Source organism: Tubulanus polymorphus, chromosome 4 (assembly GCF_964204645.1).
Source record: "Tubulanus polymorphus chromosome 4, tnTubPoly1.2, whole genome shotgun sequence".
Classification (NCBI taxonomy): domain Eukaryota; kingdom Metazoa; phylum Nemertea; class Palaeonemertea; order Tubulaniformes; family Tubulanidae; genus Tubulanus; species Tubulanus polymorphus.
The window spans coordinates 4158047-4276602 of NC_134028.1; the positions used below are offsets into that span (position 1 = coordinate 4158047).

Consider the following 118556-nt stretch of genomic DNA (forward strand, 5'->3'; position numbering starts at 1 on the left):
GCATTAAGAAAATGTCTAACTTTTTGCTTATAGCGCAGGGAGCTTCTCCCACCTCCCTGGGTAGAGTGAGAGCAGTGTTGCCGCTTCGATGGACTATATATTTCTACGCTCACGCTTCCCTTTACCCGATTATCTGTTACCGTTGGCGTTTGCACCGACCCTGGCAGTAGAGGTTGCCATACCGCGCGCGGCAGGCCGTCTGACATTATTAATAGTGGAGTTTCCAGGAAACTAGTACATTCAACAACAGATTGCTGTATTAATAGTCGTAACTCCCATAATGATATATTACTGCCATATGCAAAAAGTATATATTTGGACTACATATTCGTACGTTAATCAATGAAGTTTCTTTTTGTAAAATGATATCTATGATGCGTAATTTGTAAATGTGTCTTTGTATATTTTTGTTTCGAATGACTTTTACTCCGTCAGATCTCGTAATTCTTTGCGAAGTGTGCCCGAGATAATCATTTGCGGTTTCTTTCAATGTAGCGTATATTTGCTTTTTGACCCGTGTTGTCAGTTTCTGTATGGAACGCCAAGTTATTCGCGTTTCAACAAAACGGAATTGACCGCAGAGTACGCCATTCATTACACTGCGCGAACGGATTAACAGACGATCTCGTTTTCCTGGAAATACTTCTTCTGCTCTGGCGTTGATCCAAGTAGAAAGCGCTGTCAACGCGCTATTCCATAAAATACATCTATTTTTTACTCGTCGATTCCATTATAAGATATCTCATTTTCTATTGTTATCAATCTTGCGACCGGAGATTGACCCTGCTTCCCACGAACCGAGGAACAGGGATGCGACATCGAAATTATCTCAATTCATTTTGAATTATTTCTCATGGACGAATAAGATCTGAATTTTAAAAACATTAAGAAGATACATCATTAGAAAATTGCTACATGAAGAAAATGCATATAAATACCACCTAACGCGGTAGCGTCGGGACTGAAAATATCTATGTCAGCGTGATAACCGGAGAATTTGAAAGTTTTTCCTAATTAATTTTCGTACAATGAATTACCGAAACTCGAGCGATTTACCGAGTTGGCCAGTTCCGAGTAAGGAGTCTAAAACTGTTGAAAGGGTTATAAATAAAAGCATGGGAAATGATGCGTGGGGTTTAAGTCTACTTTAACAAATTAACATTCCCTGCCGTTTCAACATGCGCTAAGAAAAATACGAAAACTCGCGCCGAAGAATTGGCGAAAACACGAACAAATCTCTACGTAAAACTATTACATGTTGCGGTTTCGTGACAAAAATTTAGCCGTCCACTTGGAAAATGCTCTCCTACGCACACTTTCCTTATTTTCGTGTAATGATGTATTGTTTGCTCAGGCGACGACGGCGGAATCGACAAGTGCCGGAGTACTACATTATGGCGTGAAATATCGTAGTACGAAATTAATGATTTTTCCATCTATCAAAACATATCCTTACGATATTACGCGTTATTTAGTAGCGCAGTTCCGTGGTTAAAATAAGATTCGGAGCGAAAACAATAATCTAAGAGTTTACAGCTGTTCAGCGTAAATAGCAAATTATTTCAGATGGGGTTTTTTCATACAATGTAGAGTTGGGATTACAATGTACCTGTCCTGTTTTCGTTATGAGCAATAGTGTGGAAATGTTTAAATTCTGCAAAAATTTGTTTAAAGGTAAAACAATGTACATTGTTGTCCGGTACACTTTGATAAAAAAAGATTCTCATATACGAGGAACCGATTTCAATAATCCGAAATCAAATTAACATTGTTCATTCATTTCTTTAGTTAAAAAATATCAATTTTATTCGTCATTTTAAAAATCTATTTTTTTCAGAGCTCAGTACGCTACATCGCTCGAAACTTGAATGAATATAATAGTTTTTTGATCTGTCAATATTTAATAATAATGATAATAATAAAATTTTCTTTTTTACATACCATTACAATATATATAGCTCGGTACATATATGTACATGATGTACACCAACTATATATTGATTCAGTTTTCCATTTAAGTTCCACTTATGTACATCAGGTCTATAGCATAAAAATGTATTGCACAAAATATATTATCATTTAGTAATATTATAAACACATAATTTTAATTATATATTAAGACCCTTTGTCGTCGGTTTTATATTGAGATATACTGCATTTGCAGAACAACAAATCCCTGTAATATCATATACATGTAGTCCAATTCATAACATATAAAATAATCCATAATTTCTTCCAACCCGTACGCGTTATATATCAGAAAGTTAGTTCTCATTTCTATACCCGGTCTTGTATTCGATTAGTAATAAATTAAATCCATATTATCACAGATATCGTGTGTGTTAAATCCAAACATACTTTCGCCGGCGATTGTTTCCTTTTTACAAAGGGTATGGATACTGACTTAGATAGCTTTTCAATAAATTAGGTAATGGCAGTCGATGTACGTCCGCGGATGGATTTCTCAAAGTTCGACAAATTGCTTTACGTGAGCAGTGTTTCATCATTGGGACGCATTTCAACACAGGCTTCGTGATTTTGACAGGTAAATCGCGCCGTCCTGTGCTGTCCAATAGTACCCGTCGACCCGACTTTCCTTGTACTCTCTTCACGTAGTACATTATCAAGCTAATCACACAGTCAAACGTAGGCATTCTAGTTTTGAGACAGTCCTCGCTATCCAAACGAAATTTACCCTTATGATACTCGATTCGAACGCTTGTCGTACCGCGGGGAGTTTTCAGACTCAGCGAGAACAAGTGATTCGGGTCGGAACTGTCGCGAAGCAAGAACGACCCGTTTTGCTTGCCCTCCAAAAGCTCAGTGGCTTCTTTACTCGAAAGCCCTTCATAGTAAAATCCACTGATGTACAAACGATGCATTACAGACTTTAAGCTCGAATAATCCTGTTCTGAGGTAAAAGGTATATACACAGGTGGACAGGCCACCGAATTGTCGGTTTCTAAACCACGAGAAGTACTGACCGTCGATGATTCGTCACCACAAGTTTCCGAGGTTGAAGTTGGCACATCTGGAACGTTAAAAACCACAGATTCGAAAGAACACAACAAATTAGGGCTACACTGCTGTTGATCGTCGTCGCAAGTTTGTCCGGCAAAACTATCGCTACTCGTGCTGGCGACCGGCTGTAACAGATCTGACGACGAGTCCTGTGTAGTTTGTACTCGAAAAAAGTCGCTGCCGCTATTTTTTGCAACTGTATCAAACAGACAAAGTTGAGGAATGTCATGATTATGATGAGATAGTAATCCTTTTGCTGCCGAATTAGTAGACGTTGAGGTGAGCTGGGCACCTCTTGAGTTTTGGCCGCAGTTGTCCACGCACTGCGGATTTGTAATCCGTTTGTAGCCATCGTTAGTAACACTGGGCTGCTGTACATCGAGTTGCTGTGGTTGCTTGGACATCACCAGGCATCTGGACCTTGTTTTATAAAACAGGTCATTCGATGACAATAATTTCACACCTTTAATGAGTTTAAAACATTTTGACGCTGTCGCTTTTAGATTAGTTGATCGGTTGCTGTTCGGGACACTCACTGAAAAACTGTTCGTCATTGACTTGATGTATAAATTTTCGCACGAAAGTTTCTTCTTTTCAGATTTCAAACACGAACTCCTGAGAGGTGTGTAGAGTAGTACTGTCTCTGGCAGCTGTTCGAATATTACTGAACTAGTTAGTGATTGCGTATAGCACGCGCGAGTTCACTATATACCGTTCCACTGTGTTCGTAGTACTGGTTCTTGCCTAACGTGTCGATGATAAGGTTTTACGCTGAAATCTAGCAAGAAAATGAGCTGTATCTGCGGTTCTTCTTCTAACTGAATGACACGTCTGACGGCGAGAGCAGCAATTCTTCGAATTAACCCCTCGATGCTCGACCTGACCCAGTTTGATAGATTCCAGGAAACGTATATAACCTAACTAAGCATTGCGCTACGTCACCGAATTTCCAGGAATCCGCGTAGTTGTATCGCCCAATTCTGCAATCCGATAAAAAGCTCATACATAATACACTACAAAAACTGCTGGAATCCTTCTACCAACATACTAAAAATAATTAGCAATATTTTGATATGAATATTTACGCGTTAAAGACGTTGATTCGATACTATAGCCGCAAAGCATTCAGATGTCGTCGCAACATTAGAAAAACAAAATGGCGGACAAAAATATCAAAATTTCGTTTTGAAGATTGATATTCATGATAAATACAGGCGCTAATAATCAAATTTCGTGGTAAGATTAAAATTCATGTTTGCTCTCACTACTGCTTCGCGGTTACGATTCAAATCTATGACGCTCAGGTGGGCCATTGTTGTGATTTATGACTTTCGAAAAAATAATCTTCTAAACGCTGCAGACAAAGCAAACTAGATAGTGCCAATTGAGTACACTAGATGGCGCCACAAGACGTTCATCGCAATCTTAACTTTCGCGCGCGGGTTGGTTCGAATCCACGAAATGCGTATCTTTTTTTAAACATTTTGTATCATCTAAAAATGGGATCAAAAGTTTTTTTCTGAAAAAGGCGACTGATAAGTTCAAAAATTTCCTTAACGTTATTAGTCATTTTACTTGTCACGAGGGCAGTGCTTTCGGTGCAGATCTTGGACTGGTGAAGCCTGAAATACTCAACCAATCCCAGGGTAGTGTCTGAATAAAGTTTCTTTTTTTACATTAGAGTTTGAAACTGAACCTTTCGTGGTTGAACAGGGACGTAGTAGTTTTAGAAATTGCTTTGAATTCTATGAAAACTGAAAAAAAGAAACTTATTGAGCCGCCTTTGTACCCACGTTCATAGATACCAATAATTGGATAATCTGTGAAATGAAAGCTACATAAAAAGTCTTGTCTGGAATTCTGGAATTTTCGTAGAATCTTTAATGCAATTTTGTCTCCGTTCTATACATGTATTGGTTATTCAAGCGCAATGCAAATAAGTGAAAACTTTTAATATATGTTTGTACAGACAAAAATACGGTACGTAGAAAAACGGAGAAAAAACTATTTTCTGAGAATTTTCGTTTGATTGGATATTTATCTAGGCTTCCTAGAGTCGGTTTTTTAGTCAGATCAATAAACTGCGTGTAGATCGTTAGCAGAGGTGTTAAACTGCCATGGAAATAACAAAACTTCGATGCGTTCCCTGTTAGTAGAAATGGGAATTCGATATCATCATTGTGGGCGAGAAGTTTTCACGGTATCAAAACTTTTGTCGCGAAACCCAGTAGAAATAGGTACAAAGTTGATAACTTGAAAATGGTTTCTCTTTAAAAGTGACGAAAATATGTATGATTTCTGTGAAACGATCGATTATTCGTGCTATAAAAATAGACGATACGTCGACGAGAAATGTCGAAATTTTTTTCAGAATGTTGCGAATGAATGAATAATAATCAAGTCATGCGATGAATTTGATATGTAATAATCTTTCTCGTGTAGAGCTTTTTAATGAATACATATTTTTTTCGACGCCTCTCACAGCATGTCGCACTGCCTACCAGTGATTGTAACGGGTTTTATTTAGACTCGTGTGATGGCGATTCCAAGAATTTATCAGTTTGATAAAAACCAGTCTAAAAATGGCGCGTCTTTTTCGATATCCAGGGTTGTATACGGCATTATTATATAAGGTATAAGGATAATATAAGGTCTGAAATTTCTATGACTAAACTGATATTTGGGATTACAAGAATTGATAAGATAATCTTGATGAAACGCTCTGTCCGATGAAATCTCAAATTGTATAAGAAAAAAAAAACGATTCAAAGGGTTGCCTAGAGGAAGTTTATTTCAACGCTTCCACTCTATATCTTCAAGAATACTAATGTGATGATTAAAGCAATTTTAGTGTATAACTTAAATATATCTGCGAGATGACTGCGCAATTCCAAGAAAATCGGCGAGAAAAAAATGCGTCAATTTTCTAGAGGCTTCAAAAATCCCCCCTGGAAATTTGAAACATCGATCATGTGTTGCCTCTTAACTGTAAAGTCTATCGCCTCCTAATTGAAACACTGATATTCTAACGATAGTTCGGTGGTGACGCCCGGGTAGTTTTCAAGTTTGAAATTACCAGAAAATTCTGGGAACCTGGTACCGATTTTACAAAAACCATCACCTCTTCATAGATTCAACTCTGGTGTAACCTAATCGCACGGTTACGTTACATTTCTGATACGTATTACATACATACATATACATTCGTGTTCGTTTTCTCAGAAATCATGGGCGATGCCACCGCGCACCGTTATAAAAATGTCGTCTACATTTTGTCATTCCGTGATTAAAAAGACATTTTACTGTCAGCGTTATGTCGTATATAGTTTCAAAAGAAATTGCGCTGAAAATTACCTACATCGTTGACGATAGATTAACTGTTCTTTTGATTACATTCATGTAATTTGTAAAACTTTTTTTTTCATCCTTATCATATTTGATCTTCTTTTGTGCGGCGTTGCTCTTTTTCGACTGTCAGCTGGATTGGGATTCATGAGGTAGGCCTAACCAATTTTAGGTGCGTACATATCAATTCCCGTTCGACCAGTACCCGCGTTCTATATTGAAATATTGCAATGTTGTTTTTGACGCCGTAGAAACCGTTACAATTAATGTTAACACGACATTACAGTGTTAGTCGATGTGTACTACGTCATCAATATTGGCGTTTCATAATAACAATTACAATAATGAATTTGTCGTTTATTTTGTAATTGAATATGATATTTTAAAACTTATTCTATTTTTTACAAATAAATTTGAGAGGATGCACCACGTCATCAATAATTATCGGCACCGGTCAATTCAATTCAATTATCGATATTCAAATCCAAAATAATTTTATTGGTCCTTAATATTATATGATTTATATCATATTATTTATTGTCGACACTATTAAGCAATATGTGTTATTTTTCTAGGCGTCAATAAACTTTCAAGTTAATTTTCTTGTTTTATGTTCGACGTTTCGGATCAGGAGAATATTCTACTGTTCTTTTTCTTTTAGGACTATTTTGAATTGATATTTATGTATATTGGCGACTCGTGTGTAAATATGGGGTTTTGGTTATTTACGTGGCGTGTTTCTCAATCAATCTAATTCCATCCTTATTTTCAAACCAACTTATCATAATTCAACGAGATTTTCCTCCCGGTGTTGCGAAGATTTATCGCAAATTATATTTGTTCCGATTTGCATCTCTTCAATTCTCCACGTATAGCCTATTGGAAAATAGACATCGCAGCCGTCATTAACTGAGACCTGAATTGATTTTTTCCTGCTGATTAAAAGTTTGATGCTAACAGCAATTTCAATAGTCTATTCGTGGAATTTAGTTAATTCAATATAAGTCGATGGGCATTTTGCTTATGTTAATCAAACCAGACACCGACGGTAGAGTGATTGTTCATATTTCCGCGCCCCAAGGCTGTTGGGGAACGTAAACTTGCTTTCTCTTGCTGTGTGATTATTTTCTTCAACTGGTTCTTGGAAATTCTTCCGCATTGAGACACACGATAAGACGCTGTTGATTCGTGTAGGCGGATTGTCGGTACGTAAATAAGAAATCACAAGATGAGCTCGGTGGTCGACGAATCCTTCTTAACGTGTTTTCGTTTCGTCTACAAATATAACGAGTGGCGACAGGTTAAAGGCTACCCGCTAGAAAAGTCTCTATCCGAACTTTCCATCCCCTCGAAGCTGATAGTCGCTATAATCACGTCGCCACCGCTGAAATATTTTCATCAGGATTTTCTGCACGGCATTCCACACTCGTAAGCCGTATTTCCAGGAAAATTCAATTTGTTCGCTCCTTTTTATGTCAGGCGCTGTCGCTGATGTTGAGGCGAGACATAAGCGCCGCGCATCACTGAGTTATTGGCGTTCACCGAAAATCACATTATGCGCGATCTGTCTATAAAAGTATTTCAACATAGATTTTCTATCCGCCCGAAACTTATCGCAAAATCGATTTCTTTTAAATCATCTTTCAGTCTAGACACACGTGTTAAGTTTACTAAGGGTTTTTTGGTATGTTGCGGAGAAAAACCGCAACGACCTTTCGATTTCAGAAATATATCTGAAAAAGGTTCATCGAATAGCCACTTCATAGTAATTACTTATCTCAGGTATTATTAGTATTGGAGATAATTGCGCAGGTAATAACACATTATTAACATCACGATAAACTCTTCCACAATTTTATCCATTATAATTTCCGCGAATCAGGTACCAACCTTGGAGGGATTGTTATCTGTGTCGATGGGTTCAACTTCAGGTGGTAAAAATGTCATATATATTCTCCAATTTTCTGATCGTGTCACAAGCATCTGTCGGGGTGTCGATGGCATTTTGCCTGAATATTTCATGCAGAAAATGTACCTCTTACAGAGGTGAACTTGAAAGCGATCATCAGCGGTCAATGATCTCGTCTTCTTGCTACTCGTTAACTCAGTGGTCATTGAAAGGTTGACTTTTAATGGTTTGCTGTAACGAGCTTCGTTGCTGCGTCTATAATAATGAAGGATGTAGGTTTACAAAACCACTAAAATCAGAATTAATGTTTCCTTGCGATGAAACTATGAAAAATTGGTGCTGAATATTTGACTTTCAGCCAAAATCCGTCCGCTTTTTACGTCGTTGCTTAGAAATTATCCAATAAAACCGGATCACTGATCGGGGCAGCCTTGTGTATAGCGTTCCAGGAATTACCATTACAATACTCAACCTGGCTGAGTTCTGGGAAATCGACTAGGCAAGCTCTATTTTCCGCATACCCTGGTTTGTGACACCTTTATACGGCTTCTGATTTGGATTGATAGGAGAATATTAATTAGATATCGATTTGGTTTGTAGGCCGCCGCAACACGGAGGAGAACATCGAGATGAAGGAGATTCCATGTTAATAGAATTAATTCAACTATTTTTGCACATCATCCAGCCCCAATCAGCTTCACTGGGGTATGGAGTGTATGGGGATAGGGGCTGGTAATGTGTCGTTTTGCCGTATTAACATTATTAGCTATTTCTGGAAAGAGGGAATAAACTTATCGCGAAATATAACCCTCAGCTGATTACAAAGCGCAATTTTTCGTTTTTCTACGAAGCTAGTTTCTACGAAAAAGTCGTATACAACAGGCCGGAACTTGTCTATGATATTTCATATCGTTTGCTGCTACCGTTACCGCCATCTGTATCAATGAATATATTTTGTAATTCATCGTCAGTTTTGGGTTTATATTTGTAAGCAATATTTGATAGCTTATTTATTGGTTTGGAACTGGGTCCCGAATAAAGGAAACTACAATCGATTTCGAGCCCAAACCGGCACACATTGCGATACGTGAATCAAAAAAATTGCAATTCTCGGAAATTCATTCAATCAACGCGTGAATGTTGTGTTGTATATTGATTCAATATTCGTTTATTGGAGTGGCTTTGAAGAGATCGTGCTGATATCTTCTCATGTTTATATTTCCAGAATATTCATTCATAATTCGTTTTATGTCGATACCAGACACGAATTGCCGCGAGATATTAGGGGGAAAAAACTTTGTATTATACAATTCAGTTTATTGCTTTTTTGAATGGGGACTTTAGGGCGGGGTGATAACTTTTAAGGATGAGGCTGATTGCACTGTCAGTCTGAGTAACTTTTCCGCAAACTAATAAAACATTGATAATATCGTTTGTTTTAGAATAGATATCCACACCTTTGTTATTTATATATTGTAGCGATGTCTGTCAAGTACAGTCGGGTAGCTCTGTCAGATGATGCCGTGTTCGACTGCTCGTCTACGTTCGATTACTCAACGATACACAGATATAAACCACAGAATTACGGCATTGGTATCGATTTCCCGGGTACTCAACCCCACGCAGATGATGCCTACATTCAAGGTAGCTATCGAATTGCACATTCTGAAGTCTTTGAAGTAGACTTGATAATAAAACTGCAGTTAGGCTATATCTGCTGGAATAAAGGATGTTTTTTGGTCAATTTGTGCCAACAATATCCGTATCTCTCTCGGGTCTCGTCAATCCAGTGATCAAGGGTTCGAATCCTGGCAACGGAGTTTCTTGGTCGAAGGTTCTCGCGGTCTCTCGGCCTTGATTGGAAAAGAAATGAATATAAAACCTACCAATATATCCTTTTGTGGTGTTCCGTGGGTTGAGGGTAAAGGAAAGAAAAAATAAGCCGTTTTTCAAATTTCACACATTATAAGTAGTGTTTTTATTTTTTCCATTTCCGAGAAATTCTCTTAAGAAATATTGAACATCAGATTATTGTATTGATATATAATTTTTAGATGGCCTGTTTTTTTAGATCCAGGGACGCCATTGAAACACAAATGCTTCATTATAAATAACTTTTTCGAAGATTTTCAATTATTACGACGAAGATAGCGGTACAAAGATTGTTTAACGTGTCAATGAGGTGACATTTACTGTGATTTTGAATTGAATAGTTGAAAATATTCATTGAATGAACTGCTGCTTTTGGAATTCAAAACCAGCTCGCGGCGTTTATTCGTCGAAAGTGCCAGTTCTAAAAATATCCGTGTAAAATTTCTGTGAAGTTGTTACCTGACATGGTCGTTCACCCACAAACAAAATGACTTATTTTTGAAATGATCTGTTGATGTTATCACTCCGAAGGTGCCAAATTCGAGATCGTGGTTAAACGAAGCTAAAATTGCTTATCTATACTGAATATATACATATATATATACGCGGTTTGTAGTACAAGGCCTTGACATTGAGTTCTTTATTTCTTGGAATTCTAAATTGACAAACGAACGATTCAAATTGTTCGGCATTATGTATATATTCAACGTTTTATATATTTCATACATGCATAAATTACACATGAGACGGAATTGTTTGACAGATGTTATTGAATTATTGCCAATCTGAAAGCATAAAATCGGCAAATTTCTTTCAAGTGTGGTGCATCTTCCCTTTGGGAATTTTTGAATAAAATTGGCTCGCAGTCACTTTCCTTAACGGTATTGAATTGAAAACGGTTGAGAAAATTCTTGTGGAACGAATTGTGGAACCTATTAATGAACGATACATTTCAATTAATAGCAGCTAAACTTGGCTGCCATCCTTAATACAAAATGCCATTTAAATTGACACTCAGTTTCTTCAACAGCAGCAACATTGTGATTTCCAGTTCTGATTGACGTTTATATGTATATCGTATTTTCAGGTAGACAGTCACTTTTGATGCGTTGTTTGACAGCTGTTATTGTTGCTATTTGTTACTTTATCACTCTGATTACATTCCCGATTTCATTATGTTTTGCCTTGAAAGTAAGTAGATTAAGAAGTTTTTACGTTCCCCTGTGATATAGCATAGTTCATAGTACATACCGCCTAGAAACATAAAACAATGAATATAAACAAACGAATTGACTATCATTACAACGTCAGTTGAATCTAATGAAATTATCAATTTATCTTTAAAGAATGTTAATCAGTATGAGCGAATTGTCGTATTCAGATTGGGGCGTCTACTTCCAGCTAAAGGACCAGGTAAACCAGTGTAGTTTTGGCCGTGAACATGTATACTTTCGTTTGAATTAACAATGAATTATTATTTTGCGCAGGTACTGTGATGGTTTTACCATGTTTAGATCGGTGGAGGAAAATTGATATGAGAATGAGAGCGTTCAATGTACCCCCACAGAAGGTATATATATATATATATATATATATATCTACATATCTCTACGAAACACAAAGGATTAACAAAATTCGCTTTGGAGTCCAATTTCTACCCTATTTTTGGCTGACTTTTTTCTATTCATCCTCGTTTTTTCTATCGTCTAACATTTGGCTAATGTTGCCTACTTCTTTGTTTTGTACGGTTTAACTATCATTTGTCGGTGAATCTTATATGAAATAATCGGGGGAGGGGTGTTATCTTATTAACGTGAAAAAATAGACTCTTTTCAACAATCAAGGCAATTCTGAGAATGTTTAACACGGCCGATGAATGCCAGGGTTGCGTTGTAGGAGTTAGATCTCGTTTTCTGATAGTCATGGCACTTCCGTGTTGTCATTGGGCCGTTGAATAATGGACCGGTCATGTTTTATAAGGTCCCTTTCCTTAAACTATCTGTCACTTAAAATAAAATTACATTTATTGCAAGAGAACCCAGCTATGTTTCAGTGCGGTTCAGCCTAAGTTACCGGATCATTTCAATGACGTATTTTTGTTATTTTTCAGGTTCTGACGCAGGATAACGGAGTCGTTGAAGCCGGAGCCGATATTTACTTTCGCGTCAATGACGTTTCGTCTTCGGTTACTCACATCCGAGACCTGAATCAGTCGCTGCGGATACTCGGACAGACGTCACTGATTAATCGACTTGGGAAATTAGACAGCGATGAAATAGAAACTTCGCGAAATGTGATCAATACAACTATCCAGGTTTGCCGCCTTCATTTGCATATTTTCAGTCAACTCCGAACTTAAAGATTTATTTTCGCGCAGAAACGCTCCTCGAAAATTGATGTTCTGACATTTTTTTTCGAACAGGAAGATCTCAATCAAATGGCACGCAGCTGGGGTGCCGAAATTGGGAGGGTAAACCTGTAAGTTCCGTGTTACACCGTAAGATTCGTGTTTCATCATACAGATCATTTGGATATTCATTTTAGAATATGTTCTTCAAAATATTTCAGGTCAGAAGTAAAAATTATCCATAAACCTCCAGATAAAGTCAGTCAACTTGGATCTCTATTATTTCCACAAGCGCTTAGCGCATCATCTTCAGAACAAACAAAGCTTTTGAATCTACTAGCAGGTAAACTCGATTTCAGTAAGAAGAATTGCTGTTGAATATTTCATTTCAAGCAAGGAGAATCATTTATCCTTTATGCGATCGACCTTATAAAGCGAGGATGTTTTTTTTGTTCTATTTAGGGACAAAAGCTTCAGATATAGCTTCATCGACTGATACTCCGTCTAACAACACCGAATCAAGCAAGTCTGTGACAATCGAAATGAATCCAAATCAAAATACGCCGTCAATGTTAATAGAAAGTGCAAGACAAGCTCTTAATTCGAGCATAGTCAATATGATCGGTGCCATTTATAAGTTTGACTTGCGAGGTGACGATGGTGGCGTTTATTATCTGGATGCTAAACACGGTATTTATACTTGCTTTGATATTGATGACAGTAGACTCTGCTTGAGTCGGATCCGATCAACTCGGATAACCGTTCAACTCTGAGGAGATGTTCAATCATTGTTAGATATTTTTGTGGCTCTAAAAAATATACATGAAGTACATTATATGTCCAACTCGGATATCATTAGTCAAGTCGAACACATTGTTACGGTCCCAAAAGGTCAGATTTCAGCGGAGTCTACGTTAATTGAAATCTTTTTTACTTTTTCTTAACTAAGGACATCGTTTCAGGTGAAGGATCAGCAGGTAAAGGTGAACCGCCTACTGAGCCCGACGTTACTTTGACTTTCAACACGTCAGATTTGCAGCCATTGCTGTCTGGACAGTTAGAACCGTTTCAAGCTTATATGGACGGTAAATTGCATTTAGCCGGTGATATGGGAGCGGCGATGAAATTACAAAAACTTTCCGATTGGATCCGCGGTTCGGGACATCTACTGAAAGCCTCTGATCATCACCAACCCGGATCTGTATTTCAAGTTTAGATCAGAATTTGATGGAACTAGATAGCATACTTTATTAATCTCTTAATCTTGATAAGAACAAGAAAGAGTGCTCTCCATCTGGAATATTTTTCTTTATCAATAAAGTAAAGCCTCGTGCGCCGTCTAGCTTATTTATGACATAGTCACATATCAATCGTTTTGATTACGTTGTTAGAATTTGTACAGTCTGTAGCCTACGGTTTTTTGTTTTCTCGGTAAAATATAAACGTTGTAATAAAAAAATCGTTACCTGTTGCTAATTTTTTTTTTCGAAACGCAACCTGGTCGGGGATCAAAGACTAATTTATCAGAGATTTCACTGAAGGACCCGCGGCCGGAGTGAACGACGTGCACCAAAACATGATTGGGACTGAATATCTATTTAGTCTTATGGGAACTTCATGAATGTATATTCTCTCTTAATTCGGGGATTAAAACCAAGGCGTTATGACGAACTATAGTAAGCCCTTAGTCGAACTTACGGCGTCAATTATTTGCTACTGAGCGGATTCGAAACCACCACACGTTTAGCTGATTTAAGAGTACCCCGTTTAGCTATTACCCTGGACGTGCAGTCATGTGATCAGTCAAAATGGCGGACGGACTGAAAGCAACTGTTACGAAACAAATTCTGGTAAGCCGGCCACTTTTTTGATCGTGTCGCTTTTAGTAACCACTTCTAAAGGGTGTATTTTATTTATAAATTACAGTTGCAATGTGTTTATGCAATCATAACTTATATAGCGCCTCCTCAATTGGCTTAAACGACGCGGCCTATATTACCTGTCAATCAGTTATGTCATTCATGATTCTCTGCCTGGCTGCTGTTCTGCTGTCAAAAGTCAGATGATGGTCAGTGAGTGACCTTAAGTCAACCTTTCTGTGGTTTAGTTTCACGATCGGATATTTTCACAAACCACAGTCAGGAATGAAATTGTTTGGTATAATGCCACATGAACTAAAATTAATGTTGAAAATACTATGACTTTGAAGAAATTTGTTGAAATTCCCAAGGCCATGAATTCAATATGAGTTAATCGTCTGAAAATCTTTGAAAACATTTTCACCGTTTGCATGTATTTCATATTAACCCCTTTTCACGTCCAATTATCTGCAACTCAGAATCAACTTCTTCAGCTTGAAAATGTTGTCGTTGTTTGGTAAAGACAGTTTCCATTCTATGAACAAAAATCAAAATTTTGGAAATAAATGAAATCTTTGATAATATTGTAGTTTCTATGCACCTGTGACCACCATGCAGGCATCGGACGCTTAACTCGTACCCGAGTTCCCATTGTCTAATCAGAAATTTCATGTGATTAACAATGACGGATGTTATTTAATATTTCATGTAGGAGCCGATTGCTCCTTATATCGAATTGGCTCGACTTCATATAAATGAGCGTTGTAACGGGTTAGAAGCATGGCAGATTATATTCTACACATTCGGTATTACAATGATACTAGTCTGGTTACATGGGCAACTCTTCAAACAAGTCAGTAAGTATCAGCTGCTCATGTTTTCACTTCAAATCATTTCAATAACATCGTAACGCACTTGAACGAGGGAATTTTGTTGAGATTGCTAGATTGCATGTAAAATCAAACAGTTTCTGTCTATGTCTTACATATTTTGACTGTGTTTATTGGTTGGATTCTTCAGATCAAGTCAGGGAAAATGAAATGCAGGGAATAGTCGGGGAAAAAGTAAGTCAAAAAGTGGCAACCCTGTTTAAAACATTCCATTTTTTCTCTAGGTTTGAAGGTTCGGGTGAAGAAGAAGTTCTTTAGATTCGTTCGCAGTTTGCCGATCGTAAAAGAGAAAATTGCCGCCGAAATTAACAAGATTTCAAAAGATTGCGAAGATCAAATGCACAAAGATGTACCGGGTTACGTCAAACAGATACCAAAAGTCGGACTTGCAGAGGTAAGGGTAGTGAAGATCAGACTTTTCGTCTGAAGATTTTATGCCTATTGTATCAGATATGTAGCTTCTACTGAGATAGCTGTTAATTGATGCATTATTTTCATTTTTCAGAAAGAACTTTTTGATGAGATAGACACTTATAGAAGTTTAGGTCAGCTTCAATAATATCGCTACCAATATTTAATTTCAATTGTGAAAATCAGGATTGATGATTAATGATATTGTGTTATTGCAGCTACCGTTGACTGGCAAAATGGTAGAGTATCAGGAGCTATATATTCCGGTGATGCTTCACTTGCCAGAATCATGACTAAAGTAAGAGTATTTTCATAAAACCTCCTCTGTCTCTTCATAGATTTGATAGTAAGATCAGTCGTTTTCGATATATTACAGGTTCTTGGAATTTTTGCATTTTCGAATCCACTGCATCCGGATATATTTCCTGATGTGAGGAAAATGGAAGCTGAATTGATTAGAATGTGTTGTACTATGTTTCATGGTAATGAAGCTTCTTGCGGAACTGTAAGTAGAAATCAATCATCCAAATAAGTATAAGTGGACTTCCTAATCCTCTAAAATTGGTAATGGTCCCATTTTTACCATTTTCCCTTCAAAAAAATGAAGCAGCTACCTGTATATTACGTGCGGTATGTGATTCATGTACTGATTTATTTTTCTGTAGACTACCTCAGGTGGCACGGAAAGCATTATGTTAGCGTGTAAAGCATATAGAGATATGGCTCGTGATCGCGGTATTGAATATCCCGAAATGGTTGTTCCAAAATCTGCTCATGCCGCGTTCGATAAGGTAATGATCTGTTCGCTCGTAAGGAAGTTGGCCAAACTGTGGACATATTTTCTCTAATTTCGATGCGCCGCTTACACATTTCAGGCTGCGGAATATTTTGGTATTAAATTAGTACACGTGGATCTTTGTCCGAAAACAATGCAGGTCAACATGAAGGCGATGAAAAGAGCTATAACTAGTAATACTTGTATGGTACGTCACTATGAGTTTCATCTGAGTTTTAACATTTAGCTTGTGCTAGATTCAGAATGTGTTTCATATCGTTCGTTTGATTTCAGTTAGTCGGTTCTGCTCCACAATTTCCACATGGAATAATAGATCCAATTCAAGATATTGCCAAGGTACTGTCTTTTTTGTACGCAACAGAAGTTTTTACTTACCTACCATTTTGCGTGTGGCTAATCTTTGTGTTTTTCTTATACAGTTAGGAAAGAGCTACAACATTCCAGTACACGTAGATGCATGTTTAGGCGGTTTCCTAATCGCTTTTATGAAGAAAGCTGGTTTCGAACTGCAGCCATTTGACTTTGCTGTGGATGGAGTTTGCAGTATTTCGTGTGACACTCATAAGGTACGCGCAATAATAAAAGATACCATTCTGGATAACGCACCGTCGGATGAAAACGTGATGTTTTTGTATTATTTCGTAGTATGGATTTTCCCCAAAAGGAACATCAGTGATTCTCTACAGCGAAAAGAAGTACAGAGATTGGCAGTTTTTCGTGGCACCTGATTGGTTGGGTGGTATCTACGCTACTGCTACATTCGCTGGTACGTGATATTCCAGTTCATGTGAATGCATCTTCTCTCTTATCCTTATGTAAAATATTAGTTTGATTTCTTACTTTGTTTGCATGTACTCATTTTAAAGTTCACTTCACTTACTTGTACTTACATATATTTTTTCAACTTTTCCCTCTGAATCTAATTTGCTTAACTTATTTGTTAATACTGGTCTTCAGCCTCAATCTATGACTATTTACTCAATAAACATTGAATTGTGATACATTAATCTGGACTGTAAGTCGTAAGATATTCTATTTGCTGTTTTGTAGGAAGCCGTTCTGGGCAGGTAATCGCAGCCACCTGGGCCACTCTAATGTATATCGGTGAAGAAGGCTACGTGACACAAACAAAGAAAATCATAACAACCACAAGATATATGATAGAAAAGTTAGTATTACCGGGTACTATAATCCTTCTGTTGATACGAAGGGATCGTTCTGAAGAAGAGAAGAAAGTACTGAAACTGCATAGATTGAAATGAATAAGTCAATGTATATTTTTAGATTGCGATTGATCAATGGAATTTATGTTATTGGTGAACCTGAGGTTAGTGTTATCGGTGTCGCATCACTAGATTTCAACATATACCGGCTGTATGACGCTTTAACTGCTAAAGGTTGGCATCTTAATGCCCTACAATTCCCTTCAAGGTAAGTAATTGAAATTCGATATATGCACATTCAGTGAATACAGCCTATTCAAATGTTAGGCTTCTCAGTGATCAGTGTTGGATAGATTTATCTCTTTTGAATTTTCAAGTTTCCATCTATGTGTTACTAAATTACATACACATTCTGGGGTGGCCGATTCATTTGTGGCTGATGTTGAAGAATGCACTGCCGAAATCATGAAAACACCAAATGCCAAGTGTGGTGGAATGGTGAGTAGTATTGAATCATTTAAATTATTCATTCTGATAGATCAGAAATATTTAGACGTTGTCTTTGCTTCAAAATGTATAAATAGTGAGTTGAGATGATTTATGCAGACATTTTTTCTGTTTACTAAAGGGTGCGATCTATGGTATGGCGCAAAGTATCCCTGACAGGTCAATGGTTTCGGAGATCGCTCAAGGTTACTTGAATGCCGTTTACAGTACCGGTGATTCGAGCATTCCTAACGGCAAAAAGATGCACTAGTTCAGAACCCTGTTGTCCACCGAGTCCACCAGATGGGAAAGATCTTATTGAAATTCAACCAAGTGATTAATCCTCTAAATACCATGAAGATTTATTTGTCAGTGAACTGTTATGTATCTTCTATCTAGAATCGGTTTAATTCATAACTAGATTCTGTTCAGTGTTTTCTGTTCAGATGGTTGTATTCTGTTCAGTGTGTTTTCTGTTCAGATGGTTGTATTCTATTCTCTGTTCAGATAATATTCTGTCAGACTTGATCATGAATATACATGTTATGATTGATGTTTGTGGTCCAAGCCAGTGCTGAATCCATGCCATCCATTAAAGCCACAATATAACTGATCTATGTAGTGTGTAAACTTGTAAGTGTTTGTAAATTCCGCATTATTTAAGATAAATTTATTTAGATTCATACGTATATTATACAATTATTATCATTATTACAATTCTAACATGAATATTTTTACTAATGCAAGATTTAATCGATTGATACAGAGTGCTCACGTGCGCTACCTCTGATGTTATTTCATCTCTAGCACCATACTACAATGTGATAGTATGAAACTTCACAAAACTAATTTTTATACTGTCCTTAGAATGTAATCTAAGCAGATTTTTTAGTGTATCATCTCTAAATATGTAATGATTACATTTTGTTCTAGTTTCTCTTAAATATGAACTTCCATAGAAAACTTTCCGTTCTTGGTTTACTGTTTCATGAAGAAGTACGTTTGAAAGCCATAAGTCAACAATGGTGGGGCATAAGTTTCAGTGGGGGATGGTTGCTGAAAAAAAATTACCGCAGCTAACCGATTAGGAAGCAGTCCATGCGGAGTGACCAACAACGGTGCATCATTGTTCTCCGGTGCAGGATCGATCAATTCAAACATTCACTTTTTGCCACGTCAACAGTCGATTGGTGTTCCCTGTGACAACATAGTCAGCCAACCGAGTCTAGAGGGATTCTAGCCGCTCTCTGCAGTACATAGACTAGTGCCAAACACTATTTATCTCCCCATAGCGTAATGCCACGCTTTTGCAGCAACTCGTATGTACCACACTGATACAGAAGATGCCCAAACAACTTGGTACAAAACAAATATTTAAATATAATTCAAAATTAAGGACTAATTTATATCATCATTGTTGCAAAACACGCTATAATAACAAGAATATCTCTCAGTTTAAAACCATTCAACAAACAACGGAACTAACAAATATTCATTAACTATGTATTATTATAAAATATTTAATTCCAATTCAATAAAAATCCTATGTACTACAATAAACCTTCGGAACATACATAAATTCTTTTATGTACACAACAGTATAATATACGATACATGTGCATATACGGAGTAGAAGCTTACTTGATTAACCTCTCTGAGGTGAATAAAACAATATTTGATTTTCATCTCAAATTACTAAGGAATAGATGCTAAATATATTGAAAATTAGCAAATAAAAAATTGAATGATTTATTGAAATTGCATAGTCACAATTCTACCATGAATCCGTAAAAATACATCTAAATAGAAGTTATCCTTTATTTTTGATAAAAAGCTGAATTCAGTACATTACATGTACTTGTATTTGTCATGTTAGCGGGAGGGATACCAGACTTATACTAGTGATAATTTTGATTTGATCATTTTGTAATAATGAAATAGTTGAACAGAAAGCATAACTTCACAGGCTGAATCATGTATAAAGGCTAAGCTCAGTAGTGTGTGTACTTGCTGAACACTGTGTATTGTCAGTCAGTGTTATACAAAAGCAGCTGTGGTTACCGGGTATATACTGGTCATTTCATTAACCCATGAAATGTGAACTTGGCCTCAATAATAGACGCACCTAGTGAACTTTATGCACCCCCTGGTGTCAATAGATGAAACTACAAAACACGAGGCGCTTTTGGAATAGCGGTGAATGTAGCAGCAGATACTGTTGGCCTCATCGTCGTCGTTGTCGGAGGAGGGAGAGAAGATATGGAATGGAAGGCATAGATATCAACAGTAATACACTGGAATAGGATGACACCGGCGACAAGAAATAGAAACCAAGTTTTATCAGCCATCTGAAAATATACATAATTACATTCTAAACATTGAAACTTAACCGCAAGCGACCGAGCTTTGAAAAACCTGTCATAGAATATCGTTACCGGAATGAAATAGATCTCACCATGTTTTACTTACCAAGTCGCCCTTTCTATACCACCAGCTCTGCAAAACAAATCACTCAAATGCTTAACACTTTTATCTAACTAAAAACTTTTAACATATTGCAGCAAATAATATAAAACCAATGGCGTAGGAGCCCATATTTAACTTACCATCATGAATCCGATAATTGCGCTTACTGAAAATACATGACAATGAAATGACATAGCAGGATATTAAAATCATTATTCATAATTATCATGTTTATCATTATTCATAAAACGTATCAGGCTAAGAAAATATAGTTTGTTTCTCATTTCTGCTGGTGCTTATAAGTTGACCTGGCCAGCTGCCTATCTATCCTGTACACTTCTTTTTTTTAAATCAGACCTGGCAGCTATAGAATTGAACTGATTACAAATTTTATTGCAGTTCACAAAATGACCCAGCCGGTTATGAGAAACACGGTATCATATTTCAGCCTTTGTGTGTCCAAGAAGGATTAAGGTACTTACTGACTAGATTGGTAGTTAGAAGATAATTTGCACTGTTATGGGGACCACGTGCCAAGGTGATGATTAATGCGATCTAAACAAAAATATTAATATGTAAACAAGTAGCACTGGGCACCAGGAAATTATACAGTGTTACAGGCATATACTTACAATAAGCATAAGGGCAGTTATTCCACCAACAATCTTTGCGAATAATACCTATAACATAAAAGGAAACATATTTTAAATTTTACAAACTGAAGATAATCTATATTCAAAACAATAGATGGCGCCTGATACAACGTGATGTCTCTATTTCTATCACTTACCCCCCCCCCCCCCCCTGTGCAGTATCCTAAGAGTGTAAAGGTATGGCCTAAAACATATGGTACCTAGGATATTTGGGCTGGGATGCTGCTGCTGGTTTTAGGTTTCTCAAATAGATATGTACCTAAGTTAACCATAACACTATTCTTCAACAACACAGGCCATCCAGTGGAAAGGTGACCTAAAGTGCAGTTACACCAAGTACTGCCAATGGTGACATTAAAAAATGAACCGCCAACCGCATCCGAAATAACTTAGCACAACTTCACAAGGTTTGTAGCTGTACACAGACCACCTAACATCAACTTATCTCTCTCCCATTGCATATATGAAACATTTGAAGCAACGTACCACACAGATACAGATACACACACTTCACTTGACTGACATTTTATTGACAATACGTGTGTGACACTTTTTGACACAACTTTTGACATTCTTTACAAACAAGTGATTTAAAGTAATTCCAGAAAGAATTCTTAAACAGAATTCCAACATTTTTGAAAGAGAAAGTGTATTACTCACTAGACGAGGTGATGCATCGTGATAAATAGCGTTCGGGTCCTGCCAATGAGCCGGGTCTCCGCCGGTACCAGCCTCGGGATTAGGAGTCGCCATCTTGAACTAATTGTCATCATGTGACACTGTCGCGGAGTCGAGAATGTGGAGACATTTACCGTAACCGAATTCAAAATGGCAGCCTCCATGAAAATCTGTGAAACCGCCGGTTGTGGAAACGAAGCCAAATTGCAATGCCCAACGTGCATTAAATTACATATTCCAGGTTCATTCTTCTGTAACCAGGTATTGCAACTAATTCAATCAAATAATTAGAGTTGTAAATTCGTAACAACATGTTAAATTTTTACTAAAGAAAAGACCCATCTCATTCATTCTCCTCACTCAAACGTCGAGGCCCTGCATCCTCGCTTGCCAGGGTTTGATTGCCTCCCACTGAAGCTCGAGTCAACAGAAACCCTGGCTGCAGACCCTTCATAGGTCTGTAAATCACCCACGATTTCTTGAGCAGATTGCTGCTAAGCGGGCACCCACCAGTCTCTCAGCCAATCAGTGAATCAGATGCATTGTTTTTCCCCTGTCTGTTTTTCGCTCTATAAGTCTAAATCAATCAATACAGCACAACCGCTTGGCTAGATTATGACCGCTGAATGACAACCTGGCCACCTAAATCTTGGGCGGTGTAGTAGACCAATGAAGGGTCTGCAGGTAGGGTTTGCATTGGCATGCGCTTCAGCCGGAAGCAATTAAACCCTGGCAAGCAAGGATGAGGCCCTGGTGGGCTTGCGAACAACCGGTCTGTTTAGTAGTCATTTAGCTGAAATATGAGTGAATGAAGAATACTATATATCTTACAGGAATGTTTCAAAAACAGCTGGAAAGAACATAAAGCTGTACACGCTAAAGCGAGTAAGTTTAAATACACCCTGATGATTCTCTTTTAACCGTGAACGTTTGTCTATTATTTGAATTTGTTGCATTACCGTATAAGCTTTCCTTTTTGACAGAAAATGAAGCGAAGGCAGCCAGCGAAGCATTATCCAACTATAATCCGTGGCCGGGATATCGTTTTACCGGTAAACTAAGGCCTTACCCGCAGGTAAAATAAACAGCTAACTAAGTACCGATATTCTATCTATAGTCGAATAGGTCACATTTGGTTTCTATAGACTGTCTGATATAAATTAAGTGAAACACCCACAATAAGAGGAGAGAATCTGACATTTCGACTCAAATCTATGAGCAATTTTCAAAATCTTTTTTTTTCTAAGATCACATTTTATTCAATGAGAATGTTAATTATTTTTTAGACCCCAAAACGATTGGTGCCTGATACAATTCCTCGACCGGATTATGCCGATGATAAAGATGGTAAGAGTAGATTTCACTACTTCACTCATTTCTAGAATTTGTTACTGTCTTTTGTGTTTTAATCTGATGTACGATAAAATCCTTTATCATGAAAATGAGTCAAGTTTTCTTAATCAAGGAACACTGAATTCCCAGTATAATACAGTATTTCTAAAAATGACTATTAGAATATACAGTCAAAGTCCATTATAATGCAACTGTTGGCACCAATGGAATACATGGGGTTAAAACAAAATTGGCGTTTTGAAAAATCAATGGTATTTCATCGAGTTTGAGTTAGTTTGGGCAAATTTGTCATCTGAAAATTGTTAAGCGAGCAATGGCATTAAAAAGGATGGCGTAATGGACTTGGACTCAAGTCGAAACATCGAAATAAACTCCCTAGCTCAAAAAAAAAGTTTTCGCACTCGTTTTGGGATTTAATCGTAGTTCATCACGATTATCTATGTGTTTGTAGGAATCCCGTATAGTGAACGTGCTCTACGCGGAAACAATAGCATTCAACAATTAGACGACGACGACATCGAATCGATGAGAGTTGTTGGGAAGGTCAGTCAGTGCTGCAAGCTTCTAATTCATATCCGCAGATTTGAAATGTTGGGCTAAAATTGGCTCCGCAGACTTTTACAAAGCGTATTGGAGATTCTGATTGATTTTGATGGATGTATATTTTGTAGCTGGCTCGTGAAATTTTAGATATCGGTGCCGAAGCTGTCGCTGTAGGGGTTACAACTGATGAAATCGATCGACTTGTTCATGAGGTAAAATACAACAGTGAAATCCGCTTAATTCCAAAAAGCAGCCCTCAGACAAAAGATTAGCCTACAATGCTGAACAGTCAGCAAATTCTGCGCGGAAAAAAGTTTCCTGAAAAATATCTGAAAAAGTTGATGACCTCTAAGCTTATCCGATGATGGTGATGTTTTAGACATATCTCTTCAACTCGATGAATTATGTCAGTCCCAAATGATCCGGGTTCTAATGTAATCGATTTACTCATTGTTCACTTCATTTCTTCCTTGTTGCTTTCATCAGCTGCGTGTAAATCAGAATACTTCTACTTTCAGGCTTCTATCGACCGAGAATGTTATCCTTCCCCGTTGAATTACTTCACGTTTCCGAAATCCTGCTGCACGTAAGCCACAAATCATCTACTGAAAATCAACGCATAATTCGTAGATATTTTCTAGTGAACGCGCATATCTTTTCAGGTCTATAAACGAAGTGATTTGTCATGGAATTCCCGATCAAAGAAAGCTAGAAGATGGAGATATTCTCAATAGTGAGTTAACCCCGTACAAGTGATAAGTGGTGTATATGTTTATGTATATTCTCCAATGCTTATTATGGAAATTTTTCGAATATTGTGTTTCAGTTGATGTAACTGCTTATCACAGAGGTTTTCATGGTGACCTGAATGAAACTTTGTTCGTCGGAAACGTTGATGAAAAGAGTAGAACTTTAGTCCGCGTAACTTATGAATGTTTAGATCAAGCTATTCAAAATGGTATGTCATTATTTCATACTCGTTATTGTCTATATTTTGCTGATTCGATTAAGATTTTACTGCGATGCTTTATTTAAGTGAAACCGGGCGTAAAATATCGAGAAATCGGAAATATTATCCAGAAGCATGCTCAATCTCATGGATTTTCAGTAGTTCGTAGTTATTGTGGACATGGAATTCATAGGTAACTTTTTTTTCATAAAATCCAAAACTTCCTCTTACCGATGATTCGTTCTTGTGCTATAATATTGCATTGGAAAATGTTTTTAAGTATCATGTTTTCATTGGTTATTATGAATTGCAGTTTGTTCCATACAGCACCGAATGTACCTCATTATGCAAGTAAGTAAAATATGAATATCTGAGATTAAGTAAAGTGACTTCACATCCTCCCTGATTTGAACCTGATGTCATCGCGAGACTCTGCCATGGGAGGAAACCCTCGATAATTAGCCCCAGTGTACACATACGCAGGCTTAGTCCCACGAAAACGTGCAGCGCCAATCAAATTTCCTGAAACAAATTTGCAGATAGTTATGAACTGATTAACTGGGGCTGAAATGAAACGTGATTTATGATGGGTTTATAATGACATCATCACGTAGCTGTGCACTGCGGACAATCATGCATAGTTTTGTGACGCGGCGAAGTCTCGCGATGACATCAGATTCGAAATCCTGCCGAAGAAGGACTTCATCATCCGACATTTTATACATGTGAGAAATGTTCAAGTAACATGTTACACACGTCGTTTCTATTATTCTTCACAGAGAACAAGGCCATCGGAATAATGAAACCCGGCCACACATTTACGATAGAACCGATGATATCGGAAGGAAGTTGGCGCGATGATACGTGGCCCGATAGTTGGACGGCGGTCACGCAAGACGGAAAACGATCGGCTCAGTTCGAACACACGTTACTAGTCACAGATACCGGTTGTGATATACTAACTGCTCGTCGACACAAAGGTGGACAACCTTTTTTCATGGATTAAAACATTCAGTGGAATCTAAAATAGATTTCGTTTCTATCATAGTGCATGGAATGAGTTGCATGATGTTGGCTGAATAGTTTGAGTTGTTGAGGATGAATCTTTGCTAGTTCTCAATACGTCGAGTCAATTTATAAGCGTTTGTTGAAGCGTGTAGTTCATTTTACACGTATTTAAAATGCTAACATTTTTTGACCGCATCGAACAATAGAATGAATCTAGCAGATTCGCCTTGTATTTTTTCTGCTTTCTGAACCCGGCTGGATTTTATGGCCAGCATATTTCTGGTCAGTGTCAAATCATTTGCTTCATTTCTCGTGCATGAAAAAGTTCAGTGCTATGTATTTCAGGACTTTACATGGTATGTAAAAGTAATAATTCAATCTGATATTTATAGTTTTGAAATATGTTATTGTATCATGCGTATGAATCTAATAAAAATATTTTATATCGACTGAAATTTTAATCTTCTCTTTTGTGTTTTTCTCTGGTTTGAAGTCACATCTTGATAGGAACAACTCTTCATCATCATTTTTAATCATCTTTCAGTGACTAAAATGATCTATGTACTGTAAATAATATTGAAATCTATTAAATTAATTGATAAATCTATTACACCTGGATTCGAAGGATGCTGGCCAGATGAATGAAAATCAGCCCAAAATGTGAGAGATTCTAAACAAGATCATGAGATTCATCTACCGTACATGTTAGTGCATGAATTTGCATGAGCATAGTGGCAGTACTGTCTACGTTCTTTGCTGCTTTCACATCAGTCAAATCGTCCTACCTTCCCACTGAAAAGTGCACCACCAGTAAACATCCACTCATAAAAGATCGGTTTATTTTTAAAAAATTTTATCGTTTTATTGAAAATTATTTTCACAAATTTTTTTCTTGTGTGTGAATTACAGTTTTGTCATCTTCAGAAATAATAATAATAATAATATCGTTGCATACAATGTGAAACAATGGCAAGTGAAATACATCATTCACATGATTCTAGTATTTATCATTAACTAACTGTACAATATATCGTAATACATCATTTTCTGGTTGTCTTACTTTGTAGAAACCCTAACTAAAATCGGTAATGAGATTACTAAGGTAGAATTCCGTACGTACATATTAAGAACATTTTCTGCATAAGCAATTGAGATCCGAGACCTCGTAATGCACATGTGCATTATGTATTAGAGATTACAAATTGGTGGATTTATGCGCCCTGCCCATAAATGTTATGTTCAAGTGATGATTTTGTCTAATTTACCAGGTACTATCAAAATGAAGAGCATAAGTAAAGTTATTACTGTAAATAATGTTGAAATGATTAATCAATTACTATGATATTATGATTCGAAAAGTATTCTATCTAACTTTCGCCATATGAATGAAAATCAGGCCAGGATATGAGTGAGATTCTTTACAAGAATTTGAGATTCAGTAAAATGTATAGTGATTGGAAATTCGTAAATATGTTGAATTTTGGGTTCTTCCATTGCTAAAGAACAATTTCGAATGTCCTAACAATTTGGTCGCATAGAATGAAAACAATGATAATGACAACTTAAAAAGTGCAAGCAATGAGCACAATGCATAGTAATAACAGAAAACACCAAGACATACTTCAAGAAGCACCAATCGCAAACGATAAGTAAGTTAAAATCAGGTAAAATGAAAGTCGATCATAAAATCATAGCAGGCAATGAATTGGAAGATATTAATAGTAAAATCAAAACTGTTTGCAAGGACCCCCAGAAGCAAGTTTACTCTGAAAGCCCTCAAACAACTCAGGCACCAATAACAAAGTTTCTTCAAAATGAATTAACAGGCGTCAGCTACTCTGTTGTGTGGTTACAAGATATAACACAAAACAAGTGTAAAAATGAGTAAAAAATTGATGACATAACATAGCAATATACAATATATAATTATGAAGGTTTGTTCGCTAATCTCATGGTTAACAAAATTCTACCGAGGAAGACTTCTCCAAATGATTAATATCTATAATGATGTTCATAACATAATCGAACAATGCAGTGAATTACAAACTAATCTCAAATGGAAATAAAAAACCATTAACTGGTCTCCTGAAAATAATCTCAATTCAAACGGAAGACAATTCGATCCCTAACGAAAACACTTTGGAATCGTAACTCGAGAAAGTATGGCTTCGTAAGGCCTGGATCCAGAATCGTGACTTAGGGAATGGTTTTAATTTAAGATTGGTTTCACAGTAGAACCTCGCTACAATGAACTTCACCGGACCAGAAAACCTGCTTGTTATTACCAATAGTTCATTATATCCAGCATGAAAATATTCAAACTGTCTTACTAGGGAAACAATTTTATATTCTTAATATCCGATGAATGGTTTTATCTGAGTTCGATATAACGAGGTTCCACTGTATGACTAAAATGAGCTAAGCCCTACGTGATCTCAAATATGAACTATTAACCGGAACCAGGCCCCGGGACTTATTAAGCACCAGCTGAAAGCATACAATTTTTCTACATAAATTAGAAAAATAACACTCAGATGCTGAAATTGAGTTGCATAAGACTGATTCAAGGCAATTTGAATTCACCATGCCACATAAGTGGATCTAAATTGACATATGAGAAACAAATCACTTTGAATTTTACATTGTGACAAAAAAACTCGTAACAAAACATCATAAAGGTATTTTTTGATTAGACAAAACATATTATCATTTAACAATACAAGTGTAAATCATTGATAACGAATCAGAAATTACTGGTAAATTACATAATTTTGAAAAAAATGTTTAACTTCTGGTTAATTAAGTAGATTTGCCAAATATGACAAAAGTAATCTACAGTAACTGATAAGTACAAGGAATATGAAACAGACTCATCCAGTTGTGATGACACTAAATCAATGGATGCATGAGGCTCAAAAATAAAATTAGATTTCCCTACTGGATATACGGGAAAAGCTTTTTGAAAATTATTTCATGCATGAAATAATCGACAAATACATGATTTTAACATTTAAAAAATTGCACCTTGGTAAAATTTCCTTGAAAAAAACATGCGGCGACTAAAAAATCATCTAGATTTTAAAAGGTTTGAAATCCTTAGTTAGAACGATAAAAGATTAAATTTTTGACATGATTTTAAAAAACAACGAATAATAATTAAGTTACACGCACCGATATCAATTAACTATATCATGATGCATAATTTCTAAAAAATGATTTCAAAGTTTACATCAATTTGTGTGATGTTGTGAGGAACAGGGTAGTCGGAGAGGTTCTTCGAAGACCGTTCTATTGGTTCGTCTATACATGGATTGGCAAAACTTCAGAAACATCTACGAAGCCGTAAAATTTCATTTCAATTTTTGACACGAACCAGAAACAGCATTCTACTTGATTTATAAATATTTTCGACACAATGAGGTAGCAAAATAATCGTTTTAAGTTACAACTCAAATAAAACTAATTGAAATCAATTACTCGTGATTTTCAAAACTAATTGATGAGCGAAATAAATTAGTTTCAATGGTGAAAAGTGAGAAAAGATATGAACATAGCAACGTGTTATATGTATGTGGCGCCATGATATGATGGCAGGTAGTCCTGAGACACTAAAAATACATTCTATTTACAATATATTATCGACAAAATGAATACTAAAAAAAATCTATGTACAGAAGTGCATGATTCACACAGAATTCTAGTATTGTGTTATTGTGTGCTAAGACTCCAAAAAAGCCACCAATAACTGAAACCAAGCGGTGAAATGAAAGTGGATGATTCTTGGTGATATTCAAGCCTTATGCAGTTTCTCCGGTGGTTTTTCAAGTGCTGCTAAATCTTTTCAAATTGGAAGCTTAAGTAGAGTCACTTCTCACTTCCTCGTTTTCAAATTTTTTCATCCATTATCGCATTCGGTGAACACCTTTCAATAGGTTCAAAACTCGGTTTCAAATTCATTCCCAAGCCAGCCGCAGCTGTTTGTCGATATCCGAAACCTCGCACAAAAACTAATTCCATTCAATTTTCAAAGTCTGATATAAGATCTTAAACATATGGGGCATAAACAACTGAAATTCTATACTGCTTTTAAAATAAACTATTATAGATTTTCTGACTGTGGTACTATTACATGTATGGATTTTTAAGTCCCTAGTTCCGCAGTTGTGAGTTCACTAACTTCTAGTCAAGTTTAAGTAATATTCTATCATTTTTGACTTACTCATCAAGGTGGAACTAGACCCTAAACATGCACTGCAAAATAATCATATTATCATGTAGCATGATGACAATTCTGTATATCTATGTACAGCTGGTCTATTAAAATGTTTATTTACATAATATGATTAATTATAAAATGATATCTTTATTTACAGTCAGTGTAAAAAAGTTACTGTTATTCAAAGTTAACTTCACGATGATAGAAAACATAGTATCTAATATGCATGTATTGTGTGTTTGAAATCTGCCTTTTTGCCCGAATATCAAAATAACATAGCGGGGGTTAAAGAGCTACGTAATCTGTTCGCTCTACCGGTAACTCTGAGACTGACCCAGTTGGTCGGGAAAAGCCAGACCAGCAAACTCGACATTAATTATTCGTTTGTTTCGTTCGTTTTCTTAACACGCCGACAGATCCATGGATTTTAAGCGATGAGAGGTTTTTTTGTGACGGTTTTCAAAGAAAAACAAACTGTGATATGTTACATACGCGATTAAAAAAACGCCTCCAATTTCAGCTCAAACTGCTCATAATCGGTGGCAGAGTTTCCGGTCAGTATTTGCGCTTCGCTGACTTGACGATAATTCCTGAACTGGCACGGCCATTAGAAATGAAATTCAAAGCACATCCGCGCTGATCAGGCCGAGTGGCTGAATGAGCTGCATTTTATGAACGATCTCGTGATGTTTTAATAGCACCATAACGCAACAGTGGTTCCACAGCGGTCACTCTCAAGCGGTGACCGACGCACGTGTCCTACGATTGAACGCTGTTGTACGAAGAGATTATCGTTGGGTCTTTCACTTTAACGCTGAGATCCTGATTCTCCATTAATTTCCCTAAAGATTTTTTGACTCGAAGAGCGGTGAGTCGTGCGGCCGGACTACCATTCCAACATTCCTGCATGATCTTTGCCAGCGATCGAAGATACTGAATTGAAAAACAACGAATATAACCATGAAATCACTTCATTACTAAAACACTCTTTGAACACGATCCCTACAGATCAGTCATTCCTGGATATAAGGAAATTTCAAAGATTATTCTAAAGAAGAGGAAAATTCAAAAATTTGGAGAAAGCGTCTGCATCACTCTCATATCCTTATTTCTAAAGTCTCCTCCTAAATCACTACTGTTTATTGTGATAAACCATTAATTTGGTGGTTTCGTAAGCAAAGTTTTATCCTGTTTATTTCCTAAACTCAGATACTAATTTAGTATCCCCTTAATGGATCAAAACAAATCCTGGTCCAAACTGTATCGATTTAGGCATAGTTAACTGTTCATTTCTCAAACTTGAAGGAATTTTAAAAGAATTTTAAGCATTTTGCTCAAATTAAACGAGATTCAAGCATTTTTCATTTAGGAGTTTTAAATGAATCAATGAAGGAGTCATAGGGAACCTGTTTAAAACAATGAAATAAACTCGAGCAGTTTTACACTCACTTCATCGCTACTCCATCGGTTTGGTATGGCCGGTCTTTTACGATGAGGATCACAAACTACTTTTCTTACGTCGTCAAAACTTGGATCGTTTTGTAACATGTCGTAATACGGAATTTGATATTCTTCGACGATTCCTGCAAAAAAGCAACATTCAGAACGATTAGATTTACAGTTTATTTCAGTTTGGTTCATCGGAAATTCAGTCTCTCTAAAGCGACAAGTAGTTGCTGCCATCTACCGGCTACATTTAATGCTTTTTAACTACATAAACACATGTAAAAATTTTATACAACTATTATATGTCTGTCACATGCGGTTATTGAAAAATATGACTCTGAAGTAGGTATATCATTATTACACTTATACAAGGTGTGATATATGATATTGTGATTTGAGCTTTCACGCAAAATAGCTCTTTAGTAACACATGTTACCACTACTAGCGACTGAAGGACCGAAGATTTGACTCAGAATTAACTCATTGAACATGATTCAATTCTAACTCTGTGGAACAACTGTGGAACTGGAGCGACGAGATTAAAAGCATCAGACAAAAGATATTCCTCACAATCAAGAATATAAATGTTATTCCTCATATAATAACATTCGAACAAATGACATAATGTCATAAAAAGATATTTCATGAATTATGGGATTTTCATTTCATCAAAATTTGATGTTTGGGTGCGCGACGAACTAAAACTAACCTCCTGATAGGCATCGTCGTGCGATTTCCCATAAAACCAGGCCGAACGAGTAAATATCTGCCTGTTTAAAAGCATCGAAATGATGTTTGTTTAACGTTTCTTCTAAAACCTCGGGCGACATATAGCGCTTCGTTCCTTGTCGCATGTTCGGAGCGATATCAACTTCATTCGTTTCGCTGAAATCAATAATGAAAATGATTTTTGGTTATAGTCAGATCTGAGTTGCGAATGGTAAAACCTTAGAAGTAACTAGAATTTTCATCTGCGTTTGGAATTTTTACATCTATTGATTCATTTACTCTTCATTCATCTGCTGAAGTGACTTATGCAATATGAATACATATAGTGTGTATGAATTACAATAACCTGCGCCCAGCCCAATAACATGGACTTTCAAGAGACTTGAAAATATATTTTTTTTAAATTTCCCTCAACCCACTGAGCGCCATACAGGGCATTATTAGTGGATTTGATGTTTCTTTTTCCCAATGGGGGAGAGACCAGAGAAGAACCTTCGACCAAGAAACTCTGTCACCACCAGAGTTTGAACCCATAAACCCTGGATCGTCGAGACCAGTGACTGGCGGCTTGACCCACTCGGCCACTGCACCTTCCTTACAAGTCACTCTACACACAAAAAGGAGAAATTCTATATTGATGAACTTGATATGAGTAGTGTTGCTTCTACTAGGCTACGCTGTAGAAAGGGGGATTCCGAGGGGGAACTAAATCTTACCTGATATACCGAACAGCTAGACCTAAATCTGCTATGCAACAAGTACCATTTTTCTTAACGAGAATATTTTTTGATTTGATGTCTCGATGGGCAATCGCTGGTTTACCTGCAACGGTACGTTATCAAAACTAAAGGTTACTTCATCGTTTTTAAGCAAAAAAAGGCGATAAAAACTGAAAATGCTTTATCATCTTAAGAACATCAGTCGCGCGACCATAATATGTCAAAACTACGTATCTAAACTATAATTGAGTAATTTTGTTGGCACTCGGTGTGTCGGTAATTATCGAGCTGTTACATCTAGTGTCATGTTTATATAGATATTGACAATGATATGATAATTATTTCATGCGATTATAATATACACGATGATTCTATAGATGAGCTGACAGTGATGTTCACTTTATCGGGTTGATTTTTATCGCCAGGTTAGGCGCTGATCGTTATTACAAAATGAATGTCAAACCAGGCACCGTTCGCGGATGGAGTAAACGATACTTTAGTTGTCACTTTTTTTAACGGAAATACGGTTAACCCATTAATTCCGGAATCACCGTACACGAACGTCTAATCTATAGTCAGCGAAGACAGAACAGTCGGGAAAATAAAATGATAAGTTTTCGATAAAGCGCTTTCTCGTATCCCGACTACATCGCATTAAGAAAACAATTCATATGTAAATACAAAAAGCTCGGAATTCCGTTCTCCTAAAGATAAAGAGACATCTACACGAACCTCTAGTGCCGTATATTTCCGTGTGTAAATGTGAAAGTCCGCAGACGGCTGAATGAGCCAAACGTAACATATCCGACGTGCTGAGCACGTTCGCTTTTAGATAATCGTGCAACGATCCGTGCTCGTGGTAATCTGTGATCAGAAATAACTGCGTCCACGATCCAGTTCCTTTAATATCTGCTGCTATAAAACCTGAAAATAAGATTCGAAAACATACTAATTTTTTGATGATACATGTTTATACTATATCAGACGGAGCTACCGGTGCACGGGAAAGAAACTGCGGCAAGTGAGCGTATAGGATTCTGTACACGAGCGAAATCAATCGCGATCGATCAAAGTTCAAATAAATCAAGTTCCGTTCAGGTTTTGATCTGTCAATTAGTTCGAACAAACACGTTTCACAGACCTCCCAGAACATTTATACACCGGGAGAGATCATACGTAGCGCATGAAATGAGACTGCGCTGAATGATGAGGGGGTAGCTCCACAACAAACGAGAGACGAACAGAGCGAAATCGACCTCACATCGATTAGAGAACCACCTGTATCTCGGGAAGCAGACGGCTCTTGAATGAATCTTATAATATCCTCCTCGTAACTTATGCTTCACATCGGGTGAAAATACGTTTTTTTTACTACACTACTACATCAGATGAAGAAAACATTCTTATAATGAAATGTGCCGACCACATACCGGTATGTAACTGCAATACACTGTATACAGATTGCACGTCACATGTATCAGAAATCTGTTGTTTTTTTTAAATATTTTTAATAGATAGTTCTAATATTTCTACGAATTCTTATTCGTATAGATAGAATGTTGTCTGCATTTGCTAAATAAGAGAAAGAAAGAGGAATTAAATTGTTTATAAACCAGGAAACTAACTATCAGTAACGTAAAACTAATGAAAACGGTTGTTTTCTCTACTTCTGTTCTCGGTTCTCAATTACTACTGGTAAATAACCTATAATTCTGGTTCACAACAACAACATCCTTATGGTAATCATTTTTGACATCTTCGTAATAGATTTCTACCTCTAGGGAGTAAGGAAATATCTCCTGAAATCTACTATTAGTACCCGACCCCAACCCTCATTCAACTTAATTACTTTTTTCAATCGGTAATATTTACAAACAGTTTCCGGGAATCGTTCCTGCACAAATCAATTCTCCAAATGAGACTGAAAATCTATCCCGAAGTAATTATCCCTTCGCAACAATCTTCTGACAAAAACACCTGGAAACCGCCGGTACAAAGTTTATTTACTAAAATGGCAGGGTGGCTATTTGAACGGGTAAAAACCTGTTTCGTTTCAACCCGGGACACCGTACTGCGCTAACAATTACTAAACGGTTCAAGAACTATTTACAAATGGTACTGAACGCAGGAATACCTGAGAGTTAACAGCACGTATCAGAGATTGTACAAATTTCCTGTATTTACCTACGTCTGCCGGTGTTCATTTCTAACCGATATTTACCTCACATTCTCCTAATTTGAACGCAATTTTCGCTGGTAGAAAACACCAGGGGGACACCTAACCCGTAACGACTAGTTTACGGAGGAGATGTGTCAATCAACGCGCGGGATTTCACAAATTTATGGCAAATAAAGTAAATGAATTTATCGAGGCATCAGATTACAGGTTGAGAAGAATGCTTTTGTTGGATGTTGAATTTTCGTAACAAAATCTCGATTCTTATAGTACTCGTATAATACAGTACACTAGGCAATGATACATATCGGATTGACAGCGGCGTAATCCAATGGTTTCACAACTGATGCACTTCGTCGTGACGATATTGATACCGGAGTTCTACGCAATTAAGTCTCGCGCGATCGAGAAACGCGCGAGCCGTCCGGGCAAATATTGCGTAAAAACTGTACGGATTACTAAACGATGGCGACGAAATGACAACCGGATTAACATTCTTAAAGCGTCGAAGACTACGGGGGAAATTCCAGCGGTTTAGAGTAATTTAGTCGATCATCTTGTAATTACGTCGTCAATTAATCTCGCGCCGCAATCATTTTCATTAATAGAACATAGAACCTTCGTATATATATGACCTGGGTTGGGGGGGACAAGTCATTTGATTGGAATATACAACGAAGCAAGTTCAGGATGGTTTTATTGAGGAAGGAATCACTGTCTGAATGAGAAGACAATACGAGGAGCCAGCTGACAGCGGGAAGTTTTAGACAGATTGCCTTTACCACCTTCCTACATGTAGTCTGTTTATTTTTCTATAATGTACTGTACCGTGTCAGACAGCTGCACTGTTCAATCAGTTACGCTTCACTGAATTAATTACTCAGGAACAACACATAGTTTTTCATAGCCACGAAATTTACAGAATATCTCGCGCCGCTGTGGCATACATAAGATGGATATATCCGAGAGCGCCGAGCGTAGAAAGCATTTCTCACTGTTCCCTGATATAAGCAAACCACTTGTAACACAAATTAATATATGTAATATGTTTCCGGGAGTGCTTCATATTGAAGAATTTTTTTGCAAAACATTCTTCGTTTCAGCCGCTGTTGAGTGGATCGAGGGCCCACTATCGGTGCACGAAGTTCCTAAACGCGGATTCAAACGAACGATCGACTGACGAATTCTTACCTAAAATATTATCGTGTCTTAGTAAAACTGTTTGGTAAAGTTCCGTCTCTCTGAACCAGCTCGCCTCTTCTGTTGTGAAGAATATCTTGACCGCTACACTTTCGCCGCGCCATTTTCCTTTCCAAACTTCTCCGTATCTGCCTTTTCCAACGCTCCGTACTAGATGGATTTGTTTGGCGATAGTGCGCTGGACCTGGTGCGGCGAGGTGAAAATAAACGATATTAAAACCCTCTTAAAACGAATTTTGGGCGCTAATTTTTTATATTGTGACTTACAAGTAAAGGTAGCCCCGATCCGCTGCCTGAAGTTTGCGAAGCGTCTATCAATTCTTTCAAACTTTCTCCGGGATTGATGTACGTGTCGCAATTTTCGGCTTCGTCCAAATAATGCTGCCGTCGTACTTCACGTTTACGATACCTGAAAACGCCATACGAGAAATTTTCAATACGGCCGCTATACGACTACCAAATCAACCGTACCGCTCAATATGGCCGCTATTCGACTACTAAATCAAACGTTGTGAGAGGTACTGAATCATTTATTACGGTTGGAATTAACCGCCGAGTGCTTTAAAACGATGAATAACCGAATGCTAACAATCGTTTCTCAATTGCTAATTCAGACACCGTCGTAACAATAGATTCTCATTTCGAGTATAACTATGAAATTCGATATTACTCGCGAAACTGTTCAATAATTCAAATCTGAACGAGGTTATTGTAAACCTGGTTATTGTTCGCTCACCTTAGATAAATGCAGATAACAGTCAATATAAGGATAATAAGGCAAAGAGTAACCGATATCAGTAGCGCCATCTGGGTGATATTATTGTTATACTCGGGATACGGTTGAGGAACATAACCTGAAACGAAGTTTTAATGTTAAAAATCGATGTTTCAACGATTCCAATATTCAAACTTATAATTAGGAATTATATAGAGAATTCCACACATATAAACGAGAAAGATGAAGTTCCTTAAAGCTTATGGTTTATTGATTTGACGTTTCAACTATAACCTAATAGTCACCTTCAGTTTTCCTGAGGAAGATGACTATTAGGTTATAGTCAAAATATGAAATCAGTAAATCATTAGCTTAAAGGAAACTTTTCAGATTTCATCTCTTCGTTATATAAGTGCGGGATTCTCTAGTCTATATATCGTCACAACACGGACTTAGTGTTTCAACAATGGTAATAATTATGAAATGAACGTACGAGGCGGTGTGGTCGGTGGATATTTGGGCATCGGATGTAAATCGCGATTACAGAGGTCTTTATCATCGCAGCACTGAACGGAACGCGGAGTCGTGTGAGGAATCAAATCACCTTTACACTGAAAATAGAACATTCATTCACGTGATCAATCAACATTAGAAATGATTCACAATCGGTTTATAACATCGATCTGTAGAATACGAGACAACAAATCATTACTATAGTTATATTACCGGTATACACATCGACGAACGAAAATAATACCGCACATTAAATCTATTCAGATCTGTCGAAAGATTCGGATATATCGATCCGGGATTTTACTGCTAATGAATAGAACGAAGATCGGTCGATTTTAGCGAAATGTTATCAATGTCGGACCACACGCAAGGGCAGATTTAGGGGTGGACTGGGTGAAATGGTCCATCCCTTAAAGATTTGAATGTGCTCCCCAGAAAGTCTGGAAAATCTTTAAAAGTCAATTCAAATGGCCCCTGATAAGGGCCAGCAATGACCCCCTTTCGTCTTAAATTTTCTGTTGGAGGGCCACCATTGTTTCACGCCTGAAGTCCTCGCATCGCCAAATCTGCCCCTTTCAAATTAAGTGCCCATTCCAATTTTCAGGTCTGCCCCGTCATTTGAGAAACAAAATACCTCCAACAGTAGAGAAATAGCGTGACAACATTCAATAGCCTCGATCATCGCGACCATTAATCGATAACAATATCATCGTGCTTTCATAAATGTGTTTCTTTTTTACGTAACGAAATAAATGAAAATGGATACAAAAACGAGGAGGAATTCGTGGCACATTGATGATGTTTTATGAGACGGTAAAATTTACTTTTCATTAATTAATTTTATTCGGTGAAATTTGTGCCGGAAATTGCATCAGCCTCGAAACGAAACGACGATACTTAAAACGCTAAGGTACGACTCAATCGAGATATTTCATGATTAGTTTTATTTCTGCCGCAGGAACTCGTCACGACAAATGAAGTACGCAGAATTTCGAAATCGAAATTTTAGTGCCGAAACTAATTGAAGAACGGCCATAAAATATTCTATCTTTCGTTATTTCGTCGTAGTTTATTTCATGATAAGAGGAGAATTGAGAGAAATAAAAATTCCCGAATAAAAACTTCTTTACCATCATTGAGACCATTTTAACGTGAAACTTTTCTTTCATCTTTTATAGTTTCGATCGAACACCACTCCCCCTCCCCCCACTCCCCCCACTTCTATACGTGGTTTGAACTATAATCAGTTTTCCTAAAAAGAAATATGATCATTGAAAAAACTTCAGCATACATAAGACTGTATTTGAGACTATGGGCTATTCGGCTAGCGGATATGTCATGAGAGAATTCTAGAATCATTTTCCTGGTGAAGGGCTCTCTACACCTGGCATAAACTGACGTGTTCACTGCCTAAAAGAACAATCACAGGCTTCGATTCAAGCACTTTCACTTGATCTGAATACTGATTTCTGAGAACGCAGTAAAGTCGCGGACTCGCATATGCAAATGATGTTCATTTTTTCGGGTTAAGTTTGTCGAGAAATATGCGTTTGAACGTTTTCAAGTTGTATCGAAAATACCATCGCAGAATACGAACGTATATACGCAGATTTTCTGATTCACTCTCGAAAATGAATGCAAAGTTGTCGCATGCACTGAATATCAGCACAAACTGAAGTGAATGAATAGATTTCCATTAGAATTAACTCAGTCAATCACTTGCATCTTGGTTTACCGCGACGCACTTTTGGACTCGAAATCTGCTCTAATATTCAGAAGTGGAAACTATGGTTCAAGACCTCGCTGTAGATTTTCCTCATAATAAGATCAATGGCCAAACTTAAAAGACACTAACTTGTTGCATCTCAGTCCCAGAGAGAGGGAGAGGGAGAGGGAGAGGGAGGAGAGGGAGAGGGAGTGGGAGAGAGGGGGAAGGGAGAGAAGAGAAGAGTGGGGAGAAGAGAGGGAGAGGGATAGGGAGAGGGATAGGGAGGGGGAGAGGGAGAGGGAGGGGGAGAGGGAGAGGGAGGGGAGAGGGAGGGGAGTGGGAGAGGGAGAGGGAGAAGAGTGGGGAGGAGAGAGAGGGAGAGAGGCATCTCAGTCTCAGACATTAGAGAGGGAGGGAGAAAGAGTGAGAGGGGAGAGAGAGGGGGAAAGAGAAGAGTGGACAGAGAGGGAGAGGCATCTCAGTCTCAGACATGAGAGAGGGAAGGAGAGAGAGGGAGAGAGAAGAGTGGAGAGGAGAGAGTATAAACTGAGGGATGGCACTCATTGATCTGCTGCTCGTCCCCTCATTCTATATAATGCCACATCAATCAAACAGCGTTATCATTCAAATATCGTGGATGATAAAAATGACTCTCGATTGCCTTTCTACTCTCGATGGATTTGTCGGATGAAACGGCGCGCATTTCTTTCCCTCAACTCTTATTGATTGAGTGGCGGTTGCGGAACTTTTCAGTTCGAGTGCGTACGTAAGGAAATCAGTTGTGCTGTGAAGGTGCCGGTGATAAAGAATTGAGCCTCGTCTAAAAATATTGGTTTGGAATGAAAGATGAAGATTGGATTATTGTCAAATACAAGCAACGTTCACCAGAACGGTATAGGTTAAGCCCGTTCCAATTTAAAACATAGCCCAAAGTTTGGAGTTGTCAAGTGGTCCGTTCCATTCTGGGACAGATCCGTTCTAAATTTTATTAGGGACCATTTCTCTGTATGTGAATAGAAACTTTGCTTTAATTGCCTGTCAATCAGCGATTTGAAAATGAGAACGCAAAACATTGATTTGGTCCGTTCTTAATTGGTCCATAACCGGCTCAGGCCGAATTATAATGGACTAACTAGCGATTGTGCGAACGAATGAAGGTAATGGAGTGGTTCTCTACAGGTCCACATCACTGAAACAATAAAAATACTCACAGAAACAACTGATTATGACTTGTCACGATTTCTGATCATTAAACGACAGATGCTCGTAACGCGACCATTAATAACCAATTATAGCCGCGGCAAGTAATGACGCAAACACAACTAGCACCAAATTCTCACCAATTACGATGGATATGTTATGATATAAAATATATCTGGTAACTTCTGTGTCAATTATACCAGCGATTACAACCGTAAATCTGACACAAACCGAGCATTAGCGCTAGGAGAGCACGTTCGATAAAACTGAAGCTAAAAAGCTAATTCTGTCGCGAAACGAGAAAAGGAATCTCGTTGACTCGCTACGAAATATTAATGTATGTTTGGAAATAGGGAGTCCATTCTCTGGATGTAAAATGGTCTATAATTGACAAAAAGTACATACACTAAAACAAGTAAAACTAAAATCGAAAAGAATTTGTTATTCTTCTTCTATTACAGGTTGAATTCTTTGAGATTTTCACTGCTGTTGTTGGTGACGTTCTTTTCGTTCGACATTAAAACGTCAAGAATTTTCAGTAAAAGCGCAAGATCTGTAAATGATGAGTTTTCTAAGTCGCGAAGGATATTTGCATACATTTCGCTTGTAATAAAGTTAATGTCGTGATGTTCATGCGATGTCACGTCTACACGACGCGCGTTATCTTCTGCCATTCGGTAATTAGATTCTGAAAATGCTGATAACTAATAAACGTCGTTACTGTATTCTATATCGTGGTATCCACGTGTGCGTGATTAGCGATTTCCTCGTCGAGTCTTTACCGCGCAGCAGCGCGAACTCCCATCGTCCGATTTGAAAGTTTTGTTCATCTTAATCACGCCATCGTTTCCTAATTGAATATGCATGGACATCAGTGCTGCGCGGGTCCGTATTCGATTTGAATAATAAACGACTAACGATAAATACCCCGACGCATCTATCTTTGGAAAGCCGCATTTAGACGGTCCAAAAGTTGGAAGGCTTTTCGTTAATACAGAAACGTTTGATTAAGGAGGCCATTCGTATCAAAACCTGTCAACCCAAACTCAATTCACTGTTATTTACTAGTGATGCTTCAGTATTATCACACCTACTGATCCGTGTCAATCTCTTAGGATTCATAAGTTAGACAAAAGTAATGTTTTTTTTTTGTTATTGATAAGCACGCTTGACTGACACGCCTGTTTGTACTGTTAGTTATACTTGATGAGGGTGAACGACATCAGTGAAATCGATTGCGCTATTTTTTTTCAAATATGCAGGCTATCATTCAATTATGAAGAATTTTTCATAGCTGCAGGATCTACTGCGGTTGTTTTTACAAATCATTTGAATAGTTGATTAGTTGCTTCATTCAAACAGCGGCTGCGCAGTACAAATTACCGGTAGTCGGCTCGAGGATACGACCAGGTACAATGCTGTAAAAACGTTATTACTGACAATGTTCCGTACTGCCATTAATTATTCAGCGTTCGCGTCTGCTCCAAAAACCAGTCAAACGTGGTCTGAGTTTGAATACAATCCCGACTGATTGACCATTACGCAGCAGTCCGTAGTGCATACCTTCACATCGGAGTTCAGTGAATTCTCAAAATCTGATGCTAGGCCTCGAGAAAAAGTCGTCACATCAACCCTTTTCTTTCGTCGATACTTCGTTATCGTAACTATGGTAGGCCCTATAGTTTACGCATTAACTTCGATACCTGTCTAAAGCATCAAGATTTCGATAAGACGATTGCATTAAAGGACACGTCCCTCATCTGACAGGTAGACAGTACTCGCTAACACGACACGCGACGACGACGTCAAAAACAGGCTGTCGACATTTTAAGGAAATTGAAGTAATCCGTCATTCAACGGGTTTTTACTTGAACAGCAAGATAAAGTAGAATCAATTCCGGTACTTTCGCGTTTACTAAAGGCAATCCTTGAAATAACATTCAAATACTGAAATGTCGCGGTACATCGGGACAGAGCAGACCTGAAAAACCACGAACTTAAGAAGCATCATTAACAATGACACCAGGCTCGTTATTTCGACGCATTGTGACAATTGTTATTCAAACTTCATTATTGTTTTCTTATTCATTCATTTATTAAAGCCATCTATCATATTTCAGACAAATATTCACTGACTCGTTATCCAATGCATCAATTATTTAACAAAATGCTTTAATAACCGGGTCTACCGTTTCATTATTGAGTCTATCGACGACGAGCGGCTCATGAGACTCGAGAGATGGCATCGTTTCTTGAAATACAGCTTATAATAGACGAAAACAATCGCTGACCTCGGAAATCGATGAATAAAACTACGATGAAAGGGAAGAAACGAAGAACCGACGATTTAAAGATATTTTTAGTTGATAACGTCGGCGGAGGATCTGACAACAAAGCTCGGCGTTCATTACTGGCAAATGAGATAAATAACTGAGAAGCTTAAGAGTCGGTAACGCAGTCAGCTGCGATCATGATGAATTACTATATGCTCGAAGACAATGGCCATTTCAGCAAAGTGCTATTGCATGTTCCGCGTAGAAACAGGAACAGTAAAAAACGCGGCTGTTTTACGCGTCCGTTGAGTTTGACTGGTAATCATTACGTTTTGACAACGAATCAATGTCAGTTATTGAGTGTCACGCGTAGTAGTTATTTCTCAACGAGATGACGGCAGGTTTTTTACGCAGGAGATCTTGCATAACTGCGCAGGAACTTCGATATTTAATCACTCGACGCTTTGATTACCTCGACTCGGTCGAGGACGAGCGCAACGTTGATAATAAACGAGTCGTTTCTCGAGGCGGCAAAAACCATAAAACAGATAGAAATCTATATCGAAATGAAAGCGACTTCGATAATGAATGTCGATTTAGTGGTAAGAGATTAGAAACAGGGGCTGTATGAAGAGTCTGATTCAGGGGTGCAACCCAAAATAGGGCACAAAAATCAAAAGGGCATCCCGAAAGAAAGCACTTTGGAAAAATAAAAAACATTAACTCATTTTTGGGAATATAGAGAAGCTTATGAATCTAAATTCTTAAGGTATCAGTTTACTGTTTCTCATTTTTCCGTGAAATTATAGGGCAACTTAAGACATTTTTCGGCATGCACACCCCTGCACCCTCGTATCCACCCCTGGAAACCTCGACAAAACTATCTTCTAAGTAATGAATGTATGAGGTTATGCCTACTCTTTAGGAGGGATTTGGCCCAGTGCCATTGAGACTCTAGTAAAACCTCGCCCTAAGACATCCAGTTTTAGATCGTCGTGGCACAGGAAGGTGATGGGGAATGAATGTTCCAGCAGAGAATGGGTCGTATCTTACGTATGTTCCTCGATGAAAAAAGCGAACATTTCTCATGCGTTTTGGCGGATGAATCGGCGGAGTTGATCGTAGCTGCTAAATCCAATCTTATATGAATTAACACCACTAACTGCAGCGCTATTCATCACTAGTAATTAACGACGACGACGAGATTGATTAAGTGAAGAGAAGATTCTTCTGACCAAAAATAAAGTCATTTTCTATTACTAACATATCAAGGCTACAACTACGCTGTGTAGTTCCTTTTCGGATTACGTTACGACCCACGATTTACTCGTTAGGTTGTCGGAGATGTCGTCGAAACTTCAGAAGTAACGAAAACAATAAAGAAGAACGCAGAGTGGATATTTCAACAACAAGATCACGACGGCGGCCGTAACTGCAGCTCTTTACGATGAAAATGACTCAGCTCCTATGCAGAGTGAGATGCCATCAACAGATGAAAATTCCCGCCTGACCCCCAGGGATAGTAATCAAGAAGAATTCATGACCATTATCTTTCCTCACAGCGAACGGTTCATATGCATCCTCTTCGTATTAAATACTACTCATCATGCTACTAGAAAGATAACTCAATATACCATGCACAATGCGGAGTGTGAAGATACGGCTAATAAATAGACAAATGTCGACCTTACGAGCAAAAACAAGCCTCTTAACTCGCAGCAATGTTCCTCGCGTTGGTGACTGAGAGAGTGTAGTTTACAAGGCTGTTACAGAAAGTTACGGACAGAGAGTTGTTGAGGAGACATATGTAAACTTCTTCAAATCAGTAAAACAAATAGTACTTCGAAGGTTAACTTGATTTAATTAAAAGTACAAGCTTTCGCTACTGTGTTATAGCAGGTTCATCACCCCAAGTCTGATACAATCTGTGTCACCTAACCCTACCACTATCTTAAGCTATACGCATGAATTCACGCACTACTTTCCACCTATATTTGACTTGGGCAGCATCATCAGCTAGATGATTCCTGAAGAACGTATTTTCTATAAAATCAAGTTAACCTTCAAAGTACTATTTGCCAAGGCTTGTTACACAGATATTACTAGAAGTAATATCTGAGCCCTTTCGTCAATTTAGAAATTCTGCTTGGTATGAAAAAAACGGCGATTTTGATCGAAGTTTAGCGTTGTTAGTGATAACGAAATGTGCGCGCATTTACTGCTGCCTTCGATGTTCAGTTCTATAAAGGTATAAACATACATGAATACTTCATCCACGTGATCAATCAATACAAGATGATATCGGGTTGCGTGGAGAAAGGTACTAAATATTTTACACCTTCCCCAGTCAGACATCATGATAGATTACTACACGAGCTATACCACTATCAGCGGTACCGACACCATCAGAACAATGACAGCATTTTACCCTCCGCGCAAATACGATTAAGAATTCGATGAAAAAATACAGCGATAACGAAACTCGTAAAAGTAAATAAAGCAATCGCGATCAACGAAATATGATTTTCTACAGATATCAGTTCATCGGAATTCGTCGATTGGATCGAATGGACAAAGTTGTCGAGTCGGAAAATCATGGCTCGGATATCGTCCTCATCGAGCGGTGGTAAGTTTGACACAATTTGCGTGAACCGATAGACAGCCGGTAATTGTCACACTTTAAACCCGGGTATTATCATCCAGTCAGGCATTAATAATAATTACAATAATTTGTTACTAATTGAGCTCAAATTAGATCAACAATCATAAAGTGGTAGGGTTATATATCAACCGTTCACGCCACTGGCGCGCTCGCTTGTTACTATACTGACTGCAGATCGTATATTTCACTCCTACTGATTCTACTATCAGTCGTAATAAATACACGTTAAAAAACAACAGTGCACTCCATCAACAACAGTGGACTCCATCAAACAACAGTGGACTCCATCAATCAACAGTGGACTCCATCAACAACAGAGGACTCCATCAACAACAGTGGACTCCATCAAACAACAGTGGACTCCATCAACAACAGTGGACTCCATTAAACAACAGTGGACTCCATCAATCAACAGTGGACTCCATCAACAACAGAGGACTCCATCAACAACAGTGGACTCCATCAAACAACAGAGGACTCCATCAACAACAGTGGACTCCATCAAACAACAGTGGACTCCATCAACAACAGTGGACTCCATCAACACTTACAGTGGACTCCATCAACACTTACAGTGGACTCCATCAATAACAGTGGACTCCATCAAACAACAGTGGACTCCATCAAACAACAGTGGACTCCATCAACAACAGTGGACTCCATCAACAACAGTGGACTCCATCAACAACAGTGGACTCCATTAAACAACAGTGGACTCCATCAACACTTACAGTGGACTCCATCAAACAACAGTGAACTCCATCAAACAACAGTGGACTCCATCAAACAACAGTGGACTCCATCAACAACAGTGGACTCCATCAACACTTACAGTGGACTCCATCAACACTTACAGTGGACTCCATCAAACAACAGTGGACTCCATCAATCAACAGTGGACTCCATCAAACAACAATGGACTCCATCAACACTACAGTGGACTCCATCAAACAACAGTGGACTCCATCAACAACAGTGGACTCCACTCTGGTTAGAACAGCTTTAACAAACTCTGCCTTATTTGTTTGAGTCGAAATTCACAATCGCATGGACACAATCCGATAAAATTTGGCCATTTGCTACCAGTGTAAATGGTTATTGGCCTGGGTCGAATTTGGTCCAGGTCAAAAAGATCAGACTCCAGCACAGTCTTTGAGTCCACGGTCTACTCATTTGACTCGAGATTCCACGTCGTAGTAAAACGAGTGAAAAGTTACTTACCGATAAAATAGTGCTCTCTTCGGGAGGTAAACAACCGAAACTTTCTACTTCCACTTTCTGGCCGCTTTCTTTATCAGTGACGAGTTCAACAGCGGCAAAACATTTACTTTCTTTCTTGGCGATGCACGTCTCGTCGACGTCCATCTCGTGACACGGACTGCAGAAACATTTCAACGAGGCGACTGAAATAGACAAAAAATGAATAAATATATTTCATATTTAAACATATTTTCTTGGGAGATGTTTTTTTAAAATTGCTAAGCGTTCTGTTTATGTCGAGGTAGGTCACTATCTGAGCTTTTCTTTTGAAGATTCCGCCAGGACTATACCATCTCTGCCACTTGACCCAATATTTCGATAGCAAATTTTTCGAAAAAAACTTAAAAATAATAAAATTGATTCCGCGAGTTAACACATCTATCGAGAGATGATGTTGAACGCGGTGTTTTTCTTATCGGTTGTAACGCCTAGCCGTGCAGTTAGTCGGACTTTTTTCCGGCCGCCAAACGACGATAGCAAATATGCTACGAGCCTCTATAAAGTATATATTAATAATAAAGTTAGACAAATATCGCTTGTATTTTCACTGATATAAAAATGTGTTATCTTCTATCGTCGAGATAAAACACTAGGAATGCGCGAGCGCGCACGCATCGATGTTTTCTTTATTTTGGTTCATATAGAGAAAGGTAGGAAGAGACCGGTTTATATTTAACTGACTGCAGTCCGAACTGCTTCGATACACGACTGAAACCCTGCGGATAGTCACGATAACACGACCGCGAGCCCAATCTAACCCGCGCCAACCATTCACACTGGTGCCCAGTGTCCATGCCTGATACAGCCATGTATTTGGACAGACCACAAACGTCAAGACTCAGGCATATGCCAAATTATAGCATGTGAATGCTAATTGGTTCGGTAAGTGACTCACCTCACTTGCCACAGCATCGTTCTGATAGCATTTGATAGCATTTTAGTAACGAGTGACTTACTTGCTCTAATTAGGCACGGGCCAAATTATTTGACTCAAGCCCGACCGAGCCAGTAAGAATGCTACTTCGATAACGATGCTTTACCATCTAACCGAGAACCAGTTCTTTTAAAGAGTTAAATAAATCGACCCAAATTTATAAGTCAGCTGTGGATCTAGTTTAACTACTACTAGAACTACAATTAACTACCCTGGACATTACGCCTGAACCAACACGTGAGCGAGCGAGCGAACGAACGTGCTTCACTTTTAATAAGCCGCATATCTGCATTCAATTCCGATTGTTACGTCACCGGCGTAGAAAAACAATTAATAGCTAGTCAATAATAACCACTCAGTTGTCGACGTTTTGGGCCTTAAGAGATGGTTTTATTAGATGCGTATTTTTATTGGAAATTCAAACGGAAATATAATGGAAGAAGGCTTAAAACCCGGCGTTGGTGTAGACAGCGTCATATAATGACTGAAACCAACAGGGAGAAATATCTGATCAATGTTCCGTTCTCAATGTACGAACAACTCAACGCTATATAAAATAAATCAAACTGACTGAAATATATATTCGATAATGAAGAACAACAATATCATTTCAAATGTCACAATTCCCTGCGTAGTCTATTTAATGAATTACTTATTGATATCAGTAGCAACTAAAATACATAAAAATTTCAGTAAACTTTTTCCACCATTGACCGGTTGCTCGAACAAATATCATGGTAACGAGGAAAATTCAATTCTCACTATGGCATTTATCTGGTTGACTTTTGAGCAACTGACCGCAATACCATTACACTAAGCCCACCTTTCCAAAATCGTGAAGTTAACAAATTCTAGGTTTACATGTTTGTCGGATCAGTGTCTGATTAGAAAGAAAGAAGGTTTAAGTTTGTTTTGACTACATCCGATTTACGAGAGAGGCTCGAATAACCATAAAATTTATCGATTTCGAACTATACTATAAGTTAATGAAGCTATAAATCTTCTGTCAGCTTACATGAACGCGTCAGAAACTGATGTCAACGTTTTTGTCAATGTTTCATTATTAATAATAGCTCAGTTGTCATCGCCATCTGTTAAACTATTATACACCCAACAATATCAAATGTTTTTTTTTTCTTCATCGGAGCCGGAAAAAACCTGACATAAATTTGACGGTTATGTCACGTAATTGATTTAAACGGCTCAGTGTATTACGACGTTCTGAATCAATTAGTTCTCATTGAAAAACGAATTGCTATTAAATTTTGCGTTGAAATAACGGGCGTTCAGCCGACGCTTCATGTACGCCTCACAGTTCTACCAGAAAATGATATTCGTTCAAACTACGCAAAATCCTGAAACCAACGTGAAAATATCTTACGTCGCAAAAACGAATAATCAATTTCAAATCGTATTAAATAACTAATTTACATATAAAAACTCGAATAATCAATACTAGGATTAAGTTCATGAATTTCTCAATGAAATTTCTACCGTTGAATTTCATTGAGTTTTCAGATGCTTTAGCCGACCACGCACAATCAGATAATTCGATTTCATATTTTTCAATGCCAGAGGTTCATTGCCATTTTCTAATTAAAATATATGAACGTCATGCGATAAGGAATGAGAGACCACCATTATCGCGATTAACGAACTTTCATCGGCTATGAAGAAGGCGATGTGAACATTATAGAACTATTTTTTTGAGGAAGTGAGTATCCGAAACAAACCTCGCGAAGGCATCTGTGAGATAGTGTTCACCTGCCTCAACTTCACCTCACACCTGGGCTTTACGAACTACTAAGAGATACACAGATATTCGCACCTAATATTCCGGTTAAACAGCTCATTGTTTTCGCGCCACGTGCCGAAAAATTCTCAGCATTGAAATACATTTAGAAAGTGATATACGCGAATCTATTATAGACTCAATTGGTTTTGGGAAGGAGAGGAGGTTTCTAGATATTGAATTCAGATACGAGTCCTTCGAAATACTGTAGAACAGACATCAACAAAGCAAGCCTAATTAGGTAAATATCGATTTCTACAAAAAAATGTCCTCATCGGTGCATAGGCAACATGGCGAGTTTTAGCTTCCTCCGTAGAAATAACTGAGAGATGAAAACAAGTGTTATAGAAATGATTGCGCCCTGAAGACGACACAATGAACGTGGTAAACATCCATTAATACATCGAAGATCGATTCCACGTGTTAGATTAACTTTCAAAACTACCTGCTACCTCTCGCTCAATAAACCACTGAACTATCGTACTCATCATATTTCTTCCATATAATCCAAATTGCTGCGAGATTGCACCATGCACGAGGACATACATACACAAACCAAAAGAGAAAAGAAAAAACATTGACCTGATGACTTTTTCTAACTCAGTTTTGAAGATTTGCTATCTTTATCTATTTTTATAAGGGATACGACAGAAATTAGCGATGCTTGATACAAACAATCTTATACAGAGTATCTTCTCTGGTATGAAATCCTCCATTTTCGGTATACTACATCAAAGTTTGACAGCAAACCGGTTTGCCTATGATTAAAGTTTCTAATCAAGAAAACACTGCATTAGAATTAAATTAAACACCTCCATATAGTGAAAACAGAAATTTGTTGCATCCAGCTGGGATATGTTCATTTTAACAAAAAAATCTAGTAACCTCAAAACACTAGGATACTACCTAAATCAAGCCCTCATTAGGTCCGCTCTATAAAGTACTGTTAGGAGGTGACGCTAGGCCTTGCGTGTATATTCAAACTGACTACTAGAATACAGGGTTTGAACTATTGTTGCCTCTATGGCATTTATGCGGCAATTTGTGTACCGATACACTCCACTGTAAAAGCGAACGGCACCCGTTGTTGACCCGTTTTAACTGATTTGAAGAACGTGATTTTTCGTGCAGCTTGACAATTCCCATATCTTCATAAAAAGACTTCAAAAATTCTCCATTCACCATTGACATTAAAACAATAATTCCATACCTTTTCTCTGTATCACATTTAGACTATTCCGTAGATGAAAGAGAAGTTGGCGTACGTAGTAAGATTATAAGTACATCGAATGTCGACGTTTTAGAATTGAATAAAAATTTGAAGTTCGTCGTATTGAAAAAGGGTGACGAATAACGCTTCTGGTTTCATCTAATTGAAGGGCTCTACAAAATGAAACTCCGGTCCTCTTCTAGAAGGGGGTACGATACTAAGTCAAATATTATTTCAATGATTCAGCATTGGTTAATGGAGCTAATAGGTTTTTGTGACGATCACTCATTGCGTCTGCGTCACGTATTAACGACATTAATCGCCGAATGACATTCAGTTTCCGAACGTGGCGTTTTAACGATGACCAAGGTCACGCGGAGGGAGTTCGTCATCATTAACAAGCGGACACGGCGTTATAAAAGAATTCCAAGACAGCGCCCCGTCCCAAACAAACAACCTGTGTCCATATCCGCGATCAAAAAATTCAGGAAGGCAACAGTCTGTTATTACATCTACATAGAGTTCTACTATTTATACAGACAAAACAGTAGACTCACTAGCCCCCCCCCCTCTCTCCCCGACGAGTCCAGGCATCAAGATACAACACTAGTAAAACGAGACAAGCGCCATACGGCGATTAACTATTCAAAGTATTTATGGTTCCCGTAAGCCCGGTATCCGAATATCAAATAGCCACAGTGGGTACAGGTAACAATTTGTTCAGTGTTAGAGTGGCAAATTAATGAGGGAATGCAGACCGACTGACTACTTAGTTAACAATAGTCGAGCAGAGACAGAATAGAAATACCGTCTTTTACTATATCTGTCTGATTACACCGCGCATGTGTAACGATGGATGGACCGAGTCGCAATTTACAAATAGAACATTGAAATGCACTGCGTTGTTACGATCGTAATCCCAAAGCTTTCCTTTTCTTTTCAACGTCGTCTTGACCACTCATTAACCTAAACGAAACCTTTTTCGAACTTGTGTTATGAGTGGGCAGCATACGGACGACTGCTCTTCAGCAGTGCAAAGGATGAGGGCACACATTCATATTATCATTCGGGATAAGATGCTCTTCCAATATGGAATCTGGAAGCTTTATGGTACGACCATTGACTATAAAATTATTAGTTTTATGGTCCATGCTGCGACCAGATAAGAACCTTTACTAGGATGTAACACGATACGTTTCTTGGAATTTATTATATGTATACATTACATACCACACATATTCATTAGCCCAATTTATATGTTTAATTTCAACCTACATACAACGACCACAAGTGAGGCAAAAGTCAACACAGATTTAGGTTTAGATATATTAACGATGATGTTTACAAACAATGGCTCCACCGATCTGCTGAATTTTCTAGACTTTACAGAGGTAACACTGGGCCCCAGGCTCATACAGACATTACTCAAATGATATCTGCTGCTGATAACAGGCGGCCTATAGATGCAACCGAGAAGACTAATCTTTATGAATTTTTGATACAACTTACAGCCGCGTTCAGACACCATCAGACACCATCGCTTGTTCTGTACCCGAAATAGACCTTGGATTAATCAAATGATTAATCCAGGACACAAATAGACCAATTTAGAATTGACCAAATCAATGCGTTGTATGTATTGACGTTTTGAGACTAACTGTAATCACTGGTCCAGCTAAACTCAACACTGATTGACAGGCTAGGTTTCTATGATTCACACACATAGAAATGGCCTGATTTGAAATTCAGAACTAACCCGGATCAGTCCTTTTGGCCTGGTCTATAATGGTCTATTGTTCCAAAATGGAAAAGACCAATTTCTTCTCGCAACTGTGAACGTATGGTCTGTTCTAAATTTGGAACGGACTTAACTTCGAACAAATCCAGATAATGAAATGTGAATACATAACTTTATACGTAACTTGTTGCAGAAACTTTGAAATTCCGTATTCGAAGAATGTGTTTTGACTTCAGTTGACATTAAACACAAATCTCGTTCTACTTTGTGTCGAGAGGAAAGCCGCGGACAATACCTCATAAATCATCTTCTCACTGGGAGAATTTACTTTTTTTTCGAGTTCAGAAATCACACAAAGCAGACGAAAGGACGCGATCGGTCGCGCTTGGTCGCATGAAAAACCCGAATAACAGTATAGGTCAACACCGTCGTAAAAAATTGTAGTCGACATTTCGAAAAATATCGTCCCGAAAAAAAAGAGAAAGAAAGAAACTCGATCATTTCGGGGTGTCGGGAGCAACGATTCACCGCGCGGGAACAACGTATAATTTACGAGCGCGAGTTATAGTCGAGATTCCACCGAAGAATCGGGAAAAAAAAATGAAAGATTCTCTTCGCTTCGTTGTCGTCGGCTGAATGGATAATTGGCGACATAAAATTCGTCCCGGTGACAAACGTCAACAATAAACTAAACTAAATATACCACACCGTTAATCACTGCGCGATCAATTCCCCCGAAGTTCTGTCGGTTTTTTTCTTTAAATTTCGCCGTGATTTGAAGGGATAGCGGGGCGAGTGAGGGTGTTATGAATGATTTCGTAATTACGCGAACCGGTGAATAACGTATCGCGCGGCGTACGTTATAATTTCCATTCGTCGAATTATTCTTTAACGACGTTTTCCGTGCGAACCGAACTTCGCCCGGCCGCGCGCGAGAATTCGGCTGCTATGAAATTACGCCCGAACAGACGACCGCGGCTTTAGAAGTCGTTGGCGCCGTACGCGAATTATCAAAATATACCGATAATAAGCGAGTTTTTACGGCGCGGATAATAATACGACCTCGGGCGGAGCGTAGACACCGTCAATAAAATAATTCAAATTCTTTCATCCGAATTGTGGTGACATGACAAAAAAAAGATGAACTCAGTCTTTCGTTTCGATATCTGCACCAGATTTCGGACGCGGGTTTAATTTCGTCGGTGGCAATAATATTTGCGACTGAAGAGGAAATACAACAAGTCTGCGCCCGACTGATTACTATTCCATATTTACTATTTCCAGCGATTTGTGATCCCAATAATTTTATTCGCTGTCAAATTGATATCGAAGTGTGGAGACTTTTATTCGTAAACTGAAGGACCGTTACGAAATCTACAAAACAAACATATACCGAGCCTTTTGATCAGTGAAAAAGACTGATTGAGAGATGTGGATTTGAGAAAAGTGTCATATGTCGCCTATCGCGCGCGCGTGGAAATGTTTTTAGCTTCATGTGACAGCAGTAGAAATCATTCATATCCATATTTTATCTTTCACAATCTGCTGTTCAGACTGATGAATTGAATTGAAGTGGCTAAAAATTGACATTCACACCAGATCACGCAGCTGCAAGTGACAGTCCATTCACGCAACGTTGTCTGGATTTTTAATATCTAACACCAAACTCAATTGATTCATTTTAAACTCGAAGCAGCCGGGCATCGGTTCACTCGCAACACGACATGATCGGTTATGAATGCGTGGGTTACCTGCGACATGAAGGGAAACTAGTCTTTGTCAGTCACAAGAGCTGCCAATGTGAGTTGTGAATGAGAGAGATGGTCGCATTGCAGAAAGTAAAAAATGCACAACTCGTTGCATTTTCAACTGGTGTCGCTGCTAGTCAAAAAGGTGCATGGTTCCAGATGCCTTTGCGACGTAATCATCATCACTGGCATTCGCAGAATCAAATCTCCAGGCCGCCTACACCCGGCTAAAGACTGCAGACAAGACAAGTGATACCCTGAACATGATTCCCTCTAACAGGGTACCCTAAATAGTATTTCCATTCAGGCCCGATCATCTATTCAACATATATCCAGTGTTGCTAACAGAAAATCTATATCGTTATTTCAAAAATATGAACAATAGAGATGTACAACGAACCCTAACATTATCGTTTTTCTCCCCAGTACTTTCAGGTACTTATTCAATATTTCATACGAAACTCTTGAAAATTCGCCGGTAATGAATCAGGAATCAGCACACCATCTACATAACACTAGCTGAGCACACTGTCGTCTATATAGCCTAATACTAGTCCGGACACACGGTCTACATAATACTAGTCCGAGCACACAGTCTTTATAACACTAGTCCGAGCACACACGGTCTATATAGCCTAATACTAGTCCGGACACACGGTCTACATAATACTAGTCCGAGCACACAGTCTTTATAACACGAGTCCGAGCACACACGGTCTATATAGCCTAATACTAGTCCGGACACACGGTCTACATAATACTAGTCCGAGCACACGGTCTTTATAACACTAGTCCGAGCACACACGGTCTATATAGCCTAATACTAGTCCGGACACACGGTGTATATAACACTAGTCCGGGTACATGGTCTAAATAGCCTAACACTAGTCTGGACACATGGTCTACATAATACTAGTCCGAGCACACGCAACATTAGTCCGAGCACAGGCCGGGTGTATATAACACTAGTCTGAGCAGCCAGAGCTTTAACAGTGGCTCAGTTGGGAAGTTATGTTGGATTCATCAATGAAACTACGATTTCTCGTTATGATTTCAAGTTTTCTGCAGCAGACATCGATGATCTCTTAATATTTATCATCCTATTGGCCTTGACCTTTGAGCCTACTCGTAGCAGCCGATGAAGCAACGACATTGCAGAGAATCCTGCAGTGACTCAAGGTTACGGTTCATATTTAATGAATTGTTTGATGGAATCGACGTAGATCAATCAATCAAGGCTGAACAGACGTATGAGAGACAAGTTTCATTCCGGGATGAATCCCTCAATACTAGACATTTCATTCAGAGATGACAAGAAGCAAATGAGAAGAGTCCCGGAGCTGGATGAGACCACAAATCCCTGAGTCTCGCATGACATAGTGTGACGTTACTAACATCAGTCCTTAGTCTGGACAAAAAACAATGTATCAGAGAAAGAAGGGCCACAAAAATTAGGGTGCTGTTACCAGGGCTCTTTTCCTTACCTAGATTACAAATTGTCCAAACCACTTATAAATCGCCAACTTAATCAAACAATAGTACATAAATGCCACTTGCCAATACCAAAGTGTTTTCATAAGATTTGTTATCGCATGTGTAGTAAGAAGTTTAGGCATGTGGCTTAAAATGCAAAATAGAAGGAAAGTTTTTATTTTGAGACCATTTTCTGATTCTTCAAACCATTTCCATAGCCATCGAGAAAAAAACATAATTTCCATAGCCATGAAAAAATACCCATTTCCCAAAACTTTCGAAAACACGTAAGAACCCTGTGTTACACAACCAAAGAAATCAAAAGAGCTCATAATAAAGCGGCCATAAGTCATGACCTCGGTAGAGCAATAAAACGGATCGGTGCTATTACTAGAGGTCTTTCCATGAAATTTCCCAATAAACAGCAGAATGAGACAGGCTCCAATTTTACGCTATTATTGACACTCCCGTAATTTACAACGCAATTTTATCCGATCCGTAAATTGGGGTGGACCGCGGTATCAACTACACCGACGTAATTATGGGAAAAACTCTCGAAATATTACACTAATTGATAATTGATAACAAGTGCGTGTAGAATTACACAGAAACAATTATACATATAATATACTGACATAACATTTTACATAAAAAGCCTATAACCGCATCTAACATTTATGTACTTTGATGAGACAAAAGTGAACAAGTGATTGCCACTGAGCATAAGACAAGACTCAAGATATAGCGATTACTGACTACCATCTTAATACAAGGTGCCTACAGATCAGTCATTCTTGGGATATAAAGAGTTTTCAAGGAGTTTTAAAGGAGAAAATTGCGAATTTCGAGGAAGCATCCGCATCACTTTAATATCCTAATTACTGTAGACTCCTCCCAAATCGGTACTGTTTATCTCGGTAAATCATTAACTCAGTGGTTTCGTAAGCAAATTTTCATCCTAGACACTACCTAAACTCAGTTTCTAAGAAGGTAACTGCCTAATCGGGCTGGTCCTGAGTTAACCAATTTAGGCGTAGTTTACTGTACAAATACAAACTAGACAAAAATTTCTATTTTCCAAAATTCAAGGAGTTTTAAATGAGTTTCAGGCATTTTTCAAACACCTTTAGAAGCATTTTCCGTTTAGATGAAAATTTTTAAAGGAATTAAGGAGTCATAGGGACCCTGTTTATATACACGGTTTCGAGACTTATTGTTGTAAGGGGGGGAAGAACTATTTCTGATGTGGGAGTATCATTTTCTCCCGACTTTCATGAGTTATTTTTCTGTTTCGATACAGATACAGAACCTCTTCCGATGAGCTATGAGATCGAGCTAATTTGTGATTTGCCTCAACTCGTGCCGATGTGAAAAGTAATACTATGTAAACCGGTTCGAGAATCCTTGTAATTACAGTTTCTCTGTATCTATTACAAATACATGGTTCTTACAGGTTTCCCAATTTCATTTTCCATAACTTTTACGTACCCAGATTATAAATTTTCATACCCCTACACTACACATAACCACAACAGGCAATGTAGGCCAAATCAATATAAATAAGTGCCGATTATCAATATCATTGATAATGTTTTTCATGAATTTTGTTATCAAATGTGTCTTAAGACATTAAGGCATATAGCCTGAAATTCAAAATAAAAGGAAAATTCTGTTTTCAGACTTATTTATTTTTACTTCTTTATTTTTTTCCATACCATTTCCATAACCGTAGAGAAAAGCTAAATTTCCATTCCTTTCCCAGGGCCTGGAAAAAATTCACATCCTCCAAAACCTTGCAAATAGTTCACAAATATGGATGGAGGTTTATTATCCATTTCCATCTGGGAAACTTTACAAACAACCCATAAATCATCGGAGTAGGGTCAACGTTCTATCATAAAGAAACAGCTTGTAATATTCATGTTTTCTACGATGAAAATAGATATATTAATAAGTGAGTACTCATTTCACATATCAGTTTCCTGTACGTATTACAAAATCCTATTATGTCATCACATTAACGCAGACACCAACCGAGCCAGACACATGTAATAACTACCTTGAACCCGAATATAAATCACCAAAACTGGTGTTGTTCTAACAACTGACAGAATAATTACGTCACTTATATCGGCAATTTGCTCGTTATCGACCCTTCAAACCAGACACTTGATGCCAGTACGACGATGAGCGAAAACTACGACTAAAATCATTTTTAATAATTCCCATACCAACCGTTTCACATATCCTGCGATGATCCCTCGTCATTTCTAAGTAAAGGAAATTATCATTTTCTTTTCTAGTCTACGGACGTTTTTATTCGGGCTTTTTTTTTTGGTTGTTGCACATATTATATTTGTTAGTGTGAAGCGTAATTTTTGCGTATCGCCAGTAGACAAATTATCGCAAGGCACGCTGTTAACAAAGTAAATACAATACACATACTGTTCTATAATAATGTATCATGTGTTATTCAGTGTGGAAACAGTAATAGTAACGACACTATGGACTAATTAATGAGTAATAAAAATGTCTCATTAAATCTAAGCATCACACAGAAGCATGAAAAATTTACCCCTGAAAATCAACGTTGATAACATAGAAAATGATTCCGCTCAACAGTGGAACGTCGTTATAACGGAACCAGAAAATCTGTTTGTTATAACCGATAGTTTGTTATTCAAGTGCGAAATTATCAAAGTTGTTCTATTTGGGTTTGTAATAACTTGATAAATTGGCATCAGTGGTTGTTACATGGTGCCACTGTATAAAAGAGCATCGGCCTCAAAAGAGTGTTTCGGATTCTTTTCTAGTATTGAGCATAAAACACAGAATTATCATGTTTCAGAGAACTCAACGAAATAAACGATAACCGATGATAAAGATTTAATATCGTGAATTATCATTTGAAAATGTTACGTCTGGAACAAACCCACAGACGAGGGAAGTCCTTAAAACATGTTTCGACACCTGTTGCCAGAACTAAACTGATTAATCTTTCATAAGGCAGCAGCAGCAGCACACGTGTGGAATAGCAACAAACACAGCTGATTATTGTGCTGATATGTGACACAGACACCACATCAGATAGGCCCTAGATAAATGATAGTTCATCCATCTCTTTTTCAAATATTAATGAAGTCAGAAGAGCAATTGATTTTTGAAAGTGTAATCATCCATTGGAATGAACCTACTAATAGGACGGTTACATCGACCAGTTTTTTTTTTCTCTATAAAATATCTCTTGAGGAAAACTTATTAGTACGTGTAACTACACGGATCTTACAAATGGAAAACAAGTTCCATACAAAAGTAGACACAGCTTACAACGTTTGTTCATCAATCAATAGAGAAAGGACAATTTATTTTCACACCTATGGCGTTGGATATGGACTAAAGACATGACAAAAAGCAATTTATATAATTTATTCGACAATGTGAGCCCACCTGACCAGTTAAACAATCGACTGACCTATTTCGTTTCAATACCGACAGAAATTTCTCTAAAGCTGTAAACATTTATGCCTTCCGGGGAAGTGGATAGTCTTAAAAACAACTTAACACAAGACAATTCAGTCGACACAGACCCCCAGACGGGTCATGGAAAAATGATGGCGAATTATGTACGCTTCGAATGATCAAACAAAAAGATTTCAGAAATTCATTTATTCGCGTTCAAATGCGTTGGGTTAGACTAATAGGGTTTGTATGGGAAAATTCCGTGTTTAGATTAAGCCTATATAACAACAAGACAAAATCGCCGGTACTTGATTTACACACTATAGGCCTACAGTACATCTATAGTATATGAGCTCATGTCTGGTTCAGGTATCCATCAGAAATTTCTATCTGCGTAATGCAAAATTTGATTAAGATCTACGAAAAACGTGAAATCATTGATATAAGGACTACTAGGCTAGGTAGAATAAGTCGACTACCATTTCTTGATCATAAATAAGTCACTACCCATACCAGTAAACCCTAAAAAAGGTGAAAGGCCAATCTAATTGAATTGAATACTGGGTTAGATAAAAGAAAAACTGTCAATTTCACGGACGTAAATCATGAACCTGACTTCGTCAATCAGATATCTATATTTGTTTGTTATTGTAAAAAACAGGTCAAATTTTCACTTTTTATCTTCTTCGCGAGCGTAACATGCAGGGCATAACAGCTGAAAAAACATGGATTGCCATCGGAAATCGTCATTTCAAACGCTCCACGGAACAAAGAACGGCCAAATCTATATAAAGCAACGGTACTCACCGAAATTAGTGTATCCGATAACGAGAAATATCACAGAAAATACAAGACTAAAATCAAAACCACGTCCGTGGTCCGCCATTTTTCATTTTACACTGACCAATTATGACGTCACTAATTGGATGTTCCGTTCTTCTCCCGCTAGGAATCAACACATGCGCGCTGAGAGGATGACACCCGCAAGTCTACCATAAACGAGCGTTCATTCGTTGCGTTTATTGTATTATCAGATTCATTTTCACGTCGAAATTGTTTCTTTTCACTGTAAAGTGAAGGGTTTGATTATTTGATAAGTCGAACGAAAGATTTTAGTGGAAAATTGAGACAAAAAAACTCGAAAACCTCAATGGAACGAGTCGTATTCTTATGAAATCATTCACATTCATCTAAGTTCGAAATGTATTGAAATTCTTGGCTGTTTCGAATGTAATTTTGGTAAGAAAACAAAAGACCCGAGTTCTTGCCAGCGTAAATCAACCGTTTAGTCCGTAATCCACATTTTAGCGTCATTAAAGATGGCGCTTCGATGTTTATTGTATTACTACACTATCAGAAATAGTGCGCAGCATGTAATCAGTATCCAGTTACCTCAATTAACGATAACACTATTTCTAAAACATGTCTTTACCATAGAAAAAGTATATCGAACTTTCATACTACGATCAAAGCGATGAAAATTCCCGAATTGAAAAACTTAGGAAATTCCAACGCGTAAATTTCCTGTGGTGACCTTGACTGGTGGGTGTGAATCGGTCGCAAAGCAAGTCAAGAGAAAAATCATGGGATTTGGCGAATATCCTGCCGGTTACAACCCGAAAGTTCACGGGGCTTACAACCCTGCTCGAAGTTATGGTAGACGTAAGTAACAAATTCTAAAAAATTTGGATTTGCGCGTTGTATTTTATGTAATGAGTGAAAAAAGATATCTTGAAACAGAAATTTTTCGGGTAAAGATAAAATGTGGTTCCGGATTTAGTAGATATCGGTTTATTTCTTTTCAGCTGATACAACCTTAGGCGAAACTAAGATTGGAGAGCTGGGATCATGGCTCAGCAGACGTAGCTACAACCCTCAGACTATGCTCCAAGCTGTGAATAGAAGTAAGTATTGTCGTCGTATGGGCCTGTCTTTATTTCAGTCACTGTTAGTGTTACGCATGAGTGAGTGGGTGAAATTCTGTCCTGTAAAGGGATTCATCCATATATCGGTCACTTCTCACTATGGTGTACATACCGATTGTTCCGATTGTTAACACGAGGGCAGAAACATCCTCCCTCGGCATGGATTTTAGGCGGATGATATCTCTAGACTCTGCTGGCATGGCACAGAACTCTGCCCAATTACTCTGGAGTGTGAATGTGCAGGTACATGCACACGTTAGACGGTATCATGGTATAAGCTAATCAGAAAGCCTGTTTTATTATCGATGATACATTTCAACAGGCAATCTGATTATTGATACCACGCATTTATCTGCAGTTAAGCTGCATTTGTAGCACTGCGCACTGGGACTTATGAGGCTGGGGTTTGTGACAGAGTCTCGCAAAGTCATCAGATTCATCCCTGCCGAGGAAGGATGTAGGGATTGGGAAGCTAGTTCCATTGAAAATCTGCCAAGTTTTGCATACAGCGCACATTTGTCCCTGACCGAACAAAAGTTGCGTAAATAGAATCTTTGATTTATGCTGTTTTTTAGATTACTGGAAATGGGCACAGAAATGGGTCCTTGTGAAGAAGACAAATTTAGCTCCATTCATACAGATGGGTATGATCGTATCATTTGGATACTATTTCTATCAATATCGCTCCCATAGTAAGTTATCCGATGAATTTCTCATTCATTTGATTGCTGTTTATTCGATATATAATTAATTGTGATCCTTGTTTAAATTTCAGCCAACCACCGTCATGCCAAGTACCACTAATGACAAAGATGTTAGTGATTCAGTAGATGATGATTTGAACAACTAACACAGCGAGTCCAGTGAATAGAGAATTGAAGTGTTTATTATTTAGTCTTACATCAAAGTTCCTGTGTTTTGAATAGATTTGGTTGTACAGATTTGTAGAGTTATTTCTGATTCAATAAAAAGATTACATAATTTATGTTGAAAATGAAGTCTGCTTTTTGTTTTGAGGTTTGCAAAATTGATAGGGGATTTGCTATTGGGTTCGAATCCCTGTAGGTGGAAGGATAAGACGCTGGCATTTAAATGCCGGACCATGCTGCCATCTACAACATGGCGGGTACCAGTCCATTATGATGGATCATGATGCACCCGCAAACTTAACTATCAAAATATCACAAGACTTACAATCTGATAAGTTAAAATTCATTTTACTATCCAATTAGAATATTTCGATGGTTGAACCTAAAATTTGGTGAATTTTTAGCCGAATTCGAATGGGCGGGCTATGAATTCGGCGCATGCGTACAGGTGATCTCGGTTCAAAATGGCGGCTATTGCTCGAGTAGAAATGAATTGATGATTTTAATTCGTGTCCTGAAAAATTCCTGCTGAAAATCAAGGCCCAGCTCGGATTAGGCGGGTATTTTCTTGCCGCAGTCGCAGCCGGATTGAGCCTGCAAGCATTTGTTTAATGCTCCGCGAGTTCAGCATTGTAAAACAGATTTGATCTTGCAGTAGAGAGGTTTGTATTGTACAGTACAGTTCAGTTTTAATTGTGTTTGTTTCTAACCTGCTTACACAACAACAAATCTCTCCTCTATCCTCAAAATTCTCTGACAACAAATTCACTACGTTCTTCAATTTCTAATGTTGACAAAATTCCTTCAATCACTGTCTCTGTTCGTACATTACTGTCACCCATAAAATCCTATCGAAATCAATGAAGTTGTCTGTGGTGACACTCCTCCGTCCAACCAAGCTCCACTAGACTACTGTTGTTAGTCTCTTCTGGCCTGATTATCAACCCTGACCTGGGCCCTACAATTTCAATGTATTGTATGATTGGTTTTAGATCCTTGTCTTGAATCTGATAGTATGGAAACTGTGGTTAAAACCACCAGTCCTCCACCAGTCCGAATAGGACTGCCAGTAAGTTCGAATCCCAGCCAAGGGAGGCAGCCTTGTGTCTGTTGCCATCATCAAAGGCATCATTTACTCACAACATTTTTCCGCGTGGTCACTAACCTTGAAATTAGGGAAAAGTCAGGGAATTCTATATTCTTGAAAAAAGATGGAAATTTGTAAAAACAAAAGCTTTAAGTCTGGGAAACTTGTATGAATGGATCGCAAGTATACAGTCAATCCCCCATATACAGCCCTCCCATTTACCCCCGCCTACTGCCAGGTTTTCTCGATGTACATCTCTATATAAATACATATTAAAACACCCCCGATATACCGCCATACTCTCTGAACCGCCAAAATCATTTTGCACCAATGTGGGCGGTATTTTAGGGGTTGACTGTAATCAAACAGTTTATGTCTATGTTTTGTATTGGCTGTAAATTGATTGGATTCTTAGCAAAGTCTAATCAGAAAAACACGTCGACCCTATCGGTGAAAAAAACGAAATCAAGCAAAAATGGCCACGTTATGACGATCAAACTCTTCTCATTGTAGACGATATATTCGAACGTTCGATGTGATACGTGAGACCGACGACTATGTCTAGATTCGTCGGTAGAACCTACAGTCGAGTAAACCGCGACAAATCGGTGGCGGCCGGAAAAAACTTTGACGATATCATCAACGCGAAAGATTCGAGCAATAAAGCGTCGAACATGCCTCGAACATCGACGGCGATGCAGAAATGGGGCGTAACGTCGTTTACGTCGGTACGAGCGGGAAAATCTCTGATCTCCGAGGACGAATCTATCGACGTTAAGAGACGACGCATGGAGGCGGACGTTTTCGGCGATCCGTTCTCGTTCGACGACGACGACCCGCAATCTCCGGTTAAAGGCAAAAAAGTGCCGAAAGTCAAATTAAAAAAGGCGAGTCTCCTGAAACAGAACAGCGCTCCTACCTCGCGAGGGAAACGCTCGGGCGTCGGCGGCGCCTCGTCGGTGAAATCATCGACGACGAATACTGCTAAAAACAACGCGAAAAATTCGAATCAGACTTCGTTGAAATTTACGTATTCGCGCGTGAATAAAACTCTATCGCAATCGGCAACGACGGAACCAGTACCGAACTTAACGCGAGCGTCATCGGCTCCAGGCGTGTTTAAAACACCGGCGAAAACGAGTCGCGCTTCGAAAAATAGTAAAAAGTCGTCCGATAATCAACAACTAACGATGGATAGTTTTACGTCGGCGAACGAGGAATCGACCGCGGCCGGATCTCGTCCGACGTTAAAAATAACGCCCTCTAGTGGAGATAGAAGCGACAGTAGCGACGATTGCGTCCCGATCTGGAAACGAGGCCTCAACTCGAAACAAGCGATCGTTTCCGCGGATACGGATAAACAATTGAGCAGCGATGATTTGTGGGATAGTATAATCGGACTAGGCGCGAAAAAAGAGTCGAAAAAGCCGTCGTCGAACTGGTCGCTGGCTCCGGCTGAAACGTGGCTCGGCTCGTCACCTGATCATACGTATTTTCGTAGTCCGAAAAAAGACGACTGCAACGATTTTACGTCGGATAGGCCTAAACCAGCGTTTAGTGATAACGACAGTGATATGGACACGGACGCGTTGTTACCGACGACGGAATCGTCGCAGGATTCTCGCAACGACGACAGCGCGTACAGTTCGAGCCGCGACGTTGCGGCTTTTACCAGCAGTCAAAGTACGCGCGGTAGCGGCGGCGTTAACAGCAACGACGTCTCGAAACCGACGACCAGTCGAAAATCAAACGAACTTCTCGCTCGAATTCACGGTAAAAACGGTCGCGTGACGAACATTAAAAACTCGGCGGCGGCGGCGGCTGCGAACTCGGACTCGGATTCGGACCGCGAGGGCGGAAAGAAGAAGGGAAAGATTTCGGTGTCGCATTTGCTGCCGTTGACTTCGAAGGAACGCGAAGCTAAAGAACTGAGTGAAATTCGTAAGAATACATCGTCTACTGCTGCTGAACCTACGACTAGCGTTAAAACACAGAAAACTATCTTCACTTCGAAACAAAGACGTTTAATAACCAGTCCAAGCAAGGTGCGTAATTATCTTTTTAATAGAACATGAGAGAGAATGAAAATTTACAATATCTGATATATTCACAAGATTAACCCTTTCCATGCTGACTGATAAATACCCTATAGTGCTTGAGAAAATGTGAAAATTTGGGAAAATTCCACCCTAGTGTGTTGAATATTGGGAATAGCACTATAATGCGTTTACACCGCGGCGCGGTGTATCAGTTACTAATATTTCACTATGTTTGACAGGTGCTGCCATCTTTCAAGAGAGATAATTACTAATTAAATCAATACACCGCAGCGCGGTGTACTAGCAAAATCCATCACCGATTTATACACCGCACTGAAAGGGTTAAACGAGAAATGAAGAATAACAAATGTGAACAAAAATGAAAAATCGAAAAAGTTTTTATGTCTTTGGAAATTAATGTTTAGATTGTATTTATAAATAATCCTTGTCTAATTCACTGATGTATTTTGTCTATATGTAATTTCAGTCACCTGCAAAGCGATACAATGTCCGACAATGGCAATCAACGTCTCCTGAAATGGTAGGTTTCATTGAATCTTCCTCAAAATTAAATGATTGAAAAATGTCATATCTTATATTAAAACCTTGATAAAACGAACTTCAGAAGACTGAGAATCCATTTCGATAGAGCCACTGTGAAATTGTCTTGGGATGAAGGTCTTAGTTATATCGGAAAAACTGTTATACCTGAATTCAATGTAATAACTATGTTCCACTGCATATTTTGTTGTAAGCGGATAAAAAACCTCTCCTTCAAAATAACTGACGATTATTTGCCTTAACTTGAATAGAGGTTTTTGGTGACTTCCTAGATTAAAAAGCGAATGTCTATCATATTACGTATATTGAGTGGGTTCGGTAAGGAAGCCCAAAACGAGCGACGCGCTATGAGATTAAAGCTTGCGACTCCTTCCGTTTAGATTTCAATCACCGGCTGACTGCGATGTGCAGTATCTAATTACACGCGCAATCAATTAGACCACAGGGCATTGATAATAGTCAGTGAAACCGAAATAACACATGTATGAATATTGAATATCTATAGAACATACAACTAGCAAAAAAAACATGATGATTAGCACTTTAATCATATGTGTTTATGTATTATGAATTTTGTCTCTTTTCATCCATCTGTTCATTCATCTGTAGTCGGAATCCACAGCTGCCAAATGTTCCTGATTTTCAGTATTTGTTACTATTTTTATAACAAGAAATACTCATTTTTTGTTTGTTTGATGCGTACAGAAATATTGAAGGGGTTACTGTTGATAACTGATTAATTTGAACCTTTTCTTTCATATTTCGATGAAATGTTACTGAAAAAAATTCAATTCGTTACTGATGGCGCTTTTCAGTGTTTGGCAGCCCTTGCCATCCAGTCATTTTGCGAAAGTTTTTAAGACACGCCAATCAATTGTCTAGATGTTTTATTTCCCCCTAGGGCCCATCGGTATTTAAAAAAACATCAGTCGATCGGACAGAAGATTACTGTCCTGTGTCCAAAATGTCATTTTTTATCTCGGTTCTGAGATCTATGATTGTGGTGAATTTCAAGGTGATTGATTACTGCGTTGAATATTAAATTACCATAATTGTCAAGCATTCCATCAGGTTGGCATGGGATCCCCAACTGTAAAGATTGATCTGCAAATCCCTGTTGTTGGGTTTTCAGGTTGAGACACTTTCATGTGTCGCGGGTACCCAGTAGGCCTATAATGATAATGATATAGGCCTATTGATATATTTTTGCCACCTAGACCCTACTAGTTAGTCCAACCACCACTTATCAACCTCCAGCAGCTCTGAATCAATGAAACCTGGATAATATTTCATATACCAGCAACTAGTGTCGTGAATAATTAATGTGATGGGTTTTTCTTTCATGACATTTAGTCAGCGCCAGCCGCGAGTCATCGTCGTTCCCGTTGTTGGTTTTGTATACATGACCGTATTTATGAAAGAAACATCTAAACCCTGTATAAACCCTGTAGCAGTTGTCGTAAATATTATTCGATGCTCGTTTCGAAATTGAATATGACTCATTTCGTGTCGCGCGATTATTATTACAACTGGCGATAATTTCTGTCGAGGATTATGACCTAAAAGGGGGGCAGGATTTCGTTCGTTCGGGTGAATCAAGAAGAAATTCACTGCTGTAGCCTCTCGCGGTAAAAAAAGTCAGGGAACTTTGTTAAAGAAGAGCTAAAAAGTCAGGGAAATTTGACGAGATAGTTAGGTCTTACCTACGTATTTGACTGTGATCGAGTCGGGGAAAACAACGTGCGAGTCAGGGAATAGTCTGGGAGAAAGCAGGTCAAATCGAAGTGGCCACCCTGTGAAAATTTATACAGAATTATTCCAAAAAAGCCTAAGCATACATCAACAAAGCGACTGGAGACAACTAGTTGCTATTGAGCGAGTACCCCGCTCACATCGAAAATCTAATGGGGCACTCAGGTCGCCCTTACAACTGCAACTACAACTAGAAGCGACTGGTTCGAGCAACTGGCAGCGATCGTCAGCGACTGGTTTTTTCCCAGTCGCAGCGACCTGAGCGCGTCTACAACTGACAGCGACGGGTCGGCGACGCAAAAACTGCCAGTCGCTATGAGTTGAACATGTTGAACTTTCAGCAACGCGTCGCAGCGACTACCACTAGTTGTACAGCGTTTTTGTCGACCTGAGCGCTACTGCAACTGATTTCCGCGTTGTAGGGAAGTACTATAGTCATTTTGAACAGATCACATGATCAATTGAACATGGGCGGCGCCATTTTGAACAGATCACATGATCAATTGAATCGCGCATAGCAGCGACGGTCGTAGGGCGACCTGAGCGCGCACTGATTAGCGTTGAACGTTTCAATCCCGTTGCTGCCGGTCGCTTCTAGTTCTAGTTGTAAGCGACCTGAGCGCGGTTACAACTCGTGGTCTTCAGTTGCGTCGCGTCGTAGGGCGACCTGAGTGCTGCTTAATGAAAACCAGCAACTGCGTGGCTCATGCCGGTCGCTAGGTCCAAAGCGCACACATCGGCAGCAATCTAGCAAAAATCTCGAATCACGTGATAAATTGCTTTGTTTTAGCCAGTTGCAACCATGTGTTTTTGATTATGGAGCGCCCACATCGACGACGTATATGACAGCAACTGAGTACAACCAGTTGCTCAAAAGTAGAACATGGGCAACTGGCTGGAACTGGAGATAGATGGAGGCTAACCAGTCGTAAGCTAGCTCACATCGACACGTTCGAGCAACTGATTGTATCCAGCCAGTTGCTCTCATGCGCCGAAAACTCCCCGGCAACTAGTTGTCTCCAATCGCAGTGTCGATGTAGGCTAGGCTTTAGAACTACAAGTGTTCATGATCTCGCTTCATTTTACAGGAAGCGATTGCGAGCGAAGGTACGAGTAAGAACCGCGGTTCGTCCGGTTCTACGTCGACGAACGTCTGTTCGAGTGAAATGTCGAAGTTGGCTCTCGATTTTCCCGACGATACGAATACTCAGATATCCAACACGAAGATTACCCGCCGTCAGAAAGATGCTCGCCGTCCGTGGGACCAAACCCAAACAGTTACAGCTTTACACGTTCCAAAAGATGCTAAACAAGTGAGTATAGTTCCGGTAGAGACTTGTAAACAGGGGGAAGGGCTGACGGGGTGATCCGGGGGTCAGAACCCCCTCCTCAATGGCCAAAGATGGAATTAACATCCCCGCTTATGGTGTAGCGCGTACGCGCCTATCTATGACTCAATTCAGCCTCTGATGCCGGGTTATCACATCTTGGAGTTTCAAGTTTTAAAACATTGTCTGGGGGAGGCACCCAAACCCTCGCCAGATTGGTGCCAACTTATGTTTGCTTGATTAATGGAAATTGATGCAAATTCAGAATATCCCCTAATGGACTTCCATGTGTGCAACTGGCATTATCTTCAAACTGATGAAGGCGGCCAGTGCCTACAACCTTAGAACCCCTCCCCCTTGACAAAATCCACCCTTGGTTAAGTTAATTGATGCTGCATGTATAAAGTCAGTTGATACATAGTGTTTATTCAATGTATAAAGCATGTGCTTTCATGTCATAAATGGAATTAGAAACAGGATGTTAGCACTTAGAATAATTCTGGGCATAGCTCTTTTTAGCCAGTTTAGTGGTATTAATCGCGTGGGTATTGTAATTGCCGTCCTTATAATTCTGGGCATGGCTCTTTTTCAGCCTATTTAGTGGTATTAATCGCGTGGGTATTGGAATTGTCATCCTTTGAGCTCAGCTGTCCACGGTTTGTCTGAGCCTGAAAAAAAACCCATTCGCCTTTATTATGGCATTGCCCGTTACCTCAGAATTAGGTCGGGCTGATGGAAACATTATTCTTGCCATCTAAGCACAAATTTGCATGTTGACTGTTTACCGTAGTTGAATACAGTTATGTATTATTGATGGTTTCTTGCTAAAGCTGACATCAGCCTTAGTGCTTTATATATTCTATCACTACATACAGTACAGAGTTGTTTTATACTGGTATGTTTGCATATGCCAAGAATATAGGCTTTGACACAGTTTTTACTTCGTCTGAATGAACACCTAAAGCTAGAAGCTCAAATGGAAAACTCTTAAGGGAAATATTGCACTTACGCTCTTGAGCTGTTTTTGCTTTAGGGTGGATAAACTGTGATTTTTCTGACGACATTTTTCCGACTGTTTCAGTTGTACACTGTTGTGAAAAATGTGAAAGAAGCTCACGAATGTCAGGAACACGGAGAAACCCAGGAGTTTTTTGACGACATCGAATATTTGTTAGCTGGACTCGACGCTACTCATTCCTTCACCACTCGATGTTTAAGGTATTATTTGATAATGCTGCACCTCACTAAACCCCTGGGTCCGGTTCCACAGTTCTAAGTTAAAATTTGACCCTGAGTTAACTCATTGAAAATGAACTAATTTTAACTCAGAGTTAACTCTAACTCACAACTGTGGAACTGGACCCTGTTGTTTCTATTCACACGGCTAATCTTTCGTTGTGTAATTTCAGCACTCTGAGTTTCGCGAACAAGTGTCTAATGCCAGCGTTTCGGATGCATTTAAGAGCGCACGGTACGGTGACGAAAATATTTGGAGCCTTACTAAACGCCAGTGAAAATCCTGTAAGTATCTGATATGTTTGAGTCCTGAATCTAGCTGGTAATTGTTATAACTCAGTCGACGCTTTAAGCCTACTGCTGATAGATTCCCTGAGATCAAACTTAAAGAAAGATGCAATAACTGAGTGGTCAATCTAGAGCTCATGGGTTTTCCTAATATTAAACTCGTGGTGGCAGTGTCTTTCTTATCTCGATGGTTTAACTGTTTGCCTCCTCCTCAGCAGTCGGGAAAAGAAGGGTTCTCGCTGCTGATAAGAAATTTTATGATTTAGTCAGATTTTATGATTTAATCAGGGAATTTTAGGTGAAGGGTCGGGAAATTTCAATTTCTCTGATATGTAAGAATCCTAGAAAAAGCTACTTAAAGATATTTTCTAGAATTTTTGAAATATTTTTGTCGTTTTCACAGAGTTTGGCTTTGTCGACAGCTGCTATAATGTATATGATGAGCAGAGATAGGATGAATATGGACGTCGATGTGCACACGTTAGAACTGATGATCAACCTGTTGAGTTTAGATATCAAAAAATCCGACAAACTCAACAGAAACGTCTGCAAAGATTACGAACGCATGAAACAAAAAGTGACTCTCGTCATCGAGCAGTTGAAAAAGGACGGCGGCGCGAAATCGATAGAACTCAGCGAAATATCGGTAAGTCAAACGAAACCGCTAAATTATTGAGAAATGCTCATTATTAATTCTCCAAAAGCACTGTTTACACTTGATCCATCATTGAAAAATCCTGTAAGACTTCAGGCGAATTTATCACGTCAAATTAACTTTGAGTTTAAGTAAAATCGTTTTTATCTTGTCATAATCAAATTTGATTTGGTCTAATTTTTGAATTTAACACGGCATCAAATTCAAATCGATTTGTCAAATCATCAAATCACCTCCGGAGGTGATTTGATACAATTTCTAGACAGTGGTTTTACAAATTTTTTTTGAAAAACTGTTGAAAAAAATGTCAAAACTGAAAGAGAAACCTGAAACTCATTCATAGGAAATAATATTTTAAAAGTGGGACAGTATTTTCTTTTCAGCCGTTTGGAACGAGGCGTCAAATTCATCCTGTTGTGCAAATCTTATTTCATTAGATTACACGTGACTAGCAAATTATGATTAGGGAAATCAAATCTGATTTGACAAGATAAATTCGCCTTTTGCCTCCGTATTTTTTGATAGAAACTTCTACATGAACCACTTCTGATTGCTTAGATTAGTTAGAATTTAGTTCATGAACTAGATAGTGTTATCTGGTGTCAGTGATTAAAGTCAATGCGTTTGTCGCTGTGAGCAGCAGTGTTAGTAGCTGGCTAATGATTTTATACTCAACCGTGCAGAGAGCATTCTGCCCCATTTACTATATATGCATACGCACACTCGCTCAATGACAGCTACACTGTGTTCTAAACAATAATCAATAAAATGATTCGACATTCATCTGCATGAGGGCAGCACTTGGTGTAATATCCCGTCATTGAAAAGGCACTTGGTGAAAATTTACAGTTTAACACGATGCCAACTGTTAACCCTTTAAACTCGTAATGCAGTTGGTTCTGGCAGGGAATATCAGCACCAACTTATTCCGCCATTATGAGCCAGTGCAAACTGGTTCCCAGTTTATTTCTAAATGTAGCGTTATTGGTGTATATTTTTTGGATGAATTTCAGACGGGAAATCTGGCAATGGAGACACTATTGAGTCTAACGTCTCGTCGAGCTGGTGATTGGTTCAAAGATGAAATGCGCCACCTGGGGGGACTGGAACACATCGTCGACACAGGTTGGTTACATCGTTCTTCGTCGAATTATCGCACGGAATTCCTCGGAAAATATAGAAAATCCCAGACTAAGAATGAAAAGAAAAAGAGTATCGAACTAAGAAACATTTCCGACTTTCTTTTTCGTTCTTTGTTTTATATGGGATTTAGTGTTTTATCAATGGTTAATTGCTGGGAAATGATCGAAGTTTTTTGTTTTATCTTCAGTGAGTGAGTGTTCAGATGAACTCGATGAAAACTCGCTAGAAATTACGACCGTTACGATAGAACATCTGAAAAAAATAGAACGATGTCTGCGCGTGCTTGAACATGTAAGTCAACGATTATACGATCTATTCATACCGACTTCAAGGTTTCATTCTGCCAAAGTTCAGGGTTGCCACTGACCTGGAAAAAATGAAAATTGAACTAATAATTTGTTGTTTTTCTTTTCAGGTAACATATCTCAATTCAGATAATCAAATGTTCCTCATTTCATATAACACATCCGTACTTGTAAATTGTCTATGCATGTGAGTAAAACCTAGAAATGATAATTTCAGACGTTTATATTCTACTCATTTGTAAATGTATTTGTATATCAATGGTCGTCAATTTCAGGTTGTTAAAGTTATGTATTCGATTATTAGCATTTAACAGTATTAATACAGATCTGGAATCGTCTAATAAGCCATCTCCAGTTCGTACCGTGTTGGACTGTCTGATGGCTGTGCTCAAGGTGCTATTAAATATTACTCATGATAATGGTAAGTAGCCGAGGCAGATTTCGGGGAGCCCAGGGGGGTTGGCCGGCCCTCCTTTGCCAAGATAACTCTTTTGCAGGATAATTTTGTTTTAGAATCACTCTTTGTTTCCAAATATTCTTGGCGAAGGGCCCAAATCCACCAAACCACCTCGCTCTTCATATGAACCTTAGTGTATATATATTCAACAAGGCCTACGGAGTTTTGGTACCCCTATTCTAATTTTCTGGTTCCGCCCTGAGTATCATTCTGCAGGCAACTTTCTAGAACTATTCATTAATGAGATTGTATTTTTTCGATGTTTATTTCAGAGTGGGGCAGTGCTAAAGTCGGCAGTCTAGACGGAATATTAGCGATAGTGTTAAGATGTACACAGACAGTGTCCGAATCACTTCCTCATGACGAGCAATTTGATCTGCTAGTGTTGGTATGTAAAAAAAGAGCCACATTCCAGTTGAAATTAGGAGCTAAAACTACAGGCTTTTCACGGATCAGGGAAAATCATGGAGTTCTCTTGAAATTCGGGGAATTTGAATTTTTGGACTGTTGTTGTTGTTACCCCGATAGTTCTTAATAAGTTGACCCAGTAACGCAGTTGAATTCTAGTTTTCAAAAATGAATATTTGTTTTGGTCTCAGATATACCTTAAAAGGGAGAATTAGCTGATTTCACAGAGAATTAGCTGAAAAAAATTGTTATTCGATTTAATGAGATTCTCGGATGATCCCTCGAGTGCGTGCATTGTCATTTTCTTTTTGATTAAGTTCCCCGTGGGGCGCCATCTTTTCTAACGCTGTCTGAAAGTGACGTGCCCGAGTCGGAACACTCAGGGGGGGAAGTCTCGTGTTAGTGACAAGCCCGTAATAACCTGTCACTTGTTCGTAATCTTCACCGAAATTACTTGTCAGACGTTGACCGCGTGCGACGAGTTTTACAGCTAACTGTCCGTGATGATTGATGGTTGTAGTTAGCCGCGAAGGCCGCATTCAATACGACACCGCGGGCACACAGACTAATCGCCCGTCCTAGCGCCCGTGTTAGCGGGAGGGCATCGATCATGCCGAAAGTCAAACACGTTCGTCCAGACAGACGATTGATAGGCGTTTACCGCGTCGGGTTAAGTGGATTATACGTTAAGTCCGAGTTTATCCAATCGACTGCCGTGACCGGCAAATATCTAACGATCAACGCTGATTTCGACGAAGAGACGTGAAAGATTATATTCTGTCATAAGATAAGATAACGAATCGAGTATTTTGATTGCCTTGTATTGAATTCACGTATATCAACTCTCAGTCGTACGATCATATTCGTGATGGTTCTAATTATATTACAGACAAACCCGCTTAATGCGGATCATTTGGTACCGACGAAATTCATTCGGTTTATAAGATATTTTGATAAGACATATTTCACGTATGTTTATGTATTGGGTGAAGTGCTAATCGCATCCAGATTCGATCAAAATCTGAATTAGACTGATCTAAATACGCTGTACAAGGGAACATGGTAATCATAGATCAGAAAATCTAATCATTGACTAGATTTTGCTGGTGCCGGTGATCAGCAGAAAAATTAGTCGTATTGTCGGTAGATAATACGGAAATAAAAAGCTTCAGACTTCAAACATTCATCATTCGCTGTATTGTGATCAATGAATATTCAAAAGGTGTTGTATTCGTGGAGCTTAATTCGATACAATAGATTTGTTTAGTTCACCGCGTTCTGTACAGAGGTCTCTCGCGTCAGTTCTGTCAAATGCAGATCTTCTCATCTCCAGTTACTTCTATTGTTATGAATAATCGTCTAGAAATAAAGAGTGACGAATGTATTATTGATAAGTCGAGGGATATGACGTAAGGTTATTTCTCATCTACGCTTGCCTTACAGTATAAAATGATATTTTGTATTTCAGAGTCTCGGTTTATTGATAAATCTCACAGAACACAATGAAGCAAACAGACGTATGTTAGTGAATACATCGATTCTACTCGACCCTCTGGCTCCGACTCCGACTGATGAGGATGACGAGCCGAACACCGTCGGAGCGTTACAGTTACTCACCTCCGTAAGTATTACTCTTGACAGACTGTTCTTCCGTCAATATCATTACCTTCAGGGCAAGACATGAGGGTCTTCTTACCCTTTATTTGGGAAAATCAATCTTTATTTGTGCCCTATCAACAGAAAATATGCCCTTTTTTAAAATGTTCAGCTAAATTGGGCTTTGTTTGACAGAAAGTGGCTGTTTCACATTTTTTTAGCACAACATAGTTCTTTCAAATTATGTGCCACTCAAAATTGTGAAGTCTCATTAAAGACCCCTCGATCCGCCCCTGATCACAGACAGGACTAACCACAAATAATCAGTCGATGATACGATGATTCTTGTGATATTTGTCAACACTCCTCCTGTAGAATTGTATCTCTATTTTTTCGCAGTTATTCAACCAAAAAGAGCAAGCCGCTTCACAATTAGAAGATTCGGTCAGTAAACCTAGCGCCGGCGCGGCAATGTCGGCAGATGGAGGCGCTGCTACTGCTGCCGCTGATGAGAGCGGGGAATGGCAGGAATCTGATTCCGGGTTACTATGGGTGATCGGTAAAAAGAAAAAGGGAGCCAACGGTGGAGAGGATGATGATAGCGACGATGAAAACCATATCGAAATCATTCCCAGCTCTCAAGAGGAAAATGAAAATTTCACTAAAGGTAGTGTGTTTTATAAACGATGTTGGCCAGGATAGGAGCATTTTAAGGATCTTCCTGTATTTTGTTGTTCATAATGGCACCCTTTTCGTCCATATACATTCTATTGTACGTACGTAAGGCCAAAAAAAATTGATACCTTGTTTCTCCGCTCTGCTGAGCTTAAATGTTGACCCGGCCGGCCGCCTATCTACCCTATACATTACTTTTTTTTAAATCGTGATCAATTTCACCATAACAGACCCGGCCGCTATAGAAATGAACTGTTTATAAATTTTATCATATTTTACAAAAATGACCCGGCCGCTGCGGAGAAACAAGGTATCATTTTTGTTTAGCCTAAAGTTTGATTGTTCTTATCTTCTGGTTTGTAGCATTACACAAAGCTGGTAAACACATGGAGGACAGCATTGTAGCAGCTTACGCCGCATTATTACTAGGCTGTATCGTTCAGGACAACAGAGTATGTCAAATGAAAATGAAATCGATTAAAACACCGGGTGGCTGCTTAACTGGAAATCAGGGGAAAAGTCGGGGAATTTTCTTTTCTTTTCGAAAGTCAGGGAATAGTCAGAGAGTTTAGTACAAAAAAAGAAAATGCTGAAAATTTCTGGGAAAAGTCGGGTAAATTTGATGAGACTGCTAGAACGTGTATAATTTGCAATCAAGGAGTTTCCATTTATGATTTACCGTACGTATTTGACGGAGTTGCTCGATTAGAGTCTTAACAGATCAAGTCAGGGAAAATATTTTATATGATATTCAGGGAAAGGCAAGTGAAATAAAAGTGGCCACCACGTAAAACAATGTTACTTGTCGAAAAATGTACAATAATCACTGATTTTTATCGTGTAAAATGTGTTTATTTTCTAGATGTTGGTCGATCGTGTACGCAAGCACCTCCCCGACGGTAGTTTTGCACCGATGGTAAAAATACTGATCAAATTCCTCGGATTCATCAATTTAACGGTGAGTACAAAACAACGCTAAACAAAACTGCGAAAAATGTTTCGTGGAGTTACCGGTAACATTTACTCAATTATGATATTCATCTTCAGGAATACAACATGTTCTTCTGTCAATACTTCTGTATTCCTGAAGATGACTTATAGGATATACATACATGTAACATCAAATGAATTTTAGCTCAAGTAACATCTCGGATCTCTTTTATTCTCATTTTGGGATTTATGTTATTGTTTTACAACAATTGTTTTTCGACTCGAAGTATTTCATCAATGTTACAGGGAAGCAAAAATGAATGAATTGTTAAATTTAAACCTAGAGATTTCTCTTAATTCACTTATGGGAATTTTGGGTAATCACATGGAAAAATCAGGGATTTGTAAATGGGTGGAAAGTGGCTACCCTGACTTATGTAGTCAGTTGCTTTATAGACTACATGTAGCGCGTATTGTAGTAGTATGATCGTAACCAGTGGCAGCAGATTTTCCTCCCATTCATTCTTACAGCGCGACCGATAAACTCTCTCGTGTGATTAGTTGTAATTCATCGATTATCATGAATTAATGATCAACTATATTTTCTTTCAGAGCGCAGTCAGTCAGGCCGGCACGAAATCTATAGCGAAAGTCATCGAAACGTTGGAATCTTTGTAAACAACACGTGATTTTTAACGCGAATTTTGGCTTATCACTGGTGAATATATATGATTGTATATATATATATATATATACGACAGACAGGCAGCAAGGGGAACACAATATGAAATACGTTAATGAGAGTAATTATTTTTGATAATGTTTGATGTGTACTGGACAGGATCCAGTTTCACAGTTTTGGGTGAAATTCGACCCAAGATAAGGAGTCGTTGCTGGGTAATTTGGGCCGTTAGAACAGTATATCGCTTGTACAGATAATCCTTCACTGATTTAGTTCATTTCACTTTTTGTTGCATTAAGTATCCGTTTGAATATCGTGAATGAAATAAGCATCGTGTTCGTGCAATAGGTATGTCATCATTAATACTACAATGATTGTATTGTTTATATGCAAATGTTTGTTATATTTTGAAACAGATTGTTGGCATGCTGGTCTTGTTTAAAGTCCTTATTTCTCATTTGATATTCTACGTCGAGACTCATTTTAGAGATCAGTTTACTAAATGGCGGATGTCTTAAGAGCTCGGTTGCACATTTGTGGCTTCTGTCCAAAAGTGGTCTTAGTGGACGTGAGTTAGACAGGGTTCAATTTTAATGTTTTGTTAGTTGAATTTATCGCCAGGATCGAGTTAAAAACTGGCATCTGCCTTTTCTCTTGTCGTCGGAATAATGCTCTTCGTTTTGGGGAATCCGCCTTTTCTTTTGCTGATCTTCTCGTGTAAATATATACCATACATAATTTATTCGAAGAAAAACCGATTTGTATCAATTATGTTTGTAAACATAGATCGGTTGTTGACTATCGTGGATGTCTTGATTTTAGTTATCGGGCATGAAATTTCATACTTAGTGTATTATGATTTTCTGAGAAATTGATGCATATGATTAGATGATTAATGATTTGATTTGTGTATGAATCGTGTTATTTTTGCTCGCATTGTTCAAGTCTTTATTCCGAGGTTTTAATGGCGTTAAGATGATTATATACTAGCAGTTACAAGTGGAATAATGAGCTGAAATTAATGCCAAGAATATATGAAATAATGCCAATAAACTTGCTCTTGATTACAGTCGCGCAGGTGAACAACTCAACTTAAGGAGTGTTGGGATTAGATGTTTCACCTGATTATAGAGTTGAATTTCAGGGAAAAATGGATTTTAAGTGATATTTGCCAACTTGAACGGGAGGATTTTACTGAATTATTGTTATCGGTACCATCACGTCCTTGTATACCAATACTTTCACTCGGCTGTACTTCATTGCAATATTTTTTTTTCATTGTGTATGACAGGTTTTTTCATCCGAATTGCTATTGATCATCGAAATATAACCGTATCACTTCTCGTGAATACTGTAAATGTTAAAAATGTATGATTTCCAAAGAATTAAACTAAATTAGCCATAGATGTTTATACTGGCACTGCTTATTTCAAGATTTTCCAAATAATTGATCAATTACAATGTACCTATCAATAAGAAGCCATATTGCTCGCATTGGGCTTTTGAAAAGCTTTATAAATGTACATGAAAATAAAGCTTCGACATTGGTTTTTTGTTGTCTAAAATCAATGATATTGTACAAAAAAAACGTATTTTAATGATGCATATATATTTGTGTAAATATGTCGCATTATTATAATGTCGCATTATATATAATGATTTTATGGAAGATGATTAGATGTAAATAGTAAATACAATAAAATATTTCAAACATATGCAGTTTGTTTCTTGCTGGTATATTCCATGTGAAGACGTACCTGATACGTTTTAAAAAGCTAGGAAGACATCCTCAGGGGTGACCACCGACCTGGAAGGCTCTGGGAGTTGGAAGTTTAGAAAAAATTAGGGAATTTGACAAATTGTACCAAAAACCTGGTGAACTCATTCGGGAAATGTTGTTGACCGCGTTTCTTTAACAATACTTGTTTCATTGGAAAATGAATGAATTCAAACATCTTAAACCAAGAATTTTTTCTTTATTTAAAATTATCATAAAGGGAATTTAACTGAATCTCACGAAATTGGTACAATGGCGACTAACGGTCTAACAGTAGCGCCTGTAGTGGTAATCCTTAAGAAACATGCATTCATGTGGTAAGTGTAGGTACAATTCAGAACCTCTTTTTGATTACATTGTTGCCCTCCCGGTAGGAAGGACTTCAAAAATATGTCTATAGACTCATTGATTGTTCCTCTCCACGGAAATCTTTAGTAAAAGGCGAAAGATTTAAACGCGGTTGAAGAGAAACCAGAGTGACAATAATGTGATCACGTTGGTATTAATACGTTGGAAACCATGTTTTTCAATTTGGTGTTTTTAGTTATTTCCTCAATGCATTTACGTTTGATGCTATTTGTTTTGTCTAAAATATCAGTCAATTACAAGGAACAAACTAATAATCCCAAAATAACGATGGGACATTGGCCAAAATATTATAGCAATTTTAAGTGAAATAGAACGATCATTGATATATCTCTAGTTAAAGGGTTCTGTTAGTTACACATAGGTGGAGCTTTCTTCCACTTTCCACGCTTGACTTCGATCGTGAACGAACTCTGAAAGAAGTCGCCACAAAGTCATATTCTTCAATCCCGTGAACTCTATCGTATTCAAAGTGATCATTAGAGGAAGTTACGTCCGCGATCAAAGACATCGAACAATTATTTTTAATTAGGCTAATAATATACGAGGAGAAACGCGCGGGCGCAGTCGGGAGTGACGACTTAAATCAGAATCCGAGCTCAGACGATAATCACGTTTTCGTCTGCTGCGATAAAACACACGCGAAATGATTGAATTTCTCAAAGACATGCCAATAAGGGTAAAATTTATGTGCTAATTAGGGATATTTGAATAAATAATTAAAAGGCGACTGTCGATAGGTCTACTATTGATAGTAAAACACGCGATTTTGCGTGTAATTTATTGACGAAACTTCGCCATCAATAACACACAACTGACGACTTAAATTCGTGACACTTTTTTACTTCGAATATCCGTATAAAAATGGAGAATTGATTCTCGACCGGACTGCCACTGATGGAACATTGGCTAGTTTGCTTATTCTTTTCGATTAGCAAAATAGAAATCGCCGAAAGACGGTGACCTCACCGAGGTACATACAATAGCTATTTGTTTGGATTTCTTATCGGTCAGTGAAAATATCAACCCTTAAATGATATTCCGAGCATATTCCCGGCAATGTTTGCCAAATTTGATGACTGTTGTGGGTTGATAAGAGGAGTCATGTGACAAACATTTCCTTACCGCACAGTGGTGTCCACATCTTATTTAGCGCCCGTTGTTTCATTACGCATTGACTTCGGACTGGCCCGCTACAACTACACATTTCAATCCATGAAGTTCCAAAAGATTGTTTTGCAACTTTCTTCGGGTTCAAAGTCGACTCACACGTCTCAATGGGTAATGAATTCTATTCAGAAGCCGCATTAATCGTTCGTGTCAAAACAGTGAAGTCGATTTTCTCGTCGAGTCGCGGATTATGTTCGCACGCGGGGTCCACTTCTGGTTATTTGGTGTATGTAGCAAACGCGGAGTAATTGATTATCAAACTCATAATTTATCCGCACAGGTTTAATGTTGACAAGAAATTTATCTTGAGCTGTCCGACGAATAGCTATTTAGCCTCCCCGCCAAGACCAATTAATCTCTCGCTTTGACAGGTAGAGAGTTTGAACTCGAATTGAAAATTGCTTCTCGCGTTCATGTTACGTCGCATGGATTACCGACAAGTTGTCATATTTTTGCCGCATTGAAACATGACGCAGTTGTTAAGTCTTAGTGATTAATGGCGTTAGACTGAACATCCGACCGTCCCAATGACGCTGTCACCATTAATAGTCAGTTTATTTTTGTCAAATGTCAAATCGCTTGTCAGTTTTAGACCCAATCCTATCGTGCCCGATGAGCGAATGTCTTTAAAGTATAAACGATTCTAATTCCATTTAGTTCGCGATGATGTTTTCAACGGGCAGTTGTCACATTTTGATGTCGCAAAAACTATCGCTTGGAATTATGTCATTGACGGGATTTTGGCATTCTGTCAATGTGTGCATAACGACGTTTCAATACTGACGACATTGACCGCAAGATCCGTGACAGCTGTCTTCTAGATACCCCGTTTCAACGACAATCTGCAGGTTTCGCTGTGGATTACATTATACGTACTCTCTTTACGTTACACTATTTCGGTAACTTCGGGCCTTTTTTAAAGTTTAAGTCCATCGAAAACCCATCTTCTGTTTCTCTATTCGCTCGAAAGTCTGACGTTTTCAAATCCTACACCCCCCGCATTTCAATCTGACGAGGTTCTTTATTTGCTCAGCTGTCCGCAATGCCTCGGCTTCTATCGCCAAAACAAAGATCGTCTTTATTTTAATTAGTGCCACAGAAAACGCATAGAAATTTATAAAATGAATAAATAGGTTTGTATATCTAAAAAAAAAACAAAATTCATGCGCATATGTTATTATCGCCCGATACATGATTAATGACGTCAGAACGGCACCTCTGACCATGGTGGTATACATCTATCATCAAGCTTCCGACGCTTTGACGTTAAGCTAACGTAAAAACGTCAACAATGATTAAGTTGCCGTTTATGTCGTTCCAAGGGAGCCAACAATCGCTCCAGCGATCTTATACAGTGGCACCATCTAGCGGGAACCCTGAAGTAGGCACTCGTGCAGTTCCTGTTTGGCCAAATGAAACTTGTCTGCACCCCCGAAAAGTTCAGGGGATCTAAAGCCCACTGCTTGAGGTGTAGATGAAGAAAGCTGAAATATAATAGGTTCCCCTTATTTCGAATGTGTAAAATTCGACCAAAATGATAACATTAAATGTTAGAAAGAACAGTGTTTTTTTTCTCCCAAAAGCTGCACTGAGTCGTTCCAAAATCTACCGCTCCGCGACACTCCTCGCCGCATACTGAAAACTTGAGTTCGGGAAAATGTGCCTTTTTAATCATCTCTTGATGCAATAGCTGCAGGCAATTGTAAACAGCCCCGCGGACATGATACAATCACAGTCTTTTTTAAATCGCATTCGCCTCTGTTCGTTATAGCAACAAACTGATTTGTTTTCATCTGAAACACACACCGGCGGCAATCGACAAACTAAAAGCGACTTATATGACGTGATCTCTTACAATACGTCAATCGAGATTTAATAGCAAATATAAAACAACTTCATATTGTATATCGCTTCGTGGGCCAAAAGTCCCCGGCGTCAACCGTGCTACGGAATAAATCATGGATACTTTATTAAAATCCATATTTATATCTTGCTGCAAAGCACCCATTATGCTGCCGATGAAATATGGTCCATCATTACGGCGAATGAATATTACTGGCGTGATGGACGAGGTTCGCCGGGATAGGCTGACAGCTTTAATTGCCTTTATAGAAGAAAAATGATAAATGATAAAGAATTAAGGGTTTAATAATTTATTGCACAATTGTGAGTGATAAATGACAGAGCATAAAGTGCTCCATAATTTACAACACAATGGCCAAGTGTCGACGTTGACTGCTGGGTTGGGAGGATAATTGATCACGATAAAAACAAGTCCCGTGTTTCCTATTCTATTCTGTGGCTGACGGGGTAATCCGCTGTGACTTTGCCCCATTTTTGTCCGAACACAATACAGTCATCAAACTAGCATCTTCACCTGTCCGTCTCTCAGTCGGAGAAACAGCAATTTTCAAACGTTTGAACTGTTCACTTCGTTCATCGTTTTTTAGAGTCCATGGTATTACATGCGACAAAGTTTGATTTTGATCGCGTTTGATTTTCATATTCACGTATTCCGTGATCAAGCGCTTATTGCAACACTATCGATATATTGACTGTCACCACCAACAGGTTTACGTGCAGCTCTTCTGTCTGCTGACGTCACTGACATAATGAAATATATATATATACATGTACATATATCAAAAAAATTATAACAGCTCACGATGATAACAGATTGGAATATTTGATTATTTCGTCCACTATCGTTTTGTTCAAACTAAAAAAGAAATCATTAATTTTAACAGCACTGAATGTTATTTATCTAATGGAATTATTTGACGTTTTATTTGCTTTGATTGGACGTCGTTTTTGAGTTTCCAATAAAGGATGTTGTCATTTCAATTTATAAATTTGAAGTGTTATTTCAATAGACATACTGCGCTCTCACATTCTTTGAGCGCAGTTCAATTCTACGTGATTAATCTTAACTGGCGCAATATGGCACTTAAAATTGATAAATGGACAAGTCATTAAAATTCATTCGATAACGTTCCGCCAAGTCACGCATTTCGAACATGATAGCTTTGCCGGTTAAATTATTCACAAAGCATCCCTGGCTACTCAGTATAAGTATATTGTCTTCGTGAAAAACATGCCGAACAGTCATTAAAGCCATTATCATTCAAGCCGGCAATGCAAGCGGTACATACAATTCGTTGATTTTTCACATTTGTTGTCACCGGTTCCATGGTGTAGTGGTTATCACATCTGCTTAACACGCAGAAGGTCTCGGGTTCGAAACCCGATGGAACCTGTTTTTAATTTTTTACTTATGATCGATGGAAAAGACAGCCAGTAGAAAGCTCCACGTACATGGTATAACAGGTTTTTTCGCGGCGGTCCATTGCGTTAGTGTCGGGTATTGCCACTGGAAGCGCCGCTGTCGCCAAGTAACGAGAAAACGCCGGCATGCACCGCGAGGTGTGCAAGTATTTCATGATCCAATTTTCTTCAAAGTCAGCCCGGTTGATTGTGAGACTTTTCGGTGATAATACAATTTGCAATGTTACCTGTAGATTGTAATTGGTTTGACAGATTACGGTAACTTGTTTTGACGTACGGATGACGGCAAATGATACAACAAACTAGATTTGACGTTGACGCCGCTCTCTCGCATCAGCTTTATGATGTAATTTGACACCTAGAGTTAAAAAGAGTGTCCGTTTTAAAAATACGTTGATAGATTAGGGGGATTCACGCTGTAAATGAAAACCTCCCTCGGAAGGTTTTGCTGAACTAGTTCAGGACACCTTGTAAGACGAGTTTAATAAAGCCCAACGCATACGACGCAGGGAAACACGGAAACAGTAGAGACAGAAACATGTTTCCGAGCGTTTCCCTGCGTCGTCCGTGCTACACGGCTTCGGGAACAATGTGTCCAAGATAAAAAAACACGCTTGATTCCGCGTGTCTGTGTTTCCCTGCGTTGGGCATAAACCGCTTAAAAATAATTGTAACGTGCTAAATTTCGCTGGAGTCATACAGTTATCATTTATTTCAAATAAAGTGACATAAACCAGGTGCATCATTGCTCATTTTCGCTAAATCTTGCTTTCGGCGTTCGTTATCCCGTTCAAAATACGGACTGGGACAATAGCTGAACGCGGGGTGCTGGTGCGCCTGGTCTCATTTTTACCCGAGTTGTGAAAGACAGCGACACCATCTCGATCACGAGAGTCGAGCATGACAAATTAAACGGGACGGGAAACGTGTCGAGGGACAATTTCCAGATAACTTGCTATAGCGACGACATGGCAGACGCATTTATTTCATTGCCGTTCACGTGCATTAGCTTTAATATCAAAAGGCTTTCACGTGATTTATCGCTAGAAATTAACCTTACATTTTGCTCAGCTTTATCCACTAGCGGATGATGAATCGATCTCAACATGGGAACTAACGTAGCATGCGGGGATGGGGCACCAAAACAGCCATATTAGGATGAAAAATGGCTTCGCTATTGGTATTAGCGTCCCTATCTGTCAAGCTTACTAATATGCTCACTCATCATTCGCTGCTGTCGACCAAATCACGCTAGAATTCTCATCTTTTCCCGCGCATTTTATCTCGAAGAAGAAATCGTGTCGGAATCGTTTACATACGACACAACCAGATGGCGCTGCATTAACACGGATAGTTTTTTTTTCCTGAAAATTGAAATGAATTGAACGTCATAAATTGATAAATACGCTGCCAGCGTTCTGAGAATATTTTCATATTCGCGTCATTACTCGGCGCCCATAAAACGATATTGCTGACTTTCAAAGCATTCGTATACGCTACGGAATGTTTCAAAATTACACTTGCGGCGAAGTATTTCGCCTTAAAACTCAGTCCATTCATAGGACATCTTGATCGTACAAACAATAGCACGGTTTTATGTCTCCGTCAGTAACATCAGTGGCTAATATCGACTCAAGAGACGCATAATATTTTAATCATCGCCGCATTATGACCGTAGTTAGTCATAAAATCTCTTAGCTAGATTAATCAAACAAAATTTATAGTGTCTGAAATAACATTCTGATGGGTATTATTATTCTCAAGCGAGGTTTGGCCCACGATTGATAGGGGACGATCGTAAGAGGTCATACTGAAGACGTTAAATCTCAATTAAAACCCATTCATTATAACCACAAAGAACGAACTTTTCATTTTTCGTAGAACTATACACTAAAAATCATTCCTCGTTTCCTCTTTACGCGCCTTCGTTTTTCTTGGTATCGCCTGGCAGTATCGGAACACTGATCACAGTCACACCTACCTTTACCGGGAAAACCTATACCGGTACAGAGTCGGGAAGTTCGCGCTAAAGCGTCCACGTGTTTGATCAACCGTGAATTACAACCATCTAGAGCAAAAACAATAACCTAAACCGGTCGTAGATCATCATAAAAATATCCCAATAAAACAACATCATAAAATATAGAGAACTCGGGAAAGTCATCAGGTACAATGACGCCGTATACTAACTAACACACGAGACCAGGTCGAAAATAATTCTTCGAAATATTGTGTTTTATTTGCATCAATGGTCGATTGATTGCCGTACTGAGAGGAAAAACCACGCGATGGAAGTAGATATGCGATAAGATATTATATATTTTTTTGATTTCATAGTTGCCCTCCCGGTCGAGAGGACTTCAAAAATATGTTCACAGACTCATTGATTGTTCCTCTCCACGGAAATCTTTAGTAAAAGGCGAAAGATTTAAGCGTGGTTGAAGAGAAACCAGAGTATAGAACGGCGATTTCGATAGGTTTATATATAAAAAATATACATCTAACATCATGGTGTTTATCTATATAATAGGATTATTGGAATGAGCTACAATTAACTAGATTTTTCCCTGTGAAGCTTCAATTATATTTATACGTTATACCATTATATGATTTATAGTCATTTGTGCAATTATCCTATGGGTAAACACTGCAAAATTACACATACACATACACATAAACTGATAGTTTATATCCAAGTCCTACAGATGGCGCACAAAACCTATATGCGTGCGAACGCCAGGATACAGTCATATGGCTCCAATAGGATTGTTATAGATAATCTCGGATTACCGTAGTGATCTCTAATATGATTATCCGCACGTGGCAATATCCGTGTGATTATGTAATAGTTAAGCTTCTCTTGCTCCAACTCCATCTGGATTAGTAAAATCTTACGTTAATCTGATAAACTCCAGTCATCGAAGTCAGAAATACGTGTTGAGAGAATTCGGAGGCGCGTGGCGATACCTGCCGCCAAACACCGGCGAGTTGAAGATATAACAACAAATCCAGTTACTGGAAGATCGGCAAACTCTCTCTCTCTAATTAACTCTAGAGTTCGGAGGCGGATCCAGGACTTTCAAAGGGGAGAGCTCGGCCGAAGAAAGCAGCAATTTTGAAATTCGTCTTACTTTCGTGCATTGTGCAGGTTTTAAGCGCTGATTTTGATCTCCCATCACTTCTCGATAAGAGGAAATTCTGCTGAGGGGAGCACAGCTTCAGGACGATAAACCATCAGTCCGATCCGTGTCGGCCGTCGATTGATATAAAATCCGTTCCATGACAAGTCAGGTGTTATATAGAACTTGGAACTGTATACATCTTCACGTTATAAATCCTCAATGATGAGTCACTGGATTTTTTTAAGGATTTAAACGAATTTTTAAATAAAAGGCAACTTTCAAAGGGGAAACTAAAGCCCTAGATGTAAAGAGGATATTTACGAGAGATGTTTTATTTCTTTAATAACTCACCATATGGTAAGGTATTCACGCTGGCATGCCTATCACACTAGCTGTCGGTACTAGAAGGTGAAGATGGTTGCTTTGATCTTGTTTACCCCGCTGAGGATAGATTAACATCATACTGATGGATTTATAGGTTTCATTTCACGAGAATTGGCAGGTGAAACAGATGGTTAAGATCCATGTTTATCAAACACGCTACACTCTCACCGAGCTCTGCAGCCATCCTATACTCAGAACTGACAATAGATGGCGCCTTCAAAAAGCCTTTTACGCCAACTACGAAGAAAAAAGGAAATCATCAGGATTGGCCTTTTAGAAATTCGAGTTTTCTGTAGCGTTTTTCGGTAAGGTGGTTGCGGTGGCCTTCAAGGGCCCAGTTGATATTCCAACAGCTATTCTGCAACTCGTTTTGGGATGACATAACTGTCAAGACGTATGCAGAAATAGTTGGTCATAAAAGTTATTCATGATGTCGCCTGTGTACATTTATCACAGAATATCGGCCGATTTTTCAGCCTTAATTCCCGCTATAAAGAAGATATATATGGCAGCCAGGCACGCTGACCATCGGTACAGCAATAAATCAGTAGGAAACATGGACGGACAATATCTGAAACTAATCTCGTTTGGTCTGTTAACTAAGCAACGTTCTTTGATGTATGTTGTCATATAGAAGTGTAAGTCATGGCGCGGAGCCGAACAGATAAACCGAGGGGGCTCACGACGGGTGATTTATGCCGATCGACACGAATGGTAATGTTTCCCTAATGACCGCACAACTCGGCCGTGATGTAGTGCCGACCGCGGCGAACTCGACGGCACGGAAAAATGGCGATGTCTTCATTCTTTACGCTTCATTAGTACCCGAGATGGACAGTCACAAAATGATCGATGCCCGTTACTACATGGAATGTAAGATTCGACCAGCCGTATAGGACAGCAGTGATTAAGGAGCCTTGATCGCTTCTATCCGCTCGTCTATTTGAGGTTGATGCGGCTGATTTAAAGGATATTCCTGGATAAAATGAAATCATCGCGTTTTAAGTTCTTACGAATAACTGTGGATTGAAGGCGTTTTACCAGAATTATCTGGTGTTTACCTTTAATTATTTGTAATAGACAGAACACCGTGGAACTAAAACGTTCTCCGAACAACATTTCGTGAGCAAAGGTCACATTGGCGTCATCACGTGATTATATAGAGATTAATCATAATCGAGCTTATGCCTCAGAAACCCACCAAATTGGCGTCATTAAAATTTCAATATTTTTGAGTCTTTTGCACCGCTGAACATAAACCTGCGTATGATTGATTAGACTTGCTTTATGGTAATCTAAAAGTAAAGCCTATTTAGCCGATGCTTGGACATGTTCGTCCTAAAATAAAAGCTAAGTTGATTAATGATCGTCTAAAAATATCAATGGCATTCGACATGAGACATTAGAGGGAAGAGGTAATACACTTAGTCTTAGAGATTGACTTTGATGGATAGAGTACTCAGAATTCAGGCTTGCTTATAAACATAAACACATATTGCAACAAGAATAATGATCAAACATGTAAATTCCCCGAACAAATGTATTCTAAACATATCATCTTAAAAAGAGGGGTATACAAAGGTCTAGGTAGGGTCAGTCCGCGATTCTTGAATTGATTACAATTTTCGATCGCAAAAATGTTGTGAATTTTTTCTAGTTTTCAAGACTTTCCCTCAAAACCTCGGTCCCAGTTGAGTGATAGTGACGCATTTTCACGTCGACACGAAGCTATGATAAATGACAGCAATATTCGAAGTGAAATTACAGGAATATGGGTAATGTGTTCATAATTCTTTCATAGAAATGAATGACTTCCGGTGGTAATTGTTTCTTGTCATGGCAGATTGTGGCGGCTGAAGAAATGAGTGTCCCGGATGATCGATGGCCGCCTGTTTGGTAATATGACAAACGTGGAATTAATAACTACACTTCATATATGATTAATCGCCACTTGAATGAGCTTGAATTATAAACTCAGGCGTCCGAGCTGTTTACGGGCACAGATTACAGTACGTGTGTTAATGAATTTACTCATTAATACAGCCTTGGACCGGGTCCATCTTAGTTCTATAGTCAACCCAACAACTCAAGACTGAATGAGGAGAACTTTTGGATTTCACTCTCAACTATCGATCGGTCGGGCCCTGGAGCCCGTTCCACAGTCGAGAAATAAGCCAAAAAAGTTCCTCAAACTGGCCTTTAGGTTGTCAGATTGGCTATAAAGCTAAAATGTTCCTAGACTGGTCTAAGTCTAACCCCTGACTATGGAACCGGCCTTCATGTTCTCCGTCTTTCTGAAGATCGGCAAAAACGCCATTCATTCGTGCTGCAACCATACTTGGATTGGTAAAGTTATACATGTACATATATATGGAGAGAGCAGTTTTATAACATCAAATTTCGACCAACAGCAAGCGCTTAGTGAAAAAGAATATGGAAACTGGTAGTCGTTACAAGATGAAACAAAGAACGGTCATGATATGGACCAGAGGCCAACCTGTCAGCCCTGCGATGATAGGAGAGTAAGGTCCCGTATATGTATGTATATAGATCAATCATTCACAATGCCACAAAGCAACCGACACGATGCATAAAAATCCCATCATCTTTCGGAAAGTTACGCTGATCCCTCGTCAAAAACTTGCCCATCAGGCTGTCAAACGAGAATAATTAATGACCTAGCTGACATACCGGCCCGTGTAAAGTAGGATATAGCTACAGAAACGATGTCAGTCGCATCTCATACTTCAGACGAACCGCTAGACGCCCGCGCCGTCAATCAATGCTGATTTATTGCCCAGCTGTCAGTTCTAATTCTGCTAGTTTTCACCAAGCCGAGGAAACTAATGCAGTTCCCTGGTCTATATCTCACCCCAGTGATTTATACGAATAGACAGGTCTACATAAATTACCAGTGAAGGGCCTGTCACTGCGAATCTCGTTGCACCAAAACTTTCCCTTTGAGATGATTGCCCAAAGCCCCCGGCAAAGGAGAAGTCTTATAAAAAAACTACTTTGATGTGCGTAAACATATAAAAACGGAAGTGGCAGCTTACATTCAGATGTGTTTATTTTCCGCGTATTTCACAAAGATGAACTCGTCCGAGATAGCGCCATTCTTTTGATGAATAATGACATTTTTCCGCCGACAAATTTTATTTTGTTATCCTATATACTGTATGTATAATATATACATATTCACGTAAAATGGTTGAAGTGGTTGGATATGATCTTGTAACATCCTGACACGAAAAAAAAATCCATCGATACAACAAACTCTTTATATATACTTGTATGTTTTTTTCATTCGATCGGCAGGCTAAAAAAACTATCTATTCCAGGATGAATATATGCAAAACAAAGTATTCATTATGAAAACGAATTAAATCCGCTAAAACTAAGCACTGGTAGTTGTAACGCAGACGACATTGTACGCCAAAAGATTTCCAGCCATATTATGAAGATGAGGTTTCCGTACAAATCATGCCCGGTGGGTTGTATCATTTCATGCATTGTAATTATCAGTGACGCCTTTGTTTTCACGCGGACATCCAACTAAAAAATACGACCTCCAGCGGTGCGATTTTTGGACGCATGACGGACAGTGCCTCCTGGTGATATGAGGGCGAATTACTTCCGTTTCATTTCACTTACAATATTAGCTCTCACTGCTCGGGTATTGTGTTTCAAAGACGCTAACGAGAAAACTCCCCGAAACCGCCCCAAACCACTTATCTACGCATTCTTCCCCATTGTCTAGAGTGTGTGCCATATTGCGACCGACGAGTTCAAAAAATCCGCCTAGTTATTAGTCTGTTCCCGCGTGACCAAGTGCGAAACAAAAATGAATCATTCACATGTGTAGCTAACCGTCAACAGAATAAGAAATTTAGATTTTTGTCGGATGGATTTACATAATGTAGAGATCAGTATCAAGAAATGATGATAGCAGCAGAAAAATACATTAAGCCGATCACAGACCTTCAGGATAAACAGAACCGATAAAACCGGCAAAATATCATAAGCATTATGTTCTAAAAGTTTTGCATCTTAGAACTTTACCAGAATATACCCGGTGCCAAATCAATGGTTGGAAGTTTTGTTCTCTTCATCTTCTCTAGTGTAATTGCCGTTGATGTTACTTTTATTGAAGTTATCTACAAGTTGATATTGATTTTTGTTATAAGAACCGCAGGCACTTATCATCACAAAACTCATTGTGAACACACCCCTAAATTTGTCTCTTCAAAATGTCAATCGTCAAATATTACGTATAGATTATTTGAATCGATATGATCGTCATTGAGGGAGGATGAATTTAAAACAAGAGATTATCTCGCGAAACGTTGGAAAAAGGAGGTTCCAGCGGGGCTCGAACCCGCGACCTTCCGCGTGTAAAGCGGACGTGATAACCACTACACTATGGAACCGACGACGATTGACCAATTGTACAAAACGGACTTGGTTGCGGTCACAAAGTTGAAAATCGTTCAATTCATTTCAGCTGCTACCTTTCCCGCTTTCAGAATTATGTATACAGTATGTATATCAGTCACATTCATGATAACAGATTCTGCTTTCCGAATATAAGAATGTTTCAGTTCTCATATACTATACATATATGTATATACAAATATATACTCGGGAAGTCAATGCGTGCATTTTCAACGACTGAACCGGAATGTTTTTATTGTCCGATGATGATAGGGCACAATCGGTTGGTATCGATTAATTGCACGAAAAACGAGATAAACTCTGAATTTTATACGGGTTTTATAGTTTTATTGGTTTAGAAAACAAGTCTCCGGTCGTTCGGTGCAGGTTTTATGTACGAACGCGTATACGGTTTAGAATAGCGCGAGTTTTGATATTGGAAAAAGGTTGAAATTACCGGTAAATCTACGTATATATATATATATATGTAAATTCATTTTTTGTGTAACCCGGATTTCAACTTTAGACTCTACGGTTGTTTATACGCTAAAAAGTTTCGGTTGAAAAACAGCCGCGCCCAGGACTCAACTGCTGCTTGACGTTAAATTTGTGACAGCTGCCGCGGGCACAATTCGAAATAATAATAACTTTCATCCATACTTTTCAGTTGTATATAGATAAAAATACACCCTAAACGACTTGTCAATCGTTTGAAAGCGCAGCGAAAAACCTAAATAATCTAGGGTCGAATTAAACAATGTTTTCCTCTTGTTAAACTTGTCGGCACGCCCAAGTAACTATTAGAAATAGATCGCATACTTACGTACAGAAATAGGAGCACTTTGAAAATCGATGCGCTGAATACTTTATAGAAACTTATTTCATAGTTTCAAATAACTTTATAAATCTCCACCTCGCCCTATAGCGGAATTCGCTCGCGGCAAACGAAGCAAATTCACTTGATCGAAATAAAATGACTGCAAACTGATTGTTTAGTGTGTTTTATTTTCAAACATGACGTTTCCAGTTGTTTTTCCATAATCATCTCTGCACGACACGTAATTCGTATAGCAACTTGCGCTTTAGCTCGTGCATATCTGTCATCTTTCTATTTCCGCGCTCTCGCCAACAGAATGTCCGCACAAGCGAAAACGAAATCCGTCTAAATTTCCGACAAAAGTTTACTCCATGTCATCACAGATCTGCTGACTACGTTCATCATGTATCTATTTCTTCGAAACTTATACATAAAAAAGTATCGTGTTCATATATAGAAAATGTCAGAGGTGATGGAATCGAAAACCCAAAAACTCAAGAGGTAGCGTGTCTGAACAGGTATCAAATTCTTTAAAAAAGCTGTTTTTGACGAACTTGGAATTACCAAACCATTTAATCAGAATTCCGAAGTCCCGTAAATAAACGTTGGCAACATCTTTCTGGATAGATTGACATAATAATGATTTTGTTCATAATGATTGTTGGGCGGCCATTTTTATAGTATCCGACATCATCGATTCGAACCGTTCATGGACGCGCCATTCAATCTGATTTATAGCGATTCGCGCTGCAACCACCGAAAGTGCAAATAAATTAAAGTAAACGTATTTTAGGAGATATAATGTCTTCACATAGTAATTGATGTCAGTATTTCAGTGTAATCTATGGTTTACTGAATGTCTGTAGGAAACATTTCACGACCAGATTCATTTGGCTCTTGTATTTATTGCGCCATTATATGCCAGGCAATCTGCGATGAATCATTTTATATTGCCGAACATTCTGAAATCTCCACATATAAATACATCTTGCAGGAAGATATACGCGCCGTTTATCGCTTATAATAAACCAACTCTTGGTACGGCAAAGAATTTGCCCCAAGTCGGCGGCGTCTGCAGTAGTTGCAGAATTGGCTCGCAACCATTAGCATGATAAACGGCCGAATTCTTAAGCCAATTAATAACACAATTCATCAAAGGCCCGGCTCGTTATCGTAAATCAAGGCAGATTATTGGCGGTGTATGGACTACTAAATATTATTTATATGCCGATTAATCGTGGCAAGAGGAAGCGGCACGATCGACCGTAATATGTGTGCTCAAGCTATGCTGACAGAGACATATTGCGCTGTGCCTTTTATTGTCACTAATATCGCGATTTATAGCGTTCAGCAAAAATATTGCATTAAGTAGATTACGTTGTTTTATCTGCTGTAGGAACGATCGGCTGACAATTTCCGACTGATTTACTGACACCATGTACGTGTTCACGACACACTTATTGGAATTTCCTGACACGATATCCAATAAACAATGCACACACCACACACACACACACAACACCCGCCCGCGCTCGACACTCACGAAATGAGACACATAAAACGATAAAAACAACAACAGCAACCGGTCATCTTCTTGACAGAGTCATCAACTAAAGTTATCCAGATCCTTTTTCGGTAGAAAAATGTAGTGATCGGTACTGGTCAGATGTAGTGATAATACTCTTGTAAATGTTTCTTCTTGCTTTGCCTGGCGTCATTCGGATCTCGGTTTCCCAAGACAACCATATTGGATTGTTGACGTGAAGTGTTTGCCCTCACACTGTTAGCAGGACTCGAACCAGGTTCACTATAGATGCCCCTTGTCATCATACGTTTGGAGTTGCGGCGAAGTGACGATCACAGCCATAACCAAAATCCATTCGAATGAATGCATTGACGGGACAGACGATTGATGAATATTATAATAAATATCGGCCTTCATCGCCGTACAAGATTGATGTTGTATGAAATAGTATTTATCTTACAGAGTTTGTCAGGTCCATCTATCAAAATGTAAGCAAAGTAAATCAATCATTGGCAGCTGTCGAACCGAATTGGAGTGGGATAAATTTCCCTACTATACAAACGGATACTTGATGTGTAAGAAGGTCATTTTCGCTTTTTCTTAAATCTATAATAAGCCATCAACAAATATTTTGTAGCCGATAAACACTGAAAGAACAAAGCGGTTTGTCCACTAGGTGGTGCTGGTTGTGCGAGCCGAGGAAGTGGATGTGACGTCAGAGTCGCGAATTACATGACCAACAAAAACAAAACGGGGATTTAGTATCTTTGGGGTCTTCCATGCAAATAGCTTTTTCGCTTGCCCGTCAACGCACGTAGCTTAAAAGGGATGTCAGTACCATTAAATGACAGTACCATTGATGGAACTCAATATTTGTAATACAAAATGTGGCATTATTTGATACAAGCTGACAGTAAAATATATCAAAATCAGCGGGATAGTGTTTGATGGTGTGTTTCTGACAAATATAGTCCGTCAGAACACTCGGTATTCATGATTTATCGCCTACCGGTAAACATTTGCCTATCACCCGGCCATGATCCCGACGCGCCGTATCCCCATGTAGTCGAGAAGTAAAGTTATCGGATGACGAAACGACGGTAATCACGGCACAAACGATTTCAATTTATCATATTTGTCCGACAGATAAATCCTACATGATTATAGAACTCATTAAATGTGGGGCTTACCACGACAGTCGTGCCACAATCGAAAACTGTTCCGTGACACGTGGCCTCGGACGTCAAGCCATTTTTTTCGACCAAAAAGAAATGAAACCGGCATCAGATGTGTCTTAGATGACAAAGCGATAAAAATAGCACGATTTACTCGATTATTACTCGGATTCAAAACCTTATACAAGATAAGAATGCCCAGGACTCTGGTGGAGTGCACCGAGGGAATTTCAGCGGCGGTACTGTAGAGCAGTCAATGGCAGAAATTAAAAGTGGTTTTCCTGAAGCAGCAGGGACACCGAGGCCCCAATCACGACAGCGATTATATAAAGCACCCAGAGGAAAATGTTACTGGAATATTAAGCGTGTTGTTGATTTATGGTTATTGCTGTATCATTGGCGACGGGCCATTTTTGTCGGCACATTGTCCAGGCATAAATCGGCCGGATCTCGAAACATAATTCACGGCGGCGTTGCATAAAACCGATCATTAACCCGCTGATTTATAGCGGACGCTGAAACTTGCCTCCATTCGCCGGGCATAAACGCGCAATTTATCGCGTTCGCTTATATCGTCTTTGTCGGCGCCGCGCGAGAAAAATGATTTATTTCGATGAAATTTTGTCGTTATAACGGTTGAAATTATATGTAAAGGCCGACAGGTGGTCATCTTGTATGGTGTCGCGTCGAATTTATATACCGAGCGAATTCATAAATCGACGTGACAAAGGCAGTTCCTTGTGGCGTATGAAAATCTCATCAATTTTTGCGATAACGCGGTGTCAGGATTCCCGCATAACAACGTCCCGGTGAATAGCGCTTGCGTACAATGATGATTTCAGAAGTAAATGAGTTTGAAAAATTACACTAAATTACCCAATTGAAGCGTTCGCTTTTGTCACGTTGTCGCGGTGTCGTACCGGTTTATGACATATATAAATTGACCATATGGTTTCGTGAAACGAGTAAAAAGTCAATTCATGCAGATAGTTATAATGGGTGTGGAATATTTCGACAATAATTATAATGTAGCGAGAAGAATATAGTAAAAGAAGATCGATGGTACTGTTGAAGGTTGACTTAACATATTTCATCAGTGTTTGTCACCGCGGGATTGTACAATGAACGATGACCTGTCGTGCATTTCTTCGAGTCCAATGTTCACAATAATAGATTCATTCGTACATAAGTAAATTTTTGAATGATTACATCTATTCTGCTATACGATTAGATGACGAAAATCAATTTTCATCACAGCAGATCGAATACGAATGCTATTGAGGAGTGAAGAAGGGAACAAGACGCTGCAGTTTCATTAATGGTCGAGGGTTGTTGTGTACCATGCACGTTCAAGTGATGCTGGTCTGGCTCCCGAGAAGTCGCGGCATTCTTCAACATGATGATCAGAACGATTGGGTCAACGAAGACTCTGATATCAATACACTGGATTGTGAAGAAGATGGTGAAAAACTACTATTTACCTAGTTTTACAACCTATATAAGCTGTGGTATGCTTTACCTGGAATTAGCGAATAATTTCACATTTAAACCCAAATTCCAAAATAAATTCCTGGTGTAACATTAAATGTATACATTTGTTCTATTCTTCCAAATTCTATGAACCAATCTCATTCAAGCATATATAGTACTAAACTTGAATGTTCCTTCAAAGCGTAAATCATTCGTTATAACGTACACCCAGTCATCGCGACTTTGCAAAGGATGAATTTGATAGATCGGTTTCTTTTCATTAATTACTTAGAAATTAATATTTCATGCACCTTCGCCGTCGTCGGAAGCGTCTCGGTGACAGCCATGTCTAAGAAAGAAGTTCAAATTGTCATTTTTCAAGTTGACAGCGCCGCGGCTCGTACAAAGCCCAAAGCGGGATCATCTGAGAGTCATTCCTCAACGCCGTGTGACAGAGCTGACAGTCCACGTTGTAAAATGGTTCTGGCTTGTTACTTTGCAGTGAAAAAATGCCAAGTTTTTATAATAAATGATAGGCTCCAGGGATTGGAAGACACAGCCTGACACGTAGGTGCCAAACTCCCGTCACAGCGAAACAAACGAGCTGCAATTATTGAATTCTTCTGCTTTCATTTTGACAAGTGATTTCGCGTCTTTCTTTTGTATCAAAACGACATTAAAGCGTGAAAAGTACCTATATATCAGTTGATGTAACACGACTGTGAAATGGAGTTCGAAGTGAAATGAAAGATTTATCCTTTCATGGGGGTATTTCGATTGTTTTTGTTCGGACCTTGGTTTCCCTGAGACTAACAACCTCTGCTGTTGTTCACGATAGACTTGTTTCTGTAAAAGCAGTTAGCGGGACCCGAACACGTTTGTCACCACTCAGCACTGATCGTGCATCGTGTCCAACTCCCTCGGCTACTGGAGTCGTATCAAAATAGTCAGTATTCGATAAAACCAGAGATTAGGGGACAATATGGCTCTAACATATAGATCGTAAACTATTACGTATACGTGTGTTACTTTGTGTGTCCTGATAGAACGAAATATACTTCATCAAAAGATGAACCCATCTGTTTCAAACTGATAAGGCCCAAACGACAAATCGATCAAGTCAAAGATTCGCTAATGTTTGTGAGAAACAAGTGACTCAAGACCCGAAGTAAAGAAGTAGTTATTTCGATTATAATCGATGGGCTTCACGGTTCAGGTCGTCGTAGTTTACAGAATGACTGCGTCCTCATCATTCACAATTTACTGTACATCATATTTGATTGAACATCTCTGAGAGGTGACAGTCTTTCTAAACAAGAGTTCGTGATTGATTGGCTCGAGTCGATTGGCGCGTCAGCGGTACCATTATGCCACCAACAATCGCGCAGAAACGCTTGACAACCGACCGTAGTCGCGCTTCTATAACGTTTCAATAAAACGACAATCGCAATTAATAAATGACTTTCTTGCAGGGTGTTTTTTGGTTTCAATAGGAGACACACCGCGTCTGACAAGTTGATATATGGGGTATCTGCGGTTCATTTCCATATACACTTTTTTTTCAATATGTCAGCGGTAACGGGTAATCAAATGACCCATTCGTGGAGAAACGGCTTCTAGCGTAAAACATTGCTGGCTCAACTTGATACCGTCAGATGGCGATGGGTGTCTGCATAACGCGCCATCTATATGCAACTATGGCTCTTACACTTTGTGGGCATTCGAATATTTTCACGTGGCAATATATGAATTAAGATAATGTGATTCAGTCGGGCGATCGACATGAAGCATCTGTACTTGGTTATATATAATATATATGTGTCGTCGTCGTGTAATGAAGGTATATATAAACGGGTAGAGACGAGCAGTATTCATATCGAATCGGACATTAATGTATTGGTTCGGGTTAAATCACGGCGGCTAATAACATTTGTCAATGCTTGTGATGTCGGCTTGACAGATTCGATGCGATAGATAGACAGCAGAGCTATTGGATTATAGCAGGTTGCTTTTATGATGGATCGAAATAGACTTACACACAGACAGGAAATGCCAAGCGAAAGCCAGTCGCCCGCGTCGATTGAAGAAATGTATTTCTTTACAGATAATGCCTCGGGAGGCTGCTCGCGGATTTGTAAAACATTTTGTACGACACAAAAAGCCTGAAACAGCGCAATACAGCTCGGCCCATTTTTGGAAGCAACAGGTTAACCATGCAATGGCGAAAAAAGCACCAGCCACAAACTGACGCTCAAATTCGAACGAACGAAAGTGTGGTTATGAATAACAAGAACCACTAGTTCTCTTTTTTCTCTCTCTCTCTCTCTCTCTCACTCACTCTAAATACAACACGAAGATGACATTATCTGATACATAAACTAAACAGAACATTACCCAAACTAAATTAACCAAGATTCACCACTTCTGGAAATGTATAGTGCGCCGAAACATCACAGTGAAATATGGCCTTAGTCGCTCGTGCCTAATCCTTGCCGGGCATATTTCAGCATTTAGGATGCATCATTTGATTCCAAATTGACAGCTATGGCCATTGCGAACGCTTGTTAATTTAGACTGGCGGAGAATCGGGCGGTAATAGGGTCCAGCATCCCGGGGTTAGTGCAAATTAATTGCTTCCTAACTCAATTTATTCGCTTCTATCTGATCCGCGGGTGAGTTTTCTTGATCCCCGGTGATTTGGCATAATGAATTTCTCCACGATACCAGTTAAGTTGATGCCTCGGACAAGACGCCCTGTGATGATAGCCGTTTTATTGTCGTTCCTAAGATTTATTGACCCGAGTCCTTCTTAGCGTAATCTCTGGTTCTTTGTGAATGTAATATGCGGTAAAATGGCCTGAAATATTCCCATTAACGACGGCAGCATCGCGCCACACAAGACCCGTACCTATCATTAGCATCCTACATTACTATGACAACAACGACTTGAGCCGAGAAATTATATTTTCGCTGTTATGACTTCAACTTGAAGAGTGGTTTTATCGGCGATTTATGTTTAGACGCCAAAAACAGTAAGTCGAGAAAATTAACCGTTATTCAGACTTAGAATCAGAAGCTTTACACGCGTATTTCTGGCAAAATTGTTTTCGCTAGAGCGCATGTAACACTTTTCACTAGTTTGATGTGATGATAAAACAATGGAAAGAAGAAGAAAAATGTTTACTACTTCAAATGTGAAACTGTAAAGAGCACGTCAGATACAGCTGTTGCTTGTTCATGTTCGATTAAAAGAACATCAATCACAGCTTCGCCAAGTGAAGACCTCGTAAAAATCTAAATCATATATATATAACTTGTCACAGGTTTCACGCAATAGCGTTTGAAAAGTCTCATGCTTCTCGAATTTCTAGGTTTTCTTTGCTTCAGTTAAAGTACCAAAGAATGAACACGGGAATATCTTAAAGTGTTAACTTCAAATCTTGGAATTCATGCTATATACTTCTGCGAGTTACGCAGCAACAATTTTAGGTTTTCATCGGGGGTTAGATTGAATCTACCAAAGAATGAGGACAGCAATATCTTGAAGTGTTCATTACTTCAAATCTTGGAATTCATATACTTCTGCGAGTTACGTAGATTCCACGCAAAACGTGAGAGAATTTTAAGGATTTCTTTGGCAGATTAAATGTATGCCTCCCAAAGAATCAAAGAATCAAAGCGTTAGGGATATCTTGAAGTGTTCATTGTATCAAATCTTGGAACTATACAGTCATAATATATCTTTCTCTGCGTTTCATAGATTCCAGCTAGTTTTCGTCATAAACTTTTCGAATGTACGGTGATTCTTTTTTCATTTGACACCAATCTAGTTAGTCTTGAGAGAGTATAGACTGAATTATAACCAAACCACACCACGAAAAGACGCTAATTTATCAACCACTTTTAATCGGGCCGGACACTTTTCCCATGTAATTAATTATGAGATAGGAAAGATATCTGTCAGTTTTCGACGATCGACAAAGCCAGGATTTGACCATCATCGAATCGGTGAATGGGTGGCATGTTCACCCTGTCAAAATCTCGCAAATGACTCCGATCGATCAAAGCAAATTATTTATTCCCGGCCCGTATACGGCTGACAGAGCTATCCGGAGTGTCTTTGTTTAGGTTAAAACGCCCGTTCTAGTTTGATTAACAGTCTATTGAGTGTCTTGACAAGTCTTGTAAAACTACAAGTCACCGTTATAAATTGGCTTGCACACAATCAGCGCATGAAATGTCGTCTTTTCTCTTCCGAACAAAAAACGCATCATTTTTCTTACTAGTGCATCTTCACAAAATCAGGGACTAGAAGCCAGCAACTAAATCAAGACATAAAGCACATATACATATTAATGAATATAAAAATTGACCTATTTCCAGTTTGTCCATTCTGATTAGCCTGCTAACAACTTTACCTATTTCTACCCCACAGATCGTAATCCTCGGTAGTATAGTGGTGAGTATCCGCGCCTGTCACGTGCGAGACCCGGGTTCGATTCCCGGCCGGGGAGAATTTTTCTTTTCATAATTTTGATATAAATTGCCTTCTTCTGTGTTTGTATTAAATCCCAGAAAAGCTGAAGATATAAAAAATTTAAAAAAAAGATCGATAAGTTTCCGAAAGATTTACGACTGATAATTTATGCTCTCTGGGACCTTTGGGCGTCATAAATACATGTGTGTTTATACTATTGATATATACGTGGATATTATCTAAGATAAACTCGTTCGACAGTGATGAATGCCTCTCACGAATTTTTTTATTTGCGCTGTCTGCGTCAGCCCGCTGAAAATTGATGATTTATTTACGACAATCTTTATTTATCAGTTCATCGGCCGATAAGAATATTTCTTGTATGAGTCAATCATTTTCTGGTCGGATTAAGTCGAGCGTTCGAACTGCTAGTTACAGTCGGAATAGCTTCAAATTCCTCATTTTGTCATCTGGGAACAAACTTTGCACGTGAAAACATTTTACAATTTTGAGAATGACGACATGGCGATTTCACGCTAAAAAGTGGACTGCTCCAGGGCTTTTCCCCACAACCGAGCGAACTTCGGTTTCGTAGTTACTCAACTCTACGAGCAATCGTTGAGATGATTGCTCGTAGGTCAACTTTAGTGATCGGAGCTAATAACCGAATGCACTATTAAAAACCTCGCATTACACTGTGTCGGCCATCTTGGAACTTGATCTGGTCCGTGGCGGTGCTCAGTTGCGCAGTTCGCTATACTCGAATAACCGAAGTTCGCCCTGGATCTCAGATTCACTGGGCTGTAAATAGGTTGAACATATTTTACCCGTTTGAAAATATTGCTGCTGGGAACTGAAAAGATGGTTTCGTGTTTGTTTAAAACGTGTTTCTGAACAAGATCCACTGATGATTGTTAGGCGTCGTGTTTGTTCGTCCTTGTTCTCGAGTTGAGACTACACTGGAAAATAAACAATGTTCAACACCTTCTCTACAACTAGTAAAACGTCATAATTACACATGTTCGTTAATTTTTAAACGTGTTCATTTGCTCATACTCGTCGAACTTAGTTTCATACCGGTACTGAAATATATAGACCTATTACGTCATTTGGACGTCAAGCGCCAACAGCTATCTGAATTTTACTATGTAGTTAATCTTTTGTAATAGCCTTGGCTGAAAAATTGAATCTTAACCTTGATTGTTATAAAACTATTTTCCAATTTGCTTTGTTTGTATGTATATTTGTATATGATTATTTTTCATATTTCATATTTTGTATTCAATTTTGCCTCCATGTACCATTCTCATGGTTGGAGCGAAATGAATATCTCATCAGAATAAAGCCAATTTTGACGGCAATTTTACGTCCAATATGACGCGTGTAAACAATACGCGCGCGTGGCATTTTTTTTTTCGGGGAATCATTAATTTTTTTCGCTTGACACCGGTATTAAAAGTCATTGTTTACGAGATATTTCAAGGTCACTTCATAATTGGAAGTTGATGATGTATTGATATCCCCACGGATTAGGACAAGGTCTGCGCATGTGCGCGCGCACAAAACATGGATGTGTTATTATCGGGCGGTAATTCGCGCCGGGCTCGTAAACAACACGAAATAACAGCCGGTCATAAAAACACAAGCCAGAAGCAGAAAGGCTCGTAAAAACAGAGTCTTTACTTGGCCCGGGCCATTAATCAGCGGTCGTAGTTTATATTTACTAAACCCATAAATGCCACTACTAACGATTTAGCCGATAAAGTATGGGCTTCATGTGCAATTTGGAGCCTTTCAGTTTTGATTTACAAAATTTACCAGCACCATTTATCAGCTTTATGGGTCGCTCAGGGTAATTTGTCATCCTTTTTCATTACAACCGATAACATGCCGACTACCTTTGAAAAACGACCGCGGCCACCACTTTATATATGCATAGAGGGTCATATATCATGATTTTGTGTGCGGAGTTGGCGGGCGGCCGCTTTTGACTATGATAGCGTCTCAGTAACACAAAGTGCGTAGTAGCGCAATAAACAACGTTTTATGGTCACATTAACGACCCCGAAGAATCCCTTTGTGTTCAACTTTTAAGCTAGTATTATTTACAACTTCAATATAATGTGCGGTTCTGTGTTTCAGCTTGTTTATTACCGAGGGATGCGGTGCAGTCCGTCGCCAAATACTAAACAACAACCACTTTGATGTCTAGTCGGCTCGTCGAGAACTCGAAATAAAAACTAGGAGCTTTATTATGAGAATCATGCCGGCGATGAGAGATGCGGTCAGTCGACGCGTTTTAGATGTGTTTTAGTTTATGCATCCTTTGATGTAGTTTCACATTACACTCAAGTCAAATGTCGCAGTTAAAACAAAGAAAGACATGTCAACTTCGACTGCATGAGAATGTAATGATTTATTAAAATGATTAGCATTTAGAAAGCCATCAAAATAAACTGCAGTCAGCGCAACAGCTAGTTCTGCGACGTAACCCAGAAGTGGCTTGCGTCTTCGTTCTTGTCGTTAAGATTAATTCGCATTTGGTATTCAACTAAGATATGTAGGCCTATTCGTTGTTCGTAGCTGACGTAACGTTCGATTTTAAACTGCAGTCAGCACAACTAGATACATTGGAGACAGTTCTGCAAAATAAAACAGTGGCGGACACGATCCTAAATCCCAAGTTATATATTTACATACGAGAAAAGTCGATTTCAGTTGAAAACAGAAAACTGTTTATAATCACGCAAGATTTGAGTTGAGCGACGTCTTGTTTGATATTCGATTAATCAAAAAGGTGATATATTTATGAGCTTTCGTGGATGTCTGGTTTGATGGATGAACACGAGATGAACGAACAAAAAGACGAAGAAGAGGCGATAACTTACTGGCATATCGGTCCAAGTGGCAGGTGTATGTGATAGGGTCATCAATCATACGTATTATAACGACATGAACGTCGCACAAAACACATCACTTCGACTTTGAAAATATGTTCGTATTTGGTGAGATTTTATGCACGATTCGTCAGTTGAAATTCGGATCGAAAATTGCCACCATTTAATTCATCCCGCCTGACGAAGCATTTCAGATTCTGTTTACACTTCAGGGATCGGTTGCATAGTCATGGCTTAGACTTCAGACCTGTCTAAGACCGACTTCTATAGCCAATCTAACAACTTAAGACCAGTCTTACGATTTAAGACCACTTTTGGACTTAAGTCACGACCGGGCCCAGTGTCTTTTTTCCAATGAACAATTTATTAAAGGATTTATAGAATTAGAGGCCAGAAATTGATTGATAACGTATGCACCGCTGCCCGTGAGATGCACGGACCCTGAGCCCGGTTGGTTCTCGAACCATTTCACGAATAACGACGAGGATTTGAAATGTGAACTGGTTGTTTCTGTTGGGTGCGGTATCTCTGATTGCGACAAACAGCAGTCTAATCAATCAATTTCTATGGGTGAAAACTTCAAGGGAAATTCAAACGACGTAAACGACGCCAGGAAACTCGACTCCGACACGACGTTCCTCTTTAGTTGGATATTTATGGGCAATTCAATGATTTAATTGTCTCGACTCGATTATTGATTAGCTCGTGTAAACACCATTAATTTAGGAAATTCCTCCGGCAAGTCAACGCGTTTAGAATGGATTCTTTCCAGCTTGGAAATTTCATTGCATTAAAACGCGCCGCGCCGCGACGTGCGTTAGCAGTAAATTCATTTGTCTAATCTCCAGAGTGCGAGAAAAGTGGAACTGGAAATTAGAGCGGAACTCCGGAACTTGTACATCATCCTCGGAACATGTCAAGCCTACCCGGAACTATTTCATCATCTGAGAATATTGAGCCTTTATTGCCATTCCGAGATGATGGTTATTTTCACGCTACTGTATATGTGAATCAACGATTGCGTATTACTTTTACCTCGCGTGGAAAACTGCGCTATAAATATTTAATCAGATATAAAAAAACGAGGGCAGAGGATTGTATAATACAGTGGAAAAATATCAATTTCTCGTATTTTTTTTTGGGGGGGGGGGGGTATCATATCAGATTACATGATCGAATAGCCGCAAAACCGCTCATCATTCACTGGAAACTTGGACAGAAAAGAAAAAGAGATTGTTACACCGAAACCATCTCTCATCTCAGAGAATTCAAAAAGTAATTTGTAAACTGAGAATGTATCGTATAAGATAAAGTGGTTTAGTGAGGGATGAACGTTTCTATACCTGGAGATTGATGACCGTCGAATGGTACGAGGGATGATACACGCAGTCATCTCTCTTCACGTTTCGATGATATATCGAGGCTCTAATTTACGAAAAATATGTATCGTTCGGATGATAAATTCGAACACGATAATGATAAATGATGAACGAACTATATGACATTAATCTCCGCACGTACAGCCTCATTCTATATGATAAATTTCTCAAACGCAAATAAACGGAATCAACAAAATGAATGAGTAACAGACGAACAACAGTCACATTGCTAACTCTTTCATCAACGTGGCTGTAATGCGACGACGTTTCGTTCCCTTTAGACCTCGAAAATGACTCTCGAATATTCCAGACGCACACAGTCATTAGATTGTCCTATTATCCTGTTTATATATAAACATTTTTCTATGAAATGAACTTGAATCGAAGCGAATTCGCGTAGATACGAGAAGATGCACAATATCTCCGAATATACGAGAGAAGTCCCACAGTAATTCAGCCAATGTAAAGTTAGTTCTTTAGTAAACGCTATATATATATTTGAGCAACGTTTCGGCTACAGACTAATAGCCATCATCAGGCGTACTGATGATGACTGAGTACGCCTGATGATGGCTAATAGTCTTTAAGCCGAAAAGTTGCTCGAATATATACACTTCTATTCAAGAACCTTACATCTTTGGCTGAATTATTCTGGAATTCCTCTCGTAAACGTAGAGATCTCACGCAAACAGTAGTGTGGAGGCAATTCATGATTATAATTTCAACTACTTCCATTTATCGACTTGAAGAGATGGATTTAAACAAGGGTTAATACCCTGGGGCCCACTAGCACGTCCCTCTCATTCTTTAATGTGGTTACCGTGTGGGTACATTATTGGCCCCGTCACAAACGTCACTTCCAATTGCCTAACTTATCGCAGATCAAAGAATTAGCCCGTCACGTTAATTGATGCCCCTCACGCAGTGTTTCCTTTTCATTAGCTTTAGTAATCGCGGCCCTAATCGTGTTTAACACTCCATTTCTCCGGGTTCAGGCGACAGATCTCTAAGGAGAGCTCGCAGTCACTGATTTCGGTACGAGGATAAAATTACTGCATTTATTCTCAGTGATCACAGGCTCGCAATTACAGGCATCTCTAACTGTGTCTATTAAGTGGCTCTTTGATCGTGGTAACTGCTATTAAGCTGTTGAAAAAAGTTAAAACAGTTCTTTCAGCTGTTTTCGTGTGCAAGGAAATTCGTAATCTTTGTGGGATTCGAACCCAAGTATTCTGGCTAGTATAATGGCGGCAGTTCGTTTAGAGACATTTCAAACACATCACGGACTAATCTAGCAGTTGTTTGCCCGAAGCCGGCTCAACTACGACCGCTTATTGAATTCATTGTGTTTGCGGGACCTCGAGCAGATTTACTTTTCTTCGCCGCTGAAACAACGAACGGCAAGTAATTCAAACGAATGAGGGAAATTGGTGTTGAAGATGAAAGCGATGTCCTTCGGGCCAAAAGCGCGCGTTTCTAACAAAACCTCATAACCCTAATCATTATCACAACGATACATTGATTAGCGAAGACAGGGCCAAGCGTGGCGGAAAAAGTGACGTCATAACCAGGGACGAAGGCTGTCAAAAAACCAGTAGCCGCGTAACTCTGCAGGAGATCTACTTAGTGTCCTGGACTGGGCAGGCATGGATTTCATCACAGCTTGTTTAATAAAAAGCCACACCTTGTATCGCTCATATATTCCACATATAACCGCACTTAAACAGTGTAGACGGCCATAAACTGTCAAATTTATAATAATAAACTAGCGTCATTAATTATTCGGTGAACGGATTATGACAGCGAAAAACAAATGATGGATGTGTATGGGACCCATTAGCCAACTGCGATTACCCGACATACGACCATTGCAGGCGCTTCCAAGCACAAACAGTTGCCGATTAATAACAATCAAATTGTCAACTGAAACATTGGAAATGACGATAAATGTGAAGTATTAATTAGTTGTGAGATGGTATGGTTATTGTCAAATGTGTCGGCGAAGATAAACGGCTACCTGGGGAATGAGTTGATGTATTCCCCGAGATGCGGTAGCCACATCATCCATTTTGATCAGCTTGTGGAGTGTGCGCATATTAATATTTCATCGTGAAGCTGCGCAATAAACGATCATAACGCAAATGGGTTACGGAACAAGTCCATCAATCACAGGCGGCCCAGAGTCGAATAGTTGAATATCTTTCCGAACGCATCGACAGACTCAGGCACTCGTGTTACCAACAGAAAAGATGAAGCCATCTCTATATTTAATCCATGTAGTCCAAAACGTAGATCATATACAGATGCAACCGTACGCACAACTCTTTTCGCACGATTCGCAATAAAACTTATTGGGGTCAAAGAAGATACATGTGCGTAAATCTTATGAGAATCCTGCGGCCTGTGGTGATGATTGGTTGCTAGGAGATCACGTGGAGAATTATGGCGGTGACCTACATTTCGCATGAAAACAATCTTGCAAAGTATAAGATATCAGACGCATGAAAAACTTTATTTGTGAAATTTCAGTCAAAGCGAATAAGACACTGGTTCGACGCAGAATCTGCAATCTTCAATATCAATACCGGGTTCTTTCTGGCCCCGGTGCATTTTCTAAATGACAAATTCGAATTGTCATTTTTATGATTTCAAAGAATGTGAATCGTTTAATTAGATTTTCATATCGAAGGAACCCAAAAACGTCTCCGCTGCGGTTCTATTAGATCTGATAATTATACAAGTGGCTTCGGGCGACTGTCATATTCAGGTATTCGAAAGAATTATCTTTACTAGCAGCAGCAACCGAGTTTGAATTGACTGATTCTTTCTGTTTCCCAGGGCGCTTGTCATCGACATGTCAATCAGCGCCTGCAGTTCGTTAAATATTGATTGCCGTAATAAACATGAAAACCTCGTCAATCAAAATGTAAATCTGAAAACTCACATTCATCTCGATATCAGTACAAAAAAATACGAATCAGATGAAAAATTCTAGAATATTCCAGTGAACGCGAGTGTAGGAGTGGGATATAGCTTAAAGCAAGGCATGCGAGATACTGCAATCGATTTTGTTGGAACTTTCCATCTTCTGATCTGACAAAAAACGACAGATGAAATGAATCTTAGATGAGCCATGAAACAGTGGCGCATCCAGTGGGATATCCGTGGGGGTCCGCACACCCCCTAGAACTTTTAGGCCCTTGAAAATTCCGTCCACAGAATTTCGGAACTAAGTATATACACATATGATTCGAAGAGAAATCAAAATTAAGTTTGAAGCGCTGAAAAGATTATCGACATTTTGTCCTGGCAATAGTTGTTTTACCATTCTAGAAGATCTAAGAAATTATTGCGTACGAAACAACGAAACAACGTCGACATCCCCATTCCTTTGACCTTGGATCAACCCCTGTCAAAGTATAACCATATTTTAGATGCCGATAGAGTGCATTGTTGAGTGATTTTCTTGGCAAAAATGATTATCATCGTGGTATTTGTGGAGTTGCACCGTCCCTCGAGAAAGGTAGCTAGCGATCGTGCTTTGGGCAGCGGAGATCGTGTATGAAAAATGAAATCAGTAGCAACATAACAAATCATTGAGGCTGTGAATAATTTGTACATAATTTATTGCGTCTACCTCGCGGCGTCGGTTTTAAGGAAACGAAAGCGGTGTCAGAAAATCTTGTTTCACAATGAGCGCGTTTTAGCCCGAAGAGGTGCATCCTCGCGTCATCGGCAAAATTTCACGATGATTGCGGCGTCTTTGATCGTGGTTACTCAGAAATTAACGTATATTCAATCAGGACTCGGCGACTGATGAACGAAATGGAGTTTTACGTGCGAATACGCAGGCCACAAAATATGCCCCGAGTCACACACTGGCAAAACAGGAACTAGCCACGTAGACTACCCGGATGTACCTATTTGCATACGACAGATGGGCGAAATAGGTCCCGGATGTGAAAAAGAGTGGCTTCTATTAATTCTAACCAGCGTCATCTTTCCGCAATTAGCGAGAAATTGGTAGATACCTTAAAGAATATAAAGATATGCAGAGGAAGTGGGGGAAAATAACTTCCCGGCTGGGATTCGAAACCGAGTGTCGCGCATAGAGCGAAACGTTACTCGGATACCGAAAGGCCGCGTCCGTGCAATGAAATACATTTTTTAGTGACTTTTCAATTGTCGTACAACTTTCAAAGCTGGAAAGGAAAATAATTGTTTATACTGAGATTATAAAAACTAATTTCAATCAAATCCATGTTGTTGGCTCTTTCTGTGTGTGATAACCAGTAAGTGAAGTTTAGTGTGAAATACACACGAGATTATAGCTATTATTAATGATGATGAAGGCTTTAATGACGTCATTACAGGTGGTCGGTGGTAATGGCGGTAATTTAAGGCGGTGTCACAAACGCAAAGTTTATAATAAACGGGCGTATATGTATCCATTAATGGCTGCTTGGGCATTAATCTTTTTTTATGTCCTACTATAAAATGCGCTCCTTTAATTATTTTCATTGAATCACCCGCTGTCAAGCGTCGTTATGGGATTCGACTGCACATTAAATCCGCTAAACGACAAAAGAATTAAAATTTACTGGGCACCATAAATACTCGTTACATATATTTATTTGTATATATCGATGCAGGCATACGTATTTGGAAATAGTTATAAGACGAATTTAATGATACGACTGATTTCGAAATAATGCAAAATCTCTAGGTTTGTAGGCTTAATCGCTGGTTGAGCTTACAGCAAAGCTGTATGTAATAGGTCAGGTTTTGACTCGGTTGCGAGATATCTTTAAAAAAAACAGTTTCCGCGGTAGCTATTTTTGTCTTTAACGCTCTTATCCCATGAGTCCACGTGGTGCAGTGACCTGACCGAATAAAGCAAAGATGTCAGCATCTTCATTCAAAATCATCCGTGATGTATTTCAGAATAGCGATCAATTTCAATTACTTGATGCACGGAGTAAACACCACAATGTGACGGGTAGTATTTTCGACAAGGGCCTTGATCACGATGACTGAAAAGAGGTTTAACGAAAGCGAATATGACTAATAATAGCATATACATTTCAAACAGATATCATTAATCATAATTGAGTATCGTATCGCACAGTAAATATTATATATTACCACCAAAATCTAATTACGTGCAAAAACCCATGATTAATGGACGATTACGTTGGTTAATGGCAATATATGTCATTAGCATGGCATTTTATGCGATTAATTCTGGAACCTGTAAGCTATAATGGTGGAGGGTTATCTGACGGATGAGATTTTTTACGCCGCTAACTACGGCATGTTATCGTAATCAATAGAATAAATATATGACAAACAAGCAGCCACGTTTGTTCTGATTTCGATATCAAATGTCTGGCGATGATGTTTTGTAAGCTAATACGAATAGATATATATATATGTCGGCACATTTCTCAAAGAAAACGTACAAAGCGAAAACGGGGGATAACGTTTTTACATGTCATGCGCGTATCATCGTTTCATGAACATGAAGAGGAATGTCTGCGTGATTTTTGAATGTCAATGTTTTTAGATCTTCAAAGAGGCGATGTATTCTGTCGCTACACGAATAGACGAGGTACAGACCTGGTACTATAGACCGAGCTGGTGATCGAACACAGCGAAGACGTTGATCATCGTTTATTTTTCCACTCTGATCGTTGAATTTTGATCAACTTATAAAACCAAGTTTCGCAACTTGAATGAAATCAATAGACCTACACGTGCCTCGCATTCGTTTTACCGCAGAAAAACTGATGGACATTGATGCTGAAATCTAAGATAAACGTCAGTGGCCATATTTACGCCATGGTTGACGTCGATAACAGGCCTTTATTATAAATGAGTATCTATTTTTGAAATGTTTTTTTTTCCACTAACGCCACACGAGAATGATAAAGCACTTAAAGCTTTCAAAGGGTCGAGGGTTTCCGCAGAAGTGACAGCGAATGATCGATGACCGAAGCTGAAGTCTCGGAATGATCAATGGCGGCCGTCAATTCATTCGACGAGTTGTATTACACTCACCAATGGATTATAAATGATATTCTAAACGTTTTTGACGCCAGCAAGCCTTATTTACGATATAGCTGACAACCAAAGTGGAGACGAGTTGGCCGTCATTGTGACATCAATCCGGTCTCAGGGGTCGCCCCTAACAACTACGTGACCCGACATTAAATTATGACACGGACGAAATGCACAAACGCATGACATGTAATCATCATTTTTTTGAGAATCTTCAGAAACGATACTCGGAATTGCGACGCTCGCGGTGAATCTAGCATCAGTTTTACCCCACAGAATTGAAAATTTACATTTTTGCATTTTTTTCCGAAGTTGTTTTTCGCAGAATGAAATACAGACACTTTTTTAAATCATACGGAAGCCAGTTTGACAAGGAAAACACGCTTTCAATGTGGCTACTTTTGACTGGTAGAATGATTGATGACACTCGACGTATCTATTTTATTAACGATATCTGTTTACATATTGTTTCAAATTCAAATACAGAACTAGATTATGGTGACGTATTTTTTCCTATTCGGTTATATCGGTACGGTTTCGGTTCAGCAAAAAGATGCCGATCCCTCTCGTCTTCACACCATCGATGACGTGCGTTTTTTAAGAGGACATTAGACCGTAAATGGCCCTCTTCCCGTCATCAGTGTCACGACACTCTCACCAATCATCACTAGACAGACGTATTGCCGGTTGCAGCCGTGTTCTAGACAAGTGATGGACCAGGAAGAATTGCGATCAAGATGAATCATGATCGTTCACAAAAACGTTTTTTTGGGGGTACGACAATTTCCGCCCATTTACTCTACATATATACACAGTTCGTGATGATCTTCTGGTGAATTCAATCCCCCAACAACGAAAGCATCAATAACAACCTTTAATCATTATACAATCTAGATTACTATGTATATTTATATACGTAGTTGAGTTCCTCTAATTAATGATTTTATGAAGAAGACGTGGGAGACTGGTTACAATTGCGGGTTCAATTTACAGAGGCTTCTGAGCACACGACTGGATGTGCGCAGGTATCTGTGTGATCTGTGAAACGGGATCCTTGATCAATGTCGCGCGCGCATATCTTCAGATTTATGATAATAATCTTAAGTTCGAATTTCACCTCCTCTGTATTTGCCGCCTGCTCTTAGTGAACCACGTGACCACCGGGCGTTGTCGACGCAGCAGTCGCCGTGGAATGTGTCGCCGCACATAGTTGAACCGGCATCAGAAAAACCCGACACCTCGCGCATAAAACATGACATATCGAATTTCGTCGAATAGAAAACTTCATAACCGTACTGACATTTTGGACATAATGCACGCTGGAGTGAGTAAATTCAAATACATATCCGTTCTCCGGCGCTAGTCTCATTTCATTCTTGTTCACGGGTTCTCGTTGGCACATTACGCCGCGAGGCTACGTAGGTTTTAGTTCCCAAGTTGGAGATCTGACAACTCATTCTCCGAGAATGCCCGAAGCAGCGCGCCGTCGCCTTTCAACGCTAATTTTCTCCGCGTCGTATTTTATTGACTGGTCGCCGGCCTGTCAACTTTCAATATGCTTGACACGATGAAAACAATGAATTTTGAAGCTTTCGACAAGTTTTGTGATATACGAGGATCACCTCGGGCTGTTATAATACTGCAGACGAATTTTCTAGAGACCATAAAACTGCGTTTCATCCAACGCGAATCAGGAGAAAAAAACCGCTATAAGTAACTGGATATACGGACTATATACTTTAGTTTATTGTCGAATAAAAAGAGCCTCCTGGCTACGAAAAAATTGTATTATGTAAATAGATAGATTATACGTATCATATCTGCGTATATGGTTTAGATACATCACGAAATGGTCTCTCCAATTCCAATGTTTTTTTGTCGATCGAAATTGAAAATATAATTTACCTCGTATGCTCGTCCACCTGAGATCCAGACTACTTTTTCCAAAACTCACGTATCCTAATAGTAGAAATAAGATAGTTCATAACGAAAAACCAAGTATTGTGGCTGTTAGGCGAGCATCTTTAACGGGAAGCCTCTCGTTTATTGTATAGGTACTATCTTTGGGATCCTGCTAGATGCATCTTGATGCCTGGACACCTATTGTGGCCTGATTCCACCTCTGCGCCCGCCCCTGGAAGACTGGCCACTGGTATCCACGCTATCTTTAGTAGCGAAAAAAATACTCCGGCAGCCATCTTGAATTGGCTGTCTCAGGCTGTTATTTTGACGAGTCACTCTTTATACCTGGTAAAATTGGCTATTCATATTAAATAACTGGCAGAATTAAGGTTGACTGGTTCCACTCGATCAGTGTTAATATGCAGCTGAAGAAGGTTCAATAGATTCAGCCTACGTCTTCGCGATTGACGGCTTTTTATGAAAAAGCGATTTCCTGCAAGTTGTCAGAATGGACCAGGTAAGGCTAAGTGCCCTAATCAGGGGTAAAAGCCCTGGCAAGGGTGATTACAAACTGGCAAATGGCTAAATGAAAATGTCTGACAGCAAATTAGATCATCTCTTCTTGTTTCAGAGAGTGGCTCCGATGAAAGGAAATAGAGTTTGACACGAATGACACCAGACTGCGCGATCTAATAAAGATATATTGGCTAACCGAAGTTGATCAGAGAACACGAGTAGGGATTTATCCAGTCCAGGAAGAAAAAATATATGGCGCCGCTAAGAATGTCCAATCAAAAGTCCACTACTTTGAAAGTTTATTTCGTTCATCAGCACAAAAAGAGATCGATGATATTTTCAAATGATGATACTATACAATACTCAATCCGTATTAACATGCTTGAAATTCGAAGTATTCGTGTGAAATGGATGTTTGTCTGTGCAGTCATTAATATCAATATCGAAAACTGATATATGATCTGACATCGAGTCGTAGGATACCAGACATGGTGATCGCTATGCAGGGAAAGACTTCGTGCGGTGATCGCTATCAATGGCATTCGAGTTGTTGTTATCATCGTACGTTTGAACAAACTCGTTTTACGATTTCGTCTCGGGATTCTGCAATAATTACGATAAATAATGAATGTGTCGGTAATAAAACACACAAGAAGAACTGTCATAATAATCATCAAGTCGAATGTCACCAGTGGGACTGTTTTGATGGTGATGAAGACGGGTTATAACTCTGCAGTATCAGAACTAGCAGCGCAACCCCGTCACCTTACCACGGCCGTAAGAACCGGTATTGCGATGATCCCTGGCGTCTTGTTGTTAATCGCGTGAGTCGCTGGGAATCCCCCGAGCCCTATTATGGACGTGTTAAGTTGAGCACTAATGTTCAGAACGACACCTCACGTCATTATCGCACCCAGTAACATGCTATTTACACAACTCGTAACGACTCGCAGCTGACAACGGCGAATGTCTCCGTAGACACCGGCATCCGCGGGCTACGCACACCTAACACTCTGGCGCCGGTATTCCGAACACTTGTACCAACGACATTTTGCCTCCATCCTCTACTATCGAAAGTAACGAGACTAACGACACATGAAAATCCAGCCAAACAACATGTCATGTGTAGATTCGTCAAAGTCTATATTCACGGTAGATGAGATTTAGAGTCAGTCAATTAATTAGGGGATGTCAGGTCCCTTACTAACCTGTTTCGATAGCGTGCCAAAGTTTGTTCGTTGGATTTGGTTCCATGAGAAGTCGATTCCGAAGCAAATGTTCGTAAGCACGTTTTTTAAGAGCCATTGGTAATAACGACCATCCCCCAGTTATCAACATGGAGTTATAAATCGAGTCCACGGTCGAACCATCATCATTACTTATAGGATCTTGCATTATAAGACGCATAGAAGCTTTGTTTTGCACCGTGAGTCCTGGGAGGTTGGAAATGACCACTTTCAGACGAGCCCCAGTACAGTATCACATGTCAGAGACCATTTCACGTACCACGTCAGACGAAAATGTACGTTTATGAAATTCATCTTCGTTAATGATGTGATGGCGAAAGAAAATAGATTATCAATTTCACATCGAATTTCTTACCTTTTTCCAAATGACGCCATTGTATGATGTGCAGTTAACAATTTTGCACGGTTGTCAAGGCGACTTTCCAGATAGATACATAGATGCAACACTCGGACCACATGGAAACGCAAAGGACATGCAAGATGAATATGGCATGACAGATGTGTATCAGTAACATCTGTACCACGAGAAGACAGCTGTTATATAAAAAGGCGTGGCTAATGACATCAACAAAGATCGTATTTATCATTCCGATGGTTTCATAAGTGACAGTTACATCACGGCAGATGGTAAAATACACGAACATTGCAATGTGTTGTCAACAGCTCGTGATTGATGCGCTCGTAATGAAAGCGAAAGTCAAAAGGATAATGAATGACCAGCGCACGTTCTCCAAACTAAGGCGCCGAGGAAAATAATAACTCGTGTCACTGTCTTCCAGTATTACGTGTAAGCTTTCTTTATCTGCATGACCAAGAATACTCCCGACCTTGGGATGATCCAGCTATATGAAGGTGATGGATCACTTGAAATGACTAGTTTGTGTGCAACGTCATCCTTTGGTTAGGAATTCGAACCTGATGCGGGCATGTCGTGGCCGCTCGCGATGTCATCAGGTTCGAATCCCTGCCGAGGGAGGATGGCTACAATGTGCCTCATTGGTCATTAAAACCCTTCATTTGAGTGCAGCTTGTGAGATTTCAGACACACAATATCACAAACATTTTTATATTTTGGGCAGTCATAGAAATGTCAGATAACATGGGAATAATAAACTTCAGTTTACCATCTACAGGAGATTGAATAAACAACTTAAATCTTGGCTGAAGCTCGTCCAGTTATCAGTGATACTAAATACGGGCTTCATTATGTTGAAACGGTCGCGTAATTAATTAGTCTCTTACAACTGACTGATTCATTGAATGTTACCTGTCGTTACTCGTCAAACTCAACAAAGTTATTAACGGTTGACCGGACTTCAACCAGTGCGCCAAGTCATCGCACAACGACGCCATATTGAATTTCCATTTCACCGCAGTGGGGGACGCCGACACTGAAACGAGTTGAACGGGGCCTCCTTCGGGCGCAGGTATCCGGTGTCCTACCATCAAATAACTAATTCTTTGTGGCGATACATTAATGTTTGATGATTTATTATGTGCAATTAGCCCGATGTGCCGTTAGTTTTGCGGGTATGAAATTATAGACCTGAGAATACAATCGCATGCAATATGAGGCCTCTGGGCAGTTTTGCGAAATGTTATCTACACAAAAAGACTTAAATATTAATCTTAAAACATGTATGGCTTTTAAGTTCGACGAAGGCACCTGCGGACGAAACAATTTTCATTCATAGCGAAAATTAGATAATGCAATCGTGTAAATGGTGCCCATGGGGTTCGAAATAAATATTTCATTGTACGGGCAGAAAAATAATCACGCGACTTATTATTTCTTGACATACAGAATTTCGTTGCCAAGACAATGCCCTTTATCCAGTAACTTCTATGATATCATGGTTTATATGCTTTCATTAATGGGACAGAATGAAAGTGAAAGCAGTGTTTCATGTGCCATGTTTTTCTATTTCTCCATTTCCACTTTCCATTACAGATTATTAAGTCGATACATCCGTGTATTTACAAAAAATGTTCTTGAACTCGATGCGACAATCAACACTTCATAACCTCAGAATGACTCTCCACAATCCATCAAGAAGGCAGCGGACTTTGATGTAAATTACGATGAGAAAACTAAGGGCGTTGGAATCAGCGGAGTGTGAATGTTCTTTGATATTTTTACAGCAGACATCCTCTCGAATTTCGTAGTGGTTTATTCGTTATAGCAGAAACAAACGTATAAGACACGTTTTCGTGTAAGATTTTGATCCCGCTTCGAAACCATGTACTGTATACCCGTTCTAGAAGGCACCGTGAATAAGATAGTTGCGACAGAAAGATGACACAGAAGGTAAGGGCTGTATAGCTCGACGACCTTTGATCAGATTCTTACTTTCTGACATGTAATAAACCGAAGACTGAAGATCACAAGGAATGTTTGATCTCGACAGTGAAACTCGTGTCCGATGACAGCAGAATTGCTTTGACGACAGTCGAGGCAGCTTTTAAGTTGTTATCTCGCCTGTCGATCAAATCCGTCTTTGAAGTTGTCACACAAAGCAGAAGAGCTACCGCGTCGACGAAAAATGCCGACCCGAGGGCAAAAGGCACTTAGCCGATCTTTGACGCGATATGACGGGTCCACACCTCGTAGACAATTCTCGTGGCTTCAGACCTGACAAGTGAGCGACATGTCAACAAAAGTTCAATGGCAGAAAACGAATTAGCAATGAAATTAAATGGCAACATGTTTTTTTGTATACAGAAAAGAGAGACAGCCGCCAATTACACAGATTATTGGGCGGTCTAGTAAGCACAGTTTCTGACAAACAGATAAGATTTCAGACGAGCGAAGCCAGAGGGAAGTTCCCATGACCGTTGTCCGGCGTGGCTGTCCTAATTTGAGCCAATACGATGGGGATAGTGTTCCCCATTTGAACGCACAAAATAAAGGAAACTTGCGCAAATTGCCTACAAACATATCGCAAAAATACCCCATTCACTAAAGCAAAATGTCGAACAATATAAAACATCTAGCAAAGGTCCTTATACTAATCGCCTTCGGTCGCCAACTTGATCATCAATCTAGATCATTCTGTGTACAGTTTTTCCCATGGATATACAAATTACCGCATACATTTGAGTCTCCAGGGCACGCTGCAGTATATGGGCGCCAGTGGTACAAGTACTGGCGGAGTGATCTGTAACCTGAAGACAATGTGCAAGACTACTCTGTCAGTCGAAAAATAAATCAAGAGATCAGGCGAATCGAGCCTCGTTTCTTGCGGGTTAGCTGCCTTCTCGTCGTATCTGCAGTTCTAGGGTTTCTCATCAATCCAAACTTAGCCTACAGACCTACCAATTGACGCTATTAGCCGCCATGCTATTACATTCAATGAGTTTGTAGCCCCTAGCGGCTTGTAAGATCTTCCTTTGAAGCCGGTTCTTTCCATCTCCTCCGCTTGACGGTTCTTGGCCACGTTCGCCCGTAATTGCATCACTTTGACAGCCAACATGCATTACTTCCATTAAACTTAGTTTTCAATTGCGCTGACGAAGTAAAGGGGTACGAAATTGGTGCCCTAAAGAAGCGAATAGTAACACCGAGATCAGCCGTCAATTCATGCATTATTCGCTCAAATTCACTGTTCGCGTTTATAAGTTCGGTAAGTTCTTAGTTGAATGGCGCAATGAATGATGGCAGGGTAATCGGCTGACAGCTATTTTCTAAAAGGAAGTA

The 118556-nt window shown here is 39.0% G+C and overlaps 8 protein-coding genes and 5 non-coding genes across 13 annotated transcripts; 7 read left to right on the top strand and 6 right to left on the bottom strand.

Annotated features, from left to right (window-relative positions):
• Positions 1-1815: 1815 nt before the first annotated feature.
• On the bottom strand, positions 1816-4005 carry LOC141903995 (uncharacterized). Its single transcript, XM_074792424.1, has one exon. The coding sequence runs from the start codon at positions 3573-3575 to the stop codon at positions 2382-2384; it is 1194 nt and encodes a 397-aa protein (XP_074648525.1). The 5' UTR covers positions 3576-4005; the 3' UTR covers positions 1816-2381.
• Positions 4006-4129: 124 nt separating this feature from the next.
• On the top strand, positions 4130-13919 carry LOC141903994 (stomatin-like protein 1). The gene is made up of 10 exons (XM_074792423.1): positions 4130-4257; positions 9755-9919; positions 11235-11338; positions 11494-11560; positions 11635-11717; positions 12258-12461; positions 12570-12625; positions 12716-12837; positions 12957-13184; positions 13457-13919. Exons 2-10 carry the CDS (start codon positions 9757-9759, stop codon positions 13708-13710), a joined length of 1281 nt encoding a protein of 426 aa, XP_074648524.1. The 5' UTR covers positions 4130-4257; positions 9755-9756; the 3' UTR covers positions 13711-13919.
• Positions 13920-14302: 383 nt separating this feature from the next.
• LOC141903700 (sphingosine-1-phosphate lyase 1-like) lies at positions 14303-19062 on the top strand. The gene is made up of 15 exons (XM_074791938.1): positions 14303-14344; positions 15066-15210; positions 15468-15637; positions 15749-15788; positions 15873-15952; positions 16031-16159; positions 16320-16445; positions 16530-16637; positions 16724-16786; positions 16870-17016; positions 17096-17216; positions 17501-17618; positions 17735-17881; positions 17991-18111; positions 18242-19062. The coding sequence occupies exons 1-15, from the start codon at positions 14303-14305 to the stop codon at positions 18368-18370; spliced, it is 1686 nt and encodes a 561-aa protein (XP_074648039.1). The 3' UTR covers positions 18371-19062.
• A 542-nt stretch (positions 19063-19604) lies between these two features.
• LOC141903701 (uncharacterized) lies at positions 19605-21992 on the bottom strand. The gene is made up of 6 exons (XM_074791939.1): positions 21879-21992; positions 21198-21245; positions 21048-21120; positions 20706-20731; positions 20569-20595; positions 19605-20447 (listed from the first exon to the last, which is right to left on the bottom strand). Exons 1-6 carry the CDS (start codon positions 21969-21971, stop codon positions 20265-20267), a joined length of 450 nt encoding a protein of 149 aa, XP_074648040.1. The 5' UTR covers positions 21972-21992; the 3' UTR covers positions 19605-20264.
• A 51-nt stretch (positions 21993-22043) lies between these two features.
• On the top strand, positions 22044-26174 carry LOC141903870 (methionine aminopeptidase 1-like). The gene is made up of 12 exons (XM_074792226.1): positions 22044-22157; positions 22730-22781; positions 22880-22971; positions 23183-23243; positions 23701-23792; positions 23921-24004; positions 24311-24378; positions 24455-24525; positions 24619-24750; positions 24829-24934; positions 25055-25092; positions 25521-26174. The coding sequence occupies exons 1-12, from the start codon at positions 22047-22049 to the stop codon at positions 25745-25747; spliced, it is 1134 nt and encodes a 377-aa protein (XP_074648327.1). The 5' UTR covers positions 22044-22046; the 3' UTR covers positions 25748-26174.
• Positions 26175-30621: 4447 nt separating this feature from the next.
• Positions 30622-59804, bottom strand: LOC141904802 (bone morphogenetic protein receptor type-1B-like). The gene is made up of 11 exons (XM_074793482.1): positions 59728-59804; positions 46528-46709; positions 37444-37561; positions 36972-37089; positions 36503-36644; positions 36227-36419; positions 33592-33783; positions 32857-32962; positions 32121-32296; positions 31415-31548; positions 30622-30898 (listed from the first exon to the last, which is right to left on the bottom strand). The coding sequence occupies exons 2-11, from the start codon at positions 46669-46671 to the stop codon at positions 30725-30727; spliced, it is 1497 nt and encodes a 498-aa protein (XP_074649583.1). The 5' UTR covers positions 46672-46709; positions 59728-59804; the 3' UTR covers positions 30622-30724.
• Positions 59805-60455: 651 nt separating this feature from the next.
• On the top strand, positions 60456-61803 carry LOC141904247 (putative ATP synthase subunit f, mitochondrial). The gene is made up of 4 exons (XM_074792813.1): positions 60456-60582; positions 60726-60824; positions 61421-61537; positions 61621-61803. Exons 1-4 carry the CDS (start codon positions 60504-60506, stop codon positions 61647-61649), a joined length of 324 nt encoding a protein of 107 aa, XP_074648914.1. The 5' UTR covers positions 60456-60503; the 3' UTR covers positions 61650-61803.
• A 385-nt stretch (positions 61804-62188) lies between these two features.
• Positions 62189-78520, top strand: LOC141904544 (uncharacterized). Its single transcript, XM_074793141.1, has 17 exons — positions 62189-62376; positions 63315-64846; positions 65328-65381; positions 68242-68466; positions 69563-69699; positions 69891-70002; positions 70409-70651; positions 71674-71785; positions 71991-72094; positions 72219-72295; positions 72384-72529; positions 72838-72953; positions 74442-74594; positions 74969-75236; positions 75608-75696; positions 76107-76202; positions 76787-78520. Exons 2-17 carry the CDS (start codon positions 63359-63361, stop codon positions 76850-76852), a joined length of 3486 nt encoding a protein of 1161 aa, XP_074649242.1. The 5' UTR covers positions 62189-62376; positions 63315-63358; the 3' UTR covers positions 76853-78520.
• Positions 78521-78994: 474 nt separating this feature from the next.
• Positions 78995-79113, bottom strand: LOC141904811 (U5 spliceosomal RNA). The gene has a single exon (XR_012619214.1). It is a non-coding gene; the product is annotated as a U5 spliceosomal RNA (small nuclear RNA).
• A 4239-nt stretch (positions 79114-83352) lies between these two features.
• Trnav-aac (transfer RNA valine (anticodon AAC)) lies at positions 83353-83425 on the top strand. Its single transcript has one exon. It is a non-coding gene; the product is annotated as a tRNA-Val (tRNA).
• A 2367-nt stretch (positions 83426-85792) lies between these two features.
• LOC141904812 (U5 spliceosomal RNA) lies at positions 85793-85912 on the bottom strand. Its single transcript, XR_012619215.1, has one exon. It is a non-coding gene; the product is annotated as a U5 spliceosomal RNA (small nuclear RNA).
• Positions 85913-91317: 5405 nt separating this feature from the next.
• On the bottom strand, positions 91318-91390 carry Trnav-uac (transfer RNA valine (anticodon UAC)). The gene has a single exon. It is a non-coding gene; the product is annotated as a tRNA-Val (tRNA).
• Positions 91391-100823: 9433 nt separating this feature from the next.
• Positions 100824-100895, top strand: Trnad-guc (transfer RNA aspartic acid (anticodon GUC)). Its single transcript has one exon. It is a non-coding gene; the product is annotated as a tRNA-Asp (tRNA).
• Positions 100896-118556: the final 17661 nt, after the last annotated feature.

Bases quoted from the DNA above. Each gene is read 5' to 3' on its own strand.
- LOC141904247 (XM_074792813.1), top strand. From the start codon at position 60,504: ATGGGATTTGGCGAATATCCTGCCGGTTACAACCCGAAAGTTCACGGG. The intron at 60,583-60,725 runs GTAAGTAACAAA...ATTTCTTTTCAG, and splicing joins TGCTCGAAGTTATGGTAGAC to CTGATACAACCTTAGGCGAA. The intron at 60,825-61,420 runs GTAAGTATTGTC...GCTGTTTTTTAG, and splicing joins GCTCCAAGCTGTGAATAGAA to ATTACTGGAAATGGGCACAG.
- LOC141904802 (XM_074793482.1), bottom strand. From the start codon at position 46,671: ATGGACGTCGACGAGACGTGCATCGCCAAGAAAGAAAGTAAATGTTTT. The intron at 32,963-33,591 runs GTTCGTGTAGAT...GTACCGTTGCAG, and splicing joins GGAAATATACGGCACTAGAG to GTAAACCAGCGATTGCCCAT. The intron at 32,297-32,856 runs GTAAGATTTAGT...TATTGATTTCAG, and splicing joins CTAGCTGTTCGGTATATCAG to CGAAACGAATGAAGTTGATA.
- LOC141903995 (XM_074792424.1), bottom strand. From the start codon at position 3,575: ATGACGAACAGTTTTTCAGTGAGTGTCCCGAACAGCAACCGATCAACT.
- LOC141903870 (XM_074792226.1), top strand. From the start codon at position 22,047: ATGGCAGCCTCCATGAAAATCTGTGAAACCGCCGGTTGTGGAAACGAA. The intron at 22,972-23,182 runs GTAAAATAAACA...ATTATTTTTTAG, and splicing joins AACTAAGGCCTTACCCGCAG to ACCCCAAAACGATTGGTGCC. The intron at 25,093-25,520 runs GTAAGTAAAATA...TATTCTTCACAG, and splicing joins GAATGTACCTCATTATGCAA to AGAACAAGGCCATCGGAATA.
- LOC141904544 (XM_074793141.1), top strand. From the start codon at position 63,359: ATGTCTAGATTCGTCGGTAGAACCTACAGTCGAGTAAACCGCGACAAA. The intron at 64,847-65,327 runs GTGCGTAATTAT...ATGTAATTTCAG, and splicing joins TAATAACCAGTCCAAGCAAG to TCACCTGCAAAGCGATACAA. The intron at 68,467-69,562 runs GTGAGTATAGTT...CGACTGTTTCAG, and splicing joins TTCCAAAAGATGCTAAACAA to TTGTACACTGTTGTGAAAAA.
- LOC141903994 (XM_074792423.1), top strand. From the start codon at position 9,757: ATGTCTGTCAAGTACAGTCGGGTAGCTCTGTCAGATGATGCCGTGTTC. The intron at 9,920-11,234 runs GTAGCTATCGAA...TCGTATTTTCAG, and splicing joins AGATGATGCCTACATTCAAG to GTAGACAGTCACTTTTGATG. The intron at 11,718-12,257 runs GTATATATATAT...GTTATTTTTCAG, and splicing joins TCAATGTACCCCCACAGAAG to GTTCTGACGCAGGATAACGG.
- LOC141903701 (XM_074791939.1), bottom strand. From the start codon at position 21,971: ATGGCGACTCCTAATCCCGAGGCTGGTACCGGCGGAGACCCGGCTCAT. The intron at 21,246-21,878 runs GTGAGTAATACA...TTTATGTTATAG, and splicing joins ACGATGCATCACCTCGTCTA to GTATTATTCGCAAAGATTGT. The intron at 20,596-20,705 runs GTAAGTTAAATA...TTTGTTTTGCAG, and splicing joins CAATTATCGGATTCATGATG to AGCTGGTGGTATAGAAAGGG.
- LOC141903700 (XM_074791938.1), top strand. From the start codon at position 14,303: ATGGCGGACGGACTGAAAGCAACTGTTACGAAACAAATTCTG. The intron at 15,638-15,748 runs GTAAGGGTAGTG...TTCATTTTTCAG, and splicing joins CAAAAGTCGGACTTGCAGAG to AAAGAACTTTTTGATGAGAT. The intron at 16,638-16,723 runs GTACGTCACTAT...GTTTGATTTCAG, and splicing joins TAACTAGTAATACTTGTATG to TTAGTCGGTTCTGCTCCACA.